This window comes from Heptranchias perlo, chromosome 1 (genome assembly GCF_035084215.1).
Source record: "Heptranchias perlo isolate sHepPer1 chromosome 1, sHepPer1.hap1, whole genome shotgun sequence".
NCBI lineage: Eukaryota > Metazoa > Chordata > Chondrichthyes > Hexanchiformes > Hexanchidae > Heptranchias > Heptranchias perlo.
Genome location: NC_090325.1, coordinates 81,390,114 through 81,505,495, shown reverse-complemented (window position 1 = coordinate 81,505,495; position 115,382 = coordinate 81,390,114). Strand labels below are relative to the sequence as shown.

Genomic DNA, 115,382 nt, shown 5'->3' with positions numbered 1-115,382 from the left:
GCAGGGATCTGTCTTGGGGCCTCAATTATTCACAATATTTATTAACGACTTAGATGAAGGCATAGAAAGTCTCATATCTAAGTTTGCCGATGACACAAAGATTGGTGGCATTGTAAGCAGTGTAGATGAAAACATAAAATTACAAAGGGATATTGATAGATTAGGTGAATGGGCAAAACTGTGGCAAATGGAATTCAATGTAGGCAAATGTGAGGTCATCCACTTTGGATCAAAAAAGGATCGAACAGGGTACTTTCTAAATGGTAAAAAGTTAAAAACAGTGGATGTCCAAAGGGACTTAGGGGGTTCAGGTACATAGATCATTGAAGTGTCATGAATAGGTGCAGAAAATAATCAATAAGGCTAATGGAATGCTGGCCTTTATATCTAGAGGACTAAAGTACAAGGGGGCAGAAGTTATGCGGCAGCTATACAAAACCCTGGTTAGACTGCACCTGGAGTACTGTGAGCAGTTCTGGGCACCGCACCTTCGGAAGGACATATTGGCCTTGGAGGGAGTGTAACGTAGGTTTACTAGAATGATCCCGGACTTCAAGGGTTAAGTTACGAGGAGAGATGACACAAATTGGGGTTGTATTCTCTCGAGTTTCGAAGGTTAAGGGGTGATCTGATCGAAGTTTATAAGATATTAATGGGAGCAGATAGGGTGGATAGAGAGAAACTATTTCCGCTGGTTGGGGATTCTAGGAGTTGGAGGCACAGTCTAAAAAATCGAGCCAGACCTTTCAGGAGTGAGATTAGAAAACACTTCTACACACAAAGGGTGGTAGAAGTTTGGAACTCTCTTCCGCAAATGGCAATTGATGCTACCTCAATTGCTAATTTTAAATCTGAGATAGATAGCTTTTTGCCAACCAAATATATTAAGGGATATGGGCCAAAGGCAGGTATATGGAGTTAGATCACAGATCAGCCATGATCTTATCAAATGGCGGAGCGGGCTCGAGGGGCTGAATGGCCCACTCCTGTTCCTATGTTCCTATGTTCCTTTAGCCCCATTAATTTCCCTAGCACTGTTTTTTTTACTAATACTGGTTTCCTTCAGTTCCTCCCTCTCACTGGACCCTTGGTTCCCTAACATTTCTGGCAGGTTATTTGTGTCCTCCATTGTGAAGACAGAACCAAAGTATGTGTTTAATTGTTCTGCCATTTCTTTGTTCCCCATTATAATTTCCCCCATTTCTGACTGTAATGGACCTACATTTGTCTTCACTAATCTTTTTCTCTTGACATATTTATAGAAGCTTTTACAGTCAGTTTTTATGTTCCCTGCTAGTTTACTCTCATACTTTTTTTTCCCCATCTTAATCAATCTCTGTCCTCCTTTGCTGAATTCTGAACTTCTCCCAATCCTCAGGCTTGCTGCTTTTTCTGGCAATTTTATATGTCTCCTCTTTGGATCTAATACTATCCCTAATTTCTTTTGTAAGCCACGGTTGAGCCACCTTTTTCTGTTTTATTTTTGCGCCAGTCAGGAATGAATAATTGTTGTAATTCTCTGCATAACAGCCAGCTTATTTTAATACCTGACAATAATCAGAAATTATACTTTAGAATGCCCTATCACAGAGGGAAGCATGTAACAGATCCCATAGATTAAAATGGAATCTGTATCTGTGAGTCAAATGAAGTATCACCAATCAGTTTTCAAGAAAGTGGCTTAGAATTCATTTTGGAACCGGCTTAACACCCATATATATATGTATATATATATAAAGCATACATACCTAACAGGATGCAAATCCTATTTTTCTCACACCTACACTATAATCTATGTTATTGAAAAACAGAACAAATTTGCATAATATTAGCAGAATTAGTATCGATAAGTGTTCTGTATATAATTTATGTCTCTGCATAACTTTGCAACTTTCAATCATGCTCTTTCCAAATATTTAGCAGGGTTCACTTCTCAGTAGTTATTTGACCTAATGCTAACTGTTTGTGAGGCAGTCTATTCCACATATCTATTTGGATTGGAGTAGTTCTTATGCTGATATTTTACCTACTACTCTAGAATTTAGAAATAAGACAGCAGTAATTTTCATAATTTGGAGATAAAAATCACCTAGTGAAAGGTGAGATCAAGAAAATAGGTGTTATATTATAGGAACTCAGTCATTTGGTTTGGAGTGGGTCTCATGCTGGCATTTTGCCTTGCAGCATCACAAAAGAAAAACACTGTGCTAATTTGCATAATTGGGAGGCAGTCTAAGAGGAAGGTGATTTCAAGAAAAATAGGCCTCTTGATTGCATTTGGATTTGAAAATACAGAGGATGAGGTTAGTTTTATAGGATTTGGAAATTAAGGAGCTTGAATTGACATCAAGACATGACACAATGAAATAGTTTGCATTGAGTTAACAAGCAGGCAAGGACAGAATTAACAATAAGGAATTGTTACATGCCTCTTGGGTAGGATAAGGTTGATGGCAAAGACTGATTTATATCTCGACTACACTTCTGGGTAGATAGCAGAGGCAAAAAAAAAACAAGAGGCAGTAGGCACTGAAATGGGGAGATTGTAGGTTTCTGTGGAAGGATGAGATAGATGGGATGGATGGTCTCCCTCTTTGCTTATCTTTGTAATGGCATAAAAATGTTGTAACAATACAATAAACCCAATATAAACTGGGAATTGTTCAATACAAGTAGTACAACAGAATCAGAATTGGTATACAATTACTTTTTGACCCATTGCATCAAGAATCCTACTGGGAGTATCTTGTGTCCAATCTTGTTCTAAAAGTGATCAAATATAATTGATAATAGTGGATTAGTGAGCACAGTATGATTCCATTTAAGATTATCTGGCAATTAGCACCATTAAGGACCATTACAAAAATATAACGTTGTGAAAAGGCAAACTTGAAAGGAATGAGACTCTTTCTGTCTCACAACTGGTGAAGTACGAAATTCACTCTCTACAATTAAACAAAACAAAATAAAAACTAAATCCATCAAAGATTTTAATAGTTGTCTCAGACTATTAAAATCTTTGATGTTCTGAGGAAAAAGACTAGAGGTGTGGATTCAGAGCAGTTTGGGAATCTATCGTGCATCCTCTTGTGTTGAGAGCTAAAGAAGGATCGATTTGCCAGTCTCAATCATGGTTATTTCCAAATTGTCACAGGTGCCTCTCGGGAAGGGGCGGGTGCCTGTAGGCGGAAGTGACGGATGCGGACCAGTTCCTGGCCTGGGATAGTCGCTGTTAGTTGTTGTTGAGGATCGGGCTGTGTCCGTGGGGCCTCGATCGGCCGTTAAAGGTAAGCAGGGGGTATGGGAGCAGTGATGTGCGGGAGGAGCGCTGGAGACTCGGGGTTTGATAACAGACGGGAGAGGCCCGCTGTGTGGCCGCACGGACCCGGGGTGTTGCTGCTGTTCCATTTGGGGATCAGCTGAACAGTTTTGTCCCACCCCCCAAGCTTGGACTTCAATATTTTATCGTCATAATAAATTGCAAAGTGGAAAATGCCACCGTATATCTGTTATATGTTCCTATATGTCAAATACAGAGGTGAGAGTGAGACCACTTCCAGTTCCTCCAGCACCGACAGGTTAGGCCTATGTGATGGACCGATAAGGGTGACCGTTGGCTTGCTCCAGTGTCACCAAACAAGAATCAGCACAAGTGCCCCTTTTTGGGGCACCACTAATATAAGAAAGATGCAAATGGTCCAATCAAACTAAAAGAAGCTCAACATGAGCGAGCAAGAAGAAGTCCCATCAAAAGCAATGGGGACCTTCCCAACTAAATCATAATGTCATTAGTGTCTATAAGACACTCTATACCCTGCGGTGCTCACTGGACGCGAAAGGCCTCAAGGCACTGCATGTTCCCTCTCCCAGTCCACCCAGGCACGGAGAATAGGCAGGCAGCCAGGGCGACCACCCTCCCTGGCAGCTCTCATCCTGGACTTTTAAATCGCCGTCACTGACTGGGCCAAACTATTTGTTTTTGTATTGTAATTTCTATATAATTTAATTTATTATGTAGTATTTATTGTGTGACAACTGCATCAGTAAATTGAGGCAAACATTGAATTTTTTGAATTGGTATTTACTTCTCCCATCGTGTCCTGTTCAAATTCCTTCAGTCCGAGACCGCCTTGGTAAAAGTCACCAACAACAGCCTTTGTGATTACAGCTGCGGTGCACTATCTCTCCTTGCCCTCATCATCCTCTCCCTGGAATTCAACTTGGTTGGCCACTTTAAATTCCTCCACTGCCGGCCCTCTTGGTCCACCTCCATGACACTGCGCTTAATGCTACCTGTTCCAACGCAGCCTGCAAAAGCCTTTGCTCTCACTATCACATTGTCTCCTTGGGATTCCCTCAAGGTTCCATCCTTGATTTCCTCCTATTCCTCATCTGTATGCTGCTCCATGGCGATATCGACTGTCGGCATGGGGTTGGCTTCTACATGTATGCCAATGATAGCTAGTTCCATCTCCCTGCCCACAACTCACTTTGTTGGACTTGTCTTGCCTCAAGTCATGGATGAGCTTGAACTTTCTTCATCTTAACATTGATGAGAGTGTTTGGTGCTGCACATCAATTCCATCCCCCTCTGCAGTTATTCAGTCTTGCTGAACCAGACTGTGTGCAGTCTCAGTCCTGTTGAACCCTAGCTTCAAAGTCCAAATATTATCCATCATCCAGATTCCTTATTTGCACCTCCACAACATTGTGCTTCTCTGCCCTTACCTCACTTCCACTGCTGCTGAAACACTCATCCAAGACTTTGTTGCCTCTCCAATGCTTTCTTGGTTGGGGTCCCCAGCTCTACTCTATGCAAACTCTAACTTGTTTAACAGTCTTCCACGCACAGTAAGTCCTACTTCTTGTATCACACCACTCCTCACTGACCTCCATTGGCTTCCCATCCTCATATACATTGAACTCAAATTCTTTGTTTTGTGTTACAAATCCCTCCACAGCCTCACCCATTCCAACCTCTACAATGTTCTGCAGTGGTGTGTGCCATCCCACACACTCCTAATTCTGGCCTCTCTGCTCAGCAGCAGAGCCTTTATCTATCTTGGGCTTACATTTTGGAGCACTCTGCCTGAACCCTTCTGCCTTGCCATCTCTGTCCCCATCTTCAGAAGCCTCCTGAAAACCTACCTCTATGACCATGGTTTTTGGTCAACTCCCCTAAATCTTCATCTACTGTTCAGAATCTACTTTTACCTTTGTGAAGCACTCTGGGATGTTTTTACATTAAAGGTGCTGTATAAATAAAAGTTATTATTGTCCTTCCAAACTATGTTTATATTTTTTAGAAACAAAAAGAGTATTGCAGTTTTTAGTCAGTTTTCATACAGTCTATAGCACAGAAACAGGCCATTTGGCCCAACTTGTCTATGGTGGCATTTATGTTCCAAAAGAGCCTCCTCCCATCCCTCTCCATCTAACCTTATCAGCTTATCCTTCTATTTCTTTCTCCTTCATGTGCTTATCTAGCTTCCCCTTAAATGCATTTATACTGTTTGCCTCAACTACTTCTTGTGGTTATCACTCTTTTGGTAAAGAAGTTTCTCCTGAATTCCCTATTGGATTTATTAGTGACTATCTTACATTTATGACTTCTAGTTTTGGTCTCCCCCACAAGTGGAAACATTTTCTCTACGTCTACCCTATCAAACCCTTTCATTACCTTAAAGCCCTCGATCAGGTCACCCCTCAGCCTTCTCTTTTCTAGAGAAAAGAGCCACCACCTGTTCAGCCTTCTTGATAAGTATATCCTCTCAGTTCTGTAATCATCCTTGAGAATCTTTTTTGCAGTTCTTCAATGCCTGTATATCCTTTTTATAATATGGAGACCAGAACTATGCACAGTACAAGTGTGGTTTAACCAAGGTTTTATACAAGTTTAACATAACCTCTGCTTTTCAATTCTTTCCCTCTAGAAATGAACCCCAGTGCTTGGTTTGCTTTTTTATGGCCTTATTAACCTGCGTCATTACTTTTAGTGATTTGTGTATCTGTACCCCGAGATCCCTCTGCTCCCCTACCCCATTTAGACTCTTATTATTCAAACAGTAAGTGGCCTCCTTATTCTTCCTACCAAAATGCACCACCTCACACATCCATATTGAAATTCATTTGCCATTTAAATGCCCATTCTGCAAGTTTATTAATGTATTTTGTTGCATTCTTCCTTTTTATTAACTACACCTCCCAATTTGGTGTCATCCACAACATTTGAAATTGTACTTCCAATTCCTGAGTCCAAATTGTTTATGTAAATTGTGAACATCAGTGGTCCCAGCGCCGGTCCCTGTGGAACACCTTTTGCCAGTCTGAGTATCTACCCTTAACCCCTACACTTTGTTTTCTTTTTTTGTAGCCAGCTTGCTATTTATTCTGCTACCTGTACCCTGACTCCATATGCTCTGACCTTAGTCACGAGTCTACTATGTGGTACCTTATCAAAGGAAGGCCTTTTGAAAATCCAAATATATTACATCTACAATATTGCACTTGTTTACCCTTTCTGTTACTTCAAAGAATTCACTAAGGTTGGTCAAGCATGATCTTCCCTTTTGAAATCTTTATTATATTTTCGGTTTCAAAATGTTTTTCTGTTACATCTTTCAGTAGAGCTTTCATTATCTTTCCTATCACCGACGTTAAGCTAACTGGTCTATAGTTCCCTCGACTTGTTCTATCTCCCTTTTTAAATATAGGAATAACATTAGCCAGTCTTCTGGCACTATTCCCTTTTCTAATGTGTATATGTATAAAATAGTGCCTCTGCTAACTCTTTCATAACTTTTAATATGCGTGGATGCAATCCATCCGGACCTGGGGTTTTATCCTCTCTAAGTTTGATTGATTTATCAATTATCTCCTCCACCTTCTATCTTAAATGTCCTTTATATCTTTTTTGATCTCTTCTTCTAATTTAATGCCCAGCATGTTGGTCTCCCTGGTAAATACTGAAACAAAGTAACTATTCAATATTTCTGCCAATTCGCTGTCATTACCTCTGAGTTTATCTTGTGAATCCCTTAGTTGCCCTATCCTTATCCTGATTTTTCTTTTGATATTTATGTGTCTGTAGAATACTTTATTTCTTTTTATATTCCATGATAGATTAATTTCGTAGTTCCTCTTTGCATTTCTAATTGTTTTTTTGACTTCTTTCCTAACCTCTTCATATTCCTTTTTGTCATCCTCTCCTTTATTGTCTATGTACCTAGAGTATGTCTTTTCCTTTAGTTTCAATTTTACCATTAGCTCATCATTCATTCATGGTGTTTCATTATTGGCTAGTTTGTTGTATTTTAGAGGAATATATTTCTCCTGAACTCTATTGAGCACCGTTTAAATATTTCCCACTTCTCTTTGTCTGTCAATTTTTTTTTCCGGTTTATCTTCCCTAGTTTCATTCTCATCCCTCCAAAATTAGCTTTTTCCAATCTATTTGTTTCATTAAGGTAGCTTGCACTGCACTCTGAAGTACAGAGTTACGGACAAAAGTCAAAACACTGCAGGTGCCGGAAATCTGAACAAAAACAAAAAATGCTGGAATACTCAATAGGTCAGGCAGCATCTGTGGAGAGAACCGAGGAGTTCATGTTTCAGATGTGGATTTTTTGGCAGTTTTAAAAAAGGGGTCCACACCCAAAACGTCAACTACAGTGTTATGAAATTTGGATTGCGCTCTAAAATACAGAATTATAGGTTTGAGCAGGAGGAAAAGTGCTAGAATTACTGACTTCGACAGAATCAAGTGAGCTGAGCCATTAGGTGATACCATTTTGATAAATTACTTCTGATGATAGCAACTTCCTTGTAGCTTTATAAAGTCACTTAAACACTGTTTCATAGGACACAGACTTGATGTAAAACTTAACTTCTTTTCCCATATTCACCTACCAGTCTTGAGTCAGACACAGTTCTCTCATGAGTGAAATTTATTGTGTGGAGTTTCACATGCAGCACTTACACAATGTAGATGTGATCAAATCAAACTGGCTGTTTTGGTTGAGTCTTTTATTACATGTGGCGTAGCAGGTAGTAACACTACAGGATACTTTCAGACAGCCCCGGTGGTGCTCATGACATTAGTTTGCATCCTCATCCAGCCCTACAATCATCCGCGATCTCTGCACTCCTCCAATTCTGGCTTCTTGCACATTCCAAATTGTAATCGCTCCACCGTTGGCAGCCGTGCCTTCAGCTGCCTAGGCCCCAAGCTCTGGAATTCCCTCCCTAAACCTCTTCGCTTCTCTCCTCCTTTAAGACGCTCCTTAAAACCTACCTCTGTGACCACCTGACGTAATATCTCCTTATGTGGCTCAGTGTCAAATTTTGTTTCATAATCGCTCCTGTGAAGCGCCTTGGGACGTTTTACTACGTTAAAGGTGCTATATAAATGCAAGTTGTTTTGTTTTCAAAAATAATGGAGTGTCTCTGTATGGCTTTTCTTAGTACTTGTTCCTGATTGTCTTTTAGGTTGTTGTGTCAGTGTTTTTTTGTGAATAATTTGCACAATTTGAGGATCCCCCCCCCCCCACCTTGTATTGGTGATAATTTGGAAAACATTTGATAAAACAACTGAGGCGATGTCATTTTAAGGAGAGGGTATCCCAGGGATGAGTGATCATTGAAGCTCGCACTGGCTGGTGGTGAGGCCAGAGTGCAAAGTTTGATATCAAGATGAGGAGCAGGGCCCTGAAAAAATGTATTAAGATATTATAATAATAACTTGAATCCTCAATAGCAACTGGCAGTGGCACTTGGAGAAAATAGTCCTGTTTGTGTTATCATCTCATAAACATAGAATAAATGATGCATACCATGTACGTGGCATAGCCATCTATTATTGCTATTCTGGGCCACATGCATTAGTAAACTCATGAATATTATTTTTAAGTCGCACATGATCAGTTGTGTGGATCCCAGTTAAAAGTGAATTAAATTCCATGATCAGTGATTTTCTGTTTATTTAGCTTTAGTTGGGACCATTACAGAGGACACTTCAATATTTATTATGTGGTTTCTGAAGTGACCTTCATCTCTTTCTGCAGGATTTTGATTAAGATCTTGACAATCCTGTTAGTAAGGATTAAAATTAGGAACTATGGCCAGGTTTGGCCCCAAAAATATATTTTTAAATCACTGGTTCCGTAATTAAGTTGGTCAGGGGAAAGTATCCTACTTCCTTTCCTTACGCAGCCTGCAAGTGTTAAAATCTATCTGTGAAATTTAATCGTGAGAATGCAGACCCATGACTTGTGTTACAATTTGGGCTACTTCCTACCAATTTTTGTTTGTGCTTAATGCAAACCTAAGCTTCCATAGGCAAGCCCGCACTTTCTATGACCAAAATTTTGCCTTGTGTGCAAAATAAATTTGATAGTGTTGCCACCAGATGATTAATGAACCCCTCTACTGGTGACATATGCAATGGAAATCAAATAGTTGGCACACTGTGTGCTCCAGATCCTTCCCAAACCGGTGAGAAAACGTCAGGCTATCAGACCACATAGGTGGGGTTACAAGCTGCTAATTCCTTTTTTTGTTAAAAACAGTAACATTATACAGAAGAAAGAATGAAGCAGCAGACACATATAATAAACACTGGGCGCTAAATTGGTCCATGTAGCGCCCGTTGTTTCGTTGCTACGCGGCCTGCCCAATGTCCAAGGTGGTGTCTTGGCTGCGAGCATTTTCAGTGTGACGTGTGCCGGATGCCATCTTGGTATAGGAGTTAGCGCAGGCGCAGATACCGAATGCCGGAAGCATGTAAAGTAGGGAGAAAATGCGTGCAATCAGTGTGCAATGCTGATTTAAAGTGATAGACACCATTTTGGCACTTGACACTCAACTCAACGCACAGTCTTAACCCCGACCACCTGAACGTGTCTTAGGGTGCCTGGAAGACCCCCCACCAATGCTATTTAAAGGGGTTATGCAGGTGTTGCAGCTTAGTTGCTGGACTATTGCTTCTGGCTGCTGATGGAATAGGAAGTGTTTTTTGAAGTTCCCTATACTTACTGGGAGTTCCTAGAGTACATTTAAGAGTGGTTTGGCAGGTACTGCCTTATGGTTCGGAAAGTTACAGCCATGGTTGAACAACATTCCTGGCAACCATGGGTTCCCGCTGGGCATTGAGCATGACTGCCACTGCCACTCTCCCGGGGCGGCACCTCAGCAATCCTGGTAACCAGCTGAAGAATAGATTACTGGAGTGCTCTGATGTCCTGAAAGCCCCGTTGCACGGTGGTCCCATGATAGCAGCAGCCTGAGCAGCAACTGTAGCTTGCAAAACTTTGATGACATCAGTTTGTGCTGCAATGGAAAGCCGCTATGTCGGCCATCAGACGCTGCATCGTGGGTTCCACAGGTGTGCTGATGGAGGTGACACCCGTTCCATGTTGGAAAGGATGGGCTCCAAGCTCTGCGCAAAGCCCTGTGCCAAGTTGGAGCTGGACTCCTCCCTGCCCCTTCTCATTGTGAGCATGCTTTCTCGCAGGCTTTCCAGTACCCCAAACATTTGGTGGTGTACGCCCATCAGCCGTCTTCTGTAGCCTGGCACATCGAAGTCTTCATTTGACTCCTCTGTAGCAGAACTAGTGAGCGACCTCGCACTCCGGTGAGCTGGCACCTGTGGTATCCGTCCCCCCGCCTCGGCTCCTGCGCACTTGTGCCCGGTGTCTCATCACGTGCAGATCCCTCCTCTAAAGGACGCGCAGTGTCGGTCTCTGAGCTGGTGGAAGCAAGTGTCAAATCGAGTGACGGTGTGGTTTCAGTGTCCTCCTCCTCCTCCTCCTCCAGTGCCGCCATGTGTTCTTGGATATCTGCAATGACAAAGGGAAACAGGTTGAGTTGTGGAGCAGGGAGAGGAGCAAGTAAGATGTGCGTGCTGACAGCATCTGCAGCATGTGAGTCAGAAAAGATTATGGGAGGAGGGAGATGTAGGAAAGGAGAAGGAGCATTAGATATGCAGAGACCTCTTTCATCGGGACCTCCAATGCGGCATGCTGTCATGGCTGCAGCGACGGATCGCCCAATGATCTGAAGTCTCCTGTAATAAAATGAGGATGGGTAAGCGTCCCCATCCACCCTCAGGTCCCTCCTGCTGCTGGCTGAAATGTGCCACCTTCTCTTGCGCGACAGAGTATGTGTCAGTGAGTATCCTGCAAGGTATGTGGGTGATGTGCCTGTCGTGGTTGAATAGCTACCTGCGTGTGACCTGTGAATGGTGGTTGTGTGGCCTGCAAGTGTGGTACTATGTGCGGGTGAGATGCGGCATGCCAAGTGCAGCGTTGCGTATGGATGGACAGTGTTTGTTGGTGGGTGGGTGACGGGGAGTGTGATACGTGGAGCAGTGGTGCGGTTGATGGGATGTGCCACTTGCATTCACTCACCTTGACCACTCATGTTAAATCAGTGAACTTCTTTCAGCACTGCACCAATGCTCCTGGTGTTCACTTCCTGCACCACAGCCTGCCAGTGTCCGCGGAGCCGCAGTCTGGAGGATCTCCTGCCACCCTGCGGATACATGTTGGCCCTCCTTTTGTCCACCTCTTATATCAGGACCTCTAGTGCATCATCGGAGAAGCATGGAGCCCTCACTCGCGCAGGTCCTGCCATCCTTGCGGCCATCTTTCCCTCCTCCTTGTGAACTGTGCATGTCCCATTTGAAATGTGCAGGCTGCTGTGACGTGTCCACCCCATTTCCAACTTCCTCATTCTCCGTGCAGCCTCTCAGCAGTGCAGGTAGCGCTGGCTGCACGGAGATATCATGGGAAGTAGCAGGCAGCTTGAAATTCACGTGCTGCCTGCGTAGGGGCCATCGGGCACGGGGTAGTAGCGCACCCCGCTACCCCACCAGAAAATGGCCCTTATCGAATTTTTCCCCCACTGTGTTTAACCTTAAACCATTGTATCAAAACAATAAAAGTTCAGAACGCTAAGCAGTTTTCCTCAATAACTTTTCGACATGAGTCCAAGGCAAAAAGCTTTATGTGAGAAATGAGCCACGCGGAGCTGCCATTAGCCCTCAACTTGTGTAGTGACTCACTGAAATAGGAAATAAAAGAGCATGGGACATCAGCCTGGACATATGTCCAAACTAGCCTAAAGAAAGATTTATAAAAGAAGAGATTCTTTCCAACTACTCGAAAATAGGCCACTGAATTACTTCCGGTAGTGGCAGCTCAGAGACAAAAGTAATGCGTATCCCAACTGTAGAAGGCTTCATTATTCTCCCCGCAACATGATCCCATGTCAAGTTTTGGTTCTTGAATACCTAGTTAAACACAATTTGCCATAATTGGATTCAGACTCTAGGCCGACTCTCCCAATGTATTTAAAGTGTATGTGTATAGTTGTCTAACCCCTCAGACACGGGGACACACACACAAAGCAAACTAAATCCCTTTTAGCAAGCAGCAGCAGAATCGATTATAAATTATTGCAATATTGGGCCTAGTTACAAATTTATATATAAAAGGATAAAATATAGAAACTGGGCAGATCCTGACTCAATCACAACCAGCTTCCAGATTGAGTGCGCATTTTCTTGATTGTCCTTATTTTATTGTATAACCAACTTTTAGGAACTTATCAAGTCTAGACAGACTTTCCTTCATGTGTATCCCTTCCCTGGAGGGGAAAACGTGGCCTTGAGTTTAAGGCTGTGTATGATGGCCTGGCCAGGTGCTATATAATTCAAAACTCCTGTGTTTGTGACTAATTTGATCAGTTGTAGGTTATTGGTACTGGATTTAATGGAAGATCCAGCTTCAAGTCTCAAAATCCATGTGATTGTGAGAGGTGGTGATGTATTTTACCCTTATGAATAAACACACACTCATTACAATAGTGACTGGACTTAAAAAGTATTTCATTGGCTGTAAATTGTTTTGGGATGTCCTGAGGTTGTGAAAGGTGCTGTATGAATGCAAGTTCATTATTTTACTCATTTTCATTTGCTCCCAAAGAAAATTCAAATTTGCAGAGAGCCTATTAAAACTGTCCGAGACTAAGAAAAGCTTAACACCCATTCATGTGTGTGTGAAACTCAAACTATTAATGAGAACAAGACTAAAGGTAAATGAAAGAAACTTGGACAAACAGTTTCACATGTGGCACCTCTCCTATGAGAAATATGCACAAAATGAGGGTGTCGCGTTTCAAGATTCTTGACTTTTTGGCCCAGGAAGAATTCCGGGTAAATTTAGTCTCGACATTATAATCTGGCCAACTTGATCACAACATAGATTGAGACATTTATTATATAGATGTATATTTTTGTAGCTTGGACTGATAATACTGAAAACTACCTGAAGTTTGAGGATTAAGGTGCTTTGTAGAGTAGCGTGAGCCTAGCTTCGGTCTACTGATGAACCAAAGGGTTTGATGCTGATACTGAGGGAAAAGATGTTGCATTTCTGTTGCTGATTCTGCCTCATCTAATCAAAGCAAAACATAAATTAAAGCAGATTTGTCCTTTTTCAATGATTAATATCCCAAATATGTGGTATTAGTAATTTGAACCACAGACAAAAATTCTTTATCTTGTTCATCACTGTTAGATGGGCTAGTAATGTTTCTGTTGTTGAAGAGTTCGCTATCTGTATTTGCACAACTTACACAGTTTGAAACTTCCTGATGGTTAAATCATTTCTTTCGCTCCTGCTTTTACTTCCAGGGTGCAAAAAGTGTTTCTTTGCTGGCTGTTGAAGGGTTTCATATTTTTTTTTAACCAATTTTTAATGAGTCTACTCATCCAGCAAGAGATTGATGATGTTGTTTATGCAGAGTTATTTTCATGAATGCAAAGAGATCAAGTTAGGAACTGTCGTCACAATGGAAATATAACTTGTTAAACTGTGCTCTTTCCTTCCCATGTTTTACCCTTTTCGGTCTCCATGCAATATTCCCCTGGGGTTTGTTCCTAGGTATATGTGTTTTTGAGCTGACTAGTGGAATGTGTGTGACTGGTGTTACTGTCCTTATTTTATTCTCTACTACCTCTCCCCAAGGTAAATGATTTGCTTCAATTCAATATCTCACCATATGACTATGGCTGAAATTGGAAACTCATCATGTGAGGAATCTGTTCTATGGCACAGCCTCAGAATCTTGTCTAGTTGTGTTTGCTGTGTGTGTGGCCCCTCCCTTTCCACTTTTTTGAATTTTCTGCTTATTGTGATGAGAGATCTGAATGTTTGAAAATGGCAATTCTTCACTTTTTACACTTAGAATTAGCACCAAATTGTTCCAGGTGTTGCCTGCATTGGATGTATGTTTAAAGTTCCCTCCACTGCCTCAATAGTGTGCCTTTGCCTCAACAAATCTGTTTGTACTTCAGAAGTGTAAACTTATATTTGTATTTCCTATGCCAACTATCCTACTGGTTTTGTGCTGTGTGCTCAGACCTTGGAGAAACTGGATCTGGAAATATTGACTTACAACCCTACTGGGACTGAGAGAGGCTCTCATTCTATCAGTCCAGGCTGTAGTTGAACCCAAGTTCCAAAGATGTGAAAGTGCATTATTCAAATCCACTGTGCCATCCATTCACTAGTGCTCCAATTTTTAAGATTATGAAAGTTTATTTTCCAGTAAACTCTGCACTGATAAACCACATGAAACGTGTTTTCTCTTATCAGTGGTCAAAATGACAGCAATCAAGCATGCTTTACAGAGGGATATTTTCACTCCAAATGATGAACGATTGCTCAGCATTGTCAATGTTTGCAAGGCAGGCAAAAAGAAGAAAAACTGCTTTCTGTGTGCTACAGGTACAGTTTTAATTGTATACAGTCAGATGTTTTTAATTCATGTTTCATTAGTACATAAGCATAACTTTTTTCATTACCAATCTAAACCATTGGTTTTTTTTTACAGTTCTTCCATTCATTTTCAATTTTGAATTCTAATTGACTGAAAACAGCAAACATCAGATTCCCATAATTTTTGCCTTTTTAATATGAGAAGCCAGTTGACGCCTTTCGTATGTTAAGCTGACTCTGATGAAGGATAACCTTTTATAGCTAATTAACAGTTAGTACTTAGCTAACTGCACCCTATCACTTTGATTAATTAGAGCCAGCTGACATTGAAGGTTTTAGCTCTGTTGTGATAGTTCCCAATGAAATACTCAGAGAAAATGTCAATGATGAATTTAAATGATGCTAACATTCATCACACATTGATAAAAGCTTTGATTTTCTGCAAATCAAAAGAGTGCATTTTAATAATCAGTTATCAGTGATTAATTGTTTTCATTGATGTAATGAATTGAAAACTGCCTGAATCCATCTCTGCAATGTTTTCCACCTCCATTCCGATCTCACCCCACTAGTGCTGAAACTTGTAGCCATGTATTCATCACCTCCAGGTTCAACTTCCACACTTTTCTCACTGCTCCTCCATACTCAAATTTATCTCCAACTTCACCCCCATTACCCCCCATCCTCCAGTACATTGATTTCAAAATCCCCACCCTAGTTTACAAATCCCTCCTCCACTCTTATACCATTTTAGCTCACACCTTTCGCTCTTCTGACTCTAGTCTACTGTGTAACACAATTTTGCCCCACCATTACCCTGCTACAGTGACAGCTGTGGCTCAGTTGGTAGCACTCTTGCCTCTGAGTCAGAAGGTTGTGGGCTCAAGTCCCACTACAGAGACTTGAGCACAAAATTGAGGCTGACACTCCAGTGCAGTACTGAGGGAGTGCTGCACTGTTGGAAGTGCCATCTTTTGGATGAGACATTAAATCAAGGCCTCACCTGCCCTCTCAGGTGGACATAAAAGATCCCGTGGCACTATTCAAAGAAGAACAGGGGAGTTCTCCCCAATGTCCTGGCCAATATTTATCCCTCAACCAACATCACCTAAAAGACAGATTATTTGGTCACTATCACATTGCTCCTTGTGGGACCTTGCTGTGCACAAACTGGCCTCCACGTTTCCTACGTAACAACAGTGACTACACTTATATACTTCAAATATACTTCATTGGCTGTAAAGTGTTTTGGGACATCCTGAGGTTGTGAAAGGTGCTGTAGAAATCCAAGTTCTTTCTAACTTTACACCTCTCCCTGTTTTCAAATCTTTTTGTCAATGGCTTTAGTGACCTTCCTTAACTCTCCTCCAGCTCCTGCTTTGTGTTCAATCTTTTACTTTTACTCCTACATTGGTCTAAATGCACCAATCAGGAAGTATGCTGTTCAGGCCCTCAAGGCGCAGGGAGTTTAAATAGCTGAGATGGAAAGTCAGTTTATTGTGCACAACACAAAGGTGTACATTTATATAACACCCTTTGCATAGAAAAATGTTTCAAGGCATTGCACAGAGGTGAGAGGTGTAATGAAAAGATGGACACCACAAAGGGAAAAAAGGAACTGTGGGATGGGTTAAAACTCACTGGACTGTGGGCCATGTTTTGCACACGGCTGTCCCATAGGATTGAATAAACACCAGTTCTGTAGTAGTCTTTTAGATTGTTACTTCACCTCTTTATTGACATGAAACAATATTTTGGTGTTTACAGATTTATCTTTTTCCATGCCACAACTGATTTGTTGACTTTTTAACGTTTGATATTTGCAGTAACAACAGAGCGACCGGTCCAAGTAAATGTTGTAAAGGTGAAGAAATCAGATAAAGGGGATTTCTACAAACGGCAGACAGCGTGGGCACTGCGAGATTTGGCTGTAGTTGATGCCAAAGATGCCAACAAGGTGGGATGTGAAGCATTTAAAGGCCTCAGAGGCCACTGAGAATTATATAACATTTCAGTCCTAGCGATTGCTCTATTAACTGTGAACAATTAGAGATCATCCTGGACATCCAAATCTGCCACTTTGTTTAACAGGTGTGTCATATTAAATGGTTTAAAATGTTGCAGGAACTTTGTGTTGGAGAAATTTTGGGACTCTTTTGCCACCATCTTTGATGATCAAGATCAGTTGTTTGCTTTATAAATGACAGCTTTTCATTTGAAAACCAAAATTCTTCTAACACATGACTTTTAACTTGTAACTCTGAGCTAGTTCCCCCCACCACTCTACCACCAACTGTCTCACTATTGTCCAAATGTTGGGAAGTCACTTTGGGTTTCCTAACGCCTCTTAATTCATTTTACGTTTGGATTAGAAGTTAAATTGAGCTCACTGAGTCCAGATAAATTAGCAGACTCCCAATGAACTCGAGAGTAATTTGCTCTCATTTCACTGTGTGTGCGCAGTGCAACTGCACCCTGAGACTCCCCCAGCCAGGTTACTACAAGAAGCATTTGACAGAGTGCGGTTTGCTAGGGAGAAAGAAATGGAGCCAAGAAATTGGCAAGAGATCAAATTGTATCCTGAAAGTGCACATCCTGTCAATTAATTGTGAAGCGGTAGTATTGATGAGCACGGAAGTCCACAGCCCAGCGTACCACGCTCCCAGTAAAAGCAGAATTTAGTTGTGGCAAGGAGAATACAAAATAGAATTCTAATGGAGAAAAATTGATTTGAAGCAGAAAGTAAGTGTACAGGTATATTTTCAAGGTGAAGTCCTTCCTTACGCCCCTCCTCTACCCTCCCCTCCACCCCCCCCCCCCATCCCCCCATAAAAAGTAAATTTAATTAAAATTTAAAAATCCCTTCCCTTGTAGGAGATAATCTTTATTTACTCTGCTCCCCAGAGCTCCACCAATCTACACACTCAGCAAGATACACCAGCACCCAAAAATAGGAGAGTGAGTAAGCTAAACAGTTCCATAAGAAATCTTAACATTTTCTGATTCTGGATGTCAGTTGGGAGATGCCTTTGGGGAAAAAAATCAGGCCTGAGCAAGTACAGAAATACTCAACTGGCATTGAAATTTCCCACCTCAAACCTTGCAAATAGCATCCAGAACTGGAAAGGATACTGATCGACAGGATTTCCTGTGGAACGTTTTGCTGACTGTCTTGTAGCTGACATTAGGTAAGTAGCTCCCTGCGGACAGGAGAAGCCCAGAAGTGCTTTTGTTCTTTTTCAGTGTTTGTGTTGATAACAATTTGTGGAACCAAAAGATTTCATTCCTTTAATTTAACATAATGGTGATCATCACTGGGCTGACTTTCTTCTTGCAGTGCAGCCACTGCCACAGCTCATAAAGATGATCGGACAGAAACTTGTTCATTTAGATCTTGTGGATACAGGCTTGCCTGAACCAAATCACTCATTTTGGTAATATAATATAACTGGTGAATTTTGCTCTTAAAAATTAATACAGCTCCATATGCTTAAGCAGGTCACAATTGGCAATGGAGAGTGTCACTTCTAACATTTCATTGATGTTGACAGCTCTGCAGCTATCAATAACAAGTCATAGTTTTCTACATTTAAGTTGCTATACAAATATCACAAGGTGCTTCTCAGGGGTGTAATCAAAAAAATGGGTGCCAAACTTACCCGTCACTATTGCTACAAAAGGGTTGTTAATCTTTCAACAATAACTGCTGCGTGATACAAGCCCGAGTGGTTATTAAATGACAAGCTTTAATAGATTGACTCATAGAGTTATAATTATAATACAACTGTCTTCAGATTATAAGCAATCAATACAACCTGGTTTTATTTCCCTGGACTCAAGAAAGATCATAGTATTATAATAGGTACAGCACAGTAGGAGGCCATTCAGCCCGTCGTGCCTGTGCTGGCTCATAGAAAGAGCTATCCAATTAGTCCTATTCCCCAAAGCCCTGTAAATATTTTCCCTTCAAGTATTTATCCAGTTCCCTTTTGAAAGTTACTATTGAATCTGCTTCCACCACCCTTTCAGGCAATGCATTCCAGATCATTACAACTCGCTGCGTTAAAAAAAAAATGTTTCCTCATGTCACCTCTGGCTCTTTTGCCGATCACCTTAAATATGTGTCCTCTGGTTACCGATCCTTCTGCCACCGGAAACAGTTTCTCCTGATTTACTTTATCAAAACTGTTCATGATTTTGAACACCTCTATCAAATCTCCCCTTAACCATCTCTGTTCTAAAGCGAACAACCCCAGCTTCTCCAACCTCTCCACATAGCTGAAGTCCCTCATCCCTAGTACCATTCTAGTAAATCTCTTCTTCACCCCCTCTAAGGCCTTGACATCTTTCCTAAAGTGTGATCATAGAATCATAGAAAGGTTACAGCACGGAAGGAGGCCATTCGACCCATCGAGTCCATGCCGGCTCCATGCAAGAGCAATCCAGCTAGTCCCACTTCCCCGCCCTATCCCCGTAGCCCAGCAATTTTTTTTCGTTCAAGTACTTATCCAGTTCCCTTCTGAAGGCCATGATTGAATCTGCCTCCACCACCCCCTCGGGCAGTGATTTCCTGATCCTAACCACTCGCTGTGTAAAAAAGTTTTTCCTCGTGGTTCTCATGGAACCTTTGGTTCTTTTGCCAATCACCTTAAATCTATGTCCTCTGGTTCTTCACCCTTCCGCCAATGGGAACAATTTCTCTCTATCTATTCTGTCTGGACCCTTCATGAATTTGAATACCTCTATCAAATTTCCTCGCAATCTTCTCTGTTCCAAGGAGAATAACCCCAGCTCCTCCCAGTTTATCCACGTAACTGAAGTCCCTCATCCCTGGAATCATTCTAGTAAATCTCTTCTGCACCCTCTCTAAGGCCTTCACATCTTTCCTAAAGTGCGGTGCCCACAACTGGACACAATACTCCAGTTGTGGCTGAACCAATGTTTTATAAAGGTTCATCGTGACTTCCATACTTTTGTACTCTATGCCTCTATTTATAAAGCCCAGGATCCCGTATGCTTTTTTAACCACTTTCTCAACCTGCCCTGCAACCTTCAACAATTTGTGCACATATACCCCCAGATCTCTCTGTTCCTGTACCACTTTTAGAGTTGTGCCCTCTAGTTTATATTGCCTCTCCTCGTTCTTCCTACCGAAATGTATCACTTCGCATTTTTCTGCGTTAAATTTCATCTGCCACGTGATCGCTCATGCCACCAGCCTGTCTATATCCTCTTGAAGTCTATCACTATCCTCCTCACTGTTTACTACGCTTCCAAGTTTTGTGTCATCTGCAAATTTTGAAATTGTGCCCTGTAGACCCAAGTCCAAGTCATTAATATATATCAAGAAAAGCTGTGGTCCCAGCACTGACCCCTGGGGAATGCCACTGTACACCTCCCTCCAGTCCAAAAAACAACGGTTCACCACTACTCTCGGTTTCCTTTTCCTTAGCCAATTTTGTATCCACGTTGCTACTGCCCCCTTTGTTCCAGGGGCCGCAATCTTGATGATAAGCTTACCATGCAGCACTTATCAAATGCCTTTTGAAAATCCACATACACCACATCAACTGCATTGCCCTCATCTAGCCTTTCTGTTACCTCATCAAAAATCTCTATCAGGTTAGTTAAACACGATTTGCCTTTAACAAATCCATGCTGGCTTACCCTAATCAATCCACCCTCGTCCATGTGACTGTTAATTCTGTCCCGGATTATTGTTTCTAAAAGTTTCCCCATCACTGAGGTTAAACTGACTGACCTATAGTTGCTGGATTTATCCTTACACCCTTTTTTGAACAAGGGTGTAATATTTGCAATTCTCCAGTCCTCTGGCACCACCACTGTATCTATGGATGTTTGGAAGATTATGGCCAATACCTCCACAATTTCCACCCTTACTTCCCTCAGCAACCTAGGATGCATCCAATCCGGACTGGGTGACTTATCTACTTTAAGTACAGCTAGCCTTTTAAGTACCTCTTCTTTATTAATTTTTAGCCCATCCAGTATCTCAACTATATCTTTCTTTACTGAGGCCGTGGCAGCATCTTCTTCCTTGCTAAAGACAGATGCAAAATACTCATTTAGTACCTCGGCCATCCGCTCTGCCTTCATGGGTAGATATCCTTTATGGCTCTAATCGGCCCCACCCCTCCTCTTACTACCCGTTTACTGTTTACATGCCTGTAGAAGACATTGCTTCAAATGTTTTTTTTTAATTCAGTAGTGTGACTAAATGGATTTGTATTATCTATGCTTACAGGAGAATCCAGAGTTCGATTTGCACTTTGAGAAAGTTTACAAGTGGGTTGCCAGCAGCACAGCAGAGAAAAATGCTTTTATTTCCTGTATTTGGAAACTTAATCAGCGGTACCTTAGGAAGAAGATTGAGTTTGTCAATGTTAGCTCACAATTATTGGAAGGTAAGACCTGGTGTGGTGATGATAAACAGTTTTTACAAAAGTTGCTGGCTTCACTCGATCTACTTAGTATAAAGAAATTTTCAAAATAAATTTCGTATTTGTATTAAATTATTGTGATGATTCGCCATTCGGCATGCACAATGAAAATTTCCTTCCATTCTCTTTCTACACAGCTTATTGTGTTCCATACATCTCTTTCCAGCTCCCATTATCTTTCCAGCTCATAGTATTTAAATGTAATATAAGTGGCTGCTGAGAAAAGATATCGCAAAACGTTCATGTAATGAACAATGATGTGCATAATTTAATCTTGGGCTTTCTCTACAGGGCTAGGCAGTAAGTCCACTGCAATATTGGAATAGAGTCTTTGGAATGCTGATGATTGCTTTACATCAAGTCCATTTCGACATTACACTATTTTCTGCCATTTTGCTGTTTGTATGTTTTGTCTTACCTGTTGTCATTTATAGTATGGCCAATGACTGCAGGAATGTATTGCCGTATGTAAAATTTTGAATTGTACAGTACTTTGTGAAGGGATATTTTAATGGCTAATCTTCAGTGCTTTCACTCCTGTAAACACTTATTTTTGGTTATAAACCATTGAAAACGATGACTTCTGTTGCAATGCCATTAGTTGAAGACCCATTGTAATGGTGGATGTGACAAGCTTGACTGTTAGAGAACTCGCTGTAATGTGGTACCTTTTGTAATCAGTTTTGCTATCTGTTGCGGTAATGTTTCTCTGCTTAACTTCCTTTAATCCTCTTTCTCTATTCTTTCTCTGCAAAGAACTTCCTAAAGTTACAGAAGGTTGGTAACATTTTTCTTACTTTTGGCTTTCTGGTGTATTTCTGCAATTTGTGTGCCGCCTTATCTAGTGCAGTACAGGGGTTCAAATAAAGAAAAGAGAGAGTACTTGCCTTTATATAGTGCGTTTCATGACTTCAGAACTTCCAAAGCACTTCACAGCCAATGGCCTGCTCAGCCAAACTTCTGCTGTTCTGAGTGAAAAGTGAGGCTTTCTGGGTGAGTATCAGTAGGAAGTGTTGGAATGTATGAATGACCTCTGCATTGACTGAGAATATCGATAACCATTTTTATGGATGGTTCATTACCTTTTGGAGAGCTCATTAAAATGCCTAGTCCCCTTTGTTCCAACGGCACCAGCCATTTTTCTCTGTCAAGCTTTTAAAAAAGGATGCTGGATCTTTGGGAATTAATCCTTCGAATCCTAAATCTGACTTTGTCAAAAACATAACTTAAATTAAAAATCCCGAAAGATAACAATTGTTTACATGATGTTTCTTTTCCCCTCCTGTCTGTGTTTTGGTCAGATCTATAAACAAGCTCTCTTGCATTCCTTTTCTATTTGATATATTGTCTCCACCTGAAATGTTAACCTGTCTTTTCAGATGCTGATGAACCTGTTGTGTATTTCCAGCATTTTCTATTTTAATTTCTGCATAATACCTGTCTGCTTCCTGAGTTTTTGTTGTTCTGATTCTGAAAACCGGTTACAGCAGTGTTAGTAAGTGGATGCCAGCTGCAAATCATTTTGGATGACCTGAGAATGCATCCATTCTGTTTTAAGAATGTTACTGACGGATAAAACTTTTTTTTTTTAAGAACTTTCAGTTTTATAACTTAAAACTTTAGTTTTTGATTAATTGCCTGTCAAAAGCTGACTGCTGGGGTTTTCACTAGACTACTCTGAGCTCATCCATAATTTTGGATGGCTGGCCAAGTAAGTGTGCTGACTTCTGTGACCGTGGGGAGCTTACATTGCTCATCAGTCTGTTCACCTGTTTTTAAAAAAAAAAGAAACATACAAGAAAATACTGTCTTTTGAATGTTGCTTTCATGCAAGTGCAGAAAAATTACACCGTCATGTTGATGTCTTTGCTGCTGTAATACAAATTTTGATGGTTTGGATAGAGCAAAACTTTGCATTTATGTAGTGCCTTAACGTAGAAAGGTGGTCCAAGGTGCATCACAGAGGAGAAAGGGAGCAGGCGCAGAGTCTTTCTGGGAGGGTTAGGTAAGGTGACCGAAAGCTTAGTTGAAGAGATGTTTTGAAATGGGAGGCGGCAGGATTTGGTGAGAGAGTTACCAGCAGTAGAGCTGAGGCAGCTGAAGGCTGTGCCATTGAAGATAGGGAAGGGAGGAGGTGACTAGATGTGCAGGAGGCGAGTCAGAGATGCACAAGGAAACGCAAGGCTGGAGAAGGTTGCAGAGATGGGGTGAGGTGGGGCTGTGTAGGAATTTATAGACAAGGATGAAGATGTACAATTCAATCCATTTGGGGATGGTGAACCAATGAAAGTCAGTGAGGATGGGAAAGATGGTCAAGTGGACTTAGTGTGGGATAGGATACAAACAGTGCAGTTTTAAATGAGTTGGCATTTATGGAGGTCAAAGAAAGTATTGGTGAAATGAACTCGAGGGATAATGATAGAGGTAATACATTTGTATAAGATGATAGTTACACCACTGTTAAGACTACTTTATGCAGTTTTGAGTATTCAATTCATGGAAAGGACATTAAAGCCATAGGGAGTGTATAGCATAGATTCACCAAGGTTGTGCTTGGGATGTCAACCTATTGAGGAGTGACGTGACACTGGGACTATTTCTACTGGAGCAGAGAAGGCTGAGAGTGATTTAAGAGGTTTTGAAACCTATAAACATAGTGATAGAATAAAGAATGGCAATTTTCTCTGGTTGAGGAGTCAGTGATGAAGGGCCATCAATCTAAAATTGGCATTAACAGAGAGAAGTTGGAAGAAGGAGAGGAAGTAACTAAAGTCGTAGACCGGGAAATGTCTAGATGTAGTTTATATGGACTTCTAGGAGGCATTCGATAAGATTCCATATTGAGTTACATTGCGTCTACAGCACAGAAACAGGCCGTTCGACCTAACTGATCAATCTGGCGTTTATGCTCCACATGAGCCTCCTCCCTCCCTATTTCATCTACCCCTATCAGCAAACCCTTCTATTCCTTTCTGCTTCGTGTGCTTATTGATATTTTGTATCTGTCTTCATGGAATGCACGGCCTATGCCATGTGGGAGAGAAAAATAGCAAGTAATAGTACAGTATTAGGTGGGATCAGATTAAGACAGAGTACAAGAAAGTCCAAAACTGGTTTACAGTGCACATGTGCAAACACACGAAGTGTGGTAAACAAGGCTGGTGAGCTGGAGGTGCAAATAGCCATATGGGAATATGATGTTGTGGCGATAAAGGAGACGTGGCTCAAAAAAGGGCAGGATTGGGTACTAAATATTCCTGGTTACGAGGTGTTCGGGAAAGATAGGGAAGAAAAGAAAGGAGGGGAGGTGGCAGTACTGATTAAGGAGAATATTGCAGTACTTGAGAGAGAGGATGTCCTGGAGGGGTCAAGGACAGCATGTATTTGGTTAGAGTTAAGAAATAAAAGAGATGCCATTACACTACTGGGTGTATTCAATAGGCCACCAACTAGTGGGAAGGATATAGAGGAGCAAATTTGCAGGGAAATTACAGAGAAGTGCAAAAGCTATAGAGTAGTGATAATGGGGGACTTCAACTATCCTAATATAGACTGGGATAATAATATAAGGGGCACAGAGGGGGAGGAATTTTTGAAATGTGTTCAGCATAACCTTCTTAACCAGTATGTTTCCGGCCCAACGAGGAAGGAGGCATTGGTGGACTTGATTCTAGGGAATGAAGTGGGCCAAGTGGAGCAAGTGTCAGTGGGAGAGCATTTAGGGAGCAGTGATCATAGTTTCATAAGGTTTAGAATAGCTATGGAAAAGGACATGGACCTATCTAAAGTAAAAATACTCAATTGGACGAGGGCCAATTTCAATGGGGTGAGACTAGATCTGGCCTGGGTAAATTGGAATCAAAGATTGGCAGGCAAAACTGCAATTGAACAGTGGGCAGCTTTTAAGGAGGAGATGGTTCGGGTACAGTCTAGGCACATTCCCACGAGATAGAAAGGTAGGGCAACTAAAGCCAGAGCTCCCTGGATGACAAAAGAGAGAGTGAGTAAGATGAAACAGAAAAAAGGATGTCAGGTTGATAACACAAGTGAGAACCAGGCAGAAGATAGAAAGTTCAGAGGGGGAGTGAAAAAGGAAATAAGACTGTCAGAGAATATGAGACTAGACTGGTGGCCAACATAAAAGGGAACCCAAAAGTCTTCTACAGGCATATAAACAGTAAACGGGTAGTAAGAGGAGGGGTGGGGCCGATTAGGGACCATAAAGGAGATCTACTCATGAAGGCCAGAGGGGATGGCCGAGGTACTAAATGAGTACTTTGCATCTGTCTTTAGCAAGGAAGAAGATGGCTGCCAGTCTCAGTAAAGGAAGATATAGTTGAGACACTGGATGGGCTAAAAATTGATAAAAAGAAGTACTTGAAAGGCTAGCTGTACTTAAAGTAGATAAGTCACCCGGTCCGGATGGGATGCATCCTAGGATGCTGAGGGAAGTAAGGGTTGAAATTGCGGAGGTACTGGCCATAATCTTCCAAACGTCTGTAGATACAGGGGTGGTGCCAGAGGACTGGAGAATTGCAAATGTTACACCCTTGTTCAAAAAAGGGTGCAAGGATAAACCCAGCAACTATAGACCAGTCAGTTTAACCTCAGTGGTGGGGAAACTTTTAGAAACAATAATCCGGGACAGAATTAACAGTCATATGGATGAGGATGGATTGATTAGGGAAAGCCAGCACAGATTTGTTAAAGGCAAATCGTGTTTAACTAACCTAATAGAGTTTTTTGATGAGATAACAGAGAGGGTAGATGAGGACAATGCAGTTGATGTGGTGTATATGGACTTTCAAAAGGCGTTTGATAAAGTGCCTCATGGTAGGCTTATCAAGATTGCAGCCCGTGGAATAAAGGGGGCAGTAGCAACATGGATACAGAATTGGCTAAAGGACAGGAAACAGAGAGTTGTGGTGAACCGTTGTTTTTTGGACTGGAGGGAGGTGTACAGTAGTGTTCTCCAGGGGTCAGTGCTAGGACCACTGCTTTTCTTGATATATATTAATGACTTGGACTTGGATGTACAGGGCACAATTTCAAAATTTGCAGATGACACAAAACTTGGAAGGGTAGTAAACAGTGAGGAGGATAGTGATAGACATCAAGAGGATATAGACAGGCTGGTGGCATGGGCGATCACGTGGCAGATGAAATTTAACGTGGAAAATGCGAAGTGATACATTTTGGTAGGAAGGACGAGGAGAGGCAATATAAACTAAAGGGCACAACTCTAAAAGGGATAATAGAGAGATTTGGGGGTATATGTGCTCAAATCGTTGAAGGTGGCAGGGCAGGTTGAGAAAGTGGTTAAAAAAGCATACGGGTTCCTGGGCTTTATAAGTAAAGGCATAGAGTACAAAAGTATGGAAGTCATGATGAACCTTTATAAAACACTGGTTCGGCCACGACTGGAGTATTGTGTCCAGTTGTGGGCACCGCACTTTAGGAAAGATGTGAAGGCCTTAGAGAGGGTGCAGAAGAGATTTACCAGAATGATTCCACTGATGAGGGACTTCAGTTACGTGGATAGACTGGAGAAGCTGGGGTTGCACTCCTTGGAACAGAGAAGGTTGCGAGGAGATTTGATAGAGGTATTCAATATCATGAAGGGTCGAGACAGAATAGATAGAGAAACTGTTCCCATGGGTGGAAAGGTCAAGGAACAGAGGACATAAATTTAAAGGTTATTGGCAAAAGAACCAAGGGTGACATGAGGAAAAACATTCTTACACAGCGAGTGGTTAAACATAGGAACAGGAGTAGGCCATTCAGCCCCTCGTGCCTGCTCCGCCATTTGATAAGATCATGGCTGATCTGTGATCTAGTTCCATATATCTGCCTTTGGCCCCTATCCCTTAATGCCTTTGGTTGCCAAAAAGCTATCTATCTCACATTTAAATTTAGCAATTGAGCTAGTATCAATTGCCGTTTGCGGAAGAGAGTTCCAAACTTCTACCACCCCAGGTTAGGATCTGGAATGAATTGCCCGAGGAGATGGTGGAGGCAGATTCAATCATGGCCTTCAAAAAGGAACTGGATAAGTACTTGAAAGGAAAAAATTTGCAGGGCTACAGGGATAGGGCAGGGTAGTGGGACGAGCTGGATTGCTCTTGAATAGAGTCGGCGCGGACTCGGTGGGCCAAATGGCCTCCTTCCATGCTGTAACCTTTCTATGATTTAGAGTGGAAGGTGTAAAAAACATACTGGAAATAGTGGTGAACCAAGGGTCTAATGAAAGTGAGGAACTTAAAGTAATTAATATTAGTAAAGAAAAAGTATTGGAGAAATTAGTGGGACGAAAAGCTAACAAATCCCCTGGACCTGATGGCCTACATCCTAGGGTTCTAAATGAGGTGGCTGCAGAGATAGTGGATGCTTTGGAACATAGGAACAGGAGTAGGCCATTCAGCCCCTCGTGCCTGCTCCGCCATTTGATAAGATCATGGCTGATCTGTGATCCCTTAATACCTTTGGTTGCCAAAAAGCTATCTATCTCAAATTTAAATTTATCAATTGAGCTAGTATCAACTGCCGTTTGCGGAAGAGAGTTCCAAACTTCTACCATCCTTTGTGTGTAGAAATGTTTTCTAATCTCACTCCTGAAAGATCTGGCTCTAATTTTTAGACTCTGCCCCCTACTCCTAAAATCCCCAACCAGCAGAAATAGTTTCTCTCTATCCACCCTATCTGTTCCCTTTAATATCTTATAATCTTCGATCAGATCACCCCATAACCTTCGAAACTCCAGAGAATACAACCCCAATTTGTGTAATCTCTCCTCATAACTTAACCCTTGAAGTCCGGGTATCATTCTAGTAAACCTACGCTGCACTCCCTCCAAGGCCAATATGTCCTTCTGAAGGTGCGGTGCCCAGAATTGCTCACAGAACTCCAGGTGCGGTCTAACCAGGGCTTTGTATAGCTGCAGCATAACTTCTGCCCCCTTGTACTCTGTCCTCTAGATATAAAGGCCAGCATTCCATTAGCCACCTTGATTATTTTCAGCACCTGTTCATGACACTTCAATGATCTATGTACCTGAACCCCTAAGTCCCTTTGGCCATCCACAGTTTTTAACTTTTTACCATTTAGAAAGTACCCTGTTCTATCCTTTTTTGATCCAAAGTGGATGACCTCACATTTGTCTACATTGAATTCCATTTGCCACAGTTTTGCCCATTCACCTAATCTATCAATATCGCTTTGTAATTTTATGTTTTCATCGACACTGCTTACAATGCCGCCAATCTTTGTGTCATCGGCAAACTTAGATATGAGACTTTCTATGCCTTCATCTAAGTCGTTAATAAATATTGTGAATAATTGAGGCCCCAAGACACATCCCTGCGGGACTCCACTAGTCACATCCTGCCAATGTGAGTACCAACCCATTATCCCTACTCTCTGTCGCCTTTCGCTCAGCCAATTTCCTAACCAAGACCGTACTTTTCCCTCGATTCCATGGGCTTCTATCTTAGCTAACAGTCTCTTATGTGGGACCTTATCACATGCCTTCTGGAAGTCCATATAAATAACATCCATTGACATTCCCCTGTCCACTACTTTAGTCATCTCTTCAAAAAATTCAATCAGGTTTGTCAGGCACGACCTACCTTTCACAAATCCATGCTGGCTCTCTCTGATTAACTGAAAATTCTCAGTGTTCAGTCACCCTATCCTTAATTATAGACTCTAGCATTTTCCCCACAACAGATGTTAGGTTGACTGGTCTATAATTCCCTGGTTTCCCTCTCTCTCCTTAAAAAGCAGAGTGACATGTGCAATTTTTCAATCTAGAGGGGCAGTTCCTGAATCTAGAGAACTTTGAAAGATTATAGTTAGGGCATCTGCAATGTGCTCACCTACTTCCTTTAAAACCCTGGGATGGAAACCATCTGGTCCTGGGGATTTGTCACTCTTTAGTGCTATTATTTTCTTCATCACTGTTGCTTTACTTATGTTAATTTTATCGAGTCCCTGTCCCCAATTCAATATTAGTTTTCTTGGGATTTCCGGCATGCTATCCTCTTTTTCTACTGTAAATACTGACGCAAAGTAATTATTCAACATGTCTGCCATTTCCCCATTGTCAATGACAATATCCCCACTTTCAGTTTTTAAGGGGCCAACACTGCTCCTGACCACCCTCTTTTTCCTAATGTAACTATAAAAGTTCTTCGTATTGGTTTTGATATCCCTTGCAAGTTTCTTTTCATACTCTTTTATTGTAGCTCTTACTAAGTGTTTTGTGACCCTTTGTTGATCTTTGTATCTTTCCCATTCACCAGGATCTATGCCATTTTTTGCCTTTTTGTATGCCCTTTCCTTGTATCTTATACTGTCCCTTACCTCTTGCCATAAAAAACAGCCATGGACAACTAGAGTTCTTGCCCCTCTGGTATAAACCGGTTTTGTATCTCGTTAAATGTTTCTTTAAACATTTCCCACTGATCATCAGCCATTTTACCCATTAACAGATTTGCCCAGTTTACTGTAGACAGTCTCTGTCTCATCCCATTGAAGTCGGCCTTACCCAAGTCTAGAATCTTAGCAGCTGACTCACTTTTTCCTCTTCAAACACTACATTGAACTCGATCATGTTATGATCGCTATTGGATAGATGTTCACGCACAGTTAAGCTGTTAACTAAATCTGGTTCATTACTCGTTACTAAATCTAGTATGGCTTGCCCCCTTGTTGCCTCCAGGACATACTGCTGTAGAAAACTATCCCGGACACACTCAAGAAATTCACTACCTTTCTGACAGTTGCTAGTCTGCTTTCCCCAATCTTTGTGAAGGTTAAAGTCCCCCATTAAGACCACTATGCCTTTTTTACACGCTTGTCTAATCTCTGCATTTATACAATCTAGCACTTCAGAGCTGCTGCCAGGGGTCCTATACACAACTCCCATTATAGTCTTAGATCGTTTCCTATTTCTCAATTCAACCCATAAGGTCCCTGTTGGCTGCTTACCTCTCGTTATATCCTCCTTTATCATTGAAGTGATTTCATCTCTAATCACTAAGGCTACTCCTCCCCCTCTTCCATTTTCCCTATCTCTCCTGTAGACCTTATAACCCAATATATTTAGTTCCCAATCCTGACCATCCTGCAGCTGTTACTGAGACATGGCTATCATATCATACCCTCCAATTTGAATCTGAACCTGTAGTTCATTTAATTTATTCCTTATACTCCGTGCATTTGTATATGGAACTCTTAGTTTGGCCACACACGCCTTGCCTGACCTTCAGCTTTGATGCTGGGTTAATCACCTTATGCCTTCTAGTTTTCACTATAATCTGTATTGCCTGAAGTACACTTTCTTTCTGCTGCTCTACACTTTTCCCTTTCACTTGTTCTTGAACAACTGTTTGTATTGTAAATTTTCCCTGGGTCTTCCCCTCTCTCGCTGCTCTCAACTTTACTCCCTTTTGACTCCCCGCTCAGGTTCCCATCCCCCGACCACTCTGGTTTAAACCTTCCCCAACAGCACTAGCAAACACCCCTGCGAGGACATTGGTCCCGGTCCTGCTCGGGTGTACAAGTCCCACCTTCCCCAGAACCGGTCCCAATGTCCCATGAATCTAAATCCCTCCCTCCTACACCATCCCTGCAGCCACGCATTCATCCGGTCTATTTTCCTGTTCCTATACTCACTAGCACGTGGCACTGGTTGTAATCCTGAGATCACTACCTTTGAGGTCCTGCTTTTTAATTTATCTCCTAACTCCTTGAATTCACCTTGCAGGACCTCATCCCTTTTTTTTAAACCTATGTCGTTGGTACCAATATGGACCACGACTACTGGCTGTTCACCCTCCCCCTCCAGAATGCCCTGCAGCCGCTCCGTGACATCCTTGACCCTAGCACCAGGGAGGCGACATACCATCCTGGAGTCACGTTTACAGCCGCAGAAACGCCTGTCTATTCCCCTTACAATTGAATCCCCTATCACTATAGCCCTGCCACTCTTTATCCTCCCCTCATGTGCAGCAGAGCCACCAGTGGTGCCACGAACTTGGCTCTTGCTGCTTTCCATAAGCCATCTCCTCCAATAGTATCCAAAGCAGAATATCTGTTTGAGAGGGAGATGGCCCCAGGGGACTCCTGCTCTACCTGCCTCGTCCTTTTACTCTGCCTGGCGGTCACCCATTTCTTTTCTGCCTGCGTAATCTTTACCTGCGGTGTGACCTCCTCACTGAACGTGCTATCCTCAATAATCTCAGCATCGCGGATGCTCCACAGTGAATCCACCCGCAGCTCCAGCTCCGAAATGCGGTTGGCCAGTAGCTGCAGCTGGACATACTTCCTGCACACATGGTCACCAGGGACACTGGTAGTGTCCATGATTTCCCGCATAGTGCAGGAGGAGCATATCACTGGTGCGAGCTCTGCTGCCATGACTTGCCTTAGAGTTACACTCCGTTCACCTCTCAGACTCTCCTCCCGCTCTCGGTGTCTCCTTTTTTCTTGTGCTCACCTCTCGGACTCTCCTGCCTCACCTGCGACGTCGCACAGTAGTTTTCTCTTGTTGCAAGTCTGCTGCTGCTTTTATCCCCACTCTCAGTCTTCTGCTGCTCAGGTCCGCCGCCGCTCTGCAGAAAAAGGTAGGAAATGCAAGGCAAAGCAGCACCTCCTTCCCCCACTTCACCGAACTCCCACACTCACCAAACTCTTAGCTGTTTCACTCGATGCTCCGTTGTACTCCGTGCTCGGTTTGCACGAACAGGCCCCTGTTTTTCTACTGTTTGTGACTCAGATGAGTCAGGCCTGCTCCTCCTTCAGGAACCAGTTTAATCCAGCTAACCAATTAACTAACTACAGCAGCTCTCTGCTGAAGCCTGACAGAAACTTAAAAATTTAAACTTTAAAATTGAATTTGAACAGTTGATAGCAATTTACACTAGATTTTAAAGAGATTAACCCTTAAACTCCCACACTCACCAAACTCTCAGCTGTTTCACTCGGTGCTCCACTGCACATTGGTTGTGATCTTCCAAAATTCCCTAGATTCCAGAACGGTCCCAGCGGATTGGAAGGTAGCAAATGTAACCCTGCTATTCAAGAAAGGAGGGAGAGAGAAAACAGGGAACTACAGGCCAGTTAGCCTGACATCAGTAATCAGGAAAATGCTGAAATCCATTTAAGGACGTAGTAACAGGGCACATCGAAAATCATAATATGATTAGGCAGCGTCAACATGGTTTTAGGAAATGGAAATTGTGTTTGACAAATCTATTAAGAGTTTTTTTGAGGATGTAACTAGCAGGGTAGATAAAGAGGAACCAGTGGATGTAGTATATTTGGATTTTCAAAAGGCATTCGATAAGGTGCCACACAAAAGGTAGTTACACAAGATAAGGACTCATGGGGTTGGGGGTAATATATTGGCATGGATAGAGGATTGATTAATGGACAGAAAACAGAGAGTAGGAATTAACAAGTCATTTTCAAGTTGGCAGGTTGTAACTAGTGGGGTGCAGCAAGGATCAGTGCTTGGGCCTCAGTTATTTACAATCTATATTAATGACATAGATGAAGGGACCGAGTGTAATGTACCCAAGTTTACTGACAAAGCTAGATGGGAAAGTAAGCTATGAGGAGGACAGAGAGTCTAAAAGGGATATTGACAGGTTAAGTGAGTGAGGAAGAAGGTGGCAGATGGAGTATAATATGGAGAAATGAGGCTAATCACTTTGGTATAAAGAATAGAAAACAGAATATATTTTTAATGGTGAGAAACTATTAAATGTTGGTATTCAGAGGGATTTAGGTGACCTTGTACATGAAACACAGTTAACATGCAGGTAAAGCAAGCAATCAAGAAGGAAATGGTATGTTAGCCTTTATTGCAATGGGGTTGGAGTACATGAGTAAGGAGGTCTTGCTGCAAACATGTAGTTTTCTGGTGAGACCACACCCTGGAGTATTTGTACAGTTTTGGTCCCCTTATATAAGGAAGGGTATACTTGCCTTAGAGATTAATTCCTGGGACGAGAGGGTTGTCCCACGAGGAGAGTTTGAGTAGAATGGGCCTATTTTCTCTCTAGTTTAGAAGAATGAGAGATGTTCTCGTTGAAACATTTAAGATTCTTAGAGGGCTTGACAGGGTAGATGTTGAGAGGCTGTTTCTGCTGTTTGGAGTGTCTAGAACTAGGGGGCATTGTCTCAGGATAAGGGGTTAGCTATTTAGAACTAAGATGAGGAGAAATTTCTTTACTCGGGGTTGTGAATCTTTGGAATTCTCTACCCGAGAGGGCTGTGGACGCTCAGTTGTTGAGTATATTCAAGACTCAGATCAATAGATTTTTGGACACTAAGGGAATCAAAAGATATGGAGATCGGGTGGGCAAGTGGAGTTGAGGTAGATGATCAGCCATGGTCTTATTGAATGGTGGAGCAGGCTGGAGGGGCCTACTCCTGCTCCAATGTCTTATGTTCTGGAAGTCAATTGAGAGCAGGTCAGAGTTGATGACCTGCCAATTGGGCTTGGGAGAAAGGCAGTAGGAGGTAAAAAGGTGAAGGAGAGGAGGTATACTGGAGAATGAACTGGGCAGAATGGACACTGAGAGCAGGGGATGAGATAGTTTGGGTTGCTCTAGCTCTTGGAGAGCCAGCAACATGCGCCAGAGTGGGTGCCGCAGAGAATACCCAGGAAGCTGTGGGTTTGTTGAGAAGAGGCTGAAGCCTGGGTTGACGATGGGAGAAACGTTCGGCTGCAGAGTAGGATTGGATTGGATGGGGTGGGGATCGAAGGGACTTTTTTTTTTAAAAAGGGATAAAGTGTTAGCAGAAAGAGGAGGTGGGAGAGGAAGAGAGCTCAGAGGGAGGCCAATAGAGGGGGGATGGAATCTAAGTGCTCCCTTTCTTTCCACTTAAAACATTTTATGAAGTTTATAAAACACAAACAAGAGCTTAAACAGGTGTATAATTAATGCACTAATTTTTGTCTCGTGGACACACATTGACACAGCCTCTTTAAAAACATTTAATATGTAGTACTTTTAAGTTTGTTTAAACCCTTATTTTGAACATTAGAAATTTTAGTTACTGAGGAAAAAATGGTGGATGAAATTTTTTTTTTCAGGCAGTATTTTGAGTGATTTATGGGCGCCCAGTGGCCAGATTATGCAATCGGAGTGACAAGTTTGCATAGGCAAAACCCATTATAAATGTGGACTTAGGAATTTGTAATGGTAAAAAGTTGACACGAAATTGTGTCAATTGGCACAGACGGTGCATATATAGTCCCAATTCTGTTGGAGCTCAGCAATTTCACTTAACCCATGTCTAGCCTCTTCAGGGCAATGTTGAGAATTATATTAATGATTTGTAACCTGGCTTACATTTGCCAATCTCGTAATCATTGGGAATCATGTTTCATGTTTGAGCAGCATAATCCAAAGTGAACGATTGTCACTCCTATTAGATGGCCTTGACAGGTCAGCATTACTTGATATGTGCATAATTTCCAAGTGTTTTCTTGTAACTGATTTTCTTATCTTATAATTAATGATAATGACCATATAATGGAGATGCTTTCACCCATCAATTATTTTCAGCACCCAAAACCTAAAAAAAAATTCCTTTTGGAATAACTGATTATTTGGTATATGCATGTGCCAAAAATAACCCTCTTTTTTTATTTTCATAAATCATAAAATTGTAACACTAAATTATGATTGCTTTCGCTCCTCCTCTCTATGAAAAGATAATACTGAAATCAGTGCTACATATAAAAAATATTTTCCATTCCAAAATTCCTAATTTAATTTTCTGTTAAAAATAACTGCTTTGAGTCATCTTGCAGGAAAGCTTTCCTTTTTATTTCTATAAAGAAAAAGGGAAGAATATGACACATTTAAATCCTATAACAGCGAAGTGACATAGTATTTTTTGTGATGTTCATTTGCAATTTTAATACAATTTCTGAACTTAAATTTTAAAACACTCATTTTACTGAATCTCGTCCTTTGCTGTGGCACATTGTGTTTTGAACCGTAACTTTTTTTGTGGCCAAGAGTGAGATGGAGAGAGGATCCTTAAAAAAAAAAATTCTAGACTAGATTAAAGATTTTAGCTAAGATTTTGTGTTTTCTTTACAAAATATGCAAAAGAAAAATGTTCATCTACTCCTGCCTTTTTTATCAACTAGTTTTAGAAATGTGATAACTTCATCAAGAATTGTGAATTAATAATGGTACTTTTTTTTAAAAAGTGAAGAGATTTAAAGTATGATCGTTCTATCTTGAAACAAAAACTATTTGGACTGTATAAGGGAAAATTTCCTTATACTTAATGCATAGAAGTCCACAACAAAGCCAGTTGTTTTGTGATCCACATTTTCCATTTTATAGCTCTCGTTAGAATTGGATCACTTATTTGAACCCCAGAGTACAGTGTGAACACATGTGGATTGCTTTTAGTTTTCTCTCAGTAGGCCTTAATGAAATGTGCAAACAAGATACTAATGAAAACTGGCTTACTTAACCCAGTGTTCTTTAAATTACATACACTTTTCCTGCCATGTAACATGCACATGTGTTTAATATTGCAATTTAGAAATGGTTGAAGTGTAGAACACATAATTAACAGAATTCCTGGAATAAATAACATTCTTGCATTTCATTCATGTTTATTTACCACTCTGCTGCATATACTCTGCTTTATGCACTGTGTTTTATCCATTAAAAATGTATTGCTAAACATTATAAAGGAGGATGAATAAAGCACATCACTAGGCTTCTGTTTAACTGGAAAATGTCGGCAAAAAATGGAAGAAAGAAATTTGCAATATTTACTTAAACATGCATCACCATACTTTTGAACTCCTGACTGTTTAATGAGAGATACCCACAGAAAATGTGATAATTTATAGTCGTGGTGGGTTTCTAGTCCTATTCAGCATGTTACTGATGGCTCTGTCAGATAACTGAATTATGAAGTTTGCAGATGATACAAAAATTGGCCGTGTGGTTGATAGTGAGGAGGAAAGTTGTAGACTGCAGGAAGATATCAATGGACTGGTCAGGTGGGCAGAAAAGTGGCAAATGGAATTCCATCCAGAGAAATGTGAAGTAATGCATTTGGGAAGGGCAAACATGGCAAGGGAATACACAATAAATGGGAGGATGCTGAGAGCTGTAGAGGAAGTGAGGGACCTTGAACTGCATGTCCACAGATCCCTGAAGGTAGCAGGACAGGTAGATAAGGTGGTTAAGAAGCCAAGGTATAGAATATAAAAACAAGGAGGTTATGCTGGAACTGTATAAAACACCAGTTAGGCCACAGCTTGAGTACTGCGTACAGTTCTGGTCACCACATTACAGGAAAGATGTGATTACCCTAGAGAGGGTACAGAGGAGATCTATGAGGATGTAGCCAGGACTGGAGAATTTTAGCTTTGAGGAAAGATTGGATAGGCTGGGGTTGTTTTCTTTGGAACAGAGGAGGCTGAGGGGTGATTTAATTGAGGTGTACAAAATTATGAGGAACCTACATAGAGTGAATAGGAAGGACCTATTTCCCTTAGCAGAGAGATCAATAACCAGGGGGCATGGATCTAAAGTAATTGGTAGGAGGATTAGAGGGGAGCTGAGGAAATATTTTTTTCACCCAGAGGGTGGTGGGGGTCTGGAACTCACTGCCTGAACGGGTGGTAGAGGCAGAAACCCTCAACTCATTTAAAAAGTACCTGAATGTACACCTGATGTGCCATAACCTACAAGGCTACGGACCAAGTGCTGGAAAGTGGGATTAGGCTGAGTGGCTCATTTTTGGCCGGCACGGACATGATGGGCTGAATGGCCTCCTTCTGTGCTGTAAATTTTCTATGATTCTATGAAGGTAATGTGTTAGGAACATAGGAATATAGGAATAGGAGTAGGCCATTTAGCCCCTCAAACCTGCTCCGCCATTTGATAAGATCATGGCTGATCTGTGATCTAACTCCATATACCTGCCTTTGGCCCATATCCCTTAATGCCTTTGGTTGCCAAAAAGCTATCTATCTCAGATTTATATTTAGCAATTGAGCTCGCATCAATTGCCGCTTGTGGAAGAGAGTTCCAAACTTCTACCACCCTTTGTTGGAATGAGCAGTTATTTTGCCAGTTACAATGGATTTTTAGATCCAAATCTCTCCAGAGAAAATGATCATGTAATAATTTTGAATGTAAAATAGTTATTACTTTATTGAATTGAAGGAAACAAATACAGTTGAGGCCTTCAATTTTTTGGATCATTACTTAGTATACTTATTGATATTGCAATCAGCTGTAATAAGACTGCATTTGGAACAAGTGATGGCAATATGATTGTCTCCTCTCAATGAACTTATTAGGAAAGTCATATATTGTAGTTTTAATGTTTGCATAGTGTTAGTAATAGTAGTTGCAGAGTATTACACTCTGTTTCAGGAGCTGTGTCTTGGTCCTAGTCTTAATCGATATTTAACTCTGAAACCTCCAAGTGCTTTAGTTTCGGTATTTCCCTGCCTGATACAGGTTGTTGTGCAGTGGTGGAGCATTGCAATTCCTCTCCAAGAGAACAATGAGAGGGTTCTATCCTGACTGATCGTAGTGGAGCATTAAAGACATCCTCGGATAAATGTGTTTATCATCCTGACTGTTGTATACTGAGAGAGGGAAGGGAAAAAGAGCATGTTTCTTTCTACGCTTATTAGTCAGGTCAAAAATTCTCACCATTTTCTTTCCACCCCTTGTTACCTGAAGGCGTTGACTCCTTGCTGAAGTATGGTTCATAGGTTTTGGTAGCCCTCAAGTACTTTGCTCACGATGCCATTCTGTATCCGTGAGCCTTGACAACAAGGTATTCCATCGTGAGGAACATTGCATCTAAGCCTGATCCTATCCTCACCCGACATCCACACCCACATACTTTCAGAAGGGGTTGTTGGAAAGCAACCAGGAGTGGGAACCTTCGTTGACATTCCTCATAACTAAACCAGGGACATTGAGGCTAACTGTAGACCCCCTCCCCCACCATTGCTCCAGCTGAGATCGGCTAACCCAGTGCAGACCAGGATCACACCAGGGACTTTACTGGCCTGTATGATCCAACAGTGCTGAATAAACTCACCATCATAATAGCTGCCTACTTGATGAGTTAAAACATCAAATGTAGAGGCAGTGCAAGAATCTACATTACATCTTTAAACATTTTAAGTACATACATAAAATCTATAATGTTCATGAAAATCATCAATCATAATGGATGCCTGCAAGTGTAGCTATGACCTACTACCGTATTTATGTATTAAACCCAGACACAAAACTACTGCCTTGCTTTAAAAACACACACACAAGGAGAGCTGCCAGACACCACTTGTTGTTTTCTGTGCAGCCAGTAACTAATAAGCCATTTTAAAATTGAGTTTTTTTTAGTGTAGTCATTCCACTATTTCTTCACTTCACTTATTTAATACTGGTTCTATACTATCTTTTAAATGTGATTTTTAAAGGTACCAAATATGTTCACCAGTTAAATAATTTGTGCCTTGCTGCCACAGTATATCATTTTTAATCCTACTGTAACATTCTGAAGTTTAATCAAATGCCATTTTAATAATTTCTCCAAAGAGTCTGTTCCGAGTGGTGAAAATCAGAGTGTGGCTGGTGGAGATGAGGAATCCTTGGATGAGTACCAGGAGCTGAATGCAAGAGAAGAGCAGGATATTGAGATAATGATGGATGGCTGTGAATATGCCATCTCAAATGCTGAAGCATTTGCAGAAAAATTATCTAGAGAATTGCAGGTGCTCGATGGGGTGAGTATTAGAATATGAAGAGAAATTACTCTAATTGTCTGCTAGATGGTACTGTTTTCCATATAGGGAGGATGGGTTGTTCTGAAATTAAGTGACTGCAACAAAGCCTTTCCACCATCTACAAGGCACAAGTCAGGAGTGTGATGGAATACTCTCCACTTGTCCGGATGAGTGCAGCTCCAACAACACTCAAGAAGCTCGACACCATCCAGGACAAAGAAGCCCCCTTGATTGGTACCAAATCCACTACCCTAAACATTCACTCCCTTCACCACCGGCGCACTGTGGCTGCAGTGTGTACCATCTACAGCACTGCAGCAACTTGCCAAGGCTTCTTCGACAGCACCATTCAAACCCATGACCTCTGCCACCTAGAAGGACAAGGGCAGCAGGCACATGGGAACAACACCACCTGCATGTTCCCCTCCAAGTTGTACACCATCCCGACTTGGAAATATATTGCTGTTCCTTCATCGTCGCTGGGTCAAAATCCTGGAACTCCCTACCTAACAGCATTGTGGGAGAACCTTCACCACACGGACTGCAGTGGTTCAAGAAGGCGGCTCACCACCTTCTCAAGGGATAGGCAATAAATACTGGCCTTGCCAGTGAAGCCTACATCCCATGAACAATTTTTTTTTTAAATTGTGTAATATATTTGCTTCATATACTTTTAAACATTAGATCAGATCCGATGCGATTCTCTACCATTTTTAAAGATTGAAATGGATCTTACGGAGGTATAAGAAAGGACAATACCTAAAAGCATTTACTGTCCAGAGCTTGCTGTTTATTTCCCCGGGTGGGTTACTGAAAGCTTAACTAGATTTGAAAAGAAGGATAGATCAAAGGTTTGGGGAATTGGGACTCACCAGTGAGAGTGATTTAAGAAACAAAAGCCAAAATAATCTACGGTAAGCGGTCTAAAAAGACTCAAAAATCTAAAACTGGCATATTATACTTTGTGTAACATGGAAATTGTCTCGTCTTCAGGCCAACATCCAATCGATTATGGCTTCGGAAAAGCAGGTGAACATTCTAATGCAGCTGTTGGATGAAGCACTTAAAGAAGTGGATGAGATTGAGCATAAACTGAGTAGCTATGAAGAGATGCTACAGAGTGTAAAGGAGCAGATGGATCACATCTCCCAAAGCAATGACCTCATACAGCTCAGTAACACTAACAATATGAAGCTCCTGGAGGAAATAGAATTTCTAGTGGTATGTGAGATGCTCTTTCTCCCTACCCCCTCCCTTTCTCATAATGAATTATTGTTGGTTGCTGAGTTAATGCTGAATGCATCTACCTCTACAATTCTGCTATAGAATTTGAAACCATGTATTTAAGATGCATACGCTAGTTGATCACCCATGGCATTGTACCTGGGGAGTCATGTCCAAGTGTCCCCAGGTGAAGCGGGATTAGAGGCCAGGAGGTATTTGCACCAGGTCATAAAGTCATACATTTTCATGTAATTCCATTATAAATTCCTTTAGCCACATGTATAATGAAAGCTGCCTATGTAAACTTGTCACACTGATAACATCTTCCTTGGCGGTGCTGCAACAGCTATGCCGGAGGGAAGGTATAATTACAATGTGCCAAGTTTACAAAGGCAGTTTCCATTATAATTATGGACATAAGAATTTATAATGGAAAAAGTTGGCAGGAGGTATACACAGATGTAAGATTTTTAATATTATTAGTCAACCTCCTGTGGCGTTGCATATGGGAAGTCAAGACTAAGTGTAATCTTCAGGTGAAGCAAGGTTAGAGGGGGATAATTGAACCAGGGCATGCAGACATAATTTAGTCCCCATTTTAAAGTCATACATTATGTCCTTATTTTCATATTTCCATTATAAATTCCTATGTCCACATTTATAAAGGAAAAATGCCCGTGTTAACTTGCTGTGCTGTAATTGCACTTCCACTGGTGGGAGGGGATAATTACAGCATGACAAGTTAACATGGGCAGTTTACATTATAAATGTGGGCATAGGAATTTAATGGAAAAAGTTGATAGGAAGTATATGCAGGCATAAAATGTTTAATATATTCAAGTCTATTTCCTGTGATGTTGCACGCAGTAAGTCAGAGTGTGGTGTTATTGTCTTGCATGCCTCGGGGGTGACATTAAAGGCATTAATTGGAAAATACAAGGGGCATTTGTAACAATTGTTGATTGAGGTTGGTACCTCCAGGATCCTATTGAATGCCAACTTCTGTCTAGACACAGTCCTTTGGGGTCGTGCCGAAGACTGAAGGATGCTTTGGTCTTTTTCCTCTTTCTTTATTGACAGTAAAATCTCAATATAAGTCAAGCATGTGGCATATAAAGCATGCACCTGAATAGTTTTCCTGCATAGTTCAAAATTCCTAGGCGTGCAGCAGAAGGACATCCTTGGGCTCACGTGCAAGATCCAGGACCAAACTGAGGTGGATTAGTGGCAAAAAGGGAAAGCAGCTACAGGGAGGTATGGCTCCAGCCTACATCTACCTGTCATTGAGTATCCTGGAAGGAGAGTCAGCATCACTGCAGGCATATCTCTTGCGAAAAGCCCTGACTTGAGGATGCAAATTAAGCAGTTGGTGATTCGTAACCTTCTTGCATCATGTCTAGAATTTCAAGGTGGCTGGCACAACACAAGTAACCCTGTGTAAGTCCTTCCACTACACTTACAGCAGATGCCTGTTGTATTGCCAATGGAGCAACTTCGAAATTTGAGATGACAGCTGCTGGAAGGCAATACCCAGAGGCTTGCTCCTATATCCCGGTGCTTACCGTGATTGGGCTGCAGAGAGACAAGCAACAGTTACTGAAGCCCCTCATCTCCAACTGGTGGAACCATTGCATAATGGGATATGTTGTGTGTCCATGCTGTGGTTAGGAGGATATTTTATGGTGAGTTTTGCTGTTCACCATGCTGCTGGTGAGGTGCTCCTGGTTGCTGCTGTCCACCTAAGTTCAAACTGCAGCTTGTCAACTAGATACTACCCTTCTGCCCAGGGGAAAGCAGGGAGGTAAGTGAGGTTTTTTTTTTGGGTGGGTGGGGGGGGGTTCAAGATAGCACCATAATAACATGCCTGACGATGGAAATTTGGAACCAAGTTCTATGGTAGACTAAGTAATGAGATACCTGGACCAGGCCGGAATGCAGAACTCTAGGAAGCTATTAATAAAAGAAATTAGAGCTGTGCAGCCAGTTTCACCAAGCTGCAAACACAAATCTACTTATCTTACCCACTAATGTCATTGGTGGCTGGGATTCTTCCCACTTGGCTCCATATAACCCTGCAAACCTATGCCCTGACGAGTAGAGATAAACGGTGGAAAACCTACTAATGCTGTGTACTGATAAGCTGAGTGTTTTTAACTGGCTGAAGTACAGTGCACACTTGAGGGTTCCTAAGTTGTGGCTGTGCCAACCTGCACCTAAGCTCTCTGGACTTGGTAAGTGTAATATGTCCCTACAAGGAAATAGTGGGTGCACTCCACATTGGTCAGACAGAAACCCTAAAGGCAGGTGCAGTTTTTCAAGTAGCCTGATTTGGAGCGTCTTAAATATGGTGATGGATTTTTACGTGAATCAGACGCTTGACAGATTTATTGGCTGAACTTAATGGCATTGAGTAACTGGTTAATCAAAAGAAATTCCTGTGTTGCCGTTCTAAGCTGCTGGAAATAATGCCTGAATACAACATTGTGGGATTATTTTACAGTTAAAATCAGAGGATTAATGCATAGTACTTCATCTGCCAAATAAGTATTGGAGGTTAAACTGGTCTTGCAAACCAAAAAAATGAATGCTATGTTGTGCTTTGTATCTAATTCATGCATTTTATGCCTTTGTGAGATTCAATGTGCAATGCAATCTACACTGTACACATGCTTATTTTGCAGAACTATTTGGACCTATCCAAAGGGCATATTAAAGCCCTTACAGATGGGGATCTTTCTTCTTCTAAAGGTATTGAAGCATGCACCAATGCCGCAGAAGCCCTTTTGCAGTGTATGAATATAGCTCTTCGACCAGGTATTGTAACTAAAGTTTCATAATATATCCACTTAATCTTTTTGTATATAAATAATTATCAACCTACTTTTTTTTAAACTTTCATCAAATGTTGTTGCATTACATAAAAAAGCATAGTACAGGAAAAACCTATTTGGCGTATGAATTCCATTCTTTCCACAGCACAAGTTGCTCAATTATGGACCCCACCAAGTTTAATCTAAGAAGATATTAAAACCTGTATTTTTCAATCCTAACAAGTTACTTTAAACAAATGGCCTTGCCATGGTTCCAGAAACACAGCAATCATCACATTCCATGGAATATTTGATTTGCTGTCTATACTTGTCCTAATAACAACTTCAGTCCTGTTCCCGCATTGCCACATATCTACTTACACAATAGCGTAACCCAGGGGATGTAACAGTTCGTATGACCCTTGTCATACGAACTGGATATCATGTCTTTTGCACGTGCCCTCAAGTGTACCTTTCCAATCTCTGGTATGCGGAACTGATGAGCACTCTAGTGAGATAAGGTCGATGCAAAATCAAGAAGCTTGTTCATTTTGCATAATGCACATGACTGATCAGGACAGTACTTCAGACCTTTTTAATTACTATAAAGCTTCCCGTGCAAAACAACCAAAAAATGCTACTCTATCCCAAATGGTGGGCACAATGCTCACATTTGAGTTTTCCTTTTTAGTCGGACTCTAGCTATAAAAACCGACTGGCTATAATCTTAATTTCCAGCTCAGGCCAAGACTGGCCTCTAGCACCTTTTGTTGGAGCTGCCTGACCATGCTCTGGTTGCCTTACTCTTGTTGCTTCTCAGCCTAAGAATCCTGGCTTGGTTCCTGATTCTTCCACCTGTCTGGGGGTTGGTCAGTAGAGCTGTCAATCAAGCCTCCTCCGAACAGTGGATTCTTACCAGATTACCTTGGCAACTGACCCCTGCTGCGCTCAGATGAAAAGGGTCATCCCAACCATAATAGTTGTGGATATTTGCTGGGAGATCTGAGGTGAGATAATGCCCCCAGTTGTCCCAGGTCGCAAGAAATGCAGCTTCAATGGTTTTGGCTCATCTGGCTTGACTGCATGACTCTTATTACTAACCTTAGCTGTAAACTGGAATTGGCGATTCACTGAAATGATCCCAGGGATTAAAGGCTTTAGTTATGAGGAGAGATTAGAGAAACTGGAACTCTATTCATTAGTCAAAGGAGGTGAAGATGAGATCTGCTGGAGGTGTTTAAAATTAAGGAGTTTTGACCAAGTAAATTGGTAAAAACTATTTTCACTGGCCAGTGAGTCAGTAACCAAAGGTCATAAATTTAATATCCTCACCAAAAGAATGAAGGGAGAGGCTAGAAGGATTTTTCTTTTACCCAAATGGTTGTCAGAAATAGAGGTTGAAGCAGACTCCATAATAGCTTTTAAAGAGGAGGTGGATAAATATTTGAAAAAGGAAAACTTAAAAGGGTATGGATCAAGGACAGGGGATTGAGACTAAGTGGATAGTTCTTTCAGAGAGCCAGTCAGGTGCGATGGGCCAAATGGCCTCCTTAAAAACATAAGAAATAGGAACAGGAGTAGGCCATACAGCCCCTCGAGCATGCTCTGCCATTCAATAAGATCTTCTACCTCAACTCCACTTTCCCTCCCTAGCCCCATATCCCTTGATTCTCTTAGTGTCCAATCTTAGTCTTGAATATACTCAACGATTGAGTAGCCACAGCCCTCTGGGATAGAGAATTCCAAAGATTCACAACCCTCTGAGTGAAGCAATTTTTCCTTATCTAGGTCCCACTTATCTTGAGACTATGACCTTAGGTTCTAGTTTCTCCATCCAGGGGAAACAGCCTCTCAGCATCTACCCTGTCAAGCCCTCTAAGACTTTTGTACATTTCAATGAGACCACCTCTCATTCTTCTAAACTCCAGAGAATATAGACCCATTCTACTCAATCTCTCCTCATAGGACAACCCGCTCATCACAGGAATCAATCTAGTGAACCTTCATTGTGCCCCCTCTAAGGCAAGTATATCCTTCCTTAGGTAAGGTGACCAAAACAGTACACAGCACTCCAAGTTGGTCTCACCAGAGCCCTATAAAATTGCAGCAAGACCTCCTTACTCTTATACTCCAACCTCCTTGCATTAAAGGCTAACATACCATTTACTTTCCTAATTGTTTGCTGTATCTGCATGTTAACTTTCTGTGATTCGTGTACAAGGACACCCAAATCCCTCTGACTACCAACATTTCTTAGTCTCTCACCTTTTAAAAAATATTCTGCTTTTTTATTCTTCCTACCAAAGTGGATAATTTCACATTTCCCCACATTATACTCCATCTGCCACCTTCTCCCCCACTCACTTAACCTGCTTATATTCCTTTGCAGCCTCTTTGCATCCTCCTCACAGCTTACTTTCCCACCTAGCTTTGTACCATCAGCAAACTTGAATACATTGCACTTGGTCCCCTCATCTAAGTCGTTGATATAGTTTATAAACAGCAGAGGCCCAAGCACCCATCCTTGCAGCACCCCACTAGTTACAACCTGCCAACCCGAAAATGACCCGTTTATTCCTACTCTCTGTTTTCTGTCTGTTAACCAATCCTCAATCCACGCTAATATATTACCTCCAATCCCATGAGCCCTAATCTTGTGTAACAATCTCTTGTGTGGCACCTTATCGAATGTCTTTTGAAAATCCAAATATACTACATCCAATGGTTCCCCTTATCTACCCTGGTAGTTACATCTTCAAAAAACTCTAATCGATTTGTCAAACACGATTTCCCTTTCATAAAACCGTGTTGACTCTGCCTAATCATATTATGATTTTCTAAGTGCCCTGTTCCTACATCCTTAATAACAGATTCTAGCATTTTCCCTGCTACTGATGTCAGCCTAACTGGCCTACAGTTCCCTGTTTTCTCTCTCTCTCCTTTCTTGAATAGCGGGATTACATTTGCTACCTTCCAATCCGCGAGGACCATTCCAGAATCTAGGGAATCCTGGAAGATCAAAACCAATGCATCCACCATCTCTGCAGCCACCTCTTTTGAAACCTTTGGACGTAGGCCATCAGGTCCAGGGGATTTGTTGGCTTTTAGTCCCATTAATTTCTCCAGTACTTTTTCTTTACTAATATTAATTATTTAATTCATCACTCATTAGACCCTTGTTTCCCCACTATTTCAGGTATGTTTTTTGTGTCTTCTACTGTGAAGACAGATACAGAATATTTGTTTAACGTCACTGCCATTCCCTTATTCCCCAATATAATTTCTCCTGTGTTTACTTTCACTAATCTCTTCCTTTTTACATAATTGTAGAAGCTCTTGCAATCTGTTTTTATATTTCTTGCTAATTTACTCTCATATTCAATTTTCTCCCTCTTTATCAATTTCTTGGTCATCGTTTGCTGATTTCTAACAGCCTCCCAACCCTCAGGCTTACTACTCTTTTTGACAACATTGTAAGCCTCTTCTTTTAACCTAATATTATCCTTAACTTCTCTAGTTAGCCATGGTTAGATCATTTTTCCCCTGGAGTTTTTATTCCTCAAGCGAATGTATATTCGTTGAGAATTATGAATTATTTCTTTAAATGTTTGCCATTGCTTATCTACTGTCATATCTTTTAATCTAATTTCCCAATCAACCTTAGCCAACTTGCCCCTCCTATCTACATCATTTGCTGTGTTTAAATTTAAGACCCTAGTTTTGGACTTTACATCACTCTCAAACTCAGTACAGAATTCTATCACTCATCCCCAGAGGATCCTTAACTATAAGATTACTAATTAACCCTCTCTCATTTCACAATACTAGGCCTAAAATAGCCTGTTCCCTAGTTGGTTCCTCGACATATTGCTCGTGAAAACTTTCTCAAATGCATTCAATGAACTCGTCCTCCAAACTACTTTTGCCAATTTGGTTTGCCCAGTCTATATGAAGATTAAAGTCCCCCATGATTATTGCATTACCCTTGTTACGTGCTCCTCTAATTTCCTGATTTATATTCTGTTCATCACCATAAACTACTTTTAGGCGGCCTGTAAACTACTCCCATCTGTGTTTTCTGTCCTTTGTTATTTCTTTGCTCCACTCATACTGATTCTACATCCTGATCTTCTGAGCTAAGATCTTTTCTCACTACTGCCTTTATCTCATCCTTTATTATCAGGGCTACCCCCCACTTCCTTCTGTGCTATAAAATTCTGTGTTAGGCTATACTACATTCTCGAATAAGGAAACTAATAAATGGGTTGCAATCTCAATGCTAAGCTATAATTTTATAATTAACTTCTATATGTATGTAGTTCTTTTCTTATAACCGTACCAACTATGGGTGCTAGCTAGGTCAGGCTTGTCTCTTCAGAAATTCCAAGCTGATTTGGACCATTTGAACAGTCCATGCTAATTAAGTACTCCTGCACAATGCTTGAGGCTAATTGGATTTGAATAACTATTAGCTAACTTCAAAAGGAGCTGTTAGTCACTTCTATATGAAATATGTGGCTTGTCAATAGACTTTATGACACTCAAATACAAGCCACAATTGTATTGAGTTAGGCTGGGGACATGACTGATTGCAGCTTGTTTTAAACTCTATTGTGACTGAATTAAAGGGAGCAAGCTTACACTAAACAAGATATAGTTCAGTACGACGGCTTAAACGGGCTAATCTTGTGGCTTGCGGGGAGGGGAACATTCAAAGAACGGTATATTATCTGTGTTTCAGTTTTCTGTGTTCCAACAAAATGTGTAAAGTTAACCATTTTCTTCTTCAAAAAAAGGAAACCCATTGCAAGTGGTGATCATCGTACAATTTTAATTTAAATATTTACCTTAATTTACTGATGATTTATTTTAGGACATGATAAGCTTCACGCAGTGCAGCAGCAGCAACAGCAGTTCAAAGATCTACGTGAACAATTTGCTCGGAGACTTGCCAACCACCTTAATAATGTCTTTGTCCAGCAGGTATGCCAAATATTGAATCTTGATCGAACTTTAGGATTGAAACATGCTTCATTTTCTATGTTTCATTCTGATTGCATATCTGTAATATACCTTTTGGGGAAATAAATGTTCTAACTTAATTTGTTGCTACATAATCTCTTGTACCGAACTTATTTTCTTTTCATTGACATATTTAAATCAATTAAAACATTTTTATGTATAAAAATTATCTTTCCTCAAGTCCAAGCGCATGCTTAGTCAGATAATATAAATTCATCTTAAAAGTAAGTTTTGTATTGATTATTGCTGAGATGAAGGAAGCTAGGATAGTCAAGCAAAGAATCCATAGACAGGACACCAAATTTGTATTCAAACAAGACCTTTCAGTAGCCATCTTGAAGTGACTGTGGCCAATAATGGTCCAAGGCTGACGCTGAAAGTGGAAGCCAAGGTGCTCCTAATCTCAGAAAAAAGAGCAGGAAGTCATGTCTTAGAGATATTGACCAGAATGCATCATTCTGATGTCACTGGTTAGTCATCTTCTAATTGGAACAACCGATGCTTGCCTGTAATGATCCTTTTGTTTTATTTTACTTATTGCATCTCCCAGGTTTTCCAGCGAATTGCTTTGTTGTTTTTCTCATCCCTTTTCATTTCTTATGATCTTTTTTGATAATTGCATAAATGCAGAAGTTCCACGCTTGCTTCAATGGTAGTGCATTGCTAGTATCTGTGTAGCTTTTGACATGTCATAAGCATCAATGTCCAGGCATAATCTGTCTGTTTTTTGTTGCTTGGATGGAAGTCACAGTCCTCCAGTTTTAAATTTGGTTAGTAACTACATAAAACAAGATTTTTCCCAAGGAGATAGTGAAGAAGATAGCAGTCATTTTGTAATGAAACATTTGTGACTGAGCTGAAGTCTGTTACAGTGGACTATGATTGAATAATTGAGGGATTTTACATGCCAGCATGACTTAAATGTGCAGTGCCCAGCTATACATGCTAAGTTATGTTTTCTCCAACATATGTTTAAAAAGTATATCATATTATTGTCAATACTTGCTATGATGTAGGATTCTAATATGGTATTTGAGGACAAGAGGAGTGAATATTCTGTAAAGGCCTGCAAGAGAAAAAAATCTGTTGCCTGCCTTTTCTTCCTGACAGGAAGAAAAGGCTTCCTGCAGTACAATGCATCATTTTCCTTTCATGTGATGCTGTCCCACTGTGAACAGGGAAACATGATGATAGCAATAGACAATATGAAATTAAATGGCAAAAGGAGCTTTAGCAAAACAAACTAACTCAATTGGGAAACAAAATTGGAATATACACACATGTATATATTCAGCTGGTTTGGATAGTGTTACAAATAAAAACTCTGGGTTCATGTCACTTTATAAACAAGGCTGGCTCTGGCAGTTTGTTCTCTGAACTTTAGAAGCTGACCCCCTTGATTGTGTTGCAACTTTACAACTTGTTTGAAGACAGATATTCTGTTTTTCCTACAGCTCCTATACATTTGTCATTGTCAGTATCCCAATACTGGTAAATTTCTATATTGGTTCTCCTTTTCCTGTGTCACTCTTTTGTTTCATGTTTTTTGTTTTTGATCAGTTTACTCAGACTCTCACCCTGCACTATCGCAGAGCCTCCTACCACTCAGTTTCTGTGAGTACGCTGAGCATGGAATATTATTTCAGCTCTTGCTGCTTGTCGGGCTTTTAAACCTTTGAGTACTAAATGCAGCTTTCAAAATGTGTATTTTTTTCTATGGATAGTTTTTACTACAACAATATTGTAAAGTGATTGTCTGTAGTTCAAAACTTCAATCACTCTCTCATTAAACAAAGTAAAACTTGTTATACCACTGCATTCCTCAAAAGGTTAAATTATATGTCTGTTATTTGTAAGGCTTAGTAATGGATGATGCCTGTCTAGCACCTAGAAGCACTGTTTCCTAATCTTTACCTTAGGGTTTATGTTGTAAGTCAACAATAACCCAGATTTCACTTCACCGTTCCTTTGTAAAGTTTGAATTCAAGTATGTTCTTTTGTTTGTTTTAACTTTTTTTGAATTAAAATGAAACTGGAGCAGAATGATGTTATATCATTTTTGAGAAGCGCAACCTTTTTTAAAAAAACGCATCCTGATGGAGTTCCATTGATGCAAATTCTTCCTTTTTAAGATATTATTAATGTTTTATTGAATTGTTGCATAATTGTTTTTTATTATGATGGCGATTTGTACACTGTTATCCAATAATAAAAATAGAAAATGCTGGAAATACACAATATATCTGTCATCATCTGTAAATCATAGCATAATACAGCACAGAAGGAGGCCATTTGGCCCATTGTGCATGTGCTGGCTCTTTGAACAAGGCATCCAATTAGTCCCACTCCCCTGCTCTTTCCCCATATCCCTGCAAATTTTTCCTTTTCAAGTATATGTCCAATTCCCTTTGTAAAGTTACTATTGAATCTGTTTCCACCAACCTTTCAGGCTGTGCATTCCAGATCATAACTCATTGAGTAAATAAATTTCTCCTCATCTCCCTTCTGGCTCTTTTGCCAAATATCTTAAATCTGTGTCCTGTGGTTACCATCCCTCCTGCCAGTGGAAACAGTTTCCCCTTATTTACTCCATCAAAACCCCTCTATCAAAGAGAAAAGATAGGTTAACATTTGAGTTTAGATACATTTAACGATTTTCATTGTCTCCCTCATTATCTCCGTAATACTGTTTTATACTTCAGAACTGCTACCTGGAGCCAGCAAATGTTTTCTGTAGAGCTCCCCTTACGTGATATAATTAATGAAGACTGGTATACAAAGCCCACTGTCCTATTCATGATCTCACTGGGCTGGGGCTTCTTGGTGTCATCAAGGGAGTTCTGCACAAAATGGTTGCTCCTGCCCTGCATCTGGCTAAATTTTAAAGCTCAGAAACAACCGGTGTACAGGTTCCCTTTCTTAATAATAATTACCATTATGTTACTGTTCAGTAGAACACATCGCTCCTATAAGCCTGTGATGATTTGGCGATATATGCTTACCTAGAATATATTTTTCCATACTTTCGATTTAATCAGACAATCACTGAAAAATAACAATGTCCCAAAATTTTGATTAGCAGTTCAAATCTGTTTTACAAAAATGATGCATGGAGTGTGCGCTGAATTCTAGTGTATCATTTGCATTGTACTGCCAGCTAATTTGCTTTTTATTATTTAAATTGTATTTTAATTTGTGCAATTCTGAAATTGCAGGAAGATGGCTGTTGCTTTGGCCGGCCTGCACAAGTTACTTATTTAAACTATTTTAAAGCAAATTTGTCTCCTACTGTATCGTAATTTCCTTTAACGTGTTAAAAAGTTAGCTTAGAAATGAACTTTTATAAGAATGGTTATAACCAGTTGTTACAATGCTACAGCCGTCGGCTAGATAGCCTTTTTGGAATCCTAGTTTCAATTGAAATTTGCACCCAGGTTTCACTGTAACAAGAGAGAGAGAGTTTGCAGGTCTGGGCCACAGAAACAGGATTATTTTAAGAGTACCTTCATGGGTGCTTCATGCCATGTCAAAGGCAGGCGCATTAGCTGGCTTCAGAGTTGTGTCCAATGAAGTAGACTGTCCCACCTCAGGATGCAGCTAAGGAATGTTGATGTTTTAAATTATGGAGGGAATTTGTTTATTTTTAAGTAATTAAATGCAATTTCAACATTCAAAATATTGTAATGGGTGGAAAAAGCCTGCCCAATCTGATAGAATACCGATTGTGTTACAGAAGAAAGAACAGCATTATTGTCAGTCACACCTTTTTAAGAATGTGGGAGTTTCTAGCAGGATACACAGATGATGGATCCCATGGTGATGGGATGTTCACAACTATTGAGAGCAGTTATAAGGGCACTTAATTGGTTACACTGGGTCAGCTGTGTAGCACAAAAGTGTTTTGTAGCACTGATGTCACAAAAAGCTAAGGAGCAGTTAGTAGGTGTGAATTGGTTTGCTTACAGCTAGCACTGTGTGGTGATAGCATACAACTGTGAATTTTTATCAGTTGCTGGTGGTGTGCAAGAAAGTAATTCTGATTACGATATCACATGCGTAGAAAGAAAGAAGGAACTTGTATTTATATAGTGCCTTTCACACCCTCCGGATGTTCCAAAGTGCTTCACAGCCAATGAATTACTTTTGAACTGTAGTCAATGTTGTTTTGTAGGAATGTACAGCATCCATTTTGTGCACCGCAAGGTCCTGCAGGCAACAATGAAATAAATGACCAGTTAATCTGTTTTTGGTGGTAACTGAGGGATGAATGTTATATCGAGTTACATCAAAACTACAGCACAGAAACAGGCCATTCGGCCCAACTGATTTATGCTGGCGTTTATGCTCCACATAAGCCTCCTCCCTCCCTACTTCATCTAACCCTATCAGAATACCCTTCTATTCCTTTCTCCCCTGCGTGCTTAACAAGCTTCCCCTTAAATGCATCTATTCTATTTGCCTCAACCACTCCTTGTGATAGTGCGTTCAACATTCTTACCACTCTTTAGGTAAAGATGTTTCTCCTGAATTCCCTATTGGATTTATTAGCGACTATTTTATATTTATGACCTCTAGTTTTGGACACCCCCACAAGTGGAAACATTTTCTCTACGTCTACCCTATCAAACCCTATCATTATCTTAAAGATCTCTATCAGGCTGCGTGGTGACCTACTCTTTTCTAGAGAAAAGAGCCTGAGCCTGTTGAGCCTTTCCTGATAAGGATATCCTCTCAGTTCTGATATCATCCTTGTGAATCTTTTTTGCACCCTCTCCAATGCCTCTACATCCTTTCTGTAATATGAAGACCAGAACTGTGCACAATACTCCAAATGTGGTCTAACCGAGGTTCTATACAAGTTTAACATAACTTCTTTGCTTTTCAATTCTATCACTCTAGAAATGAATCCTAGTGCTTGATTTTCCTTTTTTACGGCCTTATTAACCTGCGTCGCTACTTTTAGTGATTTGTGTATCTGTACCCCCAGGTCCCTATGCTCCTCTGTCCTGTTTAGACTCTTATTATCCAAGCCGAATGTGGTCTCTTTATTCTTCCTACCAAAATGTACCTCCTCACACTTATCTATATTGAAATTTATTTGCCAATTGCATGCCTGTTCTGCAAGTTTATTAATGTTCTCTTGAATTTTGACGCATTCTTCCTTTGTATTAACTACACCCCCCAATTTGGTGTCGTCCGCAAATTTTCAATTGTACTTCAGATTCCCGAATCCAAATCGTTAATATAAATTGTGAACAACAATGGTCCCAGCACCAATTCCTGGAGTACATCACTTCCCACCTTTTGCCAGTCTGAGTAGCTACCCTTAACCCCTACTCTCTTCTGTTTTGTAGCCAGCTTGCTATCCATTCTGCTCCCTGTCCTCTGACTCCACATGCTCTGACCTTAGCCATGAGTCTACAATGCAGTACCTTATCGAAGGACTTTTGAAAATCCAAATATACTACATCTACTACATTGCCCTTGTCTAGTCTTTCTGTTACTTCAAAGAATGTTGTCCAAGACACTGGGAGAACTCTTCTACTCCCCTTAGAATTAGTGTTATGGGATCTCTTATGTCCACCTAGATAGGCAGATTGGGACTTGGTTGAATGTCTCAACTGAATGACAGCACCACCAACGTTGCAGCACTCTTTCATTGCAGCACTAAATTGTCAGCTTAGATTATTTGCTCAAGGTCTAGAATTGCGCTTGAACCCACAACATGTTGACTTCAGACGAGAGTGCTACCACTGAACCAAGCAGACACTATATGAGTTGACTATTGTGATGTATAAAGCAAGATGTCACCAATTTAAAATATTTGTGTTTTGAAATACAATTAGTAAAATAGACATATGTTATGTATTTAATAATTGACTTTGGTCCTGCAATATGTATTTGAGAGAAAACCGGACGGTTTTTTTTCTGCCGTAGTTTAAGTCTTTAAAGATTTCAGTAGTGAATAAGTTGTTGGTGATTTTTTTTTTGTATTTTCCTCAGAGTACACTATACCTAGACTAGTTCATTGTTGTCATTGAAACCTGTATTTAGATTTCAGAGTGAGCATCAGTGTGAATCTTTTTAATTTACTGGGATTGGTTGGTTTGCCTACTTCAATCAAAAATCAGTATCAAGAATAAAATCACAGAATCATAGATTGTTGCAACATAGAAACATCCACTCTTAATTCATTTTATAGATATTTGTTGGAAATTGTATTATATTTAAAATACACTATATACTAAACATTTTAATAGTAAATACAGATGCCAACACAAATCAAAGCTTTCATTCAGCAAGAGGTACTGGGAGCCAATTTTAGGCAGTGAGTATTTCAATATTTTGAGTAGGGAGAAGATGGCTGCCCCGATTAGGAGACCAGTCATATTGTGGAGAGCAATTAACAAAAACTTACAGGCCTGTGTTTTTTCACATTAGGAGTCTAGGATAAGCTCATTGTGAGGTCTTACCGTAGAGCAAGTAATCCATCAAGTGGTACGCCTTTTGTTCAAAGACAAGAGAATTAGCCACCCAAAAGTAAATTTTAAATGCAATTTAAATCAACAGGATATTTTTAACCAATTTTGCCTATTTACGTCAAGCTTATTTAGTGGCAGAATTATATGAGCTTATTGCATTTAATATTTTCAGCTGTTTTCTCTCATGCAACTTTCTGCCGGTAGTGAACTCTGAAATTTTTTCACTGCTTTCTATACATAGAATTGGCATATAATGTGTGCCCGCATGTTGTCCTCTATGACTTTAAAACACACGGCGTGACTTTTGAAATGTTACCATCCAGGTGCAGCTTTTAGAGTGGTGCTCTTAGTACACTGGATTTTATATTGACTATATTTCTTTATACTCAATTCATGTATTAATCATAATTCCCCCAATGGCTCAGAAGGTTATCAAGTAGCTTGGCAGAAAGGTAGCAGGTTCAATTCTGGCCTCTGCAGAGTTATTAGCTATAATTTAATTAGGATTTTACCAATCTTTAATACAGTTGTGGATTATTTGTGGTATTTTTGTTTTTAGGGACATGATCAAAGCTCCACCTTGGCTCAGCACTCAGTTGAGCTGACTCTTCCTAAACACCTTCCTTTCCATCGAGATCTACTTAGATATGCCAAGTTAATGGAGTGGTTGAAGAATACTGACCATGAGAAATATGAAGGTTTGAATAAGGTAAATAGATGACTTGCACTGAACCATAGGTGCATATGCTTTACCATCTATTTTGATTTTTTGAATTTGAAAATAATAAAAAGTTGCATTGGACTATTTTATGAAAGTGTGTTATAATTTGCATACTAATTTCATTACAAACTTACATGACTGTATCGCTGTGGATGTAAATTATTCACTATTACAATTACTTCCCCATTTCTCAGATATCTGATTAAATGCGATGGACCAGTCAAAATGGTGCCATTTGTGGTTTCGAACACTTTTGAACTGGGTAATACACCAGTACAGTGTAAAATGTGTGCCAGTTTATTGGACTTTCCTGACCAGCAAAAACAATATTCTATCAATCAGGGCAATAGTGTCTTTTATAAGTAGTTAAGTCTTGAACTATTACGTGTAGAATGCTGCTTTATATAAATTACTAAGCTTTTTACTTAAGGAATCTTTGCATTGTTATTTTTTAATCCTAGAGTAATATTAGACTTTGGAACAAAACCATCAATTTTAATTAAATTAGTAGCTGTGAGAGTTGTGTTGTTTTCAAAATTTTTTTTAATTGGGCGTTAAATATTTTAATGATATTAAACATAAAGTTCAACCCAAACCTTTAGTTTATCTGTTAAAAGTGCCTTTTTAATAGGTTCATAAGATACCTTTAAAGTAGAAGTATTCAGAGTCTTCAGAGTTTGAAAAAGTTAAATTTGTACACCTAATTACTCTGTGCAAAAATACTTACTGAAAGTCTGCCTTTTCTTTGTAGCCTTATACGCCCTCCTTTCTCTTTTGGATTAACGCATGTAGTATTTCGCTCAACATTCCTTTTCCTTTCCTTTACTTAACTTAAAAGTTTTGATATTAATGCATCAGTTCTCTTCTGGCTTTGAAGTAATTCCACTTTGTTTTTTAGAACTAAGGTAAGCTCACACATAAAATGGTTACAACACAGAAGGAGGCCATTCGGCCCATCGTGCCTGTGCCGGCTCTTTATAAGACCAATCCAGTTAGTCCCATTTCCCCGCTCTTTTCCTGTAGCCCTGCACATTTTTTCCCTTCAAGTATTTATCCAATTCCTTTTTGAAAGCCATGATTGAATCTGATTCCACCAACCTTTCAGGCAGTGCATCCCAGATCATAACCACTCACTGCATCCTCATGTCGCCTTTGGTTCTTTTGCCAATTACCTTAAATCTGTGTCCTCTGTTTCTTGACCCTTCTGCCAATGGGAACAGTTTCTCTTTATTTACTTTATCTAAACCCTTCATGATCTTGAACACTTCTATCAAATCTCCTCTTAACATAATAAAGGTTTGGATATTTTGAAGATTTGTTCCTTCTGTGAGGTTTAAAGCATTATTCCAACACCCCTGTTTCATTCCTATCTTGCATCCCACCAATCTGCACTAATGCTTTCATTGGCATCTACTATTGTAAATGGGGTCTTAAGGATTTGCTGGTGCGTGGGATTGAATTCTAAATCCAAAAATATTTCACTGCAGCCCTGGAGTGCGCTTTACTTATGAGCATGAACTGAATTTGCATGATATGCTGATTGTCCTAATAAAATTACTATTGCAATGTTATGACAGACAAAACATTGACAAATAGGCCTTTGACACACAACTCGATCAGAAGTAAAACTATTCACAAAATTATTTCAGTTTTTTTTTAATACAGATTTTATGTAGCTGGTAAAGTGTTAGTACAGCAACTGCTGTGGCTTGCTGACTACAGTTCCTGTTCTGCAAGGGTAATAATGTGTTTCTTCTTTAAAGTAAACATGCTATTATAAACTTCTGTTTTTCTTCTATTAAACCTTTTGTCCTAAAGCTGATAATAGCTTTGACCGGAAGAAAGAGTTTAGAATAATGGATGGTACTGAGTAACTGAGCTGTAGTTAACTGAGGATTAAGATGATATAGTATAAAATGTAAAAGCATAATTTCAGAGGGCTGAAGACATTCTCTGAACAATTTGATTAAATGACAACAGATAAGTAATTGTAATAGTGAATAATTTACATCCACAGCGATACAGTCATGCAAGTTTGTAATGAAATTAGTATGTAAATTATAAAAGAAGAGAAATGGGAAGGCTAAGTGCAAGGAGCTCACCCCTTCATCAGTCTTCTGCCACATTTTGTTCCCTTGACCATACTGAGTAATCAGTATGTCTTATATAGTTTTATAAAATTGCCCCATAATGTTCATGAACAGACAGTAAGTAGAATTCAGTAATTTCAATGTTCTAGAGTTAAGATGGATGGGATGCAGGCTATGGAATCCTGTAATTATATAATTAGTAAAAAAAAAAAGAGAAATATATCAGCAGAGGTACCCCAAATGATGCTGGGATAAGCACTCTGCCCATGAGCTTACTTCTATACTGAGGGGCCCCTTCAAAAAAAAAAGTCTCACTCTCGCGATAGTCATTTCTTTCACTTAGTTTGTTCATCCCCTTTAAGTTACTGGGGATGTTTCTCATATGTTTACTAACCTGTTCTAACTCATGAATATTATTTATAAAATCTGTTAGAATGATTATTGTGGAAAAAAAATAGAATTCATAGGAGAAAAGCGTGATGGCTTTTTCCTCACAATGGCCTCCAAATCTTTAATTTTAACTATAGCCTTGGATATAGTGAACATGATTTTTCTTTATTAAAACCTCACATAGCACTTCTGGATTTTTCATGTTGGGTTGTTCCTTCTGCACAGCAATGAGATGCAGTTTATGGCTCGTGCAAAAGTCTCCAACTCAGTATCTAGTATTGGTTTGAGATTTGTTGTTAGTAGACTTGGTACACTTTTAAGTGATTTTTTCTTACATTTACTGTACACTCTATGTATTTGCACCTCAATGTGGTTTGCTTGTAATCTTGATTAAAGTTTAGGACCAAAAAGTGCTATTATGGCTGGGGAGGGGTCTCTGCCTCTGTAGGTTCCTCCCTCCCAATACCACACACCAGTCCCTGCTCAAAAGAGTAGGAAAATTATCTGCCACCAGGCATCTGGTAATGTTGCTCTGTAACTGATCACTAGAATGTACAGAAGAGCAGCTGGGATGGCCTTCCCTCTGACCTTCCACTTTTTCCCTGTCCACTCTGTTCCATATTCTTGACTTGATTGCTTTCTCCAATGGGTTGGCTGTGGATTTAGAACCTTGCATTCATCCTTGTAACTAAAGGTGTCAGCCTGTTTCCTGCTACAGTCCACATTACTCGTCCAACATGCTAAGTAGCTGTAATGCATGTATAAAACATCTTGACTATTCTTGAGGAGGGAAGAGGGGGACAGGTAGGGGAGGTAAGTAAAGTCTTTCTGCAGTTGAGATAGGTGATGTATTTAATGATGGAAGATTTGGATTGAGTCAACTTTCCATGGCAGATTTGGGAATCCGATAAAGCAGCCAGACAGGTCTGCAGAGCTCCAGGGCACTGATGATTGACCAACCAGCTGGCTTATTATTGGGAGTTTGAGGGGTAGTCTCGAAACTGGGGGTTGGAATTCTACCCACGCAGCTCCAAGTAATCCTACAAGCCACTGTCCTAACAGGTAGAATGGTTCTGGCTGGACTGGCAGCAGTGAGATATCACTGTTCTGTGCTGACGTCTGCATGATCTAAGATGATTAACTCCACAATACCTCTATGACTTACTTGGGAGTCCCTAAATTTTGGCAACTTGCGCTTAAGCTCTCTGGACATAATTAAGTGGAGCGTTTCCCTACAGGAAAACAGTGTGCACTCTACGTCAAGCAAACAGAAACTGTGGCGTTCTCAGTAGATTGATTCTTGACACTTAAGCTCTTGAGACTGATCATTGCTGCTTGACTCAAATTATTTTTCCATTAGAGATTGTGTGGCTTCATTTATGTTTATATGATAAAAACAGAAAATGCTGGAAAAGCTGAGTTCTGACGAAAGGTCTTCGACCTGAAATGTTAACTCTATTTCTTTCTCCACAGATGCTGCCTTACTTGCTGAGCTTCTCCAGCATTTTCTATTTTTATTTCAGATTTCCAGCATCTGCAGTATTTTGCTTTTGATTATATGTATATGTAGATTTTTTTACCTCACAGTTGAATTTGCACATTGGAACAGAGTTTATTAAATATATGAATATGTAGCCTTTTTTTCTTTGCAGAACTATGTAGACTATATATCCAGGTTATATGAAAGGGAAATTAAGGAATTCTTTGAGGTTGCAAAGATCAAGATGACTGGCACATCAAAAGAAGGAAAAAAGTTTGGTAAGTCGATTCTTCCATTAGCAGGGGACCATCCCATTGAATAAGGTCCTTTGTCAGTATAAACAGTGGCTAGCTCCCAATCTTACAAGATGCAAAGAAATTTGCAGAAAGACAAGTCTTTCTTCAATGATGCTGGTAACATCGTGGTATAATTGATATTTTCTTCCTTTAGGAGTTGCATAATGTGATTTTGTTATTTAGGGAAGCTTGCTTCACTTTTTGATTACCGCTTACCAATATTTACAATATCTGCAGTAATGATTGGCTGAGAAGTGACATCTTATTTATAATTTGCTACAACTTACAGGTTTTATAGCTAAGACATGAGCAAAAGCGAGCATAGAAGTTAATTATTTTCAAATTTAGCTGGATGGTCAAGTAATGAGCAATGTTGTGAAAATTGTCATTTCTCCATTTGACGATGTAACAATTAATTTTTGATGTTTTTTCCTCTTCGCATTCAATAAATTTGATCACTATTAAGTATGTCACACCAAACTAAATTTTAAAAGTGTTTTATATAACTAGATGTTGCATGAATGTCACTCCACCTTCTTTTGCTTATTTCCTAATCTGATTGGATTGATGTGCTGGCATATTTTGTATGAATGAGCAATATAACTAACTCTTATGTACAGTTGAATAAATATATAGCTGAAGCCACTGAAAATTGACCCATTAGATTTCCATGGTATTCTTGTTAATTCACTTTTGAATTTGAATGTTTCTTTTTAATCATTTCAGATTTTTGAAACTCCATTTGTGAAATAGCTTCTTTCATTTTGGGAAATTATATACTTTCTCATTACAATTATGTATTCTGTATAGATTGTCAACTCACTTGAATCATTATGTGGATGCATCGTAACTCTGGCACTGCTTAAATGATTTCTGTTACTTCATTGGCACATTTTTGCCTTTTCACTGAATTCAAGCAATGAGATACAGGGGCTGTGCTTGTTCGTGGTTAAAATGGTTAGGGCTGGAGAGATATTGGTCTATAGAAATTCATTCTAAAAAAAATTTAAAGCCAAACACTCTTCCCCACACACTTAAATTGAGATGGCGATTGGGGATGCCAAACATATGGCATGTGTGACATGCAAGATGTGGCCCATCCTGGATGCTCAAACTATCTAGGAGGAATACACTTGCATGAAGTGCAAATTAATTGAGTTCCTCAAAAGTGGATCGCTGGACCTGTAGTCACTATGCACTACACACAAGGAAGAAAAATGCCTGAAAGCATGGAGGAGATAACAATATGGACCAATTGTTAGGAAGGATTCATGTAACTGCAGCAATGAAGATAGGAATAATCCAAGATGTATTTGCATGAATGCAAGAAGCATAAGCAACAAAATAGTTAAGTTAAAAGTGAGCATAAATAGGGTACTAATAGACATCCTAGGAGTTTCTGAAACTTGGCTAAAGAAAGATGAATGAAGAGCAAATCTACAAGGCCATATGTGTTTCAGGAAGAATAGAGAAGAAAGGGGTGGAGTGGCACTCAGGGAAGGTTTATACCCGGCTGAAAGAAAGAAACTGGGAATTGGAAGAGTCTCAAAGTGGATCTGGAAGATAGTAAAGGGGAAAAGTAAATAGGATTATATTACAGGGCCACCACAAAATTAAATGGAGGTAAATGTACTGCTGTGCGAGGTTATAAAAGTGTCAAAGACTCATCATGGGGTTTAAATCTACCTGATATAGACTGGGAGTTACTCTGTATGCGCAAGGGCTTTTTTATTGAAGTATTTTCTTCAACAGCAGGTGAGGAAACTCGCAAGGGAAGGCAGTTCTGGATTTGCCCCTAACTGGTGAAGAGAAAGTAATAAATTAAGTTGAAATATAGGAATATTTAGGATTTAGTCACCATTTTAAGGCTGAATTAAGGACAGAACAGATAAAAATGAGAAAACTGGATTTCTGGAGAGCAGATTTGAGGGGATGAAATGCTGCATGCAAGGAGTAAAATGGGAAGAACTAATTAAAGAGAAGGATGTTGAGAAAAAATGGGCAGAGATATTGAATGGAATTTAACAATGATGAATGTAAAATCATGAACCATAGATGTTTACAGCACAGTAAGAAGCCGCTTAGCCCATTGTGTCTATGCCAGCTCTTTGCTGGAGCAATCTGAAACTAATTCTCTGCCCTGTTTGTTTCCTATAGCATTGTGCCTTCCTCTGTTTCAAATGTTTATCTACTCGTCCCTTAACTACCAAACTGTGACAAAACATTCCATGCTGTAAGAATGGCAGAAAAAATTCTCCTAACCCCTCATCACTCTCTTGATAACCTTAAATTGATGACCTCCTTGTCACAGACCCGCAGAATAACTATTCTCTCCCAGTCCACTTCGTCAAAACCCTGCATAGTTTTAAAAACCTCTCTTAAATTTTCACAGCCTTCTCTGCTCCAGTGGAAATTGTCCCAGTATCTTGAATCTGCCCTCATAACTAGTTTCTCAAACCTGGCATCATCCCGGTGAATCTACACTATAGAATTCCCTATGAGACTAGGTGGAAGAAGTGAGACTGTAGAGTACATGTTATATGGCAATATGCCTGACCTAACAGAGCAGGAATGGGTTCTGAGGGTTTTGGTCAATAGCTTATAAAATTGTCAGATCAGTATTTACAGGTGGTCAAAAAAGCAAATAAAATGTTGAGTTGCAAATCTAAGGAGGTGATGTTGAAGTTTGTACCTGGTCTTGTATGGCTGCTTCTGAACTACTGTGTTAATTTTTGTCTCCATTACAGGAAAGGTGTAAAATTATTGGAGAAAGTCCAAAGGAGAGTCATGAGGCTGATTACTAAACTAAGAGGGCTGAGTGAGGAAATGTTGTCTGCTGGGACTTTGCTGTCTGGCAATGAGAGGGAGTTGGTGAAGGTATTTATGATTTTCAGGGATAGAGATAGATAGTTCTTCTGTTAGACGCAGGATTAGGAGACAGATTAAAGCTAGGGGCGTCGAAGGAAAATAGGAAATTTAGGCAACTTTTTTTTTAAGTAAGGGGGTGATTATAAATGTGGAACAGAATACTAGTGGAGGTGGTGGAATAGAAAACCATGACAGGGTTGAAAAATGATTAGATACATTCCTCTTAGGAAAGGGAATATAGAATGTTGTACAATATTATTTTTGGCATGAAAAGCCCATTAGACTACCTTTCCACACTCACTCAATTCACTCCATCAACAGCCTTCCGAATTGTAAAAACCTAAATTAAATCTTAGCCTTCTGTGCTCAGTATCCCAAGTCTTCTCTGATAACTATAGTTATAACATAAGTAATGTGTATGCCATTCCAAATATTGTCAGGATATTGTCTGCTAATGAGAATCATGAAAGAATAATTTATATTTGTATTAATAGCATGCTTTGGCTGATATACAGAATAACATCACCATAGCTGTGTCTTACATGCATGTGCTTATCTTTCTGCCTAGTATCTAACAAATGCCATTCATCTACACAGTTTATGCTACAGGCATATAATCTAACCTATCTTTGTGTTTTGATGCCTGCAACCTAACCCCATGCAGCTACACTTCCTCGAAAAGAGAGTGCTGTCAAACAGGACCTAGAGAGTGAGTATCGCCTGCTTTGTCAAGCTGCATGTAATAGCCCTCATTGGAGTCTTTAACAAAATAAAAATGTTAACATTGTTATCAATTATCTGTAACTATAATGGCTTACATTGTTTGGAGGTTTAAGTATATGGTTTCAAGCAATCCAGTGAAAGTTGATGATTGTAATTGTCCCCGACCTTTAAGAATATTAAGTGCTGACACTTATTTGCACAGATGAAAAAGTCAGCATTTAAATATAAGTGGTACATATTTTAAATCCAATTACTCCTCTTCCCTCCCAAGTTGGTCAAATTGTAAATTAGCTCTTGAGGTTCATTTGCCATGAAGTGCACAGAGAATTTGCACCACCTATGTAGTATTGATAGGTACTTTGCATAATTATGCACTTGTATATATTTGTACCATGTACATTACATACTGCATGTTTTTGCCATTTGAGATAGTTACATGTTCACTCACAATGTTGACACATGTACATTTTATATATATTCAGCATTTTAGAAAATGCAGATACTGTTAATATTGTACTGAAAGTAAATGAATATATTTCTACAATATCAGTTTACTCAAAATTTTGGCATGGAAATATATGAATTATGATACTCAAATTGCAGTTTATCCATTGGCAAAGATGTATTCAGTTTATTGAAAATGCAAAACAATGCTTTGTTTAAAAAGAATGTGCCAAGGTCCATACCAAACTTGAAAAGTGTAAGATAGTTGTGAATGGATGATGCAAAGCTTGGGTTTAAAAGCTTGTGGCTTTTACGAAAAAGGAATTCTGTGGGGAATATGCTTCACAGTTTTGAGGCCCTGGGAAAATGTAAAATGGGTTATCACATTGTCCTTTCATTATTGGGACCTCAGTTTGAATCTAGCACAGGTTGATGGAATGAAAATTTCCTCTCTTTTGTTGCTTGCAACACTCCTACATAAAATGGGCAGTCTCAATGCAGCTCCCAGTAAGCTTGGGCCCTAAATTGGCACAAGTTGGTGTGGGAAAGAATGTTACATTGCTGCAGATGGGGATTTTCTTTTGAAGCTTGTTGTTTCCATATCATCACACTCTTCCCTTGGAGAATAGTGTGAAGTAGTAGAAGGATTTGCAGGCTGATTAACACTCTGACAAGCTGTAACCATTTTTATACCTGTAAACAATTTTACAACACCAAGTTATAGTCCAGCAGTCCATCACCGGCATCTCCACATCATTTTTATACCAGCCAATGGAGTGGTTAGTCCTGTAAGGCAGGAGGGTTTTATGGGCTTTTTTGTATTTGTTCATGGGATGTGGGCGTCACTGGCAAGGCCAGCATTTTTGCCCATCCCTAATTGCCCTTGAGAAGGTGGTGGTGAGCCGCCTTCTTGAACCGCTGCAGTCCATCTGGTGAAGGTTCTCCCATAGTACTGTTAGGTAGGGAGTTCCAGGACTTTGACCCAGCGACGATGAAGGAACGGCGATATATTTCCAAGTCGGGATGGTGTGTGACTTGGAGGGGAATTTGCAGGTGGTGGTGTTCCCATGTGCCTGCTGCCCTTGTCCTTCTAGGTCGTAGAGGTTGCGGGCTTGGGAGGTGCTGTAGAAGAAACCTTGGCGAGTTGCTGCAGTGCATCCTGTGGATGGTACGCACTGCAGCCACTGTGCGCCGGTGGTGAAGGGAGTGAATGTTTAGGGTGGTGGATGGGGTGCCAACCAAGCGGGTTGCTTTGTCCTGGATGGTGTCGAGCTTCTTGAGTATTGTTGGAGCTGCACTCACCCGGGCAAGTGGAGAGTATTCCATCACACTCCTGACTTGTGCCTTGTAGATGGCGGAAAGGCTTTGGGGAGTCAGGAGGTGAGTCACTCGCCGCAGAATACCCAGCCTCTGACCTGCTCTTGTAGCCACAGTATTTATGTGGCTGGTCCAGTTAAGTTTCTGGTCAGTGGTGACCCCCAGGATGTTGATGGTGGGGGATTCGGTGATGGTAATGCCGTTGAATGTCAAGGGGAGGTGGTTAGACTCTTTCATTGGAGATGGTCATTGCCTGGCACTTGTCTGGCGCAAATGTTACTTGCCACTTATGAGCCCAAGCCTGGATGTTGTCCAGGTCTTGCTGCATGCGCGCACGGACTGCTTCATTATCTGAGGGGTTGTGAATGGAACTGAACACTGTACAATCATCAGCGAACATCCCCATTTCTGACCTTATGATGGATGGAAGGTCATTGATGTAGCAGCTGAAGATGGTTGGGCCTAGGACACTGCCCTGAGGAACTCCTGCAGCAATGTCCTGGAGCTGAGATGATTGGCCTCCAACAACCACTACCGCCTTCCTTTGTGCTTGGTATGACTCCAGCCACTGGCGAGTTTTACCCCTGATTCCCATTGACTTCAATTTTACGAGGGCTCCTTGGTGCCACACTCTGTCAAATGCTGCCTTGATGTCACGGGCAATCACTCTCACCTCACCTCTGGAATTCAGCTCTTTTCTCCATGTTTGGACCAAGGCTGTAATGAGGTCTGGAGCCGAGTGGTCCTGGTGGAACGCAAACTGAGCTTCGGTGAGCAGGTTATTGGTGAGTAAATGTCGCTTGATAGCACTGTCGACGACACCTTCCATCACTTTGCTGATGATTGAGAGTAGACTGATGGGGCGGTAATTGGCTGGATTGAATTTGTCCTGCTTTTTGTGGACAGGACATACCTGGGCAACTTTCCACATTGTCTACCACAACTCATATGATGAGGGGCCACCCACCCACACCCACTAGATGCAAGTATCACACTGGATGTCAACCCAGAATTCAGAGCTGGAGCTCTGATCTCTGCTCACCAAGACTGTCTGGAATGGGGTTCAAACCCTGCACCTTGTGGTCAGAGGCGGGAATGCTATCACCAAGTCAAAGGCTCGCTCCTTTTGAAGATTAGGTACATTGCTGGGGCAGAGGCAATGATGCTCTACTTTGTATTTACTCTGTACTATACATTACTTGGGTAACTTTGTGGTGACATTGAGTGCCCCAAATAAGAGAGGATTGTATTTCCCAAGACTAAATTTGTCACCTCAATGGGGGAAAAAACACCGAAAATAGTTTAAATATTTTTATTTTCAAAATAACTATTGGTAGTGGTACAGTTCAGAGGTTAGGTAGTTCACTGAAAAACTTTGAATCCGATGCTTTTTACAGAAAAGAATCAGTGAATTTCTTGCAAGTTAACAATTAGAGGTTTTAATTCCGTTTGGATCACAATATCATTGCTATAATACTGAAGTATACAGAAAATTGATCTGTTTAAGTTTAACAATCTTGTTTGGTTACTTTATTAATACAGGTTTTTTTTGTTAAAAACCTCTTGAGTTTGTATTTTGGATATTTCATGACTTGGTTCATTACTAAAATCGAACTTTTGCTGGGCCTTTTGAACACAACATTCCTTCTAATAAAATAGCTGGATGTTTTAAGAGTTAAAGGGTTATAAAATGATTTTTGGCCAATAGTGTCTGATTAAGCAGTAATGCCCAAGCTTTAAACTCCAGAAAAAGAAAACATTTCACATAAAGACTTAAACCGGAGTGATTGAAGCACTGCTTTCACGTCTTTGAACTTGGTTTGAATCTAGCCCAAACGCATAGGATGAAAGTCTCCTCTGTGTAGCAGCTGCAAACAATGTCCGTAATATAAAACTTATACGCGAGGTTGAGTTCACCCCACGGAGCCTTATTGTGTTCACTTTCACAAGGGTAGAGCCAGAAGAACTGTTGAACTGGCAACGGCTATGGAATATATTTCTCTTCCTGGACATGGAACTGCCAATGAGACCTTTCACCCAGAGCCATCCTGTGGGATAACCCCTGCCATGAGAACCAGGCTACTTAAGTTCAAGTTTCACAAGCATTAGGATTGTCGCTTGTCAATCAAAAGCATCTGGCTGAATCATTTTTTTGTGCAGAATAAAAGTAGCCTAGCTATTAGGAATGACTTAAGGATCTAAAGCATCTAGATATGTAATATTCCGCCATAGGCCTGGGTGATTGAATAAACAATCAAAACAGTTGAGGTGATTGTGTACACGATCCCTAACAAAAGGCAGACTGACTATGGTAGTCCAGACACACATGAATGTGGATTCCCTTCCAACACACAGAAACCAAGTCCACAGTAATAATTTTAAAGTGGTATCCTTCCCCTTAATAGAGAAAATATAAATATTCTTTAGACATCAAACAAATGATTTCAATTTTGTCATATTAATAATGGGTTCAAAAATTGAGAAATGTTCCATTGCCCAGCATTTGTGACCGTTAACACCTAAATTTCTCTGCTTTCCCAATTTTTTTGTTTTAGAAGAAAGTATCCAGATGTCCTTTGCATATACGTAACAGCAGCACCTATGCTTATCTTACATTTTTCCACTAAAAGTGTCAGTCTTGGCTCAGTGATAGTACTCTCACTTCTGGGTTCAAGCCCCTCTTCAGGGACTTGAGCACGTAATCTATGCTGACACTCCAGTGCAGTACTTAGGAGTGTTGCACTGTTGGAGGTGCCATCTTTCGGATGAGATGTAAAAGATATGACGGCTCTATTCAAAGAAGAGCAGGCAAGTTCCCCTGGTCCTGGTCAATATTTATCCTTCAACCAACATCACTATAAACAGATAATCTGGCCATTTGTCTCACTGCCATTTGTGAGACATCGCTGTGTACAAATTGGCTGCCCCATTTCTCTGCATTACAACAATGACTTCAACGAACTTTATTGGCTATGAAGCACTTTGAGACGTCCTGAAGTCGTGGAAGTTGCTATATAAATGCAAGTTCTTTTAATCCACAAAGAAATACAACAGATGTTTCCATTTTGATTTTGGTATAGCAGTTAATATTTGGGCTGGATGTAAGTGAAGTATAAATGAGAGTGGCTACTACATTGAAACAGAAAATGCTGGAAATACTCAGCAAGTCAGGCAGCATCTGTGGAGAAAGAAGCAGAGTTACCGTTTCAGGTCGATGACCTTTCGTCAGACGTTGAAGATTTAACGGTTTTTACAGAGCCAGGCAAAGGGGGAGGGAGAGGAGGAAGGAACAAAAGGGAAGTTCTCTGATAGGATGGAGGGCGAGTGATTAAATGACAAAAGGGATAATGGTGCAAGGCAAGGAGGGTGGTAATGGGACAAGTAAAGAAACAAATATTGAGTCCAGCAGGTTGTAAAGTGGACTTTGGACTCAACATTGATTTCAATAACTTCAGATCATAACCAGTTCGGACAGTGGGTGCTGGTAATGGTTCTGCTTTTGCCATTTACAGCTCCTCTAGACCGATCTTGTTTCTTTACTTGTCCCATTACCACCCTCCTTGCCTTGCACCATCATCCCTTTTGTCATTTAATCACTCCCGCCCTTCACCCTATCAGAGACCTTTCCTTTTGTTCTTTCCTCCCCTCCCCTTTCTCCCCCCCCCCCCCCACCTTTCCCTGGCTCTGTACCTGCTTAAAAACTGTTAAATCTGCAACATCTTCCAGTTCTGACGAAAGGTCTTTGACCTGACACTTTGGGCTCGATTTTAGGGTCGGGTTTCCAGCGGGGGGGCCCCGAAAATCCCGATCTCCGATCACGTGACCGGATTCGGACGAAATCCCGGCCACTTCCGGGTACCGCGCTGACGTGCGGGGCTGCGCGCGAAAGCCCCGCTGGTGGGAATCCCGCAGGCAATTAAAGCCAGCGGGGTTCCACTTGAGAGCACTTAACTTGCTCGTTGTGGTCAGTTAATGAGCTGAAGCAGCTGTCAAAAGAGGAAGTGTGGGATTTTAGGTTCAAAGCAGTCAGTTTCCCACACTGGGGGAAACAGGACCCTTCAAACCAGGCGTGTTGCAGCCAGCAGCCTGTGGCAGGTGCCAAGGTGCGCTCCACGGGGGAGAGCCCTCACCCACGCAGGAGGCCACCGCGTCACATAGGGCAACCCCTGCCCTCCACCAACCCCCGCCAAGCCAGAGGACAGACCGACACGAAACCGCAGACCCAGTCCGAGGACCCACCCACCTACCCTGCACAACCCCTCACACCAACACCTGCCAGATGGGTGGTGCGTTGACATCCTCGGAGGACGAACAGGATGACCGGCCCCAGCAGCCTCGCAGTCCACGCCGTCCGCCTCGGAGAGGTGGGGCCCCCCAACACGGTGCTGCGGCACACCCACCTGCACAGCAGGAGGGAGGGCAACCGCAGAGAGAGATGCGTCGCAGGAGGCACTACCCTCCGCACAGGGTGTACAGAGCGAGGCTCAGCTTCATGGACCTCTCCGAGGAGCAGTGCATACGGAGGCTCAGAGTCAATCGCCAGGTAGTCGCCGACATCTGCAGCCTCCTTAACGACGAGCTGCTCCCTGATGGACCAAGCAGCATCTTCTTACCTGTCGCCGTCAAAGTCACCACTGCCCTCAACTTCTTCGCATCCGGTTCCTTCCAGGGTGCCACCGGGGACATCACCGGGGTCTGTCAGTCCTCTGCACACAAGTGCATAAGGCAGGTCACCGATGGGTTGTTCCGCAGGGCCTCCCACTACATCAACTTCGCCATGGACGAGCGCAGCCAGATGGAGAGGGCGGTTGGATTCCATGCCATGGCCGGCTTCCCACGGGTGCGGGGTGTAATCGACTGCACCCACATCGCAATACGGGCACCTCCGCATGAGCCAGGGCTGTTCATCAACAGGAAGGGGTATCACTCCATGAACGCCCAGCTCATCTGTGACCACCGCCAGAGATTCCTACACGTGTGCGCCAGATACCCCGGCAGCTGCCACGATGCCTTCGTCCTCAGGGAGTCCGCCGTCCCGCCCATCCTGCAGGCACCCAACGCCGGCAACGGCTGGCTCCTCGGCGACAAGGGGTATCCCCTCCACACGTGGCTCATGACACCTCTGAGGAACCCCATCACCGAGCCGGAGCGTCGGTACAATGACAGCCACACTGCTACCAGGTCTACAATTGAGCAGACCATAGGGCTTCTCAAGATGCGCTTCAGGTGCCTTGATCGTTCTGGGGGAGCGCTGCAATACACACCATTCAGAGTGGGACGAATCATAGTTGTCTGCTGTGCCCTGCACAACATGGCCCAACAGAGAGGGGTGCCGCTGGAGGAGGCCCCATCCACACCTGCCACCCACATTGAGGAAGGCGAGGGCAAGGGGGAGGGGGAGGTGGGGGAGGGGGAGGGGGAGGGGGGGGAGGAGGAGGGCGAGGGCGAGCTCATACGTCAACGGGTCTCCTAGAGTCACACACTGCGAGGCGCTCGCATCTCCTCACCTGCACAGGCGAGCGGCCATACCAGCCCCCTCCACTGAAGAGTGCTGCCAGTAATCCTGCACCCACAGCAGTGTGCCCAATGGGTGGCAGCAGGTGTTCGCCGTCATGATGGCCTCCACGGAACGCAACTATTGCACAAGCCGCGGAAGAATGGACGAGAGGTGGCAGGAGTGGTGAGAATAGACTATTTAATATCTGGAATGTGACATCATTTAAGAAACAAAGTACAAAATAATAAACACCCTGGTGTATTCCCTTTGTGATTACAAGGCCTTTGCAATTCTTCTCCGGGAACCCCTACGTGGTGCTACCCCTGTGGCTCCAGCAGAGGTAGTGGCAGGTTGCTCGTCTTCTTGCCTTGACCGGGTAGATGCTTTTAGCGGACGGCCCCTGGGTTTCGGTGCCCGTGAGGGCACCTCCACAGACTGCTCCTCCTGCACCGGGGCAGGGGCAGACTCGGCCACCTGGAGAGGAGGCACCATTGCGGGTGCTGGTTGAGAGGTGGGCGACGGGTGGGACGTGGGGACGCCTTGAGAGGCGTCCCCGCTTCCATGTCCCCGATCACCATCATCCCTCTCTTGGCCTCGGCCCACATCACCCCTTCCACCCTGCTGGACGGCAGTTTGGATGGCATGTGTGAGGCCTTGCAAGGCCACCCCTAGTGTATCCCTCAGCCTGTTGATGGCGTCGGAATGTTGCTCACCCTGAATCCGTACAGACGTTGTGAGGGCCTGCAAGGACTCGAAGTGGAGCTGTGCGTGACGCTCGAGGGAGGCCAGCCTGTCCTCCACCGCAGACAGTCCCGCACCTACCCGCGACACTGTGTCGCCGGTACCCTCCTGTGCCTGCGCCACCAATGCCCACATGCAGGAGGTGGACTCCTCCATCGCCTGCGTTATTGTGGACAATGCGCGCGGCACCTCTGCCAGCACCTCAGCAATTAGCTGGTGGCCCTCGACGACTCTCCTTTTCTCTGGTGGCCCCCTGGGTTCAGCATCTGGGTCCGGCTGAGCAGAGCCTGGAGATGAGTGCTCCTTCCGTCGCGGACCCTCCGCGGCTGCCCCTGCCACCAGGGTCTGCTCATGCTCACTCGTGCGCAGTGACTCACCAAGTGCTACCCCAACTAGTTGGCGAGGGGGACCCACCGAGGTGCGTGTCTCTGCGCTGGTGGATGGTTGGCTCTGATGTGACGATGCACCCTCAGAGACCGCCATGTCCTCTGAGGAATCGCCCTCCACGCTCGCTTGACCCAAAGACGGACCTGCAAGAGAACAGAGGGCACTTTGAGGCATGTGGACCAACTTGACAGTGCGCCTGATGCCAGGTGATGAGACAGTAACTCGCGATCATGGGTGTTGAGTGTCAGCTTTCCCTTACCGGCCGTTTCGGCAGCGACACACTCGCCATCGGCCACCGACAGGCAATGTCGCGTGCGGGTGAGGTCGAGCGCCTCCACCTCTGCGTCGGTGAGCTCCACCACTTGCGGCGGGCCACCTCCGGTGCGTGCCCTTTCGCGGTTGTTCTTGCTCCTCTTCTCCTGTGAAGGCAAAACACAGATGTGTGAGTGGGTGCGTCTTGCATCGTGAGACGCATCGAGCATCGGTGTGGTTGGGTTGAGCGTGGCGCGGAACGGATGGGAGGAAGCGTGAGCCACGTGCCCATCCCATTGCATGGGGATTGGGGTGTGTGGTAGTGTTCGGGTGGGGTCAGGGACGGTGGGTACTTGCGTGCACGGCGAGGATGGTGAATGAGTGGCTGTGAGGATTGCTGATGGAGCGCAGTGGTGGCTGTGCAGGAGGGGGTTGTGATCTGCTTGGCGTGATGGTGGGGACGGGATGTGGGAGGGTGCGTTGGTGTACTCACCTTGCCAGACCTAGTCAGGTCATTGAAGCGCTTGCGGCACTGCTCCCAAGTCCTTGGGGTGTTGCCCCTGCTGCTCACCTCCGCCGCCACCTCTGCCCATGCCTTCCTGGTTGCGGCGGCAGGGAACTTGCGCCCATCCTCAGGGAAGAGTGTTTCCCTCCTCCTCCTCACGCCCTCCAGCATCAGCTGCAGTGCCAGATCTGAAAAACGGGGCGCAGCCTTTCCCCTTTGTTGAGCCATTCTCCCAGACCTCTTGCTTGCAGCAGGAGGGGCTTTGGGAGACTGCCCCTTTAACTGGAGCTCCTACATCGCGTCGACGGTACTGCGCATGCGCAGCCGGCCGGCACGCAGCTGGGGAGCGCAGAACCCGGAAGCAGGGCTTAATGGGTCCAATTATCCCGCGATCGCGTGGGGGACGCACACAATTACCCGTCCGCGTTTTCCACGCTCCCGGAGGACCACCCGCTGGGAACCCGCAAGCCTGCTAAATTCGAGCCCTTTAACTCTGCTTCTTTCTCCACAGATGCTGCCTGACTTGCTGAGTATTTCCAGCATTTTCTGTTTTTATTTCAGATTCCCAGTATCCGCAGTATTTTGCTTTTGGACTACATTAGGTTTTCAGTACTGGTAAATACATCGTTATGTAACACAGTGAAGTCATAATCTAACAAAATCATCATAAACTATCTTGCAGTTAATGAGTTGACGTCAGTAAGACCATACTGTGGTCACAAAAGTATGCACTAAGTGCACCAATATAAAACTGTCCCACTTTAAAGTCAGCACTGTTTAGGAACCGTATGTTTAATGCATTTCAATCCTGCAGAGACTTGTGGCGAATCAGTTTGCAAATTGTGTTTGCATTTTCGATGCTAAACCGCAATACTACTAAAGCTGCATTATCCCACTTAAAGCACAATTCCTAAAATTAGCTGCAGATAACTTCATAGCACAATTGCAATGTCTTAAATTCTATGGATTCTTCTGGTGTTTTGCTCACACCCATGGACAACTGGGTTGAGACTACCCAAGCATATAGAACCATTACATTCATTGGGAAGAGATTTTTACCCTATCAGTGTGTGTTGAATTCTCAAATCAGGGTGAAGGGGTACAGCGCTAATCCATTTTGCCATGCCTCCTTTGTCTTTGATATTGTATTCTTCTTTCTTTGACTATGCCTCAACTTCCATGTGCAAAGCTACCTTCTACCAGCCTTTCAGTTCTCTCTCTCCATTTTGAACTTTATATTCATACTTGTCTCATCAACTCGTCTTTATTGTTGCCTTTTTCCAAAGCAGTGAGGTGGATTCCTAGGATAGGGCCTTAGATACAGCAGACGCTGGGAAAAGTCACATTTGTATGGCTCCACAGTGTCGTGTCAGATTTCAGAGGGAAAACTGTGTAACAGATTTGGATATGACACCAATTGGTAATCAATGTCTTATTTATTAACAGTCAAATTAAACATGTAAAGATATCATATTTAGAAAACAAAGATCAAATCAGTATTACCCCATTTGATCTCTGGGCAGAGGTCATAATTAAGTTGGCAACGTGGTCGTTTCAAATTTGCCAACAGTGAGGCAGTCTTCTGACAGTCAGGTGTTCTTCTGACAGCATTTTTTTATTCGTTCATGGGATGTGGGCGTCGCTGGCAAGGCCAGCCCATCCCTAATTGCCCTTGAAGTAGAGAGTACCAGGATTTTGACCCAGCGACAATGAAGGAACGGCAATATATTTCCAAGTCGGGATGGTGTGTGATTTGGAGGGGAACGTGCAGGTGGTGTTGTTCCCATGTGCCTGCTGCCCCTGTCCTTCTAGGTGGTAGAGGTCACGTGTTTGGGAGGTGCTGTTGAAGAAGCCTTGGCGCGTTGCTGCAGTACATCCTGTGGATGGTGTACACTGCAGCCACTGTGCGCCGGTGGTGAAGGGAGTGAATGTTTAGGGTGGTGGATGGGGTGCAGGTCAAGCGGGCTGCTTTGTCCTGGATGGTGTTGAGCTTCTTGTGTTGTTGGAGCTGCACTCATCCTGGCAAGTGGAACTGAACACTGTGTAGTCATCAGTGAACATCCCCATTTCTGACTTTATGATGGAGGGAAGGTCATTGATGAAGCAGCTGAAGATGGTTGGGCCTAGGACACTGCCCGGAGGAACTCCTGCAGCAATGCCTGGGAGGTCTTTGCTGATTCTTCTGCCCTGAGCTCAAAAGATGTTGGGTTTTTGTGTCCCCCCGGCAGGAAACTCTCACCATAAATGGAACAACACTCAAAAGACCCTTCTAGATTAACCAGGTCATTTTTCAAAGAAACCAAGATGGTCAGTTTGTTTTAACGTTACTCTTCTATTTGTCTTGCCATGATCCTGGTGTTATTGCTATCTTTGGGTTATTGTTCCGCTTTTTGGGTCATTGTCACTCTTTTATTGCGTAGCTGCCTTGCCTCACAATGAGGATGACAAGGATCAGTCACTAGTCAAAGGTTAACAGTTTAGAACTCAGCAAAATATGCAACACAACCTGCAGAGCATGATGGATAATAGCATTAAGAAAAAAATGTCAATTTTTCCTTATTTCCAATATTCTTACAACTGCACTGGTGGTGTTTGTCTTCTGTTTGGATGTAAAGGTTGAACTACATTTGGAGAAAAGCAGGTGATGTAATACTGTTTTCATACTTAAGAAAAGAAATTACTTTTACACACAGAATAATGAGAAAGAGTATGAATCTGTGGATGCTTCAAAACCTTGTTTAGTCCTGGTCTAAAAGTCCAGGAGACCTTTGCTCTATTACGCTACTCTTATTCAACAACAAGTTATATTTTTATATATTTATAATGTTGTAAATGTTCTACGGTATTTACAGCATCTAGAACTCCATGCAGAATTGTAAACAATTTTACAACACCAAGTTATAGTCCAGCAATTTTATTTTAAATTCACAAGCTTTCGGAGATTTTCTCCTTCCTCAGGCAAATGTTTCAAGAGCTCCTTGAAGCCTACGCATTTATACATATTGAACAATACATGGTGTTTACAGACTGCCCCTGCAACTGCCCGTTGCCAAGGCAATCACCGTGTTCAGACAGAGAGGTGTCACCTGCAGAACCCCCGAATACACATTCAACAAAAAAACAAACAGGGAAAAAAAAAACAGAGAAAAAAAAACACAGAGAGAGGCAGAAACATCCGGAAGGCAGAGAGAGCCAGCAAATGACCCATTATATTAAAAACAGATAACATTTGTTCGCTGGTGGGGTAACGTGTAGCGTGACATGAACCCAAGGAGAAAATCTCCGAAAGCTTGTGAATTTAAAATAAAATTGCTGGACTATAACTTGGTGTTGTAAAATTGTTTACAATTGTCAACCCCAGTCCATCACCGGCATCTCCACATCATGACTACCATCGACACCACAAACTGCCGGCTCACAGTGGAAAGGATATCCAAGAAGATCGCGCATTTAGACACAGACATCAAGTTTTTACAGAGCTGCAAGAAAGCAGACAAGATCCCGAAAGGACTCCAGATCACGAACCCACTCAAGTCCACATACAACTCGGATTACGCTGAGAGACTCTGCCGCCGTACCTCTCGCACACTCCGCAACCATCTCATACACCAACTCTACAGCAGACGCCACAACCTCGAAACCAAGATAGAGTCCATACTCTCAACCTGTACTCAGGACACAGCAGACCAGCTACGTTATACCGCCAAACAGACGAGGCAACGGAACTACGCTGCCTACATGAAAACCAAGAGCAGGAAGCTTGAGAAACTCGGCATCACCACCAGCAACGACCAAGCTTCCCCTGGTACCACGGTTGCAACCACAGGGAAGTCTATTGTCAATTTATCCGACCACACCCTTCAACCAGACGAAATCGAAGTTCTCAGCCGAGGGCTCAATTTCTGCCCCACTACCAAAATGGACCCCACTAGTCTCGCGGCGGACACAGAGGAATTCATCAGGAGAATGAGGCTCCGGGAATTCTACCACAAACCCCAAGATTTCAGCAGCGAACCCAATGAGACAATCGACGATCCGGAACAGCAGACAGAGGGATCCGCGGTACAGCAACCGAAGAGGAAAGAGTCAAACTGGACTCCTCCGGAGGGTCGCTGCCCTCAGCTGGACATGTATGCTCAAGCTGTCAGGAAATGCGTCAATGCCAGATTCATCAGCCGCACTCAGAAGACAGTCCAGAATGTCACCCGAGCACAACGCAACGCCATCAACGCTCTCAAGACCAACCGCAACATCGTCATCAAACCAGCGGACAAAGGAGGAGCCATAGTCATACAGAACAGAACAGACTATTGCAAAGAAGCATACCGACAACTGGACAACCAGGAACACTACAGACGGTTACCCGCAGATCCGACCAAAGAACACACCCACCAGCTCAACAAACTGATCAAGACCTTCGATCCAGACCTTCAAAGCATCCTACGCATTCTCATCCCACGTAATCCCCGCGTGGGAGACTTCTACTGCCTCCCAAAGATACACAAAGCCAACACACCCGGACGTCCCATCGTATCAGGCAACGGAACCCTGTGTGAGAACCTCTCTGGATACATCGAGGGCATCCTGAAACCCATCGTACAGGGAACCCCCAGCTTCTGTCGTGACACTACAGACTTCCTACAAAAACTCAGTACCCACGGACCAGTTGAACCAGGAACACTTCTCACCACGATGGACGTCTCGGCACTATACACCAGTATCCCCCACGATGACGGCATCGCTGCGACAGCATCAATACTCAACACCAACAACAGCCAATCTCCGGAAGCCATCCTACAACTCATCCGCTTCATCCTGGATCACAATGTCTTCACCTTCGATAACCAGTTCTTTACCCAAACACACGGAACAGCCATGGGGACCAAATTCGCACCCCAATACGCCAACATTTTCATGCACAATTTCGAGCAGGACTTCTTCACTGCACAAGACCTCCAACCAACACTATACACCAGATACATCGACGACATTTTCTTTCTATGGACCCACGGCAAGGAATCACTAAAGAGACTACACAATAACATCAACAAGTTCCATCCCACCATCAAGCTCACCATGGACTACTCCTCAGAATCAGTTTCTTTCTTGGACACACGAATCTCCATCAAAGACGGGCACCTCAGCACCTCACTCTACCGCAAGCCCACGGACAACCTCACGATGCTCCACTTTTCCAGCTTCCACCCTAACCACGTCAAAGAGGCCATCCCCTATGGACAGGCCCTGCGAATACACAGGGTCTGCTCAGACGAGGAGGAACGCGATGGACACCTACAGACGCTGAAAGACGCCCTAGTAAGAACGGGATATGACGCTCGACTCATCGATCGACAGTTCCGACGGGCCACAGCAAAAAATCGCATAGACCTCCTCAGGAGACTAACACGGGACGCAACCAACAGAGTACCCTTTGTCGTCCAGTACTTCCCCGGAGCGGAGAAACTACGCCATGTTCTCCGCAGCCTTCAACATGTCATCAATGAGGACAAACACCTCGCTATGGCCATCCCCACACCTCCACTACTCGCCTTTAAACAGCCACCCAACCTCAAACAGACCATCGTTCGCAGCAAACTACCTAGCTTTCAAGAGAACAGCGTCCACGACGCCACACAACCCTGCCACGGTAACCTCTGCAAGACATGCCAGATCATCGACACAGATACCACCATCACACGAGATGACACCACCCACCAGGTGCATGGTTCATACTCCTGTGACTCGGCCAACGTTGTCTACCTCATACGTTGCAGGAAAGGATGCCCCAGAGCATGGTACATTGGCGAGACCATGCAGACGCTGCGACAACGGATGAACGGACACCGCGCAACAATCGCCAAACAGGAGGGTTCCCTCCCAGTCGGGGAACACTTCAGCAGTCATGGACATTCATCCACCGACCTTCGGGTAAGCGTACTCCAAGGCGGCCTTCGAGACACACGACAACGCAAAATCGTCGAGCAGAAATTGATAGCCAAGTTCCGCACCCATGAGGACGGCCTCAACCGGGATCTTGGGTTCATGTCACGCTACACGTTACCCCACCAGCGAACAAATGTTATCTGTTTTTAATATAATGGGTCATTTGCTGGCTCTCTCTGCCTTCCGGATGTTTCTGCCTCTCTCTGTGTTTTTTTTTCTCTTTTTTTTTCCCTGTTTGTTTTTTTGTTGAATGTGTATTCGGGGGTTCTGCAGGTGACACCTCTCTGTCTGAACACGGTGATTGCCTTGGCAACGGGCAGTTGCAGGGGCAGTCTGTAAACACCATGTATTGTTCAATATGTATAAATGCGTAGGCTTCAAGGAGCTCTTGAAACATTTGCCTGAGGAAGGAGAAAATCTCCGAAAGCTTGTGAATTTAAAATAAAATTGCTGGACTATAACTTGGTGTTGTAAAATTGTTTACAATTGTCAACCCCAGTCCATCACCGGCATCTCCACATCATGACTTCCATGTAGAATGATAGTGGGCAATTCCTTTTCTTTCTGTGTTTATACTGAACAAGGCAACATTATAAGTAGATTTTAGGATCCTTTTATGATGTGCAGTCAAAGTACACTTTCACATGGTACAAAATATTTTTTTTAAGGGTCGAGAATGAAGCAGTGAAACTTTCTATTCAAAACAGATACTTAGCAAATGTAAGCTGAGTGTGGCTTGACATTTTTCAAGATGATGTCTCTCACTGACTTAAATTTATTCAAACAAACTCAAGTACAGTTCCAGGGAATTGAGTTGCCTTTATGTCTATAAAGGAGAGCTGGCCACCGATAGTAAAGCAAACTGGGTTCAGGCCAGAAGTTTCCTGGACACAACTCTTGATGTCCACGTACAGTTTACTCCTAATTCAACGTCATTTTTGAACTAAAAATTTGAATTATGCAGTGATTTGAATTAAGCAAATGAAGTAACAGCCAGGTGGGAAAATAGTGCTAAAATTGAAATATCAGATAATTTGAATCAAGCAACTTTGCATTAAGAGTAGATTGTATATGAATGTGTGTAATTTTGTTTTATCTGAATTCAATATTTAGCTGTTTTTTCTAACAATAAATGTGACAAAAAATGTCAGATGGACAAACATTATCATTTAAGCACAGATCTAATGGGAAAGCAATCGGTGTGGTAAAATGAATCAAAATTATTACTTCAGAGTAGGCAAAAGAAAGTAGGGCCAGAGGACAAATGTAAATTAGTGCAAGGTAATTTAGGAATAGGTATCAAGAAAAGCTTCTTTACTCAGAGTGATAAATATTTAGGTTAGTAAATGTAAAAGCATTGGGATTATTCAAAATATAATTAGATATCGTAATGGGACAGTTATTAGATTGTAATGGCGAGCTTCAATGGACTGAATGGCCTTTTCTCAGACCTGACTTTTCTTATGCTTTTAGTTGGGGTTCAGTGACACAATTAATGCATTTTTAGAACTATGTAAGTAAACTCTCCCTTACTAAAACTAATAATGTCTTGGACTGCTTAGTTTCTTACACTTCACCAAGGAGATTATTATTTTTAAGATTACTCCTCAGAAAAATATATATAAGTATATAGTTGTGCATAATCAACAACATGATGATAATGAACAATCATTCAAGATGAACAGTTATGCACTACCAATTATTAAATTGAATTCTCCTCTAAGACTTCAATAAAAATCAAAATGTTTTATTTAAACATTTTATTCCCTAACCATACTACAAATGTTTAAACGCCACACACTTTGGGACCCCAGTAATATGATTGGAAGTTGCTGTCATTGATTTAGATTTATTGAACTGCAGGTCTTCATGGAAGTTCTGGAAAACTTACTGGTTCCACCTCCAGCCTAAACAAACTGTCTGTTCAGGGATCAGGAAATCGTCGATCTCAGTCATCTTCACTGCTGGACATGGGAAACATGTCTGCCTCAGACCTCGATGTGGCTGATAGAACTAAGTTTGATAAGGTAAATATCTTAATTAGTTGACTAATATAGGAGTGCGAATATTCATCTTTTTGGCAGTTCTTTTATAGTTCGTGAAATGTTTGCCCCAAGATGCAAGCATCCATGTATTCTTAATTTTGGAAAATTACATTATGCATGTTATTAAAATGCTGTTAAAGTTTTTTTTGTATGTTATGGGCCTGTAATGTTGGCAAAAAGCATTCCATATATTATCGTAATATCATAGTATGGAGGCCATTTAGCCCATTGTGCCTGTGCCGGCTCTTCGAAAGAGCTATCCAATTCATCCCACTCCACTGCTCTTTCCCGTAGTCCTGTAAATTTTTTCCCTTCAAGATTTATCCAATTCCCTTTTGAAAGCTACTATTGAATCGGCTTCCATCACACTTTCAGGCAATGCATTTCAGGTCATAACAACTCGCTGCGAAAAAAAAATGTTTCCTCATGTCGCCTCTGGTTCTTTTGCCAATCACCTTAAATCTATGCCCTCTGGTTACTGACCCTTCTACCACTGGACACCGTTTTCCTTCTTTATTCTATCATAACTGTTCATGATTTTGAACACCTCTATCAAATCTCCTCTTAGCCTTCTCTGCTCTAAGGAGAACAACTCCAACTTCTCCAGTCTCTCATAACTGAAGTCCCTCATAAGAACATAAGAAATAGGAGCATGAGTAGATCATGGCTGAACCTTGACCTCAACTCCATTCTTTCCCGCTTGATCCCCATATCCCTTGATTCTCTTAGAGTCCAAAAATCTATCGATCTCAGCCTTGAATATATTCAATGACTAAGCATCCACAGCCCTCTGGGGTAGAGAATTCCGAAGATTCACAGCCCTCTGAGTGAAGAAATTTCTCCTCATGGTACTCATGAGTACTCAACCCTGGTACCATTCCAGTAAATATCTTCCTCAACCTCTCTAAACCCTAGACATGCTTCCAACAGTGTGTTGCCCAGAATTGAACACAGTAATCCAGTTGAGGCCTAAACAGTGTTTTTATAAAGGCTTAGCATAACTTCCTTGCTTTTGTACTCTGCCTCTATTTATAATGCCCAGGATCCCATATGCCTTTTTAACGTCCTTTTCAACTTGTTCTTTCACATTCAGAGATTTGTGTACATACACCCCCAGGTGTCTCTGTTCCTGCTCTCTCTTTAAATTTGTCCCATTTAGTTTATATTGCTTCTCCTCGTTCTTCCTACTTAGATGTATCACTTCACACTTCTCTGCGTTAAATTTCACCTGCCATGTGTCTGCCCATTTCACCAGTCTGTCACTTATCCTCCACATTGTTTACTACATTTCCAAGTTTCATGTCATATGCAAACTTTGAAATTGTACCCTCTATACCAAAGACCAGGTCATTAATATATATCAAAAAGAGCAGTGGTCCTAATACCGACCCTGGGGAACATCACTGTATACTTCCCTCCAGTCTGAAACGCAACTGTTCACCACTACTCTCTGCTTTCTGTCCCGTAGCGAATTTTGTATCCACTCTGCCACTGCTAACAAGTCTATTATGTGGTACTTCATCAAATGCCTTTTAAAAATCCATATACAAAATATCAACTGCACTACCCTCATCAACCCTCTCCGTTACTTTATCAACAAACTCAATCAAGTTAGTCAAACAAGATTTTCCTTTAACAAATCCGTGCTGACTTTCATTTATTAGCCCATACTTTTCCAAGTGCCAATTAATTTTGTCCAGGAGCATTGTCTCTCAAAGTTTCCCCAACACCGCCGTTAGGCTGACTGGCCTGTAATTGCCAGGTTTATCCCTCTCCCCTTTTTTGAACTGGAGTGTAACATTTGCTATCCTCTGCCTCCATATCTAAGGAGGAATTGAAGATTGTGGCCAGAGTTTCCGCAGTTTCTACCCTTCCCTCAATAACGTAGGATGCATCCCATCTCGACTGGGTGACTTTTCTACTATGAGTACTGCCAACCTTTTAAGTACCTCCTCTTTACCTATCTTTATCCTATCCAATATCGCTACTACCTTCTCCTTTACTGCTACATTGGCGGTATCCTCTTCTCTATTGGATATGGATGCGAAGTATTCATTTCTTACCTCAGCCATGCCCTCTGCCTCTACGAAAAGATCTTTTTTTGCCCCACCCTTCTTTTGACTAACCTTTTAACTATTTATGGTTATAAAAGACTTTTGGTTTTCCTTTTATGTTAACCTCTAATCTATTCTCATACTCTCTCTTTGCCCCTCTTATTTCCTTTTTTTAGATCTCCTCTGTACTTTCTTTATTCAGCTTGGTTCTCTACTATATTATGAGCATAAGTCATAAGCCTCCTTTTTCTGTTTCATTTTAATCTCTATATCTTTAGTCATCCAGGGAGCTCTAGTTTTGGATGCCCTGCCTTTCCCCCTCCTGGGGATGTGCCTACTCTGTACCCGAATCATCTCCTTCTCGACCGCCTCCCATTGGTCAATTACTGTTTTGCCTACCAATTTTTGATTCTAATCCACCAGGGCAAGATCCCTTTTTAACTCACTGAAATTAGCCCTCTTCTAGTTAAGTATTTTTACGCTTTATTGTTCCTTGTCTTTTTCTATAATTATTCTAAAGCTGATGATATTATGATCATTGTTACCCAAATGCTCCCCCACTGAAGCATGCGCCCCTTGTCCCACTTCTTTTTCTAGATCCAGTACTGCTTCCTTCCTCGTTGCGCTGGAAACAGACTGATCAAGAATGTTTTCTTCTACACATTTCAGGAATTCCTCCCCCTCTTTGCCCTTTACTCGCCTTTATATTCAGTCTTGGTTTCAGATATTCTTCCAGGTTCATGCTGTGATCCCCATTAATAAAAGAGAAAAGAATGATGCTCAGTTCATATACTATATAAAGTGCACCAGGTTTCTAAGAATCAATGAAATGAAATAAACAAGCTACATCCTTTTTTAAAAAATCGATTAAGCATAGTCCTTGATTTTATGGTGTCTAAACAGAATTTCTTAATCTTTTTCTTCAAGACTTGAATTTTGAATACTTATATTGGAAGGAATGATGGTGCAAAATATATTAGACCGTACCCGGTGCAGGTATTGTGCATAGCCAGGTACCAAATTACAGTTTCCAAACCAGCAAGCCCTCTGTCATCTACCTTTGTTTTTCGGTGTCCATTCCTTATTTGGAGCAGTTCCAACAGTCTATCCAGTTGCTGTGAATAGTTTATGCTGTTTGTCTGAATTATACGGAGGGATATGGTTGCCAGCTGTGATTGTAAATCTATCATAGTGTGATTGGTGAGTTTTATTGTACGCTTTTACAAAGATGCTTCTTTGCAAATATAATAATTTGATACGGTACTGCATAGAAGGCTTGTTTGTAAAATTAAGGTACATGCTACTAAATGGAATGTTGCAGCAAAGGGCAGTCTGTACTTCCTCCATGGATGCTCAAAGTTCTGCAATAGAGGCCTGGGGTGCCATATTGGTGAGCGCAGTGTCTTTGTCATTCAAACAATTGCGGCTGAGTTGCAGACAAGTATCTCGTGGGGCTTCATTGATTTTATTGGTACCATTACATCTGCTTTCAAGCGGATCAGTGGTCCTGTGGAGACAGTACTCATGACATAGTAGGAATGGGAATGTTCTCTGTCAGGGTAATAGCACACTGGAGCCTACTCGCTAGCCCTCTCCAGCACCTTCATTTGTGGCTGAAAGGATGCAGAGCCATGCGCCCATGCAGCTGCACAAGAGATGCAATCTATAGCATGTCCATCTCAGGATGGTTCTTATCTCATGGAAGCTCAGTCCTAAAAGGCTCCTACAGGAATTGCAACAGCCAACCACCTCACGGACTCATGTCACTCTATGACCTATGAGAAGTACAAGGCTAGATTTAAAAGCTCATACATTGACACCAAGAAGAATGAAAGAACTTGCATTTCTACAGTGCATTTCAGCCAATGAAGTACTTTTGAAATGTAGTCACTGTTGTAAGGTAGGAAACACAACTTGTATTGCATGTAATTTGCAAGGATAGCACTTATAATATATCAGTGTTTGAATGATGCAATGAAACAGCTTTCTACTTGAGAATTTTGCCAGCAGAAATTATAAAAGTCCTTAAGATTCTGGCTTAAAAATATACAAAAGCTTGCTAAGCATAGAAAAATGTTGAGTGCCTTTATACATTAGCATAAGTATATATGGCATATTGTGATTTTATTGGTTTAGCACTGGATCCCATTGTAGATAAGATCCAACTTGATGGTCTTGTACTAAACGTTGTTTCCTTTTGTGAAGATTTTTGAGCAGGTCCTAAGTGAGCTGGAGCCCCTGTGTTTGGCTGAACAAGACTTCATTAGCAAATTCTTCAAGTTACAACAGAATCCAGCCTTACCAGGATCTGTAGTGGTATGACCTTTTTACACTACATAAGTAAATCTATATCTGTGGAAAGAGATGCTAGGGTAGAATTTCCGCTTTGAGCGCAATCAAAACGCGCTCGAAATTGCGCTGGTTAGGCTACAGTTAAAGTTTCCGATAAAATTAATTTGAAGAATCTCAAACAAAATCTATCGATGAACCAGTGTAATCGGGCAGTGTAATAGAACATAATCATTTAACTTTCTTTCTTTCCATTAAAAAGTACTCCTTTATGTATTTAAGAGTGGTAATCTGGTGCAGTTTTATTAATACAGCTGAAAATGGGTTTATCACCAAAAATAAGCATTTTTAATAAGGGTGTCCAGCCCTCCACCTTTGAGTAACCTGATTTTAAATCACTGAAAATGACTTAAAAAAACTATACTGAACCATTTACTCGTTTCATCTACTAGTCAGTTTCTAAGAAATTTAAAACATTTTTGATATGAAAACACCTTTAAAACGTGCCTACTAGCACTTGTGCACCGAAGAAAACGAACCCAATTTGAAGAGTCTTCCCGAACCAGTGCGATCGGCGGAATCTCGCAATGTCGACCTGGGGGCGGGCCAGTTTTGTGGGTGGGGCCTGATCCAGGCCAATTGAATCTTAAACCAATGTAAAAGATTGTGCAAAACACGAATGTAAGTGGTTTTGGGCGTAACTCACGTTTAAAATTCCCCGATCTTTTGTGCTGGTCCATCTGGTTATGCTGGAATCTGGGCACAAAACTAGTGGAAACTCTACCCCACTAACTTTATGTCTGAGAAGGGAGAATAATCATACATTATTTTTATCATGTTGATGTTTTGTGTGACAGTGACCCAAATGGGTTATTGTATTTTGAATATTGGGCCAAAAAATAAAACTGCATAATCCCTTTGATGCAGACTATGGCCTTCTTGAAAATTGCAACCACTAGTACGACCGTGGTAGATAAGTAAGCTATATGTATTTTGAAAATGATTTCTTCTTTTGTTACTGTACATCTAAATTTTTCAGAATGGACAGTTAAAGTAAATTCCTTGTTGTATTAATAATTTTAACAGTTTAATACATTCCATTTAAGTTTAAAATAGAATTTAGTGATTGTCATTTATGGACTTAATGCATTTCCTTTGTATTGTGCAAGTTGTCTGAAACCATTAAAATTGCATTGCTCATCAATAAAGATAGCGCCATATAATCATTCTCTTGAATAATAAAGCTTTACTGGAAGTTCAGCAGAGACATCGAAACTGGTCATACACCACCAGTTACAAATAATTGGAAAGGGAGGAATAAAAAGTGTGAGCAACTTTTACTCATCAGTTTCAGCATGTAGTACAGTAAAATTTAATCTGCCCAAAACATTTAGACCATATGATTAAATACAGGCTAGATCTGTTTTTTGATGAAGATAGTCAAATAATTTGGCTGATGGTGCAGTTTAATTTTATCACATTAAATGCAAAATGTCTGGCTCTACACCGAGTGACTCCTCATCCTTGGTAATTTCAATCTCCATTTTAGCTCCCCTTACCCTTTCTCCTCCAAATTTGCCACCCATATAAATGCTTCTACCCAAAATTACAGCTTGCTGTTCATCCTCGCCAACTCCCGTAGTCTCGATCACTGACCAGGCTCTCTCCAACCACTTTCTTGTATCCTTTATCACCCATATTTCCCTACCCTCCTTCAACTCTACTTCTTTCTGCATCCACCTGTAAGAAAAGCATTATATAAGCTTTTCCTGTGAACAAGACTTTCTGCGCTCTATAATTAGCATCAGCAGGCTTTTTAGTTACCTTGTGAAAAGAGGCCCCTTGAGTAATGAGCATCCTGTGTCATTCTTATCTCGTGCATAAGATGGATAAAGGGAGTTGTCTTTAGTTTGGGATGCTTTGGAGACAACTAATCATATAGGAGGCATGATGTCAGATGTGCGTCATCTGGAATGTAAGGGGCAGATGGCAGATTCGTGAGACGGAGGATGAGAGGCCCATATTGAGCTAGATATGTCTAAAAACATATATAAGAACATAAGAAATAGGAGCAGGGGTAGGCCATATGGCCCCCCGAGCCTGCTCCGTCATTCAATCAGATCATGGCTGATGATCTACCTCAACTCCACTTTCCCGCCCAATCCCCATATCCCTTGATTCCCCTAGAGTCCAAAAGTTTATCTAACTCAGTCTTGAATATACTCAACAACTCAGCATCCACAGGCCTCTGGGGTAGAGAATTCCAAAGATTCACAAAGCCTCTGAGTGAAGAAATGCCTCTTCATTTCAGTCTTAAATGGCCGACCCCTTATCTTGCAACTGTGCCCTCTACTTCTAGACTTGAGGATTAAATCGTATGTGTTAGAACATTCTCGGAGCGAGGTTCAAATAATATCAAGGACCTTTGAGAGGTGCACCTCGAAATCTTGTATGGGGATAAACTTTGCCAGGTTGTATATGTTTAATTGTTTTCTTGTATTTTAACATCTTCGCTACTTATTATAACTTCTTAATAAAGCTATTATACTTTGGAACAAATCATCTCAAAGTCTTTTTGATTAAAGACTGAACCAGTAAAATAAATAACTCTCACCACCCATTAAAAAACTTTCCCCAAGTCACTTACAACCCGCACTCAACCACGTAGCCGTTGGGTTACCTCTGCAGCTGTTGATTTGCTCAACCACTCCCTCACCTCCACCTTCAATGCCCAGCAAAACCTTCACCATCCCCAATCCTGGTCATTTCCCCCTGGTAGGGCCTCCATCATCACTCCCTCATGTCCAAGGGGAAAAACTTGAGTGTATCTGCACACAACTGGCTTAGCCATCCATTGTCAGACCTGACTTGATCACATCAAGCTCTACCAGGCCTTACACTCCTCTGCCAAAACTGCCCACGACTGTAGGACAATCCTGGATGGCAAAGATAACCCCAGGCTCCTTTCCTCTACTACCAACCCCCACCTCTTTAAATCCAGCATCCGCAGTATTTTATTTATTTTTTCCTCTTTAAACCCTTTTTTTCATTCCCCCCACCCTCACCTTTAATAAATGCAAGGAGCGCATAGATTTATTTGTCACCAGGATAGGGACCATCTGTTGAGCTGCATCTGCTGCTTCCCCCTTCTCTTTGCCAACAAAGTCAAACCTCCCCCACTTGCCCCTCCCATATAGCCTTCAACCCCATCTCTCTCTAGTTTCTTCCCCATTTCCCCCCTGCCCTCTGCAAGCTTATCCTGTCCATGAGACCTATCTCCCGCTTCCTATATCCCTATTCCCACTAAACTGACTACCCAATTTTCCTTCTTGGCCCCCATGCTAGCTAACATTGTGAATGGTTCTCTTTCCCTAGGCATTGTGCCCATCTCTTTTTTTTAAAAAAAGCTGCCGTCATCGCTACCTCCTCAAATAACCCATCAATCACCCCTCTTCCTTGCTAACTACTATGCTACTCCAACCTTCCTTTCTGTACAAAGTCTTTGAACGTGTTGTCACCTCCACATATCTCCCGAAACTTCCTGTTTGAATCCCTCTAAACAGCTTTCCACCCCTCCCACAGTCATGTTGTTAGTGACTTTCGTTGGGGCCATTTTTTTAGCACCAAAATGGCCCTAACGAAAGTCACTAACAACATGACTGTGACATTGGTGCAATATCCCTCCTTGATCCTTCTGCTGTCTTTGACATGGTCGAACATACCATCGTCCTCTGATGCCTCTCCTACAAAGTCCAACTCCGAGAAACTGCCCTTGCTTGGTTCCACGCTTACCTATATAATCGTAGCCAAAGCACCTCCAACAATAGCTTCTCTTCCTACCCCCCCACTGTCACCTTGGGAGTCCCCTAGGTATCCATCCTTGGCCAACCTCTTTCTGATCTACATACTTCCCTTTAGCACTTATTTTATAAATGTTATAGCCATTGTGTCCTGATGTGATAAGATATATAGCTTGTGGTCCAACTGTTAATTTTGTCACTAATAGCCCCAATTATTCTATAAATAACATACCACAAATATAGTTTATCACCTACCACAGCAGCTAGTGTGACAGTAGCTGCTAATGGAACTCAGCATATTGCACTCTGTTTTCTCCGTTTTTAATATGCAATTTTTCACTGGCCTCAAAATATTGCAACAAACCTATGATTATACAATGCAAAGCTGTATGTGATTTCAGCCCCTCAGTGCATTCCGCATACCAAACGGTGTTGTCAAATTATGTTTGGCTATATTAATTTGGTAAAACCTTTAGGTATAAAAATATTAATTTGGTTTAATAAGAAAAGTGATACATATATTAAAAATACTGAGGGAGAAGTAAAGCAATTCACAAGAGCATGTCCATGTTTCTCTTCCTGATTCAAACTGAACTGTATTGATCGAAGTGGAATCAATTGTTTTGGTTTACCTAAATACAAAGCATCAATAGTCTTTAATAAATAAACTTTTTATTTATGTGACTAATGATAATGCAAATAGACAGTATCATCGCAACAAAAGGAACATCCAGTATATCATGTTCCAATGAGGAAGGTGTTGCAATGAAAACTAGACTTGAAGCAATATTGACCCTCGATCTAAATAGTTCTGATAGATTTTCAGTCAAAATGGACCACTGCAACATTTTCTTAGTTCAGTAAGATTATGGCATAACCTTGTTAGCTGTAATTGCTTGTGGAGTTGAAAGTGATGATACAGCAGTATACACTAGGCTTAGTTGCTATGGGCAAAATGTGGGTAAATATCTCATTAAATCCAAAAAATACAAATACAGTTGATTTTTTTGTTATTTGTAATTTCTTTTATTCCAAGTGTGTTTGTTCAATAGAATGACTTGTATATTAAAGTTACTTTAAATAGAATGACTTGTAGTATATTAAAGTTACTTTGTGTTTTATTCATAACATCAGGCAGACTCCGACGATATAAATGGGGGACTTCTGTCTCGACCACATAACCTTTTGGGAGACAAGCACTCAGTGCCATCTGAGTAAGTGATGCAATTAGAATTCTCAATGTGTTTGACATCAACATTAATGAAAACTTTCTGGGGCTCATGATTCATTGAGGGAAACTTTCAGCTAGTCTCTAGGATTTGTATTTGCCCACAAAACTAGGATGGTCTGATAATGATGATGTGAGAGCCTTAGTAAATGGCCAAGAAGAATGGGCATGCACACATCCCACTATACAGCCAGAGGGAATTGGGAAATTACTAGAACGTTTTATTTTTTGTAATAATTTGATCTTTTTGTAATTACTAACCCATTTGTCCTTCCCTTTCATGACTTCCCAGGCCTTTGACAATAACAGTATATAAACAATCCTTAGGAAGTGCGAGAGTGATACTGATTTTCTATTTTTTGCGCCTGGTCTCTGCGTAATGTCACAGTTAGGTTTGGGAATCTGCCGTGTAAAGAACCAGTTTTTATAACCCCATATCTATCACTCCATGATACAGTTGTAAACAATTTCACAACACCAAGTTATAGTCCAGCAATTTTATTTTAAATTCACAAGCTTTCGGAGGCTTCCTCCTTCCTCAGGTGAACGTTGTTGGAAATGAAATCCTCGAAATGAAATCGCATTTATAAATCACAGAACAATGCTTGGTGATTACAGACAGTTTTTTCAACTGCCCGTTGCCAAGGCAATCAGTGTGCAGACAGACAGGTGTTACCTGCCAGGTCTCCGAATATACAAATCACCAAAAAAAACAAAGAAAAACAGAGATAGAGAGGTAGAAACATAGAAAAGACAGCAACTGACCCATTATATTAAAAACAGATAACATTTGTTCGCTGGTGGGGTAACGTGTAGCGTGACATGAACCCAAGATCCCGGTTGAGGCCGTCCTCATGGGTGCGGAACTTGGCTATCAATTTCTGCTTGACGATTTTGCGTTGTCGTGTGTCTCGAAGGCCGCCTTGGAGTACGCTTACCCGAAGGTCGGTGGCTGAATGTCCTTGACTGCTGAAGTGTTCCCCAACTGGGAGGGAACCCTCCTGTTTGGTGATTGTTGCGCGGTGTCCGTTCATCCGTTGTCGCAGCGTCTGCATGGTCTCGCCAATGTACCATGCTCTGGGGCATCCTTTCCTGCAACGTATGAGGTAGACAACGTTGGCTGAGTCACAGGAGTATGAACCATGCACCTGGTGGGTGGTGTCCTCTCGTGTGATGGTGGTATCTGTGTCGATGATCTGGCATGTCTTGCAGAGGTTACCGTGGCAGGATTGTGTGGTGTCGTGGACGCTGTTCTCTTGAAAGCTAGACTATAACTTGGTGTTGTAAAATTGTTTACAATTGTCAACCCCACTCCATGATACAGCGCATTGCACCATGATGCCATAATAGTTTTTATTTAACGTGCACCTGTCATTTCCTTACAGAAAGCTTACATGGAGGTTCACAAATTTTAGCTGCATCAGAAATTAATGTACACGTGTAATAAAATAACAAGTAAAAAGATGCAACGCAGACCACAGTTCTGTTCTTTTTTTCAGATAAGCATGAATTGACAAATTCAAGTTTTTAATCACAGTTTAAGGCTCGTCCTCACAAATACTAAAGCTGAATGTCCAGTGTAAAATACACTGATGCAACAAGGGATCAATAGAACACTATACTGCAAATATATCCTATTATAGTGCAGATAATTAAATGAAAATATGACCAACCTAGCCAAACACTGACAAAGCAAAATAATTAAAAAGCTACACTTCTGCCATTATTATTTCAACATTGCAGTCTTTGTCATTTTCTGATACTCTTCGTTGATGTTTAGGGTAAATCAAATGTTGCACAAAGCTTAACAAAATCTCCCAAGTAGCTAGCTTAAGTAGTCTGAAATGTATCCCATCCAAGCATGTGGATGTAGAAGGTGCTTGCCACCCTTGTTTTTTCTTTATTCTGCTATTTACCCCTTCTCAGTACCAAAGGCTTTTTCCCATGAGCAAGCCCTCACTCCTTACGAACTGGAGTGTACTTTCTTTTTGCCTGATAGCTAGTGATGTAGTGAGCCCAGGGATCGACCGAAACCCTTGTTATTGTATTTAGTTTACTGGATACACCAATAACTTTCTGTTCTCCTAGACTTTGAACAGTGGTAGAATAATCACTGTCAGACCATGTTGTATGCATTAAATTATGAAACAGTGTTATGGAAGGTAACAGATAAACAGTGGCAAAGACAATACAGCAGCTTGCACTATCTTTACAGCACTTTTAATTCACATTTGCTCCTCGGATACACAATAACAAAAAAACGCGACACATTTCTAACTCTCCTAACACTAAATGTGGATCTGCACTTTAAAATAACTTGTGTATATAGGGTTTTGTTGGACCGATGCAATCTCTAGCCTCTATCTGGGCCTCAGAACTGGTGATCTGGGTGCATGCTCCCTGACTTATACCCTGATACCCTTTGAAGTTTGACCAGGACCAAAGGAAATCAAAAATCTATCTCTTAAAATCAAATTAAGCCACGAATCAAACATATACTTACACTCATGGAGGATCTCGGTGGTTCCCGTTACTATTCCCTAGAGTTTCAGCAGGATCCATCTAATAGACATTTGATACAAATCCATTTGTCACTTGGTGTAAAACCCTATCTGAATCAGTTGATCACTGCAGAACAAAGCAAGTCATCGTGCCAAATAGCTCTCAACTGAAGGACATCTACTCTTAACATGTTTTGTAAACTAAATGCATTTGCATGGGAATTGTCTATTTAATTGAACATAAAAGCCTTGGAAAATCATCTGCAGTGACTTTTGTATTTCAAGCTGAACACTCAGTCGGCAAAATTTAAAGTGACTGCCAGTTTCTTATACGTATTAAAATATTTAGACTTCTGATTAGAATTGAGACTGAAACTCCCTATTTGTCATAGTTCTTTTTCAATTGCTCGTTAGCAAACATAATAGCCCGTAAATTGCTCAGAGCGGTGAACCAACAGTGCTCGCCGCTCCATAGATTTATACAAACCCACTAACTTACCGCAGTCTTTACTGGGTGCACTTCCTCTAATAGGAAGTGGAGAAGAGCCCACTGTCAGTTCAATCGAAGCTAGGACTTGTGGGAGAAGGGAGACCAATTAGATTGCAGCATTTTTGACAAGCTATGAACAGTTTGTGCAAACTGGAAAGTAAAATCCAGGAAGTGAAAGGTACATTAAAATCATTGTAAAACAGTTATTGACAGTGAAAAAAGAGAGGGTAAGAAATAAGAGACAGAAGGAAAAAGTTTTAAAAAAACTAAATTTTAAAAAAAATTTAATGACCAAAAACTATTAAAATAAGGAGTAATGAGACTGCACATTTTTTCAAGTTAATTTTTAGTTGTTTGGCAGTCATTAAGACTTACCTGTTAAAACTTAGCTTATACCTGGTATTTTTAAACGTACCAGTTTTGTGGTGATATTAGTTAACTTTCCAGCTGGGCAGAAGAGTAAGCTGGTCCATTGATTCTGTTGATTGCAGCCAGCGAATCAGGAGGAGCGGGTTCCAGATTTCCACGTTTGTCTGCGCATGTGCAAACTCCAGAACTTGCTCTTTCATTTGGCCACTAACAATGGTGAGCGCTGTTGAGCTCACTGTTCTCTTTAAAGCAATTTCCAGCCCAATGTTTCTGTGTTATAAAAGTAATGTTCTGATAGATGACATGTCTTTTGGATTTGATTTGCAGTTTATATAGAAGAAAGCTTTTCAGTCTTTTTACAGCTTATATTGCAACTACACTGGTTGTAGTAGGTTTTCCAAAAGGTCAATGAATCTTCTAATAGCTGCACCATCCTTTTATTTGTCTGCTTTTGGACTGTAGACTAATATTAATGAAAACTTCTCTGTCAAAAAGTCTGAAAACTCAGTTGTGTGTGTAGGACGTTTTAAAAAATGGTTAATTGTGTGTTTAAAAGCCATGTTTATAATTACAGAAAAGAGGAGGCAGGCATTATTCGATCAATGATGATAAAAGTTTTCCGCTGTATCGAGCCAGAGTTAAACAACCTCATTTCGCTTGGAGACAAGATTGACAGCTTTAACTCGTTGTATATGTTGGTGAAAATGAGTCATCACGTTTGGACAGCAGAGAATGTGGATCCTGCTTCCTTTCTCAGTACCACGTTAGGAAATGTCCTTGTGACAGTCAAGAGGAATTTTGACAAATGCATTGTAAGTTTTTTAAAAGAAAATTGTATCTGAAACAAATAACCAGTTAACCCAAGTTATGCTTTATGGTATTGGCCATATTTATTTGACAAGTATTGTATCCAGCAGAATCTATCCATACCATTGGTGTGCAGAGAAATGATTTCTTAGTTTGGAACTTTGGAAAATAGGAACAAACACTGAGAGCCTTGAAATGGATTAATATGATGAAGCAAGCTGTAACATAGGCAAAGTCATCTCAAAATAATGAAATAAAATACTGGTTATTCTGCCATTAGCCATGTACTGTTTCTATTTTTTAATATTTTTTTATCTTTTTACTTTTTTCTGCCAGTTTTCTCTGCAGAAGAGGTTGACTCCTTGATGGGTACATTTCTTGGGTGCAAGGCATCCTCAAATATCTCACCCAAGGGGCCATCCTTCATACGTGAACGTTGGCAGGCTATTTCAATGCAGGGGGCATCATAGCTAAGCTGATCCTGTTCTCAGCCACCCTCCACATAAATGCACTCCCAGCAGGAGTCACTGGATAGTGATTAAGAGTGGGAACTCTGGCCAATTTTTCCCCCTTAACCCAGGGATACTGAGGTTAATTATGGCACCCTGTGCTAGCTGAGCTTAGCTAACTCCACACAGACTGGGAATTGATCTGGCCTTTACTTGACTGTGTGGCTCAGCTACTCATTACCATAACCAGGTAAGCCATTCGGGAGCCTAGGCCCATTTTAATTGGTTTAGGCCTTCTGTTTGCTTTTTGGTAGTGTGATTGCTTGGAGATCTTTTGTTTAAGACAAATTTCCATAGCTTGGGTGAAGGAAATCAAATGTTAAGTTTTAAATATAAAACATATTCTCTCTCAAAAGCAAGAATGGTATCCCATGTGTTGAACAATGCAGTTCATGGTATAATAAATAATTGTAAACAATTTTACAACACCAAGTTATAGTCCAACGATTTTATTTTTAATCCCACAAGCTTTCGGGGGCTTTCCCCTTCCTCAGGCAGTGTGGAAAAGACAATTTCGAATCCTTTGCATTTTAAGATCACAGAACAAAGCCTGGTGATTACTGCCCGTTGCCAAGGCAATCACAGTGAGCAGACAGAAAGGTGTCATCTAAAAGGCCACTGAATATACAACCCCCCAAAAAAAAGAGATAAGGAAGACAGTCAATGACCCGTTATATTAAAAACAGATAACATTTGTTCGCTGGTGGGGTTACGTGTAGTGTGACATGAACCCAAGATCCCGGTTGAGGCCGTCCTCATGGGTGCGGAACTTGGCTATTAATTTCTGCTTGACGATTTTGCGTTGTCGTGTGTCTCGAAGGCCGCCTTGGAGTACGCTTACCCGAAGGTCGGTGGCTGAATGTCCATGACTGCTGAAGTGTTCCCCGACAGGGAGAGAACCCTCCTGTTTGGCAATTGTTGCGCGGTGTCCGTTCATCCGTTGTCGCAGCGTCTGCATGGTCTCGCCAATGTACCATGCTCTGGGGCATCCTTTCCTGCAACGTATGAGGTAGACAACGTTGGCCGAGTCACAGGAGTATGAACCGTGCACCTGGTGGGTGGTGTCCTCTCGTGTGATGGTGGTATCTGTGTCGATGATCTGGCAAGTCTTGCAGAGGTTACCGTGGCAGGGTTGTGTGGCGTCGTGGACGCTGTTCTCCTGAAGGCTGGGTAATTTGCTGCGAACGATGGTTTGTTTGAGGTTGGGTGGCTGTTTAAAGGCGAGTAGTGGAGGTGTGGGGATGGCCATAGCGAGGTGTTCGTCATCATTGATGACATGTTGAAGGCTGCGGAGAACATGGCGTAGTTTCTCCGCTCTGGGGAAGTACTGGACGACGAAGGGTACTCTGTTGGTTGCGTCCCGTGTTAGTCTTCTGAGGAGGTCTACGCGATTTTTCGCTGTGGCCCGTCGGAACTGTCGATCGATGAGTCGAGCATCATATCCCGTTCTTACTAGGGCGTCTTTCAGCGTCTGTAGGTGTCCATCGCGTTCCTCCTCGTCTGAGCAGACCCTGTGTATTCGCAGGGCCTGTCCATAGGGGATGGCCTCTTTGACGTGGTTAGGGTGGAAGCTGGAAAAGTGGAGCATTGTGAGATTGTCCGTGGGCTTGCTCTTTCTCTTTTTTTGGGGGGTTGTATATTCAGTGGCCTTTTAGATGACCCCTTTCTGTCTGCTCACTGTGATTGCCTTGGCAACGGGCAGTAATCACCAGGCTTTGTTCTGTGATCTTAAAATGCAAAGGATTCAAAATTGTCTTTTCCACACTGCCTGAGGAAGGGGAAAGCCCCCGAAAGCTTGTGGGATTAAAAATAAAATCGTTGGACTATAACTTGGTGTTGTAAAATTGTTTACAATTGTTAACCCCAGTCCATCACCGGCATCTCCACATTATAATAAATAAGTAATAGAACTTTGACAGTCTTTTGGCTAGACAATAAGATTTAAGATTTTAACTGTTCAATAAAAATGTTTCAAATTATTGCAAAAGAGCAAAAACAGTTCAACATTGAATAAATGTATTAATGAACACCTTGTAACAATTTCCATAAAATCAGCCGGAATTAGCAAACTTCAGTCAGCCGACAATTTGTGGTCGGAGAGGGTACTGTATTGGTGTTCACAAAATCGATTTTGTGGTTAATGAATTAGTTACAGAGTTTATTACACAGTATATAGTATGTATTACTCAAGTTTCTAAATAAGTTTCTCAAGTGTTTTTGTCTTACCTCAAAAATGTATTATCTGATATGGTCATTACAGTGGATAAGGAGACTCCAGATGTTAGCTAATGTGTATTATAAATATCGTGCAATGGTTAAAGGTTGTAGATTCTAGACTAGTGCCAAAATTTCAGGTCTGCAAATACACAAAGCTGAATTAGCTTGTCTTTTATACATTCTTTCAGTGGAATCAAGTTAAGCAGATGGAAGAAGTGAAGATATCGAAGAAGAGTAAAGTTGGAATTCTGCCATTTGTTAGTGGGTTTGAAGAGTTTGCAGAACTAGCAGAGTCCATCTTCAGAATTGCTGAGCGCAGGGGGGACCTGGACAAAGCCTACACGAAACTGATTCGGGCTGTTTACAACAATGGTGAGAGGCTGTTAAAATGTGTACTCAATACACAGATTTAATATCCATATTTATAGTAGTGTTCCTTATATGATAATTTATTATGTATTCCATTCTCAGTGGAAAAAGTGGCTAATGAAAGTCAGAAGACGCCACGAGACGTTGTGATGATGGAAAACTTTCACCACATTTTTTCAACGCTCTCTCGCCTTAAAATTGCATGCCTCGAAACAGAAAGGAGAGAAGCCAAACACAAATATACAGAGCATCTGCAATCTTATGTAATATACTCTCTGGGACAACCTCTTGAGAAACTTAATGTGAGTTTTCTTTATTCCACTGGAGTAGGAAACTTTGATCTTGCCCTTAATCTGAAGTTGCTAAGAGTTCTTCTTGAGATAGCACAGATCATAGTATCAGAGTATGATACACCACAGAAGAGGGCCATTCGGCCCATCGTGTCTGGGCCTGCTCTTCGGTAGAGCTATCCAATTAGCCCCACTCCCCTGTTCTTTCCCTATAGCCCTGTAAATGTTTTCCCTCCAAGTATTTATCCAATTCCCTTTTGAAAGTTATTATTGAATCTGCTTCCACCACACTTTCAGGCAGTGCATCTCATACGAGCATACGAATTAAGAGCGGGAGTAGGCCACTCGGCCCCTCGAGCTTGCTCTGCCATTTGATAAGATCGTGGCTGATCTGATTGTGACCTCAACCCTACTGTCCCATCTACCTATTATAACCTTTGACTCCCTTGTTAATCAGGAATCTATCTAACTCAGCCTTAAAAATATTCAATGACTCTGCCTCCACCGCTCTCTGGGGAAGGGAGTTCCACAGACTCACGACCCTCAGAGAAAAAAATTCTCCTCATCTCCATCTTAAATGGGAGACCCCTTATTTTTAAACTGTGGCCCCTAATTCTAGTCTCTCCCACAAGGGGCAATATCATCTCAGCATCTACCTCTTCTGGTCCCCTCAGGATCTTAAATGTTTCAATAAGATCACCTCTCATTCTTCTAAACTCCAGTCTGTACAGGCCCAACTTGTCCAACCTTTCCTCATAAGATAACCGAATCATCCCAGGAATCAGTCGAATGAACCTTCTCTGAACTGCCTCCAAAGCAATTATGTCCTTTCTTAAATAAGGAGACCAAAACTGCACACAGTACTCTAGATGTGGTCTCACCAATGCCCTGTACAACTGTAGCAAAACATCTCTACTTTTATATTCCATTCCCCTTGCAATAAATGACAACATTCCATTTGCCTTCCTAATCACTTGCTGTACCTGCATACTAACTTTTTGTGATTTATGTACTAGGACACCCAGATCCCTCTGTACCTCAAAGTTCTGCAATCTCTCTCCATTTAAATAATATACTGCTTTTCTATTCCTCCTGCCAAAGTGGACAAGTTCACATTTTCCCACATTATACTCCATCTGCCAAATTTTTGCCCACTCCCTTAACCTATCTATATCCCTTTGCAGACTCCTTGGGCCTGATTTTAGCAGGCCTGCGGGTTTCCGGCGGGTTGGGTTTCGGGTGCGTGGCCTCCGCGCCCGGTGAAATTAGTGGGTTGCCCGCGCGATCGTAGCAGGCAATGCACTAATTGGAATCACTTACCTGCTCCTCCAGGCTCCACGCTGCTGGTCTGTGCGTCGGGCAGGCTGCGCATGCGCACTACGATCTGTTAGCTGGAGGCTCTCTACTTAAAGGGGCAGTCCTCCACTGACAGATGCTGCAACCAATGGAACAAATTACAGCATGGAGCAGCCCAGGGGGAAGGCTGCTCCCAGTTTAATGATGCCTCACCCCAGGTATCATCAGATGGGGTGAGGAGGAGGGGGAGGACAGAGATCTTCCACCCGACGGGCGGGAGGAAGCGGCCTGCCTCTGCCACCAAGAAGGCCTGGCTCGAGGTGGCAGAGGGGGTCACCTGCACCACCAACATATCGCCCACCTGCATACAGTGCAGGAGGCGCTCCAATGACCTCAGTAGGTCAGCCACAATGAGAACACGTAGTCTTTCCCCTACACTCCGTCTGCCACAACACTGCCCCCACCCCACATCTCCTTCGGCACCGCCAACACTACTCTGTCACATCACCCCTCATACCCACTCAAACCCCATCCTCATCTTACCTGCACCTCCTCACCTCGCCAGTACTCACCCGCCACTAACACGCAACCCAATCCTCATACAATCTCATGGCTCTATCCCATACTCACCCTCTCGTGCATCTCTCTCACGGCCAGCCTCACTCAACCTGCCACCACCTGTGCTGCAGCCACAGGGCATGCATCGCATATGTGCAGTAGGCAGCGTACGGCAAACGTGTCGTGAGCATGAAGGGGATGCACAAGGGTGTCTGAGGGTTTGCCATGGGTGTTACCTATATTGAATTTCAGAGCAACAAACATCACACATTATATTGGCACCACCATTGCCATGTCTCCGCGAATTCTGTCTGCTGTGTCCAATAATGCCCGCTCCTGGGTATCACTATGAGGACCCACCACTGATGCCACCCATTGTGTTACTGCAGAGTAGGTGCAGGTGTATTTGCAGGGCTCTTCCGCGCAGACGACTGAGAGACATCGGCGGTGTACCCGGCTGCACCCTGGAAGGATGCGGAGGAGAAGTTGTGGAGGGCAGTGGTGACTTTGGCAGCGACAGGTAAGCAGATGGTGCTGGGGCCAGCCAGGAGCAGCTCGGCATGAAAGAGCCTGCAGATCTCCACGACTACATGTCGAGTGAATCTGCGCCTCCGTGTGCACAGCTGCTCAGAGAGGTCCAGGGAGCTGCGCCTCGGTCTGTGGACCCTGTGCGGAGGGTAGTGCCCTCTGCGACGCGTCTCTCTCTGTGGTAGCCCTCCCTCCTGCTGTGCAGGTGGGTGTGCCACAGCACCGTGTTGGGGGGCTCTACGTCTCCGAGGCGGACGGCGTGGACTGCGAGGCTGCTGGGGCTGGTCATGCTGTTCGAAGATGTCAACGCACCACCCATCTGGCAGGTGTTGGTCTGAGGGGTTGTGCAGGGTAGGTAGATGGTTCCTCGCACTGGGGCTGCGGTTTCACGTCGGTCTGTCCTCTGGCTTGGCGGGGGGTGGTGGAGGGCAGGGGTTGCCCTACGTGACGCGGTGGCCTGTGTGGGTGAGGGCTCTCCCACCCGCTGTGGAGTGCACCTTGGCAGCTGCCACAGGCTTCTGGCTGGAACACGACCGGTTGAAGGGAAACTGTTTCCCCCAGTGTGTGAAACTCACTGCCTTGAAGCTAAAATCCCACACTTCCTGTTTTGACAGCTGATTCAGCTCATTTAATGACCTCAACAGGCAAGGTAAGTACACTCAAGTGGAACCCTGCTGGCTTTAATTGCCTGCAGGATTCCCACCAGCGGGGCCTGCGCACGCAGCCCCGCACGTCAGCGCGGCACCCGGAAGTGGCCGGGATCTCGGCGTGATCCGGTCACGTGACTGGATATCGGGATTTTCGGGGCCCCCCCGCAGGAAACCCGACGCTAAAATCGAGCCCCTTATGTCCTCTTCACAACTTACTTTCCTACCTACCTTTGTGACATCAGCAAATTTAGCAACCGTACATTCGGTCCCTTCATCCAAGTTATTGATATAGATTGAAAATAGTTGAGGCCCGAGCACTGATCCCTGTGGCACTCCACTCGTTATATCTTGCCAACCTGAAAATGGCCCATTTATGCATACTCTCTGTTTCCTGCTAGCCAACCAATCCTTTATCTATGCTAATATGTTACCCCCTAGGCCATGAGCTCTTATTTTGTGTAGTAGCCTTTGATGTGGTACCTTGCCAAAAGCCTTCTGGAAATCCAAGTACACCACATCCACAGGATCCCCTTTATCCACGTTGCTTGTTACTTCCTCAAATTCTCCAGTCGCTTCAAATAATTGGTTCCTCATTCCTGGTAGCATTCTAGTAAATCTCTTCTGCACCCTCTCTAAGGCCTTGAAATCCTTCCTATATTGTGGTTCCCAGAATTTGAACACAACACTCTTGCTGAGGCTTAACCAGTGTTTTATAAAGGTTTAGCATAACATCTTTGCTTTTGTGCTCTATGCCTCTATTAATAAAGCCCGAGATCCCTTATGCTTTTTTAACAGCCTTCTCAACTTCTCCTGCCATCTTCAAAGATTTGCGTACATACACCCCCAGGTGTGCCTGTTCCTGTGACCCCTTTAAAATTGTACCATTTAGTTTATATTGCCTCTCCTCATTCTTCCTACCAAAATGTATAATTTCATACTTCTCTCTGTTAAATTTCATCTGTCATGTATTATTTTACCAGTCTGCCTATGTCCTCCTGAAGTCTGTTACTATCAACCACATTGTTTACTACATACCCGAATTTTGTGTCATCTGCAAACTTTGAAATTATACCCTGGATACCCAAGTCCAGGTCATCAATATATATCAAAAAGAGCAGCGGTCCTAATACCGGCTCTGGGGAACACCACTGTATACTTCCCTCCAGCCTAAAAAAAACAACCGTTCACCACTACTCTCTGCTTCCTGTCACTTAGCCAATTTTGTATCTGCGCAACCACTGTACCATGGGATTTAATTTTGCTTACAAATTTATTATGCGGTACTTTATCAAATGCCTTTTGAAAGTCCATAAACACAACATCAACCGCATTACCCTCATCAACCCTCTCCATTACTTCATCAAAGAACTCAATCAAGTTAGTCAAACACGATTTTCCTTTAACAAATCTGTGCTGACTTTCATTTATTAGCCCATACTTTTCCAAGTGCCTATTAATTAAGTGCCTGGATTATTGTCTCAATGTTTCTCCACCACCGACATTAGACTGACTGGCCTGTAATTGCTGGGTTTATCCCTCTGCCCTTTTTTGAACAGGGGTGTAACATTTGCAATCCTCCGGTTGTCTGGCACCGCCTCCATATCTAAGGAGAATTGGAAGATTGTGGTCAGAGCCTCCACAGTTTCTACCCCTACTTCCCTCAGGAACCTAGGATGCATCCCATCTGGACCAGATGACTTTTCTACTTTGAGTACTACCAATCTTTTAAGTACCTCCTCTTTATCTATTTTTAACCTATTCAATATCGCTACTACCTCCTTCTTTACTGTGATATTGGCAGCATCCTCTTCTCTAGCAAAGACCGATGCAAAGTATTCATTTTGTACTTCAGCTACACCCTCTGCCTCCAGAAGAAGATCTTTTTTGTCCCTAATCGGCTCCACTCTTTCTTTGACTACCCTTTTACTATTTATATGTTTCTAAAAGTCTTTTGGGTTCCCTTTTATGTTAGCCACTAATTTATTCTCATACTCTCTTGCCCCCTTATTTCCTTTTTTTAGATCTCCTCTGTACTTTCTGTATTTAGCTTGGTTCTCTACTATGTTCTGAACCTTAAATTTGTCATAAGCCTTTTTTTTGTTTCATTTTTAACCTCTATATCTTTAGTCATCCAGGGAACTCCAGCTTTGGATGCCCTTCCTTTCCCCCTCGTGTGAATGTGTCTACTCTGTACTCAAACCACCTCCTCCTTGATTGCCTCCCATTGTTCAATTACTGTTTTGCCTACCAATTTTTGATTCCAATCCACCAGGGCAAGATCCCTTTTTAACTCACTGAAATTAGCCCTCTTCCAGTTATGTATTTTGTACGCTTGATTGTTGCTTGTCATTTTCCATAACTATTCTAAACCTAATGATATTATGATCACTGTTCCCCAAATGCTCCCCCACTGAAACATGCTCCACTTTATTCCCCAGAACTAAATCCAGCACTGCTTCCTTCCTCGTTGGGCTGGAAATACACTAATCAAGAAAGTTTTCTTGTATACATTTCAGGAATTCTTCCCTCTCTGTCACTATCCCAGTCTATATTTGGTAATTGAAGTCCCCCATTATCACTACTCTATAGTACTTGCATCTTTGTATAATTTGCCTGTAAACTTGCTCCTCTGTCTCCTTCCCACTATTTGGTGGGATATTGGTAAAACAAAAAAAAAGTATTGTTTTGTTCAGTGTTAACCTTGGACTGGATACAATAATGTATAAGAATCTATATTAAGGTTTTTTTATGTGTTCCATGTGGCATCACTTCAAAGGAATGTTGGAAATGTCAAGCGTGTGGCTCTTTCAGGGTTACAAGGAACCACATGATTCTTTGGTTTATTAAGAAGCTAGAAGTTTGAAGTAACTCAGTGATGCACCTGGAATGTCAGAAAAATATTAGTGGTAACTCTAAACGTGGAGAGTCACAAAATGTCAAGTTTTGTTAGTTTCATATCTGTTGGTAGAAATAGAGCCCTATGCTTTTTCAAAAAATACATAAAGGCAAGATGATGGTTTCAAATATTCCTCTCTAAAGGAACAATGGGAGATTTATAATGATGGTGTACTGTCCAGCACAGTTTTTTTTAAATTAAAAATTGTATAAGTGACTTAATTATGCAAGGGTCATTTTAATTTCCATCATTACTGGTTACCATGGCATAACTGTTCAAACCAGGGTAAAGATACAAATAACAGCACTCGGAATACACTATTTTTTTGAAGAAAGTTTTAAAAACTAATAATTGGAAAAGATGAAGGAAACTGAGGTTCGGTGTTTTGAAGTTTTCATATTTATTTTATATAGTTGGAACTCCAAATGTGACTATGTTGGATAAGTAATGAAATTTGCATATACTGGAAAACTTAATGTAGGTAGAATCTAAAATATAAACAGTATTTTATGTAGACATGTTTGAAAACTGACTGGATTTACTTTTGATAAGATAGTGTGGAAAATGAACTGTATTTTTGTGAGCGAGAGGAAATCACAATATGCAATGCTAGACTTAAAGCCCTGAAAAACTAGAGTGAGCTGTTGGTCCCAAGTATAGTGCTGCAGTTTGTCTAGCTGTATTTTTTGTTTAAATCACATTTGTTGTGGATTAAATTTGTCATGAAGAATCCTAGTGTTCTCTCCAGCACTTTTTTCTTCAATACAATTTCTAATATCATGAAGAATATTATGTGCAGCCTAATGAATTTAATCCTTGGAACAATGAGTGAACTAATGTTTTTTAAATGTTGTTATGTTACTAACTGTAGTTTATTGTGGATGTAGCATTTCTTTGAAGGAATTGAAGCTCGTGTGGCACAGGGTATCAGAGAAGAGGAAGTGAGCTACCAGCTAGCCTTCAACAAGCAAGAGCTACGAAAGGTTATCAGAGAATATCCTGGAAAGGAAGTGAAAAAAGGACTGGACAACCTGTACAAAAAAGTGGACAAGCATCTCTGTGAGGAGGAAAACTTGCTGCAGGTGGGTGTCCATGGAATGGAATGTCTAAACTACTTCAATTTGTGTTTCTTGTGTAATAAACTGCTCAGCTGCATCCAGATGATACAGTAAGAATTTCTACTGCTAGTGTGAAACCTTTTTTCTTTGCTAGCATTAAATATAGTGCAGTAATAATTTGGAAAAAATACATTTTTATATTCCTACCCCCTAAACACCCAATATTGTTTGAAGTTCATGAGATTGCTTCATTGAAGCAATTCGACTTTTTTAAGTGAATTCAAGGTATTTAACTTTGCTACCCGACCGGGAAGTCCATTTCAAATGTTGATTGTTCTTTACATGAAGAAGAACTTCCTGATATCAGTCCCAAATTTGTCTTTCACCAGTTTAAACCCATGGCTCCTTGCTCGCTGTCAAGGAGTAATACTCTGGATTCACCTTTTCTATACCATTACTGTCTTCCAGCCTCTAAGTTCCCCTCTTAGTTGTCTCCTTTCAGGGTTGAAGAGCACAAGTTTTCAACCTCAGTCTTAACTAATTCAACAGCATTCATAAATTGCATTTGTCACCAATTTTTCCTTAGTGTTCATTACCTTACACTTACTCATATTGAATTGCACCTGACAGTCATCCACCCATTCCACATTTTATCTATTTATTTTTGTAGCTGCTTCATCAGACTTGACTGCTGCCCTTAGTTTCGCATCATTTGCAAATCTGACCAGTGGTGCACTTCCCTCCATCCTGCCATCACTGCCCTACCAAGTACTTGGTGCTTCCTTTTCTTCAGCACATTTCTTATCCATTTCCATTTTTAACCTTAAATTCCCACCACTTTAGACTTGCGTTTCAACCTTTCCTGTGGAGCTTCTGTCAAAACTTTTTAAAAGCCATTCCCCTTATCAAATCATGGGGCTCGATTTTCGCACCCCCAAGTGGGTGCATTCGTGACGGGGGGGGGGGGGGGGGCTGCGAAAATCGGGGATTCCCGGGGCGGGTCCGGAGCCCGGCTCCAACCCGCCCACTTCCGGGTTCCCCAGTGATGCGCTGACATGCGTGCGCAGCCCCCGCATGTGGGACTCCCGCCGGCAATTAAAGCCAACGGGACGCCACTTAAGGTAATTATTTAGGTACTTCAGGTCGTTTACAGACCTGATTAACATGATATTTTAGGAGGGGTGGGATTTTCAAGTCAACTGGGACTGTTTCCTGTACTGGGGGAAACACTCCCAGTTGAAATGGATGTGTTGCAGCCATCAGCCTGTGGCAGCTGCAAAGGTCCATTTGACAGGTGGGGAGGGGAGACCCTCACTCATTGCAGGAGGCCACTCTGTCACTTGGGACAAAGTTTGGCCTCCACCACCCTTCTCACAATAAAATTCACAAACTTGCCCACTTACCCGGTGTCCAGACACGTGTACCTATCTTGCGGACCCCCTCAAACGTACATCTTCCGGATGGGGTCCACCGTAGCTGCAGTCATGACCTCCGAGGACGAACAGCATCGCCGGCCACACCGTCCACCTCTGACATGTGGAGTCCCACAACATAGTGCTGTGACACATCCACCTGCACAACAGGAGGGAGGCCAATGGCAGAGAGAGATGCATCGCAGAAGGCACTACCCTCGCCACAGGGTCTACAGACCGAGGCTCAGCTTCCTGGACCTCTCTGAGCAGCAGTACACACGGAGGCTCAGAGTCACTCAACATGTAGTCGTGGACATCCGCAGCCTCATTCATGCCAAGCTGCTCCGGGCTGGCCCGAGCACCATCTTCTTACCTGTCGCTGTCAAAGTCACCACTGACCTCAACAACTTCTCCTTCGCATCCTTCCAGGGTGCCACTGGGGACATGGCTGACGTCTCTCAGTCGTCTGCACAAAAGAGCCCTACAAATACACCTACACCCACTCTTCAGTGACACAATGGGTGGCATCAGTTTTTTTTTATTCGTTCACAGGATGTGGGCGTCGCTGGTGAGGCCGACATTTATTGCCCATCCCTAATTGCCCTTGAGAAGGCGGTGGTGAGCCGCCTTCTTCAACCGCTGCAGTCCGTGTGGTGAAGGTTCTCCCACAGTGCTGTTAGGAAGGGAGTTCCAGGATTTTGACCCAGCGACGATGAAGGAACAGCGATATAATTCCAAGTCGGGATGGTGTGTGACTTGGAGGGGAACGTGCAGGTGATGTTGTTCCCATTTACCTGCTGCTCTTATCCTTCTAGGTGGTAGAGGCCGCGGGTTTGGGAGGAGCTGTCGAAGAAGCCTTGACGAGTTGCTGCAGTGCATCCTATGGATGGTACACACTGCAGCCACTGTGCGCCGGTGGTGAAGGGGGTGAATGTTTAGGGTGGTGGATGGGGTGCCAATCAAGCGGGCTGCTTTGTCCTGGATGGTGTCGAGCTTCTTGAGTGTTGGAGCTCCACTCGTCCAGGCAAGTGGAGAGTATTCCATCACACTCCTGAGTTGTGCCTTGTAGATGGTGGAAAGGCTTTGGGGAGTCAGGAGGTGAGTCACTCGCCGCAGAATACCCAGCCTCTGACCTGCTCTTGTAGCCACAGTATTTATATGGCTGGTCCTGTTAAGTTTCTGGTCAATGGTGACCCCCCCAGGATGTTGATGGTGGGGGATTCGGTGATGGTAATGCCGTTGAATGTCAAGGGGAGGTGGTTAGACCCTCTCTTGTTGGAGATGGTCATTGCCTGGCACTTATCTGGCACGAATGTTACTTGCCACTTATGAGCCCAAGGCTGGATGTTGACCAGGTCTTGCTGCATGCGGGCTTGGATTGCTTCATTATTTGAGGGGTTGCGAATGGAACTGAACATTGTGCAATCATCAGCGAACATCTCCATTTCTGATCTTATGATGGAGGGAAGGTCATTGGTGAAGCAGCTGAAGATGGTTGGGCCTAGGACACTGCCCTGAGTAACTCCTGCAGCAATGCCCTGGGGCTGAGATGCTTGGCCTCCAACAACCACTACCATCTTCCTTTGTGCTAGGTATGACTCCAGCCACTGGAGAGTTTTCCCCCTGATTCCCATTGACTTCAATTTTACTAGGGCTCCTTGGTGCCACACTCGGTCAAATGCTGCCTTGATGTCAAGGGCAGTCACTCTCACCTCACCTCTGAAATTCAGCTCTTTTGTCCATGTTTGGACCAAGGCTGTAATGAGGTCTGGCGCCAGTGAGCAGGTTATTGGTGAGTAAGTGCCGCTTGATGGAAGGTGTAGTCGACACCTTCCATCACTTTGCTGATGATTGAGAGTAGACTGATGGGGCGGTAATTGGCCGGATTGGATTTGTCCTGCTTTTTGTGGACAGGACATACCTAGGCAATTTTCCACATTATCTGGTAGATGCCAGTGTTGTAGCTGTACTGGAACAGCTTGGCTCGAGGCGCAGCTAGTTCTGGAGCACAAGTCTTCAGCACTACAGCCGGGATGTTGTCGGGGCCCATAGCCTTTGCTGTATCCAGTGCACTCAGCAGTTGTGGGTCTTCATAGTGATCCTCAGGCAAGGGCTTTATTGCACAAACCAGACAAGATTCGCAAAGACGTGGCAGTAGTGGTGACAATATAATATGTAATGTGAGTTGATCAGAAATTAAATATAAGTAAAAACCATGACAAACCCTCAAACACCCTTGTGCATCCCCTTCATGCTCACGACACGTTTGCCTTACGCTTCCTTCTGCACATATGTGATGCATGCCCTGTGGCTGCAGCACCGGTAGTGGCAGGTTGAGTGAGGCTGACCGTGAAAGAGATGCATGAGAGGGTGAGTATGAGATCGAGCCATGAGATTGTATGAGGATTGGGTTGAGTGGTAGTGGTGGGTTGAGTACTGGCGAGGTGAGTAAGTGCAGCTAAGATGAGGATGAGGATGAGCTTTGAGTGGGTGTGAGGGGTGATGTGATAGAGTAGTGTTGGCAGTGCAGAAGGAGATGTGGGGTGGGGGCGGTGATGTGGCAGACGGAGTGTAGGGGAATGAGTAAGTGTACTCACTTCGGCTGACCTACTTAGGTCATTGAAGCGCCTCCTGCACTGTATGCAGGTGCGCGATATGTTGGTGGTGCTGGTGACCTCCCTCTGCCACCTCGAGGCAGGCCTTCTTGGTGGCAGAGGCAGGCCACTTCCTCCCGCCCGCCAGGGAGAAGATCTCTGTCCTCCCCCTCCTCCTCACCCCATCCAATAAGAGCTGGAGTGAGGCATCATTAAACCTGGGAGCAACCTTCCCCCTGAGCAGCTCCATGCTGTAATTTTGCCTATTTTCTGCAGCATCAGTCAGTGGAGGACTGCCCCTTTAAATAGGGCTCCTCCAGCTGACAGCCTATGCTGCGCATGCGCAGTCCACCCGCTGCGCAGCTTTCCAGCGCGAAACCTGGAAGCAAAGGTAAGTACCTTCAATCAAGCTGCATTTGCATGCGGAGCACCCCGATTTCACTGGGCGCATTACTCTCATGCCCAGTCGACCCCCCCGCTGCCCTCTTAATATCAGGCCCATGGTGTTTGCCTCTCATGAAGACACCCCTTTATAATGGTACACTATATATACAGCATAAGTAGTTTTTTGAAGTTATAAGTTGTATAAATGACTTCATTATGCAAGGGTCATTTCAGTTTCCATTGTTATTGATCCATAGTCTATTACGTTGGGTAAAATTACATATCGGCTGGGGTCTTCCATTTCTACCCTTGCCAGCCCACAATTTTCCACCCATTAAAGTGAATAGGTGAATGATCATAGGCTGCTGAGTGCAGGAGCAGAATACCCTATCCTTCGTGTGTAACGTAGGGGAGAATTTCTATGGAGGTTCTCCTGATCTCCGCCAGACCTGCAGCATACACGGCATTTCTCCAGGGTTTCTGCCAATCTTCTGTGGAAATTCTACCCCATAATTTTTTATTAGTATCTTGGACATTTATAAACGCAGTGTCTCTACTGAGGTCCTGTTGCTTCAAAGTTGTAACCTTGGATGATAAATGTAATATATAGATGTTATCTCATATATTGGTGGCAGCCCTCAAGTTCCCCCAATGCTTCTTACTATCGATGTCAATGAAACTAACCAATTGCTTTTTTTTTTGTTTTTATTCTTTCCCCAGTCAAGGATACGTATATTGAGAGGTGGGTGGGAATGAGGGGAAAGGAACCAAAAGAGCTTTATTTATATTATAAAATTATAAACAATATACAAGCATTTATGAAAATCATATTTTGGAATATAGAAAATGGTGTTGCATAGTAATACATAGAAATATTGGATTGCAAATATTTTTTTTCTCGTTTGTTGATTCTGATTTTTTCTTTTTTCAAAGGTTATGTGGCATTCCATGCAGGATGAATTCATTCGTCAGTATAAGCACTTCGAGGGACTGATAGCTCGCTGTTATCCTGGCTCTGGGATAATTATGGAGTTCACCATTCAGGACATTCTAGAGTATTTCTCTAGTATTGCTCAATCTCACTGAAAAATAATGTGTGTGTACAGTAACAAGGGGTCAGACACCATTTTAAGCGTGTCCTGTGCAATCTTCACAAAATGTTCTTTGCTAAATCATGTAAAAGCTCCTTATGGAAGGAATTGTCATTTAATATTACTTAATATTACCTGCATATAGGAATATAGATGCTCCTCTAAGCAGGCCGAAGCTGAAAAGCAATTAGTTCTTCTGACATTGCCTTTAACTAACTTACATGTATATCTAACAGTGTGTTCAATTAGGGATGCAAATGTATGATGCTGTGACATGTTACTTTAAACGATGAATGAGTTTCAGGTTAGAAACATTTGATGCAAAAGACTTGTAATTTTTTGCCTGTTGCTATATAAATTGTTAGTATTCTTAAAAAAAAAGCTTTTGGGCTCTATCTTAACATCTAGCAGCATCTTGCTGTTAGATATTTAATCTAATCAGAATTTCTGAGCAATGGGAGATCCCTGGCCATTAATGTTTGTTTTGTAGTAGAGTTTTGTGGAAAGGTTCATAGATGTTGAAAAATTACTGAGCCTTAAGGTGTTTCCAAAGGAAGTTTTTTTTTTAAAGAAAACTATTTCTTCTAACATGATCCATAACTTGGCCATCTCTTCTAATGAAAATGGTTTCCATATTCCAGAATAATATTCAAAACCTGTTTAGAAAGTGCACTGATCTACTTATATTTAACATTAAGAATATGTAGTCTACTCTTAATTCAAAGTTGCTTAATTCAAATTGTCTCAAATTACTTTTATTGTTTGCACTAAATTCTGACTTTGATGTGTTATTTCCTTTGATTAATTCAAATTATTGGATAATTCAATTTTTTTAGTGCAATGAAGTTATTTTGAATTATCAGTAAACTGTGTACAAAACCAAGAAGATTGTTAAAGTTACTCTGGTATCCATCTTGGTTATCGAGAGCCAATCAAAAAGTGCAACTCCCTGCACTTTCATAGTCTAAAAATGAATATTCAACTTTTTGATTGCAACCTATCAAGCTAACATTTTTCAGTCATTACTAATCCATATAATGGGCATCAAGAGGCAAGTTGGCGACAGGAGATTGTGATCTTTCCTCAGTCTCCAATCAAAAAAACTCATTGCCTCAGATAATTAATGCCACTTGTTGAAATCATATGCACTGCATTATTTCCCTTCCTGAATCAATTTTAATATTAGGCAACATGTTTCTTTGTTGTCCAATATCTTGATTGGGAAGGGTAATAAGGGATTACAAAATACTGAACAGATGGAATAATTTGGTCTGTTCTTGACTAGACTAATATGTACATTTTGATTTTCAATTAACCAAATTACTTAGACTCTATGATAATACCATTAGCACTTGTCAGGCTTCATCAGTAAAATGACTGTCCTGTTAGCTAAACTGAGCTGTGAATTCATAGTAAATGTTTTGTTCTTGTCTCTCTAAATTTCTTTGGGTAAGATGCATTGAAAACTTTAGCCCACATTACAAAATCGTTTCAGATAAAGTCCAGCATGTTATTTTATACAACATAAAATAAACTGCAGTCCAACATGTAAAAACCAAACGTTAATTTACTTTTTATTCAAGCTTCTATGGAAAAAGTACATTAATGTGTAACAGTTCAAAAAGCGCAAATTGAGCATATAGAACTCAAAGCAAAATTTTGTGAAATACATCACCCTTCTCGGAAAACATCTTTGTTGGAGTATTTAATTTAATTAGAAATATTTAAACGCAGATTTTGGAATACTTAGAGAAACTTTTCAGTAAATACAATCCACATAAAATAAATTGGGAATATAGAATGGAATCTAGAATAGCAGAGAATTAAGGCAGAGCACTCTTCAGAAAATGTACCTTTCATTTTACACATCTGGTTCCCAATAACTTGCGTAGAGTAAGACACTACTTATTTTACAAAATAGAGCAGTATGGAACAAACTATTCTAGAAAATCAAAAGTATTTAACACTGGAAATGCAGATAGCACTGATGTATTCACACATGATAGTCTGCAAGTTCCATAACTTTAATTTTGATAATCCCAAAATAGAAATACAAAGAGGATACTCATTTTGACTAATATTTATTTAACACTTAGAAGGTTATTTTGAGATATATGTAGTAGGCATGTGCATTAATTCTTTATAAACACTAATCATGACTGTGCAAAATTTATTGAAAGAGCTGTTCTTGTGCATTATTATGAAAGTAGAGTGAATTAGCCTGTAAAATACCTAGAGACATTAACTATAGTATTGCACAGTTCGGATGTCAAAACTGCGCTAATAAGGGAGTTCCTGAATCATGATAAACTGACTGAAATAATGACTATTGTAGCAGACAGTAATCAATATTTCAGACAGTTCATTATAATTGAGCAACTCCCTTTTTAGTGCAAAAATCATGACAAACATGCTTCCTAAATCTAATCTATGTAATTTTCTCTTAGTTTCATAATGTGTCTTTGGAGGGACTAGCAGGTGACAGGCAGATATTTCAATACAGGAAGTGGATGAATCCTGATGAAGACTGAAATGATTTCTGATTACATTAAGTTAAATAATTTCTTATACATTTTGTATGCAGGCAGTACCTTTGTTTCACAAAAATTTGAATGGAACTGCATGGTTATTAAGTGTTAGTAAAGGAAGATTTATATATTTAAATCCTCTCCAATCTATTAATAATGTATTGACACCAAATACCTTTCTGAAAATCTGCATTATGACTGTAGATGTAAATAAGCTTATTAACATTGAAAGGAACATCAGGATATTTACGCTCACTTAGGTGTGTACAGTGCTGTCACTGCAAGTACCTACTGATAATGTTGAGTATGCTTTATGGCATTAAACATGTAGTTTTAGATTTTGTATTAGATATTACTCTGGAAAATTACTGTTGGTGCAAAAATCTTAACTTGTTTGAGGTCTAGGGATTGCTATCGATATCTTATTTCACCTTCTGACTTGGATCATGTTGTCAATGTCTACAATGGGGATTTGTAATTTGCTTTGTAAACAGTAAAATTCTATGAAGAAACTGAGGGATTCTTGATGGCCTCATAACAATGTATCGCTGCATTTAAAACACTATCAATAAAAGAAAATGAACTTCATACTCGTGTTATTTTTAGCCTGTGTTTTACTCCATAGTTGGTATTACATCAGCACACGGGATACACAAAAAATGAAAATGCTGGAAATGTTCAGCAAGGTAGCCAGCATCTGTGGAAAGAACACAGGTAAGTTAACCTTTCAGGTACACACCCTTAGAACTGAAATGTTAACTTATCTATTCTCTCGACAGATGCTGACTGACCTGAGTCGTTCCAGAATTTTCTGTTTGTTTCCCATTTCCAGTTTATTGCTTTTTGTTTGAACACATGTATTACTAATGCTTGCTGGTGTTTTGATGTTCATTGTGTAGAAATGAGTGGCAGCACTAATGGACAGTTATGTATCTTTTCCAGCCTACATTAATGAATAGTATTGAAGCACATTTGAAGAAAGCCAATTTTGGAACCAGTTACTTTTCAAAAAAAATAGTTGAAAATTCTACAGTCCATGCAGTGGAGGATCCAATCTTGGAGTCCTATTATATATTTACATTGCTGAGTTGCCACCGAAGATGGTTTTGAAATTGGCAGCAAACCAACTGTGTAAATGAAGTGATACTCACCAGAGCTGGTTTTGGCTGGAACCTCAGATGGCAACATAAATTCAAATCTGTTAGAGGTGGTGGCTGCCATGTTTTTTGCATGTGCATTTTTTTTGCCAGTTGCTTCAGTGCTGGAGAATCTGCCTTGCAATATGAATGGGGTGGATTTTGTTACACTGACTGCAGTGAGGGCTATATTACAGAAGCACTTCTTTAACCTTTCCATGTGCTGTCAGTTTGTTTTAGCCAGGAAAGAAGAACAATGTGATTTAAAACTCTGATTACATATTTCGATACACTTGATTTCAAGAGAGGTTCGGACATTTTTTTATATACAGAGGGTTCTTAGGCTATGGAATGCTCCACCAGCAACATTGGTGGAAATAGAATCCATAATAGCTCTCGAGGGAATTGGATAAATATTTCAAAAAATATATATTTTTTAAAAAGACACAGGGAAAGGACAGGAATGAGACTGTGGATAGCTCCCTGAAAGCTGGCACAGGCATGATGGGCCAAACGGCCTCCATTAGAGTTGTAAAACGTTATGATTCTCCCCTTCAAAATATCACAGTTGTTTCTTATCTGATTCCTGGGTTTCTCCCTCCACTACCCCACCCAGAGGTCCATTCCATGCATTCATCACACTTCGTGTGAAGAACTTCCTGCCATCAGTCCTTTCTCTAGTTTAGACTTGTGCCCTATTATTCCACTATCACTATTTAATTTGAAGAACTTTTCCTGATTTTTTTTTTGTGTACCATTTAATATTTTATATGGCTCAATAAGATTGTCTTTGTTGCCTCCTTTTGAAGGCTCAGTTGTAGAACCTCACCTCTGTGGGTCCAAGTCCCACTCCAGAGACCTGAGCACAAAATGTAGGCTGACACTGCAGTGCAGTATTGAGGGAATGCTGAACTGTTGGAGGTACATTCTTTCGGATGAGACATTAAACCAAGGGCTCATCTGTCCTTTCAGGTCGATGTAAAAGATCCCATGGCACTATTTCGAAGAAGAGCAGGGGAATGCCCTGGCCAATATTTATCCCTCAACCGACGTCACTAAAAACAGATTATCTGGTCATTACCTCATTGCTGTTTGTGGGACTTTGCTGTGCGTAAATTGGCTGCCATGTTTCCTACATTACAACAGTGACTACACTTCAAAAGTATTTTATTGGCAGTAAAGCATTTTGGAACATCCTGAGATTGTAAAAGGCATGATATAAATGAAGGTCTTTCTAAGGATGTAAAGTTTCTCTGGTATTTCCTCTGATGCTAGGGATCAGTCTAAATCACTCTTCTCCGCCCCATCTCTAGGGCTTGAATGTCTTCCTTGCATCTTGTTGACCAAAGCTGGGACACAGTAGGGCTAATTCTCTAACCGAAGCTAAAAACAGCCAGTGCTATCAGTCCATCCTGGTGTACTTGCACTGGTTGTATAGCAGTTTGACTCTGCCTGATCCTGTAGGGTCAGATCATTTAAATAATTAAAAAATATTCTGTGTGTTTTTCACATTCCAGAAATGTTGCACCTGGAGGGGGGAGGGAATCTTGAGTGTAGCAGCTCTTAAAGGGCTGCTGCACTTAAACAGAGGCATAACATTGCTAGTACTGAAGTTGCCAGAGGAACCTGAAGAACTGTGCGCTTTACTGAAGAGAAGCTGGAGGTCCTGCTGGATGAAATGGTACTGAAAGTGGTCATATTTGAGGCTAAGGGAAACCTTCTTAATGTACAACAGACATGGAAGTGTAAGGAAAGGGTCAATCACACTGTCCTGAAGTCTCCTAATAAAATACTGCTTTTTATTTTACTTTATATTGTAGTACAGTAGTTAGCCTTTAGTCTGAGTTTGTTAAGCAGGGAAGTATAAGCCAATTGTAGAGTAGTGACCATTGAACTGAAGCTACAGTAAAAGTCAGTTTCAGCATGAAGGAATTACCTGCTTAACGAGAGAACTTTTCAAAGCTAAGCAAGGTCAGATGTTTAAAACAGACAGCTTCTTGCTACAGCTCACCCTCTATCTGTGAAAGAGAGAACACGCCCTGGG

The 115,382-nt window shown here is 41.8% G+C and overlaps 1 protein-coding gene across 4 annotated transcripts; it reads left to right on the top strand.

The window, feature by feature from the left end:
* The first annotated feature begins 3,208 nt into the window (after positions 1 to 3,208).
* exoc1 (exocyst complex component 1) lies at positions 3,209 to 112,790 on the top strand. 4 transcript variants are annotated; one of them, XM_067987194.1, is made up of 20 exons: positions 3,209 to 3,287; positions 14,658 to 14,789; positions 16,607 to 16,737; positions 21,046 to 21,205; positions 38,860 to 39,047; positions 40,041 to 40,268; positions 42,953 to 43,085; positions 47,955 to 48,064; positions 49,664 to 49,717; positions 55,145 to 55,294; positions 59,439 to 59,544; positions 63,095 to 63,139; positions 80,103 to 80,266; positions 84,544 to 84,654; positions 89,562 to 89,641; positions 93,590 to 93,827; positions 96,737 to 96,920; positions 97,020 to 97,219; positions 104,023 to 104,217; positions 109,517 to 112,790. In XM_067987194.1, exons 2-20 carry the CDS (start codon positions 14,666 to 14,668, stop codon positions 109,667 to 109,669), a joined length of 2,754 nt encoding a protein of 917 aa, XP_067843295.1. In that variant the 5' UTR covers positions 3,209 to 3,287; positions 14,658 to 14,665; the 3' UTR covers positions 109,670 to 112,790. The 4 variants fall into 4 exon arrangements, with proteins under 4 accessions (XP_067843295.1, XP_067843313.1, XP_067843303.1 ...); XM_067987212.1 differs by lacking the exon at positions 49,664 to 49,717; XM_067987202.1 differs by lacking the exon at positions 63,095 to 63,139.
* Positions 112,791 to 115,382: the final 2,592 nt, after the last annotated feature.

Coding starts and splice junctions, on each gene's coding strand:
- exoc1 (XM_067987194.1), top strand. CDS start 14,666: ATGACAGCAATCAAGCATGCTTTACAGAGGGATATTTTCACTCCAAAT. Junction 14,790..16,606: donor CTGCTTTCTGTGTGCTACAG/GTACAGTTTTAA, acceptor TGATATTTGCAG/TAACAACAGAGCGACCGGTC. Junction 96,921..97,019: donor TCGGGCTGTTTACAACAATG/GTGAGAGGCTGT, acceptor TTCCATTCTCAG/TGGAAAAAGTGGCTAATGAA.